The following is a 144,179-nucleotide window of genomic DNA, read 5'->3' on the forward strand; positions in this document are numbered from 1 at the left end:
ATGAATTTATAAGTTTGTTCATAAAACATTATTTGATATGTGACTTTATCCATTAACATACCAATTTACAAAAAAACTAAAATTTTAAAGATGGTGCCGTTCTTTAATAGCTATCACAGGGATTTGGCACAATTTTACGACCCTCGTCCCATGTATTACACCAGATATAGCATACATATACTTTCTCTCATCCCTACCGGTATCATACTGGTCTGTCCAGGTAAATACACCCATGCTTGCTGTGTGTGTATTACCTCGCTTCCGGTGTAGGATAGCCCCGCGCGCGCAATGATACAAAAGTAGGTCGCCGAACCGAAAGTAGATCTACATGATTTAAACATTTCAACAATACATTGAATTAAGATATGTAATCAGATAATATTTTTTTTATTTATGATATAAATTCTGTAAAAAACACGTTCTTTTATTGTTTTTTATTAATAAAACATGGAACTATATTTTCACGCGAAAGGACACACTAGCTTGGCCGACATCAAGTCATTTGGCTTCGCTTGCAATGACAGGGCTGCTGAAACAACGTAAGACTGTGGAAATGAATGGTTTCCTTCGTTTTTAGAACAGCAAACAACGTTTGCATATATGGGGTATGGTAAATCGATTGGCGCTGTCTTTTTTTATTATATGCAGTAGAAAAAAGTTTGGATTGAGAAAAATTGGCGTCTATCTGAGAAAGCTATCGACAGAATGAGAAAAAAATACTCAATCATATGTGGTTCATGAAGGATAGGGATATTTCACCCTCTGGGTCACAAAATGTGGTAAAACCCTCGGCGGAGCCTCGGGTTTTACCACATTTTGTGACCCCTCGGGTGGAATATCCCTATCCTACATGACCACATGTGATAGAGTCTTATAGTATATGGACCGTGGATAAGAAATCTATACCTGGTTCATGGGATAGATATGACATGTAACATTCCGGAGTCCATCTAACTCGAGACAACGAGATCTTCTGATTAATGATAAAAACGACACTACTCGGAACAATATACAAATGTGCAGCAGATTATATGTAGATTATATATAGATTATATATAGATTACATATCATGTAGATTATATATAGATTATATATAGATATATATAGATTATATATAGATTATATATCATGTAGATTATATATAGATTATATATCATGTAGATTATATATATATTATATATCATGTAGATTATATATCATGTAGATTATATATAGATTATATATAGATTATATATCATGTAGATTATATATAGATTATATATCATGTAGATTATATATAGATTATATATAGATTATATATATATTATATATCATGTAGATTATATATCATGTAGATTATATATAGATTATATATCATGTAGATTATATATAGATTATATATAGATTATATATATATTATATATCATGTAGATTATATATAGATTATATATAGATTATATATAGATTATATATCATGTAGATTATATATATATTATATATAGATTATATATAGATTATATATAGATTATATATCATGTAGATTATATATATATTATATATCATGTAGATTATATATAGATTATATATAGATTATATATCATGTAGATTATATATAGATTATATATAGATTATATATAGATTATATATCATGTAGATTATATATATATTATATATAGATTATATATAGATTATATATCATGTAGATTATATATAGATTATATATAGATTATATATAGATTATATATCATGTAGATTATATATATATTATATATCATGTAGATTATATATAGATTATATATAGATTATATATCATGTAGATTATATATATATTATATATCATGTAGATTATATATCATGTAGATTATATATAGATTATATATAGATTATATATCATGTAGATTATATATCATGTAGATTATATATAGATTATATATCATGTAGATTATATATAGATTATATATCATGTAGATTATATATAGATTATATATAGATTATATATATATTATATATCATGTAGATTATATATAGATTATATATCATGTAGATTATATATAGATTATATATCATGTAGATTATATATAGATTATATATAGATTATATATCATGTAGATTATATATCATGTAGATTATATATCATGTAGATTATATATAGATTATATATCATGTAGATTATATATCATGTAGATTATATATAGATTATATATCATGTAGATTATATATCATGTAGATTATATATAGATTATATATCATGTAGATTATATATAGATTATATATAGATTATATATAGATTATATATCATGTAGATTATATATAGATTATATATCATGTAGATTATATATAGATTATATATCATGTAGATTATATATAGATTATATACCATGTAGATTATATATCATGTAGATTATATATATATTATATATAGATTATATATCATGTAGATTATATGTAGATTATATATAGATTATATATCATGTAGATTATATATAGATTATATATAGATTATATATAGATTATATATCATGTAGATTATATATAGATTATATATAGATTATATATCATGTAGATTATATATATATTATATATCATGTAGATTATATATCATGTAGATTATATGTCATGTAGATTATATATAGATTATATATCATGTAGATTATATATCATGTAGATTATATATCATGTAGATTATATATAGATTATATATCATGTAGATTATATATAGATTATATATCATGTAGATTATATATAGATTATATATAGATTATATATCATGTAGATTATATATATATTATATATCATGTAGATTATATATCATGTAGATTATATATAGATTATATATAGATTATATATCATGTAGATTATATATCATGTAGATTATATATAGATTATATATCATGTAGATTATATATAGATTATATATCATGTAGATTATATATAGATTATATATAGATTATATATATATTATATATCATGTAGATTATATATAGATTATATATCATGTAGATTATATATAGATTATATATCATGTAGATTATATATAGATTATATATAGATTATATATCATGTAGATTATATATCATGTAGATTATATATCATGTAGATTATATATAGATTATATATCATGTAGATTATATATCATGTAGATTATATATAGATTATATATCATGTAGATTATATATCATGTAGATTATATATAGATTATATATCATGTAGATTATATATAGATTATATATAGATTATATATAGATTATATATCATGTAGATTATATATAGATTATATATCATGTAGATTATATATAGATTATATATCATGTAGATTATATATAGATTATATATAGATTATATACCATGTAGATTATATATCATGTAGATTATATATATATTATATATAGATTACATATCATGTAGATTATATGTAGATTATATATAGATTATATATCATGTAGATTATATATAGATTATATATAGATTATATATAGATTATATATCATGTAGATTATATATAGATTATATATAGATTATATATCATGTAGATTATATATATATTATATATCATGTAGATTATATATCATGTAGATTATATGTCATGTAGATTATATATAGATTATATATCATGTAGATTATATATCATGTAGATTATATATCATGTAGATTATATATAGATTATATATCATGTAGATTATATATAGATTATATATAGATTATATATAGATTATATATCATGTAGATTATATATAGATTATATATAGATTATATATCATGTAGATTATATATAGATTATATTTAGATTATATATCATGTAGATTATATATCATGTAGATTATATATAGATTATATATCATGTAGATTATATATCATGTAGATTATATATCATGTAGATTATATATAGATTATATATCATGTAGATTATATATAGATTATATATCATGTAGATTATATATAGATTATATATCATGTAGATTATATATCATGTAGATTATATATAGATTATATATCATGTAGATTATATATAGATTATATATAGATATATATAGATTATATATAGATTATATATCATGTAGATTATATATCATGTAGATTATATATAGATTGCATTAAATGTATATAGATTATATGTGAACTAAATGTAGATTAAAATGTAGATTCAATGAAATGATCATATGTAGATTAATATAAATTTTATATTGATAATGTGTAGATTATTTGTAAGACCGTGGGTCGGTGATTTTTTTCCGGGTACTCCGGCTTTCCTCCACCTACAAAACCTGGCACGTCCTTCAATGACCCTAGCTGTTAATATGACGTTAAACAAAAAGAAACAAACAAACAAACAAATGTAGATTGTATGTAGATTATATAGATAAATGTAAATCATATATATAGATTAATGTAGATTTTATGTAGATTTTTTTGTAGATAACATGCATATTGTATATAATTTATTTGTATTTTATATGAAGATTTTATGTAGATTTTATGTAGATTATATGTAGATTTTATGTAGATTATATGTAGATTTTATGTAGATTATATGTAGATTTTATGTAGATTATATGTAGATTTTATGTAGATTTTATGTAGATTATATGTAGATTATATGTATATTATATGTAGATTATATGTAGAGCATAAATCAATGCAGATTATATGCAGATTATTTGAAGATAACATGCAGATTGTATGTCAATTCTTTGTTGATTCATGTACATGTAGATTATATGTAGATTAACGTAGAGTATATCAGATATATGTAGATTAATGTAGATTTAATATAAGTTATATGTATATTAACGTAGATTTTATGTAGATTATATGTAGAATAATGTAGATCAAATTTGGATTATTTGTGGATTAAATGCATATTATATTTAGATTATTTTTTAATTGAATGTACATTATACGTAGATTATTTGTGGATTAAACGTAGATTATATGTCTATTATTTATAGATTATATGTAGATTAATGTAGTTTCTATATATGTATATGATTTTAATTTATATGTAGGGTTTATGTAGATCATATGTTGAGTTTGGGTCATTACAAACATCACTATGACGCATTGGTTAAGATAAAAGACAGATGACAAATAATACATACGAAGACAATAACCATCTATGGTAGTCATATCAATGAGGAGTGACCGTTATCAGAGCACGTGCCGTGACGTATATTCGTCCGGGTTAAAATATAGTGATATGAAGGATTTATCATTTTACCACTCTATGTATGGGTATATATTTTGCCGAACTCGTACGTGGATTAATGTTTTACCGAACTTGGTAACTACTGTACCATCTGTACACCTATTGTGTGAGATCTGGAGTTACCATTGTGATCAAAAATCCTAAAGCTTTATCAAACACATGGACACACCAGGAACTGACACCGTCTAACAATCCCGTTAGTTTGAAGTGGTGTGCAGCATCACTGGTAAGACTTTTAGTTTAAAACATATCTACATGTGTTTGACAAAACACTTACAAGAGGATTGGACAAAAGTCATATTATTGTCAACTCTACCAAAAATAATAACGAACCGAACAATGTATTAAGTGATATGTTTCAAGATTACAACAGAGCTGGCATTAAAATAAACTCTGTGTTGAACAATCGTTCAAGAAACCAATGAGTTCGCCCCTGTGTGACCTAAAGACAGAAGATTTTGGTAATCCGAAAATCCCATGTAGTTTCCATGACGACTATGACGTAATCGCCGCGTGCGAAACGTGTGACGACAGACTCGTTTGCATTCAATGTATGAACTCCACATGTTTTGGACATACTTTGTGTAATCTAGAAGAAGTCGCGGAACGTCGGAAGCAAACAATTTGCTGTCTTTTAAGAGACGCTGAGGTACTTGCCATCCCAAAACTGGAAGTCCATCTCAATCAGGTGAGGAGAAAACGTGAGCTGCTTTCAACACACTGTGATGACGTTTCCCAAAATATTCGGACACGAGCAAGTGAACTGAAGAAAAGTATTGATACAATCTGTGAAAAGCGTTTAGTTGAATGTGCGGAATTCCAAAAAAGGAAGGATGATATGTTGAAAATGTATGAAGACAGCATCACAAGAGAACATGCAGAGCTTCTCGATTCGATTTCTAAAGTAAAAACTATCGTCTCCTCGTGTAAACTAAGGGAACTGTTACAAAACGAAGGAGCGATTTCCGTTCTTTCGAACACCGAGACAAACACAGCAGTCCCGGTGGTGGCAGCACTCTGGTTTACCCCGGAGGAGGTCAATGTGGTAGAGATGACACGCCTGTTTGGTGCTATGCAACGCTCGGTGACGATAAGCGAGTTCGAACACATATCCCGCGAGGTGAGAACAATTTGTCTGGTTGGTGAGCAAGCATGGATTGGTTGCGATGGCAACAAAGAGTTATGTCTCACAAACAAAGAGGGAGATTCGGTGAAGAGCGTCAAGATTTGTACGTACTTCATGAATCAGATCATGGACATCTGTCCTGGAGCAGATGACAGCGTTTGGGTAGCGTGTCGTGACGGCATTATAACGCAGGTAATGTCACATGACGTCAAAATCGATCGATTTTTCATCGGCGTTCACGCGACGGCCTACAGTTTGTATGTGTTCAAGGACGGGGATATCGTCGTTGGTCTAGTGGAAGGCGTCTTCCGTATGAGGGGGAAGTTAGTCCGCTACAGTCCGAAAGGTGAGGTTCTAGATCGGGCGGTTCGTGACAACGACGGGAACCTGCTGTTTTCTATCCCTACTAAAGTCCGAGGTTGTGACGAATCACGGGAAATAGCTGTCGTCAGTTTGGACAGCAAGGGAGACAACTCGGTGGTGATTCTGGACGCCGATATGAAATTCAAACTAAACTTCAAAGGTAAAGCCCCGTTTCATCCGTCAGATGTCTGTTTTGATTCTGGACAAAACATCCTGATTTCTGATAGGGCTAGCATGTCCGTCATGTTGCTCGACTCGCACGGTCATCTGTGTCGCAACCTTCTAGTCGCCACAGTGGCGCCATCTGCAATTTCTATACAAGGGAATGGCGATCTTTGGACGGGATTCGAGAACGGGATGATTCGAGTATACAAGTATGCTCCCTAAGTCGACCTGTTTATACTATGTATCTATTTTTGCTGTATATACTATTCTATCTCGTTAGCATTATGTAGCCACCATTCATGTACCTTGTAAGGATATCAACACCATCTTCCCTGACAAGGGGAACTCCTAACGGGTACCACATGTGGTGACGGGGACATCGTGACGTGTTTCGCTTGTTTTGACAGGAGACATCATGACGATGTCACTTGTGGTGACGAAAGACATTATGAGTGTCTCTTGTAGCTGAGACATACCAGAGTCTATGAAAATGGTAATTACTACTCATGCTTAGTGTGCAGCCTTTTGGGAGTGGAACGACTGATTCGCCTGTTGTCAGAATAATATGATTGGGCGAGTTGTCCTCCTTGGTGTCTTCAGCTGTATGGTTCAGTGAGGTAGCACTATAAAAAGGCAACAGACAGGAACATATCGCAGCCTCCAATAGACACACGCATATTCGCCTCATGCATGCATCTTGCACAGAAGAGAATACAAATGGTAATAGCTGATGATAGGACGTTAAACCACACCATGTGGTAACGAGACACTATGACATGTAGCACGCGTGAAAACGGGAGAGATCATGACAGGTACCACATGTGGTGACGGGAGACATGACGGGGACCACGTGTGGTGACAGGGACATGACGGGGACCACGTGTGGTGACGGGGGACATGACGGGGACCACGTGTTGTGCCTGGGAAAATCATGATTGGGGCCACATGCGGTGTCAGGTAACATTATTATGACGTGTACCGGATGTGGTGACGGAAAACATGACGAGAACCACATGTGGTGTCGGGTAACATCATGACGGGTACGACGTGTGGTGAAGGGATACACCATGACGGGTACGACGTGTGGTGAAGGGAGACACCATGACGGGTACGACGTGTGGTGACGGGGACATCATGACGTGAACCACGTGTGGTGACGGGGACATCTAAGTGAAGCACGTGTAGTGACGGGGACATCTAAGTGAAGCACGTGTAGTGACGGGGACATCATGAAGTGAAGCACGTGTAGTGACAGGGACATCATGACGTGAACCACGTGTGGTGACGGGGACATCATGACGTGAACCACGTGTGGTGATCATAACATGATGTTGCGGAAGACAAGACGGGACGGTACCGCCTTTGATCAGGGGAGCCACGATGATAAGAGCATATATGTGTCCAATCAAAACACACGTTACATTGCTATTTATGACATCATCAGGCTGCCGATCACATTACAATTTTAAAACAAAAGTATTCGTCAGAATTTTGCTCAGCTTTATATTATGTATACATGTGGAGACCCTGTCATCTCACTAGATGATGGGGATCAGTGTAATGGATATGACACACCTTTCCCACACAGGTACTCGTCACAAATACCCAACCTTTGGTCCATGTTACTGTATATACTATAAGTACATGTATATGGAACGTTGGTTAGAAATATGTCAAGTTCCTTTGTTTTCACCTCGGTTTTCATTTTATACTCAAATTCCTCCTAAATCATAAGTCCACCGAGCATGACTGATTGATGAAATTATTTTCATAACTTTGTATCAACATTTCGTATAAAATGAATGTTTACTTATGTTTATCTCGTCTTGATTATTATGTTTTAATGGGAAAATTCATGAAGATGAAACGCATAAATCAGAGTCAATGAAATTTTAATGCTGCATTAAAGACGACTACAAAACTGGAAATGAAAAAAAAAACGCCTGTTCCAAGAAGCGTAGAGAACCATACACAAGTTCCAATGGAAGGGATTCGTAAAAATCCCCAATCCATGATCCATATTACATATGGACTATAGGTTAGGAATTGGTGCCAAGTTTATGTGTTTTAGAGTGGATCATATAAGTATCATTCCGAAAGAACACCGATCTGAGAATTCTGCATTCTTTAGTTCCGACGTCTCGTACAAATCCAGGCACAGGTGCCCGACTCGTTTTATAAAATAATAACATATAACAGTACATATACATTTTATAAAATAATAACATATAACAGTACATATTCTATATGTACTATATGTTATTATTTTATAAAACGAGTCGGGCACCTGTGATCCAGGAGAGTAATTTTAGCGAGTTCATTACATTATGTCAATACATTTTAAAGGTGATTATAATTAACAGTTTAACAATCCTAACCCAAGGTATCTGTATACACGTTATTAATGTCCTCTGAGGAAGGATGACGTAGTTCTCTCTGGTTTAAGACCACTCGTAGATATCTCGCCCCATTGTGTCCGTGATGTTGTTTACAATTACTGATAAACGGATGTTGAGTTATGTTGGCACGGGGACTTGGCACATATTCTAAATTTATATGGTACATCACAGGGACTTGATAAATTCCGTGCGATACATATACATGCATGTGGACCACAGGGGCATGTCTAGTCTTATATAAAAAATAACGAGAAGTACCTCGGCATGTCTAGTCTTATATTAAAAATAACGAGAAATACCTCGGCATGTCTAGTCTTATATAAAAAAATAACGAGAAATACCTCGGCATGTCTAGTCTTATATTAAAAAAAAAATAGCCAGAATACCTATATATTGAATCTTATAGGTATTTCTGGCGATTTCTTAATATAAGACTAGACATGCCCCTGTGTGTGGACCGTGGTTTAGTCATATGTGCCAGGTTTCTCTGAATGCCTTAGGTCACCCTTAAGAATATCTTGGGTTTGATGTAACCCGACATATACGAGTAGGTACATGTAGGTAGGGCTGACATTTTTTTTTCATTCTGTTCTGAAAACGGATTTTCAACCTTTTATACGAAAACAAACCAGAATATGGATATCATTATTGTTTTACTAAAAAACATTTAGTCGGTGCATTTATTCGTGGTCCGGCGGTTACGCCAAGCCATCTATATTTTTTTTATTTTGACCTTATATACATTTCCATGCGTATATATAGGTGGATCGTGGTTTGGGAATCGATTCTAAGTCTCTCTAATTGCCGTAAATAGATTTAATAAGGACTTACCTCCAGGTCGCTACAATGAAGAACGAAATCGACCTTCGTTCCTAACCAAATATCACAGACTATTTATTATCGGACCGTGTAAGACAGGGGGAAAAACATTTTGGTGTTTGTCAAGGCTGTGTGAAGTTAGCTCAACATACGACATTCAACATTCAAAAAATTCATATCTTGTGTTTTTACTAGCCAACGAGGGAACTTTTGAATTTTCAGCGGCTTGGCATACGACATACGACATTCAGATATTGAATTCTCAGCGGCTCGACATTTTGAATGTTGAATGTCATATGTCGTATGTTGAGCTAACTTCACACAGATGTTTGTCAATGCTATTATGAACCCTTTGCCGCTCGTCTCTGGATTCTGATAATGTCAAGGTCAACTTTGTCAATGTGAATCTTTTGCAAACTATAAAACTTAAACTTATCAGAATTTTAAGGTTTTCTGCCGTGGCCATATCCGTGACCTTGAAGTAGACTGTTGGATTAAAATCTCAAGATACGAGTTCATGACTTTCAGCCTTTGAATCCCGAGTCCAAATGGAAATACTGTGTCAAAATTTGGGTTAACAAAAAACATTACGTTAACAATTTCTATAGACATCCATGATCAATTCTCATATAGCGTCCTATTTCCCCATTTATCATGAATGATATTTTGGTGTCTTCAATGGTGATGGATTCAATTTTTGGAAATAATTGAGATTTTTCATCATGTTGACGTGTTTAGGACTTAGCATTCATTGCACTTGTAACGCATGCTGCGATGCTCTTGTTTTGGATGGAGTAGTACATCGGACATTTCGCTAGCCAAGGGTTACGATCCACGATTAGGCTGATCAGCCACTGGCTAGCGAAGACTAAAGCATTTTGTACGGCGTCCATCGTCCGTTATTGTTTCCTTCAATGTCTCTTTCTCAACAAGAGACCGAATGGGCCTGTATCTCTCATCTGTTTTTGAGTGATTATCTCAAAACCAGGAAGCATAAAGTCATGATAATGTGCAAGTAGTATGATAGAAGATAGGACTCCATTTTGTTCAAATAGATGACCATGACCTACTTTCAAGGTAACGTGGCTAATTACAAAACTTTAAAGGATTCATTCTGAATAACCAATAGGCAAACTGTCGCTATTGGATGTTCAAACAAGAATATAGTATACTTAACGGAAAAATATTAGGAAAGCGAGATATTTGTGATTTACAAAAACAAGTCAGTGATTCAAGTTAACTTGGTCTTTATTTAGATTTCAAATGTTGCAAGATAAATTGAAACTGTTAACTTATTATGTTTCTATCTACCGGAGCCCCTTCCTCCACAGTAAACTTGATCTTATTTTATTTATCTTTCGACATGTTTTGGATTTCTTCTGCCGCTCTCTCGTATCAACACTTCAAGCCTAGCATCACTGACGAACCCTCCTAGAGGGACGAAACAAATGTATGGTGCAGCTATTTAATTTTGACTTTACTGTCTGTGTAGAAAGGTTCCAGTATGTTGTTTGTCTTTTGTAAAATCCTTGTAGTTTAACCAATGAAGTAAAACAAGAATTACACGTAATTACATATCTCACCTGTCCTGCTTTGTCAGTATATTAAGTTTTAAGCAAACTCCAAAATTTACTAAAATTTCTAATTAAAAAAAAAAAATCATTATAGAATTAATTCCAATTTGGCTATAAGCTAATCTGTAAATCAACTGTAGAAGCAATAACTATTACAGATCAATTTCTCAACGTTTTTACCTAAAAATACAACAGAAAAAAAAATGTAATGTGTAATGTAAGGTATGTCGAGATGTCAAAACTACAATGCAACTATATTTACATGTTTGGTTGAAACACTGATACTTTCGGAGAAACTGAGCTAAAAACAAAATATTTAAGTCCAGATTCCAGTATTCCCAATTTCCAGTGTCTATGGACCATACATTCCGGACGATATTCTGTAAATGAAGGCTATGTTGAGATGTTCACTATGTGATCTAACTATAGAACAAGTTTGGTTAAAATTGAACTTATTAAGCAACCGATCTATACGCAAATCTTTAAAAGTGAAATGTTAACGACCAATTTAGAGAAAAGACTAAAAGTAACGCCATAGTCTCACTTCAGTAACTAAATGAAGCATAGGTATCGGTTAAGAAACAGCCAATAAGTAGGCCTAATTTAAGCACAGGCATCTCACTATCTGTCACAATTAAATATCATAGTGCCATAACAAAATGATTAACAGTACCACTAAGAACAAGATATTCCAGAGGGCGCCCACCAATGAATGATTTTATTGGTTCAATGATAGACGGAATGTTTCTCTACTTTCCCCTTCTTTCTCCTCTTAATATTTTGATAACCCAAGTCCAATGCCTGTCTTTTCATTTTTCCCGTAATTTTCAAAATAGCGGACAAAACTAGTGACTATAAGCTGAACCTACAGACGAGATCCTAGAGGGACTTGGCATCCATAAATTAATTGAATCCACCTTATTGGGTTTATGCGAGACTTTTTCTCTCTTCCCTGACCTTAAATTATTTAATCTTCGTTGTGTGGTGTCCATTATAATTGAGATACCAAAATAGATGTATAAAGGGAGATAACCCAATTTCAATATCAGGATTTTCAAATATTTTTTCGATCACAGATTTGGCATGGGCAACCGATTTCATCAACATGGATGTTAATTTAGAACCAATATTTGCTCATCCTTATTCACCACAATCATATGTCAGGATTTTTCAACCAAATTCTACTGTATTTAATCACAAATTTGACTTGAGTTTCTGTCTGGTCAACAAGGATAATGTTATATATACTGAAAACAATACACACAACGTATTTATTATATCAATCATTTCCTGGACGATAATGCATCATGTATCTATGCAATGTCGTCCACCTGTTCCTTTATTGTATCCATATAGAATTATTTTGGGACGATACGTTCATTTACACTTCAGCATTTGCATACACAGCATTTACGGGATATTTTCAAATGTCTTGGCCGTTGGTCACATAGCGTTCCATCAAAGAGCATGGCTTTGTACATGTCACGCTAGCCACCGCCTTCGGCCCACACCAGCCAAAGGGTTCATGGTTGTTATTTCAACTACTACCAAAACTACTAGTCTTACTGTATCCTATTGTATTTTCTAGTACTGTTTATATATTATGGTTCACAAAGACTTTGTTGCATAAACCTTCTTTCATAAAACTTTTTTAGGACTTTCTGTCATTACACTCAGGGGCCGCGGTGGCCGAGTGGTTAAGGTGTCCCGACACTATAACACTAGCCCTCCACCTCTGGGTTGCGAGTTCGAAACCTACGTGGGGCAGTTGCCAGGTACTGACCGTAGGCCGGTGGTTTTTCTCCGGGTACTCCGGCTTTCCTCCACCTCCAAAACCTGGCACGTCTTGAAATGAAACTGGCTGTTAATAGGACATTAAACAAAAACAAAACCAAAAGTCATTACACTCAACAGAGACATATATACTAATAGTATATAGGTCTCTGTACTCAAGGACTATTCGAGATTTTAGGAGAGTGTTAAACGACAATTATAAACCATAGTACAAAAACATAGTCTTATTTTAAAGTAACCATGTTGTAATAGTACAAACAAGAATCAGCGTACATAGCAATTACAACAAAGATAAGGGTTATATCTCATGTTGTTGCAACATTCAAAAAGATTTGATTTTGTGTCCTTAGTTTATTTCAACATCAATTATATAAATTCCAGGCACTAATAACTTAAAATTCCAAGATTTTCAAAGACAAAATGTATGACAACAAATTTCGCAACTTTTCCAGGCAAGGGCTGAAATTCAAGAACTTTCCATGTCTGTATGGGTTTGATTATGAGAAATAATGAACGGCAGACAAAAAAAAGTACATTGTTGTAAAATTTGTAATGATCAATATCATTTATATGCTGCCGGTAATTCACTTCAGCTGGTCGGAGTTAAGTACATTATCATGCAATATATATATTGTACCTTAAAGAAGTTTTTTACACATGTGGACAAAAAACAAATGATTTTTTTTACATTTATCACATTTTATTACATTGAAAACAACTTATAACTCTCAATAATAATTATAATGTTATTAAATTTTCAGAAATAATGAACACGAAAAATGTTGAAAAGTTAAGAAATTTATGCAGATTTAAAAAAATCATGTTTCAAAAGTCTCATGACCTGTCCTCCACATCAAATGTGCTTTGTTTGTACATTGTTATAAAAATGTTTTTTTCTGTATATCTAATCTTGCGAAAACAAATGAAATAATGTTTTGAAAAAAAAAAAAAAAATGTCTCTAGTTGAAACATTACTGCTTTTAAAGGCGACAAAATGAAGCATCTTGAAAAATGTATTCACACTTGCCAATTTCATAACTCAAATTAATCAAATGAAAAGCACAGCTTCAACTATGCTCTTTGAAGGAAGAATTTTTTCAAAAAGAGGTAATTAAATATACTTTTCTAAGACTTTAAATTTGGGACACAATCGTTCTCAGTGCAATACCAAAATGTTAGCAATGATAGATTTTATCCTAGATTCTGGCTCTGATTCCATCAACATTCCTTAACTTCAGGAAACTCCTCAACATGAAAATATTCTTGAGTTAAATTTTCCATCTAAAAGCATTATCAGATTTAAGGAAAAAATCTTACTTAAGGAATGCGGTAAATTCTGTATTGCTTTCCTATAGAAAATTTAATGCGAAGGAGTTTCTTTAAGTAATATTGAAGAAACTGAAGCCTGATCACAAAGGGCTTTTTTCATCGGAACAGGACGGGGCCTTTATGCCTCATTTTGGGAAGAACTTTAGTAGTAAAATAGGGAAATGATATTAAGGAATAAATTGCAAATTTTGGGTATTTTTCTTCAATATCAATTAATCTCCATCCAGCATAGAGATCATAACCCACCCTAATAGTACACAGAAAAAGTCCATGACACCCTAACTTAGCCTATGTCTGAGATTTTTGTGAAGCAGAGTTTGGAAGAAGAACATGCTGTTTAGAGACTGGTATAATGGCTGCCATTCTGTGTATACTGACCGAAGTTATTCCTTCATTTCTCTGCTTATTGAACAATGGACCGTGTTTCTTACTAACAATGGCTGGAAGAAGTACCTGGTTTTGCGCAGTGGTGACATGCTTTGATACAGGTTTATTACGGAGAGGCAAAAGACTAACGGGAACACAGAAGGGATTTAAAGTATAAAGTGAAGGTTTCTTGGGAATCTCAGTAGGGTCCTCAGGAACCTTTTCTGGTCTTTCTGGGATAACTTTTCTTGTTCCCACTGGTCTACCGGATCTCCTCCCATACATCTGTTCACTGGCTTTTAACAGTTCCACTCTATCCTCCTGTACCTTATAAATGCCCTTAGGTGGTCGTCCCACACCTCTCTGTTTTTTCTCACGGGATGGGCCTTTTGACTGGTTACTTGTTTGGTCCTCTGATTTGTTTTGATTTGTTGATAAAGTTTGATTCTTTTCACTAGTGGTTGCTGTTTTGTTTTGTCCATCAGTACTGAACGACATTTTCCTCTGCTCCAAGTCACCACCAGTGCCAAGTTTAACTACTTCTGAATCTGGATGAGGCTGCGTTTCGATATCGACATTACTACGTCTCCGACGTTTAGTCGGAGGACACTTTGTGATACCTTCCTCTTCTGGTCCAAGAGTCTTGCCATTATCCCCACCTTGTCTCTTTTGTGGTTTGCTTTCCATGATTCCTCTCCTTGTCGTATTCTTGTTCTTATCACTACTCACACATTCTCCTTCAGTCTCATCAACATTGACCGGTCGGTTTTTACTTACATTCATATCAGTCTCTGGTCTGATGCTTAACTTGCTAGATTTACGTCGTACTTTGAGTGGACCTTTAGAACCAGAAGGTACGGGGCTGTTTAGTTTATCCATGCTGTTTGATATAACAGTGGTTTCGTTTATTGTTAATCTTTTCCTAGAATCAACTGCAGTAGAGGATTGAGCAGACGTAGCTGTTGCTGTGGTCTTTCTACCTGCTGGTACTGCTGACTGTTGCTGACCAGGCTGTGTATTACTTTGCCTTGTCTCTGAACTTTGGGTTCCTGGTTCTTGCTTAAAAGTCATTTTTTCATCTTCAAAATCTGAAAAATCTGAAAGTGAAAAATTTTCAGTGAAAGTTAAATCATTATTACATGTATAATATATTAACCTAATATTTTTTTTAAGTCACTCAATATGTTTTAAAGTATCCTACCAGGTATGCTCTTGAACCTGTCCATGGATCTAATTGCTTTTCAGCCTCTAAATCTGTTTCACATGGAATAAACTTGGGTGTGAGTGGCGAGTGTGCAGCAGTTGGCTTATGAGCAGTAACATTTAGGCATTCTTGTACGACCTACCAAATTTTAATGGTTTTGTTTTGCACTGATTGAGGAATTTACAAAATAATTAATTCTTGCAACAAGTGGAAAGTCTTAGTTTCATATTATATTCTTTAAAATATCACGGCTGATCATATTTTCCGACAGAAATTTTCACACTTAGTCACTTGGAAGCACAATGTTTTACATTCATGCTACTTTAACAAGAGGCTGGCCATGTTTTTATATCAGGAAATGTGGGACATGTAGTGTTAACCATGTCTGTGCCGTCGCGTCCCAATGTAATGTAACCAGTTAATCTCAGGAACAGCTGCTGTGATAGTCACCACACAGTTTTGGGGTGTCAAGTGGCAGCGGGGGCATTTATGTCTTACAGACATTTTCTAGTTTTAACCAAGACATGATAATGCCCTGTCTAGTAGACCTTACATGACTGGCTATGATATATGTATTAAATAAGTTCAATAATTTGATATGCCACGACCCACTAAGAGCATATAAAACCATGAAATAAATCATGAGTTTAAGATTCTGTTTATCACACAACTTTTAGAACACTAGTAAAAACTTATTTCTATGTAAGAAAGACCAATTTTTACTCAGACTGTACTTTTTTCTGTGCATAGAAAATTGTGTGACATCATTTTCATATGTGACGTATGACATGGTAGAGCAGGCCAGTTATGAGATTAAGGTTGTAGAAAAGATGTGGAGAAGTAAAACTTTCTGGCTCTGGCGTTATCAAAGGAAATTTCTTTAATTAAAATGTTCCACATAGGTAAGCATTCTTGGATTTAAGAAAAAATATTTGGTTGTCTTTCCTTAAATGTTTTAATGCATGTTCCTATGGGAAATTCTTAGCTAAGGAATTTCCTAGGAAAATGGAAGAAACTGGGACTTGAGCTAGGTACTTGCAGTCTTCGTGAGTGGGTTAAATCTTAACTTGCAAAATTTGAAACTTTCTTGCAAATTTTAAAATTGGCAAGAAAAGCCTTTCAGTGTAATTGTTAACTAATACCATCCACAACTGAACAGAACTTGAAGATGGAAGATGGAACTTTTCCTGAAAACACTCTTGACTTTTCCATGCCAAAGTTTGTCATATACCTTTCATACTTTTAAAGAATACACTACATTTTGTATTTACAAATGTAAACAGACATCTATTTGTTCAAGATTTTCTTGTAGCTCTGAAGCAAAATAAAATTTCCATCTACAAAAACAGTCAGGATCGCTCAATGGTGAAGTTTAGGGATTTTTTACCCAATGTTTTTGCCGGTGAAGTTTAGGGATTTTTTACCCGAAGTTTTTGCCCCAAAACTCAATCAAAATCTCAGACCATGCTTTGTTGTTGTTGTTTATGTAGGTTGTATGGATTGAACGAATGAATAAATATGTTAGTTAGTATTGGCGAGTATGTTGTGATAAATTCTTTCACCACATCAAGCTTTTAATTTTGAATCGCCTTGCATACCTTCTAGTATCCATACTCTCACCTAACTGAAGTTCTAGGTTGTATATAGGTGTTACAGATTACATAACTGCAACGTCTAGGTTCGATAATCTAGCTCCAAATGTATACAAGTTATTCTTCTTATTGATATTTTGTGATACGGATAATATGCCTGGAACAACCAGACCAGTTTTTGGTATGTTTATCTAAATGTGTCATGTGAAAGCCAGTTCCCCCAATAAATACAATATATATGAAAATCTCATCCATTTCTCCAAAACTCTTAAAATTGTCTCAAAAGAACTATGACCCAGAATTTTGAAATATATAGTAATCCAAACACCTGCAGCAGAATTGATAGATATCATACATGTCAACCTCTGAAACCTCCAATGAGGGAGATCTCCCTCATTCCACATTCAAAATGAGGGAGAAAGTGCGTGAAAAAAATCGCGTCATTTTTGTTGCATTTAGGTGATGTTCCTCATGAGCTTGCGAAGTGTAAATTACCTCAGGCTACAATTTGATATTAAATTTGACTACAATGGTTAATTTTAAAAAATAAGAATAATAAAAAAAAAAAATAGAAAACAATGATTAATTCTTTAAAAAAATGTTTTTAGAAATTTCATAGAGAGGAACTTTATTTAGTGAATTAATAATGATGTAGTCACTTGAAATCTGCAACCATTAAACAAAAGTAACTGCTTATCTCCTGATTTTGTTTTTGTTTTTTTTTGTTCTGAAATATATCTAAATGTATTTATCAAATTATCTCCCTTCCTTTCTCAAATAATAATTACACAGTAATTTATTAATTTTTGTTTTACTGCTAGTTTTATTGTGACATAAAACAAACTTCTTAAAAAGTGTTTTTATTTTTTTCTGACCCAAATTGAAATCCGGATTTTTTTGGCAGTTTACGAATTTATATTAGTATTGTCCAATTAAAGATGGCGGCAGTACAAACGATGATACTGACAGCTACGATTAAGAAAGGCATTATTGGCTTTCATGTGAGTAAATCTTGTTGACAGATATTACCAGTGTTTGTTCTTGAAGTGATGTATCCTAGTTGTAATCACAAAATTAACTGACCGTGTCAAATGAAGCCACATGGGTTATAATGTATACAACAAGTCGGCAGGCACGCATGCATGGCGACCATGACCGGCATGCATGGTGACCGGTGACCGACTCCCCTCTCTCACCAAGCCCCAGGCTAGGGCAGCTACACAGGTGGTGGGGGTGTTTTGTCTACCAGTTCAGGGTCAAAGTGTCTGAGATTTCCGGGGTTTTATGAGGGATGACTGCTCAAATCCGGGAGAAATTTAACCCCGATTCGGGAAATGTACCAAATCGGGATTTATGGGAAATTTTAATGATTTTCCGGGCACTTCCCGCATAATCCGGGATGGTTGACACCTATGAGATACCAATATGTATACGGACAAGGGGTTGAGTCTGGTGTTGGAGTATGTATACGGACAAGGGGTTGAGTCTGGTGTTGGAGTATGTATACAGACAAGGGATTGAGTCTGGTGTTGGAGTATGTATACAGACAAGGGATTGAGTCTGGTGTTGGAGTATGTACCTACCATTAGAGAGAGCCTTGCGAGCCTTTTTAATGAACAGGTGGAGCTTTGTCGTGTCGACCTTGCCCGAGAGAAGCTGGTATTTCCATTTCATCACCTGTCGCTGTCTGGTTGTCTCCGACTTCTCAATCTTATTTATCACACCATGGAGTAAGTCCAGCATAACAGCACTCTCTGTATTAAAACAAACGTTAAATGATGTCAACAGTTTGTTTGGTTTATTTTGTTTAACGTCCTATTAACAGCCAGGGTCATTTAAGGACGTGCCAGGTATGGAGGTGGAGGAAAGCCGGAGTACCCGGAGAAAAACCACCAACCTATGGTCAGTACCTGGCAACTGCCCCACGTAGGTTTTGAACTAGCAACCCAGAGTTGGAGGGCTAGTGATAAAGTGTCGGGACATCTTAACCACTCGGCAACCGCAGCCCCTACAGAGATATGATGGAGCTGTAAGTAGCTCTAAACAAGACATAACAAGTGCAATCAATGATTGCGAAAGCTCACCGGCGGCAGCAATCACACTATGCATTCATTTTTTTATGCATGTATAGGCATGTCATTTTGAAATTGTATGTCACATAATATCGCTCCTAGACCTCTAATGGATGTATAAACCAAATAAGAAGGGTGTGGACTTACAAGCTTTCCAAAAGTAACCCCCAAAATCTTTAAAGTGGGTTTTTGTGTCGTGTCACAAAAAGTAAGTCCACTAAATGGTAAAATGCCAAAAAAAAAAATCACAATTTTTTTCTGTATGATTTTGCCACAGCATCACTCCTAGACCTCTAATGAATGTATAAACCAATTTAGAAGGGCATGAGGTGTATACTTTTGGACTTACAAACTTTCCAAAAACTGACCCCCAAAACTTTAAAGTGAGTTTTGGTGTTAAAAAAGTTAAGTCCACAAAATGGTAAAATGTGAAAAAATCACAATTTTTTTCTGCATGATTTTGCCATAACATCACTCCTAGACCTCTAATGAATGTATAAACCAAAAAATAAGAAGAGCATGAGGTGTATACTTTTGGACTTATAAGCTTTCCAAAAACTTTTGGGGTGGGACACCAACACTGACGCGGATGCGGACGCCGGTGATGACAGAATTAGCTCTCGGTTTAAAAAATACTCGTAACCGGTGAGCTAAAAACAAATTGAGTGGAGTCTCACATATATATAGACTAGTTGCCCAATCGGCTACAAATCTTCTAGTTATCTTTATCTTTACCTTTTAGTAATTTGATATTCTACTAATTCAGTCTTATTGGACCGTTATGTTTCAATGTTTGAAAAAAACAACTTTCCCAAAGTACCAGTGATCCTGAATTTTGGTTTCTAGTCCTGAAGACCTGAAGAAGGCTTACCTAGCGGCCCCAATAAGGGCAGTTCTTTTCCATCGAGGACCTGGGCCAGGTAACGATAGATAGTCTTGTAGTCTGGTACTCTCTCAGCAGGTTTAGGATGATCCTCAAAGTTACTTATAATAGACATAGTCTGAAAATATAATTACACATTCGGTTTTTTTTTTAAATTTTCTTCTTCAATCAGTTTTCGTCATAAATCGATCATTCTTCAACACAGCATTTATAAGAATATTTCTTATAAAGTTATGCTTCAATATCTTGACTCTGAAACTAACCAATGAATTTAGAATGAAAATGAGTTTCATTAGTCAGATCCTTTTTGACCAGTTATTATAAATGTAAATGGTTCTGAAGACTATTGGTGAACAAACTTTCAAATACTAACTCAGCTTGATGAAACATAACATGACTTTTTAAGGATTTAACACCTAACAATGATATATTTCAATTGTTTTCCAGCTCCATGTGGCTTTGACAGTATATATATATAAACATTTGTATTATTATTTCAGTAGTGATTATGTACCCTCGATAAGCTGTCTGTGTAATCTCTCTTTTCTGTCCTCACCAGATCACGCGCCATATTGGTCCAGTCCTGCAGTGGTGTGATAAATATATTTAACAAAATTAAATTTTAGGTTCCTTCAAATTTGTGACATAATGGTACTTCATACTTCGAACAATTATGAAATGACAATGAATGACTACAAATCATTGTCTGTTTATGAAATAAATCTGAAAGTACAAAGAACAATGATATCATAGCATACGTTTTGTTCCAGAGTATACTTGTCAAGGAGTTCAATCTGGAAAACTGGTGGGCTTTAAAGCCTTCATAATTTTATAATTGATTTTTTTTAATAACTTCTTAAATTCAACCATTTTATTGCTTAAACATCTTATTTCAGTAATGTGTACCGTAATTGACTCAATGCTAAACCATTAGATATAGGGGTGAAGGAATTCATTTCAAAATATTTTATTGGACTTTGGAGAAATGTACAATGGAGGCCCCTATCCAAATCTGGGGACTTGACAGATATGTAAAGGGAATGACTACCGTAAAGACCTAGAGATGCCAGTATCTGTTTCCTTCAACAGAATATACAGTTGAGTGTAAGCTTTAGCGAAATAAAACCCATAAATAAATAAATAATATTCAAAGAGTTATTAAAAAGGTTTTGGGAGTTTAGTTTGATATTATATTTCAACCTTTCCATTTTTGTTAATTATACACTGTAACTAAGTTAAGACAAATTTACTTTATAAATCCTTTAACTAAGTTAAATTGTTCAAGCCAAGTTTCATTTATCTTTTGGTACTTTATATTTTGTATTGATTGATCAGTTATATATTTCACATGTTTAATTTTGTTTTCATCACATGAAAGTAAATAATGAAACATTTGAAAACAATTATCGTTACTTGAACATTTTCAATTTGATACATTTAATTTATATTATAGTTAAATTTTATGTTAAATTAAGCAGCATCTTCATAATTTCATTTTTAATATATGTTGTACATTCTATGTGTATACATCCAATGCTTAAAGTCAGAAACCTGAACACATAAAGAAATTAATTAAACATTGATTTAATATGTAAAGAAAGAGATTCTTTGAATGTACTGGTAATAAAGTGATCATAACAATTCTACATTTCAAAATTTTAAGTTTATAAAAGGTATATATGTTACTTGTAATATACCTTCCATCTTCCTTTACTGAAATAGTTGAAATTTATGTACATGTACCTGTGTGCAGGTATCTAATACTTTGAAGATCTAACATATTGGATCTGATTCCAGGTACATGTATCAGTTACAGGTAACACAGAATGAGATAATGGCCTGAGGGAACAATGTCATTTTTGTTTTGAAATACATATACAAATATATTGTACTGGCAAACTTGGGGAGGAGGAGGGCAACAGTTTTAAGCTTATATAACACACATACATGTTCATGTATCTGGAGCTGTACTTGTCACACAACACTTAAATAATACAGCACTTGTATTTGTAATTTCACATTTTTCTCTAAAGTTACATGCTTACAAATATATTATATACACATGTGGATCATTTGGACCTTAAGCCAAAGTTTTTTTTACAGTTTATGCTAACATGTTTTTTGCAATATTGCTTAAAATCAAAATTTTGGGATACATTTTTATCAGCATTTAAGTTTCCCTATTGCATTAAGAAAATGATTAATTTTTCTTTACCTTAAAATGTATAACTGATGGGGATTTTACCTATTCTTGTAATTAAAGAAAATCAGCATATTATAAACTATATTTATTGAATATCTTTATTGTGAAGAAAAATGTATATAAAAATAATTATTTTTTGATGATTCGCGAAAAAAACCACCTATAACTTTTTGAAAAACATCCACATGTAGATATTATATATGGGTAGTGTTAGATGCTAATTACAGGTAGGTAAGGCAGAGGAGCCTGGCACAGCATGCTATAAATGGACCCCTGGGGGGTAATTTAGGACTTGACAAAATTATAGCCAGGTGTTATAACAGGCACACCTTAGACTGAACCTCATCTGATATATATATATATAGGTAAGGTGTTATGGAGGTCCATAAGGTGGTGGTGAGGTGGGATTTGGGCCTTGGGGCCCAGGTGGCCATGACAACAGGCATGTCCTGAGAGTACCAATTATACATACAGGTACATGTACATAACTTGTTGTGTAGATATTATGTGTCTCTTAAAGAACATAAATGAGAATATACGAAACTTCTGATTCTTGATTATGTACTATGAAATTATTTCATGGTTGAATTAACAGATATTAGTGAAGTAACAATACATTGAATTTAAAAATATTTTTGTCTGATAAAATAACAAATATTAAAATATATGTACATATACAGCGTACTTGAGAAAAAAATCTACAAACAGTCATCAAGGCCTAAGGTAGAATTAATATAAAATGTATATTAATTAAGGAACTGCAGCCAATGTTATTTTAAGTTAATATTAGATAAAATGTTATCAACATTTAAATACAATTTTTATACCTGGTAAAGTCAGAATGACAAAAATAAAGCAGTCAATTTACACAGGTCTGTATATGTAACAACTACAGGTATCTAGCACTGTCCATTACCTGTATATGGGGATTCGTGATCACACCTGACTGGACATAGTGCGCTACTAGTTTACCTGTACCTTAAATGTAGTGCACTACTAGTTTAAATGTAGTGCACTTGGAATGCACTAGGGTATAATGTATATAGTACCAGGGGAGATAATTCATGACACTCACCACTATTGGCATAGGATCATCACCTGAAAAATCAATAATAGGTTACTTTTCACTTCAAAAATTTATATCTTTTTACTTACTAATTTTATAATTAATGTCTCTCTTATTTACTTCCCATTAAAAACAAAATAATAACAGAAGTTTGAAACTGCTACAAATATGTTTTATAAAAATAATGGTAACACATTTGCTTTAAGTGCAGTAAAACTCACTATTGTCGAACACGCTTGAATCAAATACATTGGATGAGTCAAATGTTTCGTTCGGTCCCAATTTCCCCCCTTCTTTATCTTAGTAAATCAAACATGGATGATTCGAACACTGATGAATCGAATACTGTGCATGTGTCGAATATATATTTTGTGGTCCCTCCCTTCTAAACTATATCAACATTTCCATTTTTGTGTCAAACATCAAAGGCTTTCTCAGGTAAAAATTGCTGACATTAGCTTGATTGACTGAGTTTGACTGATCAGCCGTAATGGTGTTACCAGAGCCTATTGTTAGTTTCCGACTGTCGGTCGCACATCTACAGGTGAAGTAAAACGTTAGGGTATACATAACATAGAATAAAATGTACATATTTTAGACAACAAACCATTATAACCATTCTGTTTACTGTTTTGATACACAAGACCGCCGAAAAATAAAAGGAAAAAATTACGATAAATTACCTATCTTCCAGTCAAAAAATGCACAGTAAAATACTGGTCTATCATCGATTTATTTATCTATGCCTAAATTCTGAATACACCAATGAAAGTAGTCACAATAATATGCGGGGTGTTTTTATTCTGAACAAAACATTGTGGCAATGCATAATGATGCAGCCGATAAACACTGACCATGACCTTCACCTTTTACAAAATAGACCACGTACGGTCGATCAAATCTTCCTGAACTGTTTATTGTTTCCTATTGTTTGATTGTAGAAAAATATAAACGGATTTTAAGAGAAATAATGTGAGTACAATATATACATTTATAATGTTATAATGTATTTATCGTTTGCGTAGAATATTAATTATGCTGTAATGTGTACAACTCCATGTGTAAATCACTTGTCTGTATGGCAAAGATAATTTTACCCTTTAAATTTTCTTTTGATCTGTAACCGTGCACAATATTGTTTAATAGATAAACAAATAATTGTTATCATGTACAATTAATTTCCTTGTTATTATTTATTGCTTATTTTCGACCATGTTATCAAGCACTTGTTCGGCATACAGCCGATGATACTCAGGTGTTTTGTCTCTGTATACATGTGCAATCGGACACAGATAAATCAAACCATCGGATAAGTCGAATATTTTGCTTGGTCCCGTCGACTTCGACTTATCTGAGTTTTACTATACTTTTGTTTACTAATATTAAATGTAGTTAAATTATATTAAAGAGAAAATCTTTTAAATGGAAACAGACTTCAGATCTTTGCCTTCAATTCAATGGTATTAAACTGACAATACCAGTGAAATTAACAAGAGGCATGTGGGCCTTAATGCAAGTTAACACCCGAGTTTTGAAATATTTCAATCAATTTGACAATTTTTGACCCTGCCACTCAGCCCCTTAGGTCACTCGTCAGTCAGGTCAATATGCATACAATCAATGAAGTAATGTAGTGAGAATGAACATCTATATTTTAATTAGATTGATGTCTTCCAGTCTTTCCTTATATATACAAAGACTGGAAGGTATCATCATGATAGTGGAACATCTCAGAAATATTTTGAATAGTGGATTAGATCTTATTTTTTTTTCAATTTATTATGCAAGCTTTATAAGTTGCACTGTTGGCTTTCATACCATACAAAACCATCACCAATTTACTATTATAATTGATTTTGAAAACTGAAAAATAATTATGTAAGATAAAGAGTTATTTCCCTTAGTAAAAGTAATAGGTAAGGTTAATACTTACTTTTCCAATTAATAGATTTGTTAATCTTGTTCAAGTAATCTTTTATCTGAAATACAATCAACAAAAGTCATGTTAATGAGAATATTCTGTACCACAATGTAACAACTACAATGAAAGTCGACTGTAATGTATTATTGATTTATACTCGACCTTCGGGGGTCAAAGAACATCAGGTTTTTTTTTAAACTATCATTTTGGCCTATGATGATTTGAAAACTTAACAAACGCTTTATAGAAAACTGTCCACTTTATTTTTCCCACTGGTAAAAGAGGTAAAGTTTCCTTTTTTTTCAAATTGGTCAATAAACAATTACAACAGGTGAAGAGATTCTATCTGAGAACTATCAACAGCTTCCTACATACATCATGTAATTGTAAGTGTTAAAATATTTATAGAGTCTTAAGTATAGCCATCATCTTATTGTATTTAACACAGAAATATATGTCTATTGTCTTATTGTATTTAACACACAAATATGTCTATTGTCTTATTTTGTTTAAACACAGAAATACTGTATATGTCTATTGTCTTCAACGTCTATTGTTTTATTGTGTTTAACACAGAAATATATGTCTATTGTCTTATTTTGTTTAACACAGAAATACTGTATATGTCTATTGTCTTAAATGTCTATTGTTTTATTGTGTTTAACACAGGAATATATGTCTATTGTCTTATTGTGTTGGACAGGGAAATATATGTTTATTGTTTTAAACATGGAAATATATGTCTTTTGTCTTATTGTGTTTAACACAGAAATATGTCTATTGTCTTAAACATCTATTGTCTTATTGTATTAAACACATAAATATATGTCTATTATCTTTTTGTGTTAGACATGGAAATATATGTCTTATTGTACAGTGTTTAACACAGAAATATAACATTGTCTTGTTATGTTTAACACTGATATATAACTATAATGTATGTCTATTACCTAATTGTTTTGAACACAAAAATATATGTCCATTAACTTATTGTTTTTAACACCAAACTACATACTTTTTAGTAAATAGCAAAATTAATTATGGTCAACCAATGAATTCCAGCAGACCTCCCTACTTTAAACTTCCTTGAAGCTATAGGGTTACATTCACATTCGCTGGGTTCACCACTGGAATAATAATAAGTCATGGCACACGACTAGCTTTCTGATTGGTGTCAGGAACAACACCCTGACTACTGATGCATTTCTTTTGAAGAAAAGAATACAGAGAAGCGACAACCAAGTTCCAAGCCAGTCAATGAGCTATCGTAGTGATCCTTTGGAACTATTTGATATATAATACATAGTATCAAACTTATATACTCTTTTTAGTTTTATCCACAAGATGGGAACGACAGAGCCTTCAATTTTGCCATGAGATATTCCAGGGGTTCACCGAGTGGAACTGAACGTAACTCCTGGAGTAACGAAGATGAACTCTGAAGCCCATACTTCAAAGTTATGGTTTGAAATGGTAGAATTATCTATGCAGAATTGAACAGACAGGTTCAAATTTTCCAAAGCAAAATCATGAATGCACCCTGGAAATGTGAGAGCATGCCTGCCACATGATTGTTAAATAAAGGACATGTGTATCCTATATTATACATATATTAGATAAGTCTAACTCTAACATCATACATGTACCTGTGTTTTTGTCTTGGATGAAACCATTGCTTGAATCTGGTCTATAGCTGATGGCGGGTACCTGTTGTCAAAAATCTTACATGAGTGGCCATGTCATATGGACTTTACTAAATGAGTTCCAATAATTTGACATTAAATGAGTTCAATAATTTGACATGTCAGAAGTGAGTGGGAAATCAAATTATTATTTACTGATTTTGAAACCTTAAAAGACACCATAAGCTTTTTAACTGGAGCTAATACTAGATGGTAGCAATTATACATGGACACATTCAAAATATACCAATTATACATAGACTAATAAAAAATAAAGCACTAGGAATATAAAGCCTACTTCTTAAGAGCTTCAAGCAACTTTTGTTTTTCTCTATGATTCCATCCCAGGTTTGACCAATGAAACTGTTGCTTTTTCTTTCTTTCCCTCACAGGGCGGTCGGCAAGTTCAACCTTGGACTGTTTTCTGCACCTCTTCTTTCCACTATTTGAAAATGTGTCCATTTCCCCTGGCAACTCTTCCTCATTTTCAGACGTCATATTGTCATCATCTGTCATTTTATCATCATCTTCTTTGATGTCAACAGATGTAAGATTGATATCAACTACCACCTTGTGCCCTGTTTTACCTGTCATATCTGTCTGTCTGTCTTTCTGAAAGAAAATAAATCTAAAGTTAAAGTTATAAAACAAACACATGATGAGAAAATCATGAAGTAATGTACTGATTTATCTTTAAAATTTTCAATCAGATAAATTGAAGTCTGATAAACATGTAATATTTCTTAAATCTGGGCAGGTTTTTTTGTCCACATTAAACTATATAGGATCATTTTATGTATTTTCAATTTCTGAAAATCATTGGGGTCCTATTTATTTTCTATACATCAAATGGCTTCAATGTAAACTCTGATGGACTATTGGTACAGTCACATGTATGTATATATATATATTTATATTATATTTATTTATGGGTCAAAGAAGTAATATAAATGGTAATTTTTCGGATAACACTGTATCCTTGCAAAGGTATGACTGCAGGATAATACTTAAAATGTTTATATGGGGCAAAGAAGTAATTCCAACACTGTGGACAATGGAAATTGTCAAATTTTCGAGGCAATCCGCCCGTTTATCAAGACACAAATACAAATTTTCAAGGCAATCTCTATCAAGACACAATTTCAAAGAATACAAATACAATCACATGATATATAAACAGTATAAGAAAATATAATAGGATACAAGATAGAGTATGAGTAATATATTTGTTAGTTAAAAAAACAACTATGAACCTTTCCACTGACATGCGGCCGGAGGCTGATGCATGCGTGACATGTACAGAGCCGTGTTCTATGTGATGGAACTCTGTTGGTCAAATAGCTTTCCATGGTTCATGGTTGTTTTTTTGACAATTTGACAACTTCCAATGTCCACACTGTTGGAATTACCTTAAATCTTTGCCCCATGTATATATGTAACAGGAGAGGAGAAAATGTAGCGGCCAGACCGGGGTTCGAACCCGGGACCTCCGAACACTAGCCGGATGCTCTACCAATTGAGCTACCTGGTCACCGATGATCGACCCGGTCCAGTCCCGCTACATATATATATCCACAGAAAAATAAGTTTGAATTAGATGCTCTTATCTTAATGAATGGGTGTATATCTGGATATGTAACTCTCTCTCTTTCAAACCAATTAATTTAATTTTTAAGTATGTCATCTTGCTGTAGTAATATAATGTTTATGTATAAATGTATTGAGAATGTGCTTCATATAAGTTGCATAACTTCTGGCCAATCCCCTTTGTATATTAATTCAGTTACAATTAAAAATACGTTTAAATCAAACATCAGTGTTTGCACGCATTCGTCCATTATTTTCTGACTATCTGTCCATTTCAATAAACTGTTAGGATAAGATAGACAGAATAATTCAGACTTTGCATCTTTAACAAATTACATGTACAACAATTATACAGCACAATATATTTATCAATCACCATTGAACAAAATCATGCATAGATGATTGAATGACAATGTTATTGTTATTGTCATGTTGTATGGTTATCAAAATTTTATACAAAACAGGATTATTTTTTCAAATATTCAATACAAGTTCATTTAACATATATTTATATAGTAAAACTATGGACCAAATGCAAAACACTTCTACTATCATGTTACACATCACAGTAATGCTCATGGTCAGTGAGTGAAAAATTGTCAATGTATATTCTAGTATCATTTCTAGTATGGTACTACTACTAAGGTTAGTTCCAAACCTGCTAACTAAAGTAATGATAAACTAAAATTTAGTGAAGTGAAAGTGATGTCATCAGGGCTTGTAAGCATGCTATTATAACCTTGTCATAAACATTATACTGCTACAACTGTTTCTTGTGAGATGTCACCATTAAAAATAAAATAAACAAGCGGCATTACGGTTCCTACCAAATATGTAGACTGCACTTCAAAGAGATTGATACCATCTTCACGATAAAAAAATCCAGCTTTTAATTTGTAGCCGCATATTCGGTCTATAAATTTAGCACCTTTTGTTTACGTCATAGATTTTGTGGGCTTGCGGAAATTGCCGAACTACATTCGATGTTTTCCGTCATACAATTTAACGCTTTTCATTGGTCCAGTCCACCACCGCACATTCACGAATAAGTCTCGGAGATAGCTCATCCGTCACAGCAGATCAGCCATTGGAAACCAAATTTGCATACCATTGTATGGTTACACGGGAGAAATAGTGAATAGATGTGAAGGATTTGAACATCAACCTGTTATTCATGTCTTTGGAGGACTTAGGACACCCTCCTTCACTATTATTTGGACCTATGATAGCTCTGAACCCTTACCAACGCTGATTCTGCGACAGGTTTCTTGGCATTTTGTCCGACGGAATTTTACGAGAGCGCCATTGGGAGATGTAAAATTGTGGCCTTGGAACTGAATAAATGTACTCTCTCTTGATGACTTAAGACTACATATAATTATGAGTGGTCGTCCAAGGACAACTTCCATAACCGATGCTGGAAAAAGTGGTGCTCATGCCTCATTTGGAGGGGTGAAAACAGGGTTCAGTAAGTGGTCAATTCTACATCAGTAGCATATAAATGGGTCACGGAAACAAGATGGCGACCGCCTGTTGTCGAGAATGGTTGAACAAGATATCAGTATTTTGCCCATTTCTTTCATTTAATAGAACACCATTTGTCCCTGGATGCATGAAAATAACTTGTATGTATACTAAGGCGTGCGAGGTTGTTATTTCGATATGGCCAATCACGGTGTGATTGACATTGACAGTGTGTACATGGTAACCAGCACTTATCATATTTATCATAATTATTTAGAAGTCAAAACTTCAGATTGTTTTCCATGGTAAAACATAACAAACATGCTTGTAAACCCTCTTCTAGTTTGTTATGCCGAAATCTTGGCAACATATTTTTCTCATAGTCAATCTGAATCTTGATTGGAATTGTTTAGATTGTTGTATCCACCTAAACAGTAGTCGTACATGTCATTCATTTCAGCCCAGAATATAATATGTAGGCTAATAATGTAACTTGGCGTGAAAATGTACCAGTGATGATCATCACATCACAGGACAATAAGTTACCATGTGGAAATGCCCAAATCAAAGGCATTGTCTAGAGGTGGGCTGATATCCCCTTTGCAGTAGGTTATTGTCACCTGCATGTATTTGAATGTGTCCCTCTGGTAATTCTTCATCCAACCAACCCTCAAAATATGTGTACATCTCATGAAATAGATATTAATTGCTTTCTGTCCTCATGTTTTTCATTATTGTTAGATTTGGCTTATATTAACAATTCTTAAACAGCTAGCCCGAGTTTCCTCTGGCCCTGACACTATGTCTGGTGTAGGGCCAGAGTACACTATTATATGAAAACGTGGAATTCTCCGACACCGTTTGATGTCACAAACGTTTTGATGCAAACATTAAAATTAGGCTTAACATAACACCTACCTTACATATATGGATAAATGAGATATGTTCTATTCCATTCGTATAGATCCTTGCTTACACGCTTGTCAAAATTTCACACTGTTGACACGTCATTTTGTAAGTGAATGTGCAACTAACGACCAAAACACATCAGAACACGATGGACCGAAAATACCCAATTATATCATTTATTTTGTTGTTCTTCTTACATAGTTTAAATCAAGGAAACTAAGCTTATTATTTCCCTAAACCTGTTAAATAGATATCTCATTTATCCATATATATAGTAAGGTGGGTGTTATGTTATGCCGATTTTATTGTGTGTGCACCAAAATTTTAGTGACACCAAATGGTGTCTGAGAATTTCATGTTTTCATATAGTACTAGTAGTGCGCTCTGGCCCTACACCAGACATGGTGTCTCGGCCAGAGGAAACTCAGGTTATTAAACAGACAAAGTGCTTGTTAAGTCAATTTTTTGATACTGCTGCAATTTATTCAGTTTCAAGCTGAAATACTCTAGAACTCGATCACCAAAGGTCTTGTGAACTTTTTGTACATCTGTCATGTACTGTTCATAAGTTTAATCTGCATGTCCTGGTTGAATCAGATAAATGCAAAATGACCATCTTTGATTTTGACAATTTAAGTTTCTTATCACTCTCAGCAAGAAGTACTCATTGACTCTTTCCCAATTTTCATTTGGAGGATCTTTCACATTAATAGCTGGTAGTCTAACAAGAGAATTGCTTAATAGAGTAACAATATACAGCTAAAATGTTCTGGGGAATAGACATAGTCACTTGGATAGATTCAACTGTACTTTAAAAGTTCTAACCAAAATGTTGATATAGTTGTGGTTGCAAAGATCCCTCTGTCTGCCAGAAGTAATAACAGTTGAATTAACCAAAGCCAAATTCAGTCAATATCTTGGTTTGAGAAATGAAAGTAGTTGAAATTTATATAATGAAACTTGATTTATGACATGTGAATTTTTTTCTTGTTTCTTGGCATGGAGCCGCAGTAAAATGTTTTCTCATTTGAAATCATTAGACCAGTCCATCCAAATGAGGACATCAACATCGAGTAAAATCATTGATTCATTTATCTTACATCCAGTAACTTGAGTAAAGTTTCCCAGTACAGGGCAGAAAAAATAATTTTAGCATCACTGGTCCTTCAGACAAGTTTGGCTTCATAAGTACTTACCCAAAGGTGGAACATTACAATCCAATTAAGATGAATTAATACTATCTTAAATCACTCTACAGGGCTTTTTCTGGGGCTGTTGATGGGGCCCATTCCCAATGGAAATTATTTCATATTTATGCCAAATTCCCAAAATTTTCAGTTTACTCCTGAAAACATCTTTCCCGATTCACCAATTTTCTTCCCAAAATGAGACATAAGGACCCTTTCCCAAACCAATGAGAAAAAGCCCGGACTCTTTGGGAAAGGTAAACAGAGAAATTTTTGCATTTGCTGTTAAATTGCTAATCAGCCAAATGCAAGTAGACATCAATATCAGGGATCATTCTGGATCGCTATATCCCAATATTTACCCCTATTTTCCCGAAACATCGACTTCATTTCCCCTAAAGCCTAATAACATTAAAAATTGCATGCTCATTGTCTGCGGGATGCATGCTCAGGACATACACAACTTTAAGACTGTTTAATGATAATGGTGTACACAATCACGTCTGGCTGGACTGCATGATCGTTAACTTCCAGTGGTACATATTTACATCTGTGTTTCTGACGTAGTCATTTGGATGTTTGCTTGTTAAACGGCTATCAGATTGAAACGCTTTAGTGTTCTAGATCACGATATGACAAAACATATGGTAAACGGATAAAGAATCGTATTCCTTCATATTAAAGTCTGAATAAATACTGTTAAGTTTTTTGACACATTGGAAATAATGAGAATACCAATGACAATGTTGTTTACTTACCAACATACACTTCAATAAAACCTAAATGTTTTTTTGTTTGTTTTGTTCCAATATGTCCATTTTTGTTTCTGAAACTAGCTAGTGGAGCAGATAATTCCCTGAAATTTCAGCAGATGTTTTTGTTTTTTCCCCCGATCTTTTGTTTGATTTATGTCTAAGAAAAGAGCATAGAGAGATTTAGGTAAGCCTAGCTCTAAAGCTAAATATTTTCAAACACCTTCCACACTAACAAGCAATGTCTAATGAATAATGAGCCAGAATTAAGCAGAGTCCAAGAACATACATGCATATGTCAAAATTGTTTTGCAATATATTGTTAACTTGTTTAATGAAATTTAAGTGCTATCCCATTCCAATATCATACCAAGCAGGATAGCCCTCCTGTGCTTTATAAATCATAAAACATTACATAGAATTAGACTAAAAAAAATCATAGCACAAATATTGAAATTGCAAATGTCCATTAAAAACAAGGGTATTTTGAAGAAAAATGAAAAAAAAGCCTCCGATTTGCACCTGGGTTTAATTTTTTTCTTGGGGGATACGGGTACTATACCCCCCTCCTCAAATCTCTCGTGGTCAAGACACATTGTGCCTCAGGATCTCTGAGTAAAATTATCCCTCTCACATGGAATCTATGGGGTATTTATCCCATACCAATTTGAACCCAGGGTACTGCATGTGATCCCTGCATAATTTACTTGCCCACTGACCAAATCTGTTGGCCCCGGGACATTGGACTTAGGTTTTTTCTTGTCCTGCAACATCGTATGGACCAAAATTGATATTAAATATGTCACATTGCAATATGTTTAAATTATATTTCATGTAGTTCTGCATCGTAGCTATTTCAATGCATACTGCTTTTTCTTTTTTTTTCCATTGAAGATCACAAACACTTCTTTGTTCTCAGACTCAGAGGTTATTAACTGAATCCTTTGTCTTAATTGTCGGAATTAGGGTTGTATATATATGTAAATGTCTTGGATGCATGTAAACAGAAGAAGGCAATCAGCTATCACAATCAGATGAATAACAATTAGCCAATTACCTGGGGAGGCAGATAAAATGGTAAAACACTACACAATATGCATACAAGTAGCTTGCAATGCTACCGTATGGAGATGTAAGTAGACATTTTAATCAATGCTTGGTGTGCTTGTGCTTGGACCCAGACAGTCTTGACAGCGGATCACTGAGCCCTGTGATCACATAGCTAGAAAATTACATTTTCTTGACGTTTTTCGGGATCTCATCAACATCTGCAAGACCCGAAGATTGTTCCACTTTCACAGGGCTACTTTGTCTTGTGGTCGGCTCTACACATACATATGTCATTACTTACAATAAGAAATAAAGATATTATAGATATATATTTATCTTGGGGTTATTATATATATATATATAATTACGGCCAATGGCCCTAGTGTACTATACCTTAGGTAGGAAACACTGTTGTTAAATAAAATACTAATATATCCTCCCAAGCAAATTCAGGCTTACAAATAAATTTTGAAACCAAATTACGTACACTAGTCCGTAAACATAAAATCATTATTGATCATTGTAAGTTGTAACTGTTTTGGTATGACTTATACTAGTTATACACCTGTTGAGGTTTCTACTACATACAATAGCTCTACTTAGGATAATTCTATCAATTTTTAATTTCGTTACGGTACATGTAATAAAGAACCCAGGAGTATGTATCTATCTATATATATATGTTGGTGATGAGAAAGTCTGATTCCCAGTTTCATTTACAATACAAGGTACCTAACAGTGGTAGGGAAGCCTCTTTTATGTATTGGGATTGATCTTCCTACATTCTGTGGTTGGATTATAAAAAAGAAATGAAATTCATCGTAACACACAAAAAATATCTACCTCCCTAGGAATTATTAATCCGACTTAACCTCACACTGACAGACAGCTGGTGTTGTTGTGTATGGTTAAACAATGGCCAAGTTCCTTGTTAAATCATATATAAACGGAATGTTGTAGTGTATTCATGATCATTAGACGGAAGACAAGTACAAGTACCACAATGTAAAGTAATATTTAGTTATAATTCATGAAAATGAATTTAAGCTTTTGTAACTGCTAATAAGGAAGTATTAGATTTAAAAAAAATCTTCCTAATTTTTTTTTTATTTACCGATTAACTTGAAATTGAATTAGGATTGACTGTATATATGCTAACTTGAAATTGAATTAGGATTGACTGTATATATGCTGCTACTTTTCCATCCATGTCATGACAACTTTTTCGTCATACACTTCACTTAAAAGTTTTGAAGTAATATTTAGCTACATCTACTCAAAAAGTTTTATGTCCAACTTAAACCAAACTTGGTATATATATAAATAGATCAGATATATATGGACTCTTGGAATAAATGTCGAGATTTGTGTTATCTCTGTTTCTCATGATCTGTGCTCAATGCTATATTCCAACCAAACCTCATATTAATGAATTGTAGTATGAACATATCAATATAGCCTACACAATTTGATTTTTTCTACTCTATTTTTTGGTTCCAAACCTCTGATTTGAGAAATTGATGAAAAAAATCCTCAGTAATTCTCCAGTTAACTGTTTGCAAATTAGTACACATTACAATTAAATTGGAATTAATTCTATAATGCATCTCACTTTTCAAAAAATAATTTTTCAGGTAAAAATTAATTTATATATATGCAATACAGTATTGTTAAACTAAATTTGTAAGACATATCCTTGAGGGTTTATCTTTGCCAAGTAAGAGACTTAAATAAAAGAAACTAATTTAAGAAAATAATAAGTTTACCATTTTGAAAAAGAAAATAATACTTATACCATGTTGAAAAAGAAGATGTATATATACCATTTTGAAAAAGAAAAAAAAATACATATTAAATGTTTTAAGAATTTATTAATTAATATAATATATAAAATTTTGCAGGCAAAGATGGAAATAAGATAACCACTGTGGTGGCTACGGCGGGTACAGGACCAGACCGCCCTCAAGAAGTGTCCTATACTGATGCTAAAGTAATAGGTAATGGCTCGTTTGGAGTCGTGTACCAGGCCAAACTAGTCGAATCATCAGAACATGTCGCCATTAAAAAAGTCCTTCAGGACCGGCGCTTTAAGGTCAGTAATTCTCTGAAGTATTGAGATTTTATTTAGATTCTTTATTCCATGTCTACAATATTAATTCATAAACAACAATTTAACTTGAATCTGCCTTGTTTAAATCAGTTGAAATAGTATTCAATTCAATAGTTTCACTACTGATGATTAAAAATATTGTCCAAGGGATTGAAAAACAAGCTTAGACTGATAATAATTCTTCTCTCAAATAAGAAACACTAGTTACCAATCTTTATTACCATTTCAGTTATTGACTGGTGCCATGTGATTATATATGTGCTCTTGTGTGTGACTTATGTGACCAATTGAAAAAATGCAGTTTAAAAAAATCAATATAATTTCATGCCTTATAAATAGTTTTTAATGAATTAGGAATATATACTGCTGACATTTCTGAGATGATAATGTATTATGTATGTACATGTATATATTATTTAAATTTCAGAATCGAGAATTGCAGATAATGAGAAAGCTTGAACACCAGAATATTGTCCTGTTAAAATTTTTCTTTTATTCTTCGGGTGATAAGGTGAGTTAAGACATCTGTGATGAACCATACAATCTACAGTAAAGCAGGTGATCATGATTAACTTGGCTGCAGCTTTGATTTCTGTATATTATTAAGTGATATGGATTTGAGTGATCAATGATGTGATTGTTTTGTCACTTTCATATATAATTTTTTTTAGTAATTTATTTTTTCATGAGGATTTTTTGACAACATACGTGAAATTATTATTTCATACTGAACATTCTCAAAAATGTTTTTTTAAGAGAAGACACTTACCCTTCCTGAACACCTGGTCATATTCTCCATGGTCGCCATGGAAATCTAGACTTTTTGTTTGTAACTTTATTATGCGATATTTTCTTTTGTTTTTATTTGGGGGGAAACTACAATGTATTTTATGTTTAACATGGTTGACACCAAATAAGATGGTCATAAAAAGTAGTACCATAGTGTTGAGTTTGCATGCTTCTGACACGAATCCCAAGTGCTTTACTTAGACTATTGATTCCAAGATTAAAAATCCCTAAAGTGATTTTAAGTACTGTTGACAGAAAGGTCGCTGTACCACATGTGCACATAGCAAAGTTGTTGCCATTGTAAGTAAAGATCTGTCTAGCTCTCAGGACGGTTTTAAAGGTAATTTTATTCAAATAATTATCTGTAAGTGCCTCAATTAGTAAGATTCATAGGATGTATCTAGTTTGGAGATGTGGTCTAATTTGGATCCCAAGACCGTAGTAACATTGAAGGTTGTAGGCCATTAAATGCTGGTGTTTTGTACGTATTCGTGGTATATGTCTCGGGAGAGGTCGTTCCCAGCATGCTATTTTCTAGTTATTGATTTTTCTGTGTTCTGACCTACTCCTCTTTGTTCTTGCCCACACTAGAGAGATGGTACTTCATTGTAATTCTCTGTTCACAGTTCAGATATTTAAAAATGATTATTATCGTCATCTTTAATTCTTGGAAAAAGCAGAATCAAGACATTTACATAGGAAATTTACTGTCCAGAGCTTAATTTTAAAAATAGAACATTTGCTGCTGCAGTGATTCATAGCTGATAGTGATGGAGCTCTTTGGGTGTGATGGCCTGTTAATCTTATCAATATCTAATTATGCCAGGATCGAATTATCACTGACAGGGAATTGTCCGACCATTAGACTCATTGCTTATTATTATCCCATTTACCTGTCACTGCTTGTTTCTCTATATATACGTTGTTCCAGTCCCAGCTTAATCAACTTTCCTTAATTTACGGAAAATTATTTACTTGAAATTTCTCATATAAACCATTATTTCCTTTAAGGAAAAAATCTTCCTTTAATTAAGGAATAAAATAATTAAAGAATGTATATGAAGCTGGGGCCTCCTTGAAATAGATTTATTTTCTGAGTAATTTCAAATATATGTTTCAGCCTTGAGATTATTGTCTAAGGAATTAAAAGTATTAAAGTAGAAATTTTGCTTTTCTTCATATTGTAAGTGACCAAATACAGAAATGCTTTCCTTCCCATTGTAAATTCCATCCCTTGTTATGAAAATACATTTATATAATTATGTTAATGAATTGATGAAGACTGAAATGATACATAGATGAAAACTTTGTTGATGATTATTCCCTGATGTTTTGTTATCTACAATTTTGTTACCATTTTGTTGTTCTTTGACAACTCCTGCATGTGACAGGAAAACTTAAGTGATTTTTACAGAAAGAAATGCTGACTTGATCTGCTTTTCAAAGTGCAATAAATTAAAAATGAGCATACAGATGTAGATACTATACTACATACTGTCTGTATGTCTACCTACCTCACCACAGGAATGTATAGCAACTCTGAATTTGAACTCTTGGATCAAATTGTTTAGTGTTTTTGTGTCTGTTTTTGTGCTCTGATTTTTATATTGTTTTTACGATTAACTTTTTCAGAAAGATGAAGTATATTTGAATCTAGTGCTGGAGTATGTCCCCGAGACGGTGTATAGAGTAGCCAGACATTACAGTAAAAGCAAGCAAACCATACCCATTATATATATCAAAGTGAGTATACAGTTAAAGCAAGCAAACCATACCCATTATAGATATCAAAGTGAGTATGTCCCCAGAGACAAATTACTTTCCTTCTTCATGTATAGACAATCATATCTTCAACTTCTCCAGAGATGTCTCACTTAACAAAATAGAGCTTTTTCTGGAGCCTTTTTGGGATCAATAGTGCGCTCCATTGCTACATGTAAGAACTTATTTCAGTACTTAAGCCAAATTTTTAAAGTTCAGAGTTTACTCTTGATAATTTCAACCCAAATTAACCTATTATCTTCCATGAGTGGGACTGTTTGCTGTATAGAAATTTGAACCATGATTACATGAAGAGCCTAACTTGAGCGTAATGTTTGGATATGTGTGATTTCTGTTATAGCTATACATGTACCAGTTATTGGGACGTGTGATTTCTGTTATAGCTATACATGTACCAGTTATTGGGACGTGTGATTTCTGTTATAGCTATACATGTACCAGTTATTTAGACACATGTGATTTCTGTTATAGCTATACATGTACCAGTTATTGGGACGTGTGATTTCTGTTATAGCTATATACATGTACCAGTTATTTAGACATGTGTGATTTCTGTTATAGCTATACGTGTATCAGTTATTTAAACATGTGTGATTTCTGTTATAGCTATACATGTACCAGTTATTTAGAAGCCTTGCCTACATTTGTGTGATTTCTCTTATACTATACATGTACCAGTTATTGGGACGTGTGATTTCTGTTATAGCTATATATGTACCAGTTATTTAGACATGTGTGATTTCTGTTATAGCTATACATGTACCAGTTATTTAGAAGCCTTGCCTACATCCATAGCCAAGGAGTCTGTCATCGTGATATCAAGCCACAAAACCTACTACTTGACCCAGAGTCTGGTATTCTTAAACTGTGTGATTTTGGGAGGTAAGTTTAAGATGGTATGGTTAATCAACTTTAATAATTGTCTCCCTTCTGTCTGTGTGGAAACTTTATGACAACCTTAAAGTTTGATTTCAGGAAGTAAGTTTGTGAAGATTTTAAATTTGGTACTTGTAACTTCTGTAAATATCTTCCTTCGGTCTGTTAAGACATTTTCCTGTTACGTGTGAAAATCTTCGGTCAATTTGTAATTTTGCCCACGTCGCTGTGTGCTCAAAGTGTTTTGACAGTAACCATCATTGTATAATATAGCTCACCTGCCCGAAGGGCCCATAGACCTGCTATTGGACCTGTAGCATTCTGGGATGAAGGGCTACAAAGTTTGAATGAATTAGAAAAAATAGAATTGAGTTAGAAAGAATGAATGACCCTGACCTACACTCAAGGTCATAGTGTTCGAATGTTTTAAAATCTAAATACAATGATTTCTCGATGACTAAGAGACACAGAGACCTGATATTAAGCCAATATTATACTAGAATGAAGGAAGCCCTACACACCTAGTCTACTCTAATATTTAAATAAAGTGGTAATCAGTATAGTATCTCCATAAATGAGCAAGATAAACTTTAAAGTCTCTTATAGGGCTATTCCATCAAAATATCTACCTGATCCCAGGACTCCACAATAAATCACTTCTAACCATAATTAGATTGTCTCCTATTTCTCCTGTGTAATAATAATTTAAGAGATAAATTCTATGGGTGGTACCCCTTACCCAAACCTGGAGTCCTGGGTCATGGTAGATGTTATACTGGAAAAGACCTTAGCAGCAGATGAGTGATACAAGCCCATTGGGCCTCTTGTACAATGTTGAAATGGAATTTTGCTTCATAATTTATCCAATATATAATCTTGCATTTTGTTTTATTTCAGTGCTAAGGTTTTAGTTCGAGGAGAGCCCAATGTTTCTTACATATGTTCACGGTATTACCGCGCACCAGAGTTGATATTTGGTGCTACAGACTATACATGTCAGATCGGTGAGTGATACTTCACAGGTGTAAATTGACTTAGTTGACATACTTCACAAGTGTAAATTGACTAAGTTGACATACTTCACACAAGTGTAAATTGACCAAGTTGACATACTTCACAGGTGTAAATTGACATAGTTGACATACTTCACAGGTGTAAATTGACATAGTTGACATACTTCACAGGTGTAAATTGACCAAGTTGACATACTTCACAGGTGTACATTGACCAAGTTGACATACTTAACAGTAGTAAATTGACCAAGTTGACATACTTCACAGATGTACATTGACCAAGTTTACGTACTTAACAGGTGTTAATTGACTAAGTTGATGTACTTCACAGGTGTAAATTGACTATGTTGACATTTTCTCATGTTCAAATCCTCAATAACAGAAATACATACCTTAAAAAGTGTAAAATTTTCTCCAGTTGAAATCTTCCAGTACAGATTTTTGTACTACTTGATAAAGCTTTACATTTTCTTCATTTTAAATCCTTGGACATTACAAAAGCTAGTTCATGAAGCAATGTATTATACAGATATCTAACAGACATGCTGTAAAACTTATGGGCAAAATATGTATGTAAAAAAAATATATATGGGTATTTTTCTTTGAGTTACTGAAGCGAAATAAATGTGATTGAAATCAATTAACTACAATATTTAGATATCCATGAACATCTTGTTGGTAAATATTGTAATAACTAAAGGTTCTATATTTGACGCTCTTTCTTCTTTGTCTTGATTTGTAGATGTATGGTCAGCTGGCTGTGTATTGGCCGAACTGTTGCTAGGACAACCAATTTTCCCTGGTGACAGTGGTGTGGATCAGCTGGTAGAAATCATTAAAGTTCTTGGCACACCAACTCGGGAACAGATTCGTGAGATGAACCCTAATTACACGGAGTTTAAGTTCCCCCAAATCAGAGCGCATCCCTGGTCAAAGGTACTTACTGTGAGTTTTAAAAATCAATGTATTGTAGACCTGAGCATTTCACGGTCCTTTAGTTCACCTTCTACGGTATGGTCCATCGGGAGGCTGCCTTAAATGTGTACATCAGTTGTAAGTTAATCAATATTGTTTGAAATTCAACACAGGAAAAGTTGTTTGATAGACACTACAGGAAATTTTCATGTCAAATTTAGTAGATTTGAGGGGAAAAAAAAGAAATATTTGAACTATTGAAATCATGTTTTTTTGTGGATTTTAAAATCATTATACACGAACTGAAAAAGATAATGTTACCACCATTCTGGCATTGCCCGACCTAACTGTGTTTGTGAATAGTTTTTGTGACGGACATGCATGGTGAAGGACAGGTCCACTTTACTAGGCTCTTGTAGTGTTCCTAGTGTTTTCTTGACAATTGAGTTACCTCCCCTGTTACAAAAATTGACTTATAAAATGGAAAGTATGATCTGCTGATGTAATGAAGTTCACTTTATCTTGGTTTTACGCCAAATTTACCAATGCTTCTTTTGACTGAGCTATTTTGCGTATCATTTACTCATTTCAACATTTTGTAAAGTGAAGTCGGAGAACAGTAAAAAATAAGAATCTGGATGGCCCTGATGGCCAGCGCAGTATCATTTGGAAATGTGTACAACATTGCATAGGCTGAATGTACTTTCCATTAGTTTTTCTATGATAATGGTCTATAAATTTGGAAAGTTTTATTTTATTTTATTGTTACTTACAACAGTCCATCAATTCATAAAGGTGCAAAAACTACATATTAATGTTTATACAAATTGCAGGAAAAAAATATATGACCATTTGCTGAAATGATTTGAATGAAGCAAGTGAAACAAATTCCAAATCTAAAGCAACTTCAGGAATTCTGCATTGGTTATTGCACATTTTGGAAAACAGAATCATTATTTGAATTCTATTTTATGTCTTTTATCATTGTTGGTCTTGTAAATGTATTAATGGTTTAAATTGAAATGAAACCATAATTTAACAGCTTTATGGTTTTATATTCAAGTGGTTATTTTATTACCCAATCCTACCTCACCTACTGTATTCAAAATATTTTAATATCTGAATTGAGGGGTATTATGCAATGAAAGGTCTAACACACTTGGAATAGAAATTGAACCATATTATTTTCTGTCAATGGCAGAACATTTTAACAATCAAAATTTTGTTGGATGGGGTTGTTGTTATTTCTGAGAATTTCATTTGCTTAAAAGAACAATTTGACATGATATCTCCTTTTCACTGTTCATCTAAAATTCAGTCCATCATACCATTTTCCATTCCTTTTCCACACATAATCAAGATATTTCCTTATTTCTTTTTCTCCTATTAGAAAATGTTTGTTGAATATGACTTAAATTCTGACCTTTTCCTCGCATGACTGTACTTATGCAAGAAATGTTTTTTGTGTGAACAAGTATCACACAATGAATACGAAAGAGAAAAAAATATCAGTTCATACCATATCTGTTAAAATCTAAAATACAGTTGAGATTTTGCTTTTTGACATATTCTTATTAGTCACAGAATTATGACAAATTTTAAAAGCAAACAAGTAGCTTGGTACTGAAGTGTTTTTGTGGCCTTTATGATGTAGAAATTGTGCTGTAGAGATCTAATTTTAACTTCTAATTTAGACAGCAATAAGGCTAGTAATGCTCACCATATAACCAATGAATTAATCAAATTAAGACTGAACCAATGACACTATTAGTGTTAGAAGCAAGTTAGACACCAATAGTCATGTGTAGATAGATTAATCTTTTGTATTAATTTATAACTCGGTCATTGATGAAGATTCCATTGGAAGATGGAAGATTGGAAGAACCTTATTACTGATGTAATTCACTGAGTTTACAATACTGTTGACACCAGCAATGGTCTTTTATTGCCAGTATTTACTATCTATATAATATCACGTTTGAGTATAAGTGACTCTTTACTTTAGATATCTTCTAAAATGAAAACCACTCTCTTGTTAAAATAAACAGCTACCATATTCTGCTCAGCACTGTTTTCATACTGTTTCATATCATGACTGACTGTTACTTCTCAAATCGACTGAACATGTAACATGGGGCTGTTACTCTCAAATTGACTGTACATGTACATGGAAGTCCAAAAATGATAATGAGTATTGAATTCTGTTTTTGCTGAAATATTCCCCCATAACAGTCTATCGGTTTGATGTTTGGACCAGAGTTGTTAGTTAATGAAATATATGGATTTTGTTTTCTTGCAAGCCTTGACATGTTTCAAGGCATGTGCAGTTTCGCCAGGAGAAATGCTGGTGGAAAGGCTATTTATAGATAAACCAAATGATGTAACAAAATCTGTGTATGCTATAACACCTCAACAAACAGGGACGGGTGAAAATTTATGATGATGTATATATACATCTCTGTTACCTAACTTATTGGTGAAAGAATATCTTAAAGGGAGACAAAGACAGAGTTAGCTAATACTGCATGTGTACTCAAACACCTAGCCATGATGTTGAGATGGAGTTGACCCCCGCCTTTGTCTGTGTATATTTCAGGTGTTTCGGCCGCGCACTCCTGCCGAAGCTATACAGCTGGTCAGTCGCCTCCTGGAGTATACTCCTGGCTCCAGGATCAGCCCTCTTGAAGCATGTGCACACACATTCTTTGATGAGTTACGGAAACCTTCGACTCGACTACCCAGTGGCAAAGAACTGCCACCTTTATTCAACTTTACTCAGCAAGGTAACAATCTTCATTGAGGACTTGTCCTCTCAGTCATCCTATGATGTCATGTGAGAAAAGCCTGGGTGGCCAACTCTCATTTTCTCCGTTGGAGACTCATGATATTCAAAGCTTTCTCCCACAAAGTCTTCTCTCATGACGAGACAAAATCTTACATTATTCAAAAATGTCTCCCTCCATATCACGTCAAGCCATTAGATGTACCAGAAATGGCCTCCATGCAGTGCATAATAGTGTCAATCGGGTGTGGGCCTTATTCATCAGAACAATAGGGCTCTGGCTGGTTTATAAATGTACACAAAGGAGGTGTGAAGACAATAAGTCTGACATAAATAGGAGTGGGCTTGTCTGGTCTGGATGAAAACTGATTAATAAATGTGAAGTTAGACCAAAACAAAACAGAAATATAAAAAAAAAAAAAAAAAAAAAATTCTGTTAATATTAAATATGATTATATATAACGGCTTTGGGGCCACGGTGGCCGAGTGGTTAAGGTGTCCCGACACTTTAACACTAACCCTCCACCTCTGGGTTGCGAATTCGAAACCTACATGGGGCATGCGCAGTTGCCAGGTACTGACCGTAGGCCCGTGGTTTTTCTCTGGGTACTCCGGCTTTCCTCCACCTCCAAAACCTGGCACATCCTTAAATGACCCTGGCTGTTAATAGGACGTTAAACAAAAACAACCAACACAACCAAAAACTTTTGGTAATAATATGAATAAGCATTTCTGAATTTACTTGAATTTTCACTTATATTTTAAGATAATAATTTACTTATCATTAGAAATGAAAGACAAAATAACTTTTTTCTTTTAAGACATCAAATTCTTGTTTTCTTTATTACAGAAATTCAAATTCAGCCTGCATTGAATAATGTTCTCATACCTCCACACTATCGCGGAACTAATGCCACAACCGGGGGAGGGACACCCGAGACTGGTGTGGCAAATCCTGGAGGAGATGCCACTGATACTCAGGGGGCCGCAGCTGCCGGCAACGCGTAACTAACGCTCTCCACTTAGGCAATGGGGAGTTATTTTATTTAAGTGTTCGTCTCACAGGGAGTCAGGTTTGTGGTACGATACATTCAAACTTTTACCACAGATGGACATTATCACTAGAACCTACAGTAATGAACCAGAAACCAGGAAAAGAAAGTTCACATCGGAACCGCCGCTGTGATGTACAGCAGACTAAGGAAGGTCATGACATGATGACAGTTAACTTTAGCAGAAAAACAAACTTATTAGATAAAGGCAATGGTAACATTTAAGCATGACAGATATACCGAGAAATGCAGATTAGAAAACTGAGGACAACATGGCAAGGCAGATAAATCACTTCATACATGATGCAGTTTGCTAGACAGTAGCACCGTGAAAGCATTTAACATTAGTACGTAATGGAATCCACGTAACTTGTTAAAATGATAGATTATAGTGTAGAACCAGTGAGAAGGTGCATTGCTGTATGTAGTAGTAGTTTGTGAATGGAGAGAAAAGACTCCTGTGACCATTTCATTTCAAACTACATAAAACAAGTACAAAGGTTATAACATTGTTACAGCGTTGGATAGTATGGAGTATTCAAATCAATTGGTGTAGTTCACGCTTGGAAGAATATGAACATGTTAACAGTGTGATACACGGTATCAGTCGTGCGAGATACATATTACTGGGTGAGTCTGTCTCTCGGGGCTGAGGACACCAATGTAAAAGCTGCAGAGTCTGCTGTAAAATTAAGTGTCTGCTGTTGCTGCAGTTTAAAGAAAAATACATTTGAAGGGCACATTTGATTGTCCCTAATGATGAAGAGAATCTTTGTTATTTTTCGGTGGGCCCAGTATATACTTGGCATCCGATAGTCGCCAATGACGAAGAGATTTTTTGTTATTTTTTCGGTATGCTTTGTATATACTTGGCATCTGATGGTGTGATGGTTGCCAATGACAGATTTTTTTTCGGTATGCCTTGATGGAATTTATGGAATAGGTTTTTTTGCTGGAGGTCATTTACTATATATTTAAAAAAGGAACCATCTGTGATGAAGGTTTATTCTCCGTGTGAGATCCTAGTTCAGATGGAGGTTTATTCTCTGTGTGAAATGTTCAGATGATATAATTTAACTGTGCATGTTAGTGTGGTAGATGTGTATCTGAGTGAGCAAGTTACAAATTCTTAACAAGATGGGTGTTATAATACCGATGATGTATGTGCTCGAATGATCGGAGAACATATTTCGAAGGGAGTGATTTTAAATTATGAATGTTTTTTTTATGTCTGTCTGTCTGTCTTGGCAGATTTCGATCATCTATGGGATGACCATTGATTGGTTTTAGTCAGTAATGCTTTAATTAACATCTGTGTATGAATGTCTGATAGAAAATATTTATAGTAGCCTGAACAGATCCCTCATCACTGGCTGGAGATAAACTAAACAAGGGACCTTCTGCTCCTTGAAGTGCAGAATTAGTACATATTTATAGAGTTACAGCCAATTCATAGTAGAGTTTCTAATTTAAAACTGTTTCCTTTTCATGCTCAATTATGTAATTTAAAAATGACCCAATTACACATTTTATGTGCAAGATGTTAAATTGTACTCACACATCTGTTCTAAGACTATGTTATTTTAATAGATACATTTTATTCAAACTTGCAATTTGTAAGAGTAAAACTTTTATGGAATTTTATTAAATGTGACTTGTCATGTATACTTTTATCCAAAACAAACTGAGAAAAGTATGTTCTGAATTTAATTTAACAAAGCCAATTGAACACATGTCTATATATGTAGAGAGGTGTGAATTTCAAGAACTCTGCATATAGTTGATCTTGGTAAGACATCTCCAAAATTATTCAAAGAAGTTTAATCAAATTACATAAGTTCAGCTGAATGCTTGTCTCGTGTTGCAAACAAGCTGATATGGGCCATGATTCTGTGGAAATTTTAATTTTCATTAGCTGTGTAAGGTGTTACTACATGAATAATCTGTAAGCTGGTGGTTTATAATACCTATTCAATGTATGAATTCATCTTGTGCCAACTAAAGGGTTTGATGACATTCTGATTTTCTTTACTTGGACGAAAGATATTTTTTTATATTCTTAAATGTCTTATGTGTTCAGACAGTGTTGGATATATATACAAAACTATCATCTTTCCATTCTTTGCACCAATCGAAATGTTCTTGGGACATGTTTTACATTTTAGAAAAAAAAGATGAATTTTGAAGACGAAAAATGATTGATACATGCATGCTAATTGTCAGATTTTATGAATGAGAGGCTGACTGCTGATAAATATTTATCGATCAGTACCATGTGTTTTCAATATTGGTTCGTGTAGTAGAGTGCAAGATAGTGTTTTAGTAATGGACATAGAACAGGAAATTTCGAAAATTCCATGCAGATTTTCAAAACTCTACCAAATTAAAATTATTTGATTTTATTTAAACATAACACTGATAATGAAAATACTTTTATTTTGGTAAGTTTTAAATAGAGGCATTGTTATTTTCATTTTTTATAGAATTTTCAATTTCTATTTTATGATAATTGTAATGTGTGTGTATCTTTCAAGAGAAGACCATTCCAGAAGCTGGCTAAACGTGACCGTCATTCTGTACATTGTAACTCTTGACTGTATCGATCGGCTTTGTTACTAGGATTTGTGTCTGTATGGGCCAGAGATATCGGGTAAACAACACCACCTCTTGTGCAGGGTAATGGGGAGGGAGAAATTTTAATCTGAAGTAAATAATTTGCATGGAAAACATCAATCGAAACCAGTTATTTCATTTACCAATCATTCTATGTGACAAGCGTGGTAATTTTGTATGTGTGACTTGTGTCCATTGGGTGAAGGGGCGTGATGGTACCATGATCCTCGTCAAACCGCATCACTATGTGATGATTAGTCGTACTAACAAGAAGATCATGTGACTCGGTGATTGTATGTGTCCTTAGAAATGTAGAGTGATAGATGTGATGTCACTTTTCAATACATGTAGTTTGTTTTATAAACAATTTTGAAGATCTGTGAATGTGTTTACTTTTTGCAACAAACAAAATGTGGCATTGCATTATATCGCTGAATGAATTTTCGTCGTTGAATGCGAGATCATATCACTGCAGAAACTCGACCAAAGATAATTGTCGATGTGTGTAAAAATTAATATGAAAATGGATTATTTTGCGTGCATGTAATGCATCGATGCTGGTCAGATTATCAACACTTTGTCACTCTATTTGTTTGCCATACAATGTGCCCCTGAAGTTATGACCTCTGCTTTATAAGGTTAATCTAGTACAGAGAATGATTGAATGTATGAAGCTGTTGTTCCAACAGAGAAACAGTTATGAATCTAGCTAATGCATGTTAAGATTCACCAAGCTTATATTAGTGCCCGAAAAATCAAATAACTTTTTAGAATTTTTTTTTTTTTTTCAAAATATTCATCAGAAGATAAAATGTAAAGACATGCATCTTTATGGACATTATCTGAAGGCCATCTGTTTAATTCCAGGGCATGCTAATCTTATTTTCATTTTTGAATGAACATCTCTAGCTGAGTCAAATGGCTGGTACAAGAACAAAGGAATCTGCACCAAATGTCTATGATGAATTATATTTTTCTGCTAGTGACGTAGTTATGTTCAAAGTATAATTTTGTGAATTTTTAATAAGTGCTCACAAATATATCATACATTTTGACCAATATACATGACTGACAGACGAAACTCTTGCCCCAGCATTGTCTGAATTATGCAGTAGCACACAGTTTCTTTGTGGTCATGTTAATGGAACAATGCTCTATGTAGTATGCTCATGTCAACACCAACATTTGAATGTCTTGTGTATTTTCCCTCTGTTATCGGAGTCATTAGTAATTATGGAATCAACTACCAGTGTATATGAATGAGAATTTGTCAAACACATGAATGTGATGTAGTTTTCACTGGTCTTAGAAACTGAATGTCTGTGAACAGTACTATTTTTTACTTGATGAGCCAATCATTCAATTGTAAAGAATGGCTTTTTTCGTGCATTACGAAAATTGTGATTTTTTTTAACATGGTTATATTATTAAGATATACTGAGTGAATTAATCACTTTTTATGATTTTTCATTACATGGAAAGGTTAACTGGCTAGACATCAAACCAAACTAATTCAGCATGGGTGTAAACCACCATGTTATATCCAACCCTTGCACCCCTACACTCGGTATTGAGCCGATCCCAATCCAATGACAGGGACGGTCCCATGTTTAAAGTGCAGGAGTGAAGGGGTTACCATGGCCATGATGCATATATGTCGTCATAATTCTACAGTTGTAAATAAAAGAAGAAAAACATTAAGATAGATTTGTTATTTTTATACATCCACACTACATATGTTACTGTGTGATAACCTACAATCTGTTCTGAACAAGTAGCTCCTCAGGTTGGAGAATTCTACAGTAACTCGGATAACTATCTTATAACTTTTAAATTATCATTCATTATGAAAATATTATTTTGGAAGCCACATCAAGGGTTTGTTAGCAAAGGAGACATGTAATAATAACTTTTACACCTCAACATTGGTGGACAGATGACCGCTGTACCTTCCTCGTCGGAGATTGTACACCTCAACATTGGTGGACAGATGACCGCTGTACCTTCCTCGTCGGAGATTGTACACCTCAACATTGGTGGACAGATGACCGCTGTACCTTCCTCGTCGGAGATTGTACACCTCAACATTGGTGGACAGATGACCGCTGTACCTTCCTCGTCGGAGATTGTACACCTCAACATTGGTGGACAGATGACCGCTGTACCTTCCTCGTCAGAGATTTTACACCTCAACATTGGTGGATACATGACCGCTGTACCTTCCTCGTCGGAGATTGTACACCTCAACATTGGTGGACAGATGACCGCTGTACCTTCCTCGTCGGAGAATTGACCCCTGGTATCCTAGGTAAAAGGCTGGAGCATTACCACTGCACCCCTTCACTACATATCCATATATAGTCTATTTGAAGTTATTTCCATGGAAACATTTCTAGATATTTCTTTTTTAGCAGTTGACCTGATTTCACGTAACGGTTGGGTTTAAAGTTGTTCATTTATGAAATAATGAAGGACTTTGTGATGTTATGTTGCTTTCAGGACTGTCAATATATATGCTTGAAATTTCACATTTACCAAGAGGTCCGTGTGCCTTAATGGTCACCTGAATTTTGACATATTTTAGCAGATGTGATTCCTGTGATCTTGAATTTGAGGTCATTGTGCTCACCCTACGCTATGGGCCAAATATCGGGACTCAAGGCCTTTTGGTTATTGAGGAAATGTCTTTAAAATTTAAGCCTATTTGATCCCTGTGACCTTTATTGAAGGTCAAGGTGATTCATTTAAATAATCTTTGATAACCCTTCACCCCAGCGTGCTTTAGGCCCAATATCTGGTCTCTTGGCCTTTTGGTTAATGAGAAGTTATTAAAAAGATTTAGCAGATTTGACCCCTGTGACCTTGAATATTAATCCATCCCATCTCAATGCAATCTAACTACGTAGCTAATCTCAGGAACTGCTGATGTGATCCTCACCAAACTCTTTTGGGATGTCGAGTGGCAGCGGGGGCATTTGTCTGACATTTTCTAGTCTTGATTTTACCGGTACATATCTTTTTGAGAGAGTTATAAAATTTGCTCATGCAAGAAAAATGGACAACATGTTATAATAAAAAGAAACAATTTTATTACACAAGTCCAATATTAATAAAAGAAACGTTTCAAAGAAAAGACCATTTGAATATTTTTACCATTTTTCAATTACATACAATAGCAGATTGTATCTGTTATCAATGTATTGTGTATAACATGTCCTAATGATCTATAAGGCAACCAGAATAGGCTTACTACACCAGATTAAAATGATTACCATTCTGATCATGGTTACTCCCCCTTTGTTTCACTCTGTTAGAGGGTATAGTGATTGCCTAATAGTCAATACGGTAATAAATACACGGTATAGTGCGGAAGGGGATCTTTTACTACAAGGGCACGCTTATGGGTTTGGAATTATATACAATGTAGAAGTAATTACTGCTCTTCTAAATACACTGCAATACAAGATATAACAACTCCCCGCAGGAGGTCATTTATAACTTATGCTATACTATTAAAACAAAACAAAATTCCAGTAAGTTTAATTTTGACGACCCTAATTTTATTCAAACAAAGGAATGCCCTTTTAATTGTACGAGAGATATACAGTGTTGTGAAAAAAAATAGTTTAAAAGAGAATAATGTGTATGGTAATGATATTCAAAATCCAGATGGCAACACAATCCGTCCTGCCTGTCAATGAGATATTGTTCAATAATTTTCTGTTCTTTCTTCAATGTAACATCCAGAGGATTAGCAACTTTTTTTGTAACCGGTGCCATTAAGATAGTCTACCAATAATGTTTGTGAAATTTTACATATTTCAAATCAAGCGCTGAATTGAGTCGTAAATTCAGGAGACGCAACCAAAGGCTGGTATAAGACTCTTTGTCATTGGTTGATTAATGACGTCATTGACCAGTTTTCATTGGCTTATAATTAATTTTCCATTGTTTGTACACAGAATGCGGCTTTCTGATTGGTTGAGATTTTTTTTTCATACCACTATGAAAAAAATTCCGAGAATGGCTCAAAAAATGTGACGTCACAATACGACAATTGACGTTGCGTATTGATTTGAAAAAAGAATCCCATATAAAATTTGTAATATTGTACATAAAACATGTTTGAAATTAGAAAATTATTTTCAAAAATTATAAGCATTGATGTCAATTGTTTTTTAGTTTCATAGGGGTATGAAAATATTTTTGTTTGCAAACTTCTGTAAGAATCCACTACGCTGATTCATACAGTTTGCAAACAAATTTTTGTTCATACCCCGATGAAACTAAAACAAATGACATCAATGCTTAAATATTAGAAGCTCAAAGGTCATGCTGAGATGAACTCCAATGGAGTATTGTTAGATCTTGTATAGCAGTGTGTCGAAGAGTATCGTAGAGGAATGGAAATTACAAATCTTATTTTAATTGGATTGGGAACTATATGGCTATATGTATATATATAAATATACATAAATGTAAAACATTTAAATAGCAAGCACCAGGAAAATATTCAAGAATGCTTGGAAAAACATATGGACACTTATATCTTCAATAACAAAACAAATCACTGATAGAATGGGGATATTGTACATTACTGTTTTTTACAGGTCCTGTTCACTATAATAAAATACCTTTTCTGGATAATGTTGATTTCACAGAGTCCAATTCTTATAAATATAACACAATTTTGAATGCCTAATGATAGTAACACAATAACAAGGAAGATAATTTTAAATGACACGTGACCTGACTGGGTCTTAACTCACAATATACTGCACCTAATCACCTAGTCGGAAATACCTGCAGCTTATACCACTGTACCACAACCACATTCTTACAAATAATATGCAGGTGTATAATATATGTATATAACTTAGATAGGGGCCATTCAGATGGAGACTGAATTATGTGCATGAGAAAATTAATATTTTCTTAAAGGATGAAAGTATTGTAATCATTTAATACATGTGTACCGAAATAGTTATTTTTGCAGGAAAAAAATAATAAATCAACAATGCGACAATAGAGGAAAACATTTCTAAAATGCTGAATTCAGTGTCAATACTGCATACTTTCATCCTGGTTTAAAACTGATAATTTTAGGTTTGAGAATGTAAAAGTTATTTCTAACAAATGCATATTCAGCAGTTTACCTCCCTTCAATTGAAAACAAGAGGCCCATGGGGCCTGCATCGCTCACCTGGTTGGATTAGGCCAAATGTCAAAATAATGTTCATATTCAATTTGTTTTATTTGTTAATCTCTAACAATGCTATATATGGTTATAGTGTGGTAATCCGAACTGCTTTAAAGATTAATGAAGTCCTGACTCTCTAAGGTCTGAAAGACCTCAAGAATTGCTTTTAGAACATGCATTCATCACTTTATGACTAGTAGCGATTCAAAGGAATTACCTCTATTTCACCTATTGGGCCCCGCCCCTTTGGCCCCTCGGGGGTCAGAGTCACCATTTATGCAAAATCTGTTCCCCTTCCCCCAAGGATGTTTCTGACCAAATTGGGTTCAAATCCATTCAAATCTGTATGACTAGTAGTGATTTAAAGGAATTACCTCTATTTCCCCTTTTGGGCCCGCCCCTTTGGCCCCTTTGGGGTCAGAGTCACCATTTACGCAAAATCTGTTCATCTTCCCCCAAGGATGTTTCTGATTAAATTGGGTTCAAATCCATTCATAACTTTATGACTAGTAGCGATTTAAAATAATTACCCCTATTTCCCCTATTGGGACCCCGCCCCTTTGGGGTCAGAGTCACCATTTATGCAATATCTGTTCCCCTTCCCCCAAGGATGTTTCTGACCAAATTGGGTTCAAATCCATTCATAACTTAATAACTAGTAGCGATTTAAAGGAATTACCTCTATTTCCCCTATTGGGCCACGCCCCTTTGGCCCCTTGGGGGTCAGAGTCACCATTTATGCAAAATCTATTCTTCCCCCAAGGATGTTTCTGACCAAATTGGGTTCAAATCCATTCATAACTTTATGACTAGTAGCGATTCAAAGGAATTACCTCTATTTCACCTATTGGGCCCCGCCCTTTTGGCCCCTCGGGGGGTCAGAGTCACCATTTATGCAAAATCTGTTCCCCTTCCACCAAGGATGTTTCTGACCAAATTGGGTTCAAATCCATTCATAATTTTATGACAAGTAGCGATTTAAAGGAATTACCCCTATTTCCCCTATTGGGCCCCGCCCCTTAGGCCCCTTTGGGGTCAGAGCTACCATTTATGCAAAATCTGTTCCCTTCCCCCAAGGATGTTTCAGACCAACTTGGGTTCAAATCCATTCAAATCTTTATGACAAGTAGCGATTTAAAGGAATTACCTCTATTTCACCTATTGGGCCCGCCCCTTTGGCCCCTCGGGGGTCAGAGTCACCATTTATGCAAAATCTGTTCCCCTTCCCCCAAGGATGTTTCTGATTAAATTGGGTTCAAAATCCAATAAGAACTTTTTGACTAGTAGCGATTTGAAGGAATTACCTCTATTTCCCATATTGGGCCCGCCCCTTTGGCCCCTTTGGGGTCAGAGTCACCATTTATGCAAAATCTGTTCTTCTTCCCTCAAGGATGTTTCTGGCCAAATTGGGTTCAAATCCAATCATAACTTTATGACTAGTAGCGATTCAAAGGAATTACCTCTATTTCACCTATTGGGCCCCGCCCCTTTGGCCCCTCGGGGGGTCAGAGTCACCATTTATGCAAAATCTGTTCCCCTTCCCCCAAGGATGTTTCTGACCAAATTGGGTTCAAATCCCTTCATAACTTAACAACTAGTAGCGATTTAAAGGAATTACCTCTATTTCCCCTATTGGGCCCCGCCCCTTTGGCCCCTCGGGGGTCAGAGTCACCATTTATGCAAAATCTGTTCTCCTTCTGCCAAGGATGTTTCTGGCCAAATTTGGTCAAAATCCAACAAGAACTTTTTGACTAGTAGCGATTTGAAGCAAATGTTGACGGACGACGGACGGACGACGGACTCTGCGCCATGACATAAGCTCACCGGACCTTCGGTCCAGGTGAGCTAATAAAAATGATACAATTGATATGAAAGTTCAATATTTTTTCCACCCAAAAAATTATTAACATGTACATTTTCTAAAAAATTTCATAACATTTTAAAGATTAATTAAAATACTATGTATATGTATAATGAATATTGGTCTTTTTGGTAAAACTATACACAACTCGTCGCATGTGATCACAAAGAAAAAATACTTACAGAAGAAATGACATGACCAGCACCTTGATCAAACATCTTCTGAGCAAACAAAACTCATGCTTCTAGTTTAGATGATCATTATAATGAAACAAAACATAACAATATTTACCAGACATCTAAAATATAAAATATAGCACCCAAATTGTGAAGTAAAATGTTCAAAATTAGACCATTTCAATTCTTACTAATCAGAAAAGTTCACAATATAAACTGGAACAGGGGAGTGTATGATAAAATTTTCTTTATCAAGAATGTTCTTTATATACATGTATGCAAATTGAAATCCTCCTTGTTGAGAATAATGTCAGATCTATAAATACTATTTATAATAGGTTTCATCACAGCCATGAAGTTCTCTCTCTGAATTCCCTCCCAAGATACTTCAGTCTAGCATATAAACTCTTCGAATGTTTAAAAAAAATGAATTGAAGTAAAGTCGGTCTAAGGCAGCACAATAACAAATCAGTGTCTTTTTAACAAATGAAATAATGTTAAGTAGGTAGAAATGGTAGAAATCAGCCAAGGAGAACCCGCCGAAGTCTAGCTCGTGCTGTGTCCTCATCGTCCGTGTCAGATTCACTGTTGTTGGGATACATAGCAGGGCCATCACAACACATGGGAGAACACAGGTACTGTAGCAGTGGCAGACGGTATTTACCACAGAAGTCCACAAACTTCACATGCTCCACACACGATGAGAAGTACACACCTGTCATATAAAGAAACGGCTATAATGGATGATCAGTTGACACCTGAATATCAGTTGACACCTGAATATGGAACAAGAAAACACTCCTTTTTTTTTCTTTTTTTTTTTTTTAGAAATTCCAGAAAATCCAGACGCCAGGCCAGGGTCATAAATACGTTTCACATTTCATTTGCAATTTTTAAATTAAATCAAAATAATAAATATTATTACCAAAATTTAAATCTAGGAACAAGAAAAATCTTACAAAATCTTGCTTTTTAATATGTTCTGCATATGCCATGGCAGTATTTTAAGAACACTCAACAGTATCAGGATGATTCTGAATTAGAAACTTTTGCGCTTCCATCTAGGCCAACAAGCATGATTATTAAATATACCTGATAAGTTGATATGATCATATATATCTTGTTTTGCAATTGTTGTACTTGCATAACTTCAACTCTTCATGTTGAATTAAGCTTTTAATTGTTGTCTAGAACCAAATTATGGTGGCCAATTCAACATTGTACCTACCTTTACACTTGGGGTTGACACACCTGCGGGCAGACTGTAAGTAATTGATGAGATCCTGAGGAAGATCGCCTTCCTTATATTGCAGTTTTTCAATTTTCACAACCCGTCCTGACAATTCTAACAAAGATGGTGGTGAATCTACCATGTCCTGTACAAACTTCACCACAAGAGGATTGTTTCGTAGACTTAATTCTACCAAGTTTAAAGACACTATTTCCTGAGGAAGAGTTGAGAGGTTGTTGCTATGGAGACTCAGAGACTGAAGGCGACGCAGATTGATGAAAGTCGGTGGAAGACTTTGAAGTTGGTTATCACAAAGAGTTAAGGAGGTAAGGCTACACAGGTCTCCCACCTCAGCTGGTATGTCTGTTAGACGGTTCCCTCCAAGGTACAGCACCTCCAGTCTGAAACAAATACATGTAAATAAATATAATCCCTCAGGCACTATTTATCAGCTTGTATTACTCAAAATGCATTAATATTATCTTAATTTCTGTACTTGAATGCAAACATTTATCAGTATGGTACATATTTGACAGTACAACATAAGGTCTTGTCATGTATCGTATCAATTTTAAAGGTTTATAGTATTGCTGGCAAGATACCTGTCATGTTCAGAAACGTTAATAAAATGCATTAATAACATCACGTGTAATAATACATATATTTACTCAGACTTCCGCAAAACACAGGGTCAGTGTTTACTAACAAAACCATGCCTAATTTTCATATCAACACGAAATCATTAATTTCATAACATATTAAGACAACTGTAGAACATAAATAAAATACCTGCAATGCAGGAACTTTTTTCTCGTGTCCGTCACATAATTAAGTAGGCAGGTTTATATATATTTATAAGCTGTTTGTCAATGTCTTTTGCAAATGGCTGTTGTTCGTTGGTAAACTTGATGTCAAAATAATTTTGAATGCAGATGACACAAGGTAACAAAATGTTTGTACTGGTGCTGGATGTTTTAAACACTGTTATTGACAGAGGAAATATTGTTCATACTAATCTGCCTTTTATTTTAATTCCTGAGATTTATAGATGATGAATCCAATAGAGCAGTCAGTATATTGTTGGTAATTTCTGTATTCATAATTTAACTTGTGTTTCGATTCCTCACATTATATATCATCTCATAATCTAAACAAAATAAAATGTTGATAACATCATGAGATCATATGTTACAGTCATAATATTTTTTCTGATGCAATCGTACACAACATAGGCAACACGTTGTCACGGTAACATTGTGAATGCAGCTGGTGGCCATGGTGTGGAAACCGTAAACCGTACAATGTACATCACTGGCAGCATATATAAGCTGCTTTTCATTAAAATGCATAAAAATGGCTGAATTGTGTAAATAATATATCATATTAGCATAAACAAATGAAAACAATATAATTACAGCTATTCCTATAAATGATAGCATTTCAAAACCAAAAGTTACCCTAGGCCTGTACTCACCGAATATTGAATCGGAGCACAAAAGATTTGTTTGAGATGCAATTAATTATTTACATCCAATTTAATGATAAAAGAAGCTAAATCTTTATATATATATATATATATATATATATATAATCGTAATTACTCTTGTGTTTGGTGATGTATGCAGATAGATGTTCAAGTTCAAATTTCCTTATAAAAAGAATTTTCTTTAGTATATATGCATTCAACATGCATACATGTACAACTGAATTACTTGACTACTGGTATTGCCAGTACAACACAGACAAAGTCTTAAATCAAACATGAATATGTGAATTTCATTAACCTGATACAATTCTGACACCTTTCCTAATGTTTCCTACGATAAGTTTCAATACCCTAGCCATGGTATTGAATTATGCTTTTATAACATTTGTCCACGAAAAATATCTGAAATTCCTTTTTTCATCACAGCTTTGATGCTTGAAGCTAAAGTGTACATTTATGGCCGGGTTTTTTTCGGCATTACAAAACTAAAACATCAAACAAAGTATAAAATGTAAAGCTTTCAGTACTTGAGTAAATTCCAATTAATATTGTTTACTATATTTCAATTTGACTTGGACTCATTCACAAAGGGCATGTGATCCCTGTTGGTTTTATTTTCATCCTTTAACTGAATCAATATACATTACTGGTGTTTATGCAGTAGACACAGGACAAGTCCAAAGGCTCCTTTAGCTCTTGGTCATTTTGCAACTTTCTTTTATCTTATACCACTCAAAACAGCATGCTTATCATGAGCAACAAGACACAATAGTTACAGTAAACACTATAAGTTCAAGGTCAAACTTGATCATACCATTGTTATGGCCCCCAGTGTCAATGTCCTCCCTGTCAAAAGATCATGACCTTAATGTTGCTCTTTACATTATATCTGGTTATGGTGTACAGATTGACATTGACTTTATCACACATAGACTGAGATTTTCAACCTATATTCAGTGACTTTTTTTCATAGACTGAAAACCGCCATATCCATGTTAGAGACTAGACATGTCGACATATGATATATAGAGGATAATATCTAACAGTGTCTTCAGTAATACCAAATATATTTCACGTGTGGGGCTAATATTTTGATATTTTTTCACGAGTGCGCAGCACGAGTGAAAAATATCAAAATATTAGCCACACAAGTGAAATATATTTGGTATTACTGAATACACTGTTAGATATTCTGTTTATTACATTTTTTATCAACAAAAGACCGACCCCTGTATGCTAACTAGGCCTACAGCGATAATTTGTAAACAAAAAAGTACTTTCCCCCTGTCCAGGTGCTGACATATATGTCGGGCTTTCTGATTGGTCAATTATTTTGGTATTTTCTAATCATTAATTTGATTAGTCAAATCAGCAAAAGTGATATTTTTCACTAGTGAAAAATATCACTTTTATAGAGTGAATAATTTTTGCTAAGCATACTCCTAATGCTTTAAACAAGGGTAGGCAAGCTCGCCAATTATGTAACAGGAGAGGAAAAAATGTACATGTAGCAGCCAGACCGGGGTTCGAACCCGGGACCCTCAGAACTCTAGATGGACACTCAACCACTGAGCTACCTGGTCGCCGATGATCGACCCAGTCCAGTTCCGCTACACTTGTATAAATGTATATAAACATATACAGTACTTGCAAAAGCATCACATCTTTAGAGAGTTGTATATTGTCGCCTTGGCTAAATGTAACAGCTATATATATAAGCTAGATTATACACAAAATACGTATATATATACATGTACCTGTCATTAGAGAATGCCAGTCATTATAAAATTTTCCTTGTTACAGTGTTTACATCTTTTAATACGATCCATATTTGTGTTTAAGAGATCGCTAGTCATGACAAAATACCTGTCTTTAGAGATCACCATGGCAGTTATGAAAAAATACCTGTCTTTAGAGACTGCCTGTTATGACAAAATTATACCTGTCTTCAGAGATTGCTAGTCCTGACAAAATACCTGTCTTTAGAGATTGGCAGTCATGACAAAAACAGTGTTCGAAAGTAAAGGTAGTCCGATGGCCAGAGGCTATAGAAAACTTGATCATGTAAACAACATTCCTATATTTTCTGACAAATGATCATATGAAATCAGAGCTGACAATTGATGTGTTTTTTACCCTTAACAGTGTGTTATTACTGGATGATGCAAACGTGACAGTTACGCTACTTTCAACAATATATGTTTACAAAATGGGTCTATGGAAAAATGACTTGGGCGATAGGATTTCAATTTTCTGTAGACATATTGTCTAAGGAATTTTCATACTTTCATACACTCCAAAAATACCTGCCTTTAATTTGGAGATCACCAGTCATGACAAAATACCTGCCATTTGAGATTACCAGTAATGAAAAGATTCCTGTCTTTAGAGATCGCCAGTAATGACAAAATATATATACCTGTCTTTAGAGATTGCCAGTCATGACAAAATATATATATATTCTATATGCCTTAATTAGAGATTGCCAGTCAAGACCAAATACCTGTCTTTAGAGATCGCCAGTCATGACAAAATACTTGTCTTTATATATATGCCTTAATTAGAGATTGCCAGTCGAAACAAAATGACCTGACTCCCCTAAGCCAATTAGAGATTGCCAGTCATGACAGAATATATATAAAGCCAGTATAGAGTCACCTGTGTCATCACTAGCTTCTGTTGTAGCTAAAAAAGAATACTTTTCCTAACAGGCATGAGAAAATGCCTTTATGTTATAGTGCATACATATTCACCTTGAAAGATTCTTAATGCTGTTCGGTACATCCATAATACTGTTTCCTCCTAAATGAAGATCTCGCAGGCGAAATAGCTCTGTAATCTGAAGAGGAAATTCCTTGATTTCATTTCCACTCAAATTCAACACTTCTAGACTAGACATTCGACCAAAGTCTTTAGGAATTGTAACCGACTTGATGTGGTTGTTTTTTGCAATAAATGTCCTGAGATGTCGAAGTTGTACAATTTCATCACTCAAATAACTAAGATTATTGTTACTCAAATCCAAGGTAATCAAGCTAGAAAAGTGTTTAATTGTACGAGGTAAGATGTTGATTTCATTCTGGTTCAGTCTCAGAGCTCTGATATCTCTAGCTCTCTCCAATAAAAACTCGGGTAACGATGTCAGATTTCCGTATGACAGATCCTCGGCATTCTCATTATTGAACTCGCCATCAGATGACGAGTCTATGTATGAAGTCGCCATTATCTGTATCCTCCTTTACGGACACTTTCTTTAGATGTCATGAAACATAATTATGCTTTTCTTTCTCTGTAAACACCGTCATCACACAACATGTACACGGATAAGAACATTTTCCTAGATGACAGCATTTCACAAGGCCTACTGGTAGCCTATTCGACTTGTTTTGGCCATTATAAACCTTATTATGTAACTCTAATGAAAACATCCAAGGTAACCCGAAATAAATGTCAAGGTCGGTACCGACTTCAACGAAACCACAAGAAAAGTCCGAATGAAGTGAACAACGTGCTGAGCTCGTGCCGTTCTGTTTTGTGACATTATTATAAATATTACGAAAATGATTTATATCTTCCATCATCTGACGCCAAATGCAATTGGAAAAATAAATAGATCTAAATAGTTAACTAGTATTTTGTGAATCTATTTATTACAACTCCATGCTTCTATTTTATTTACATAAGCGACTTCTTTCCTGGGGTGTAAGCGACAACTTGTAAAAGGCGTGATGGCTGAACAAAATCCCACAACAAATGTCGAAGTAAATGATGCTGATAGTAAGACAGCTGGAGATGGAGGAGATGCACTCGACACTACTAAATCGAAACCAGTAAATGAAAGTGGAGTAGATAAGGAGCTAGATGATCTCTTAGACAGTAGGTTCCATGTAGCTGTAACCTCGTGTCACTTTCGGCCTTTGGCCCCTAAAGCTACATTAATATTGTATCGTGTCCTATTGTTGCGTTGTTACTGAGGCCATGTCCTACCAGATAATGTGGTTTAAAAGAGGTTACCACCTCAGAACAGGAGCACACATTGAAATGTGTCCATTGTCCTTCAGTAATTTCCACTCGACATTTATTGACATTCTATCAATAAAAATATAAATATATATTTAAGAAATAATTAACGATGATTCGTGTGTTGTTGCAGGATATACGCAGGACTGAGTTATTAATTAAAATTGCAAAATATCCGAGTCCGAGTTGTATATCCTGCAACAATACACGAGTCAAAGTTGATTATTTCTGTAACAGGAGATCTAGAGGAGAAAATGTAGCGGCCAGACCGGGGTTCGAACCCGGGACTCCGAACACTAGCCGGATGCTCTACCATTTGAGCTACCTGGTCACCGATGATCGACCCACTCACCCAGTCCAGTCCCGCTACACACCTCACTCCTTTTTTCCAAGTCTTCGCCCTTGAAGACACACGAGACCCTAATACCACCACCGTGGGTATTTTAGTTGGGCGCCAATTTTGTAACAGGAGAGGAGAAAATGTAGCAGCCAGACCGGGGTTCGAACCCGGGACCTCCGAACACTAGCTGGATGCTCTACCTTTTGAGCTACCTGGTCACCGATGATCGACCCAGTCCAGTCCTGCTACATTTCTATTCTACCATGTACTGTTTAGTTCTGAGATCTACCTCTTTCTAATAAAAAAAAACGGCAGAGAAACCCCGGGAAAACCTTGTAATTTATTTCTTGTGTATTGCATTATTTTTTTTATAAAATATACATTTCTTTACAGGCACTACAGTACTACAATCAAGAACATCACCATATGGCTTTGATTTTGAAAATTAAAAAAAAAAGGGATGAAAAAAAAAGTTGAATGATCCATATATATATAAATCACAAATACAGGATTTTGTTTTATATGGATTAATAGAATCTAGCATGGGTCTGTTCTGTGGACAGGGATATCTCAACCCGAGTGTAAGAGTTTGGCCAGTCAGCACGAGACTTGCAGAGTGACGGCCAACAATACTCTTACACGATGGTTGAGATATACTTGTTCGTGGAACAGACCCGTGATTGATTATTTTTCTCACATACTTGCAACCAAACCTACGTTTTTATGAAAGTTTTTCATCGTGCAATCTTCAATGCTCCTTGGTATGTAGGTCAAAATTGATGACGTCATCATTTACGACTTGGTTACTCAACGTAAAATGATGACGTTGTGTTATTGTGAGCAGCGTCATATAGCGCGTGTCGGCTGTCTTTACTCACCCTGTGTGAGATCGATTTATCTTTTCCCTAGCAACCGCCGGATAACCCTGTTAAGTATGGGAGAATAGTATTTCTCTTACCGCTGGACAGGGATAGCCATGATTTTACCAGTGTTAGATTTTCTCATCTCATCCTAGGGTTGAGACAAGCTACATGTACATGTCTCTTTGCACATTCTCAACAATTGCATGTCGTCCTGTCAACAATACCATGAAGTCACTATGACAATACAATGACATCACATTGACAATTCAATTATGTTACATCAGCATTTCCTTGCATTGATGTAACGTCCATATATACATAAATGAGTAAACAGGGTAAGAGAAAAATAATCATTCAATCCCATGGAAGCCTCGTGATTGGCAGCTTAAGAATCTTTCCCCTTGGGTTGAGATTTCCCTGTCTTGCCCCCAAGGGGTGAAAGATTCTATAAGTATAATCACTATTTGTGAGGGAACAGGGAAAAACAGTCCTGTCAAGTGCCCTGACAGGAATTGAACCTGGGTCTCCGGTATGATAATTTATATAATCCCTAGCTGTGATAACAAACAAACAACAGAATAGAAATGACAGAAATACTTATAGGACTCACACAACTAAATCAGCCAATCAGCTGGTGTTTCACCCGAACCAAGTCCCTGATGAAAATGTGTTTCTTAGGTTTGTAGCTGTTTTCCTGAGTAAATAACATATGAAATGGGATACTTTCTATATACGAGAATAAAGTGTAGGGTCTTGAGGTTTGGAAAATCAAAAATATACACTCCTACTGAAAATAGAATGGCGTAGGATTCGAGGTGTAAAAAGGCGGGAGTTCCCTAGGTGGGGGTTCCCCAGTGTACTGTTAATGTCAGGGTTACTGTCTTTTGAGTACCTGTGTGCTCTAATATGCCATTAAACCTATACAATAACAACATTCACCCAATAGAAAAATCTTCAAACTTTAATTTGATATAAATTTCACATCATTTGAACTTCAAATGAGCGAATAAAGGGATGGGGTCACTAGTAATGACATATAGTAAATTATTTAGTTGTGTGAGTCCTTTAATTATAATCCTAAGCTCTGGAGTCTGATGAAGAGGCATCATAATTCCTGTACTGGAAAACAACTGTTAGTAACTATATATATATAAGTAAGGTAACATATATGTAGCTCTGGACGACGGAAAAACTATTTCTAGCAGAATGAGATGGTCATCGTCAGAGCGTAACGATTCTCGTCCATTAACAGTTTTAGTGATGCAAAACAATGAACTCTGAAGTGCAACAAATAGCAGATATTGTGTTATTTGCAATAATTGCAGAATTGGTATAATGGAACATTTCTAATACAAATTAGCAATTTATTAGCTGACTGTCATGTCTGAAAATCAAGAATTCACACATTCCAATATTAATTTTTTACTACTCGGAGTTGTCTCAGTGATTTGTAGCCCAAGTTTTCTCTGGCTCTGTCACCATGTCTGGTGTAGGGCCAGAGCGCACTACTATATGAAAACGTGGAATTATCCGACACCGTTTGGTGTTGCTAAGAATTTGTTGCAAATACAATAAAATCGGGTATGACATAACACCTACCTTACATGTATGGATAAATGAGATATTTATTTACCCCGGAACATCCATTTAGGTGTTTTAATTCTGTCCGTATAGACCCTCACTTTACGCTAGTCAAAATTTCAACGGAAACAACTCTCATTAGGATAATTATAAAAGAACTTAAGAAATAGGTCCAAAAGCAATTATTTAATATATTTATTCAATCTACAACAGCATAGCTTGTCTCCCGAATGTTTGCCAATAAATACATATATATATATATATATATAAATTGGTATGGTTTTGAAAATTGCATGAATGCACAATCTGATCAAGTAAACAATATAAATATTATGTTATTTTGTTTTGTAGGTGCATTGAAAGACTTTGAAAAACCAGCTCCTGTAGAAAAACCGACTGTAGTGTTAGGAAAAAGTGCAGGAGCTGCCACAAGAGGGGTAAACAAGTTTCTAGATCATTAAAATTCCTGAAGTGATCTGATTTTCACATATTTTAACACAAAAGTTACAAGAATTTTTTTTTACATTTCACCAATATATGTTAATAGTAATAAATTTAGTTTGGTTTTCATGAATATATGTACGTAGAATGTAGGAAACAAATACTGGAAATCTTGCAGTCTATGAGGAGGCAATCATGAATGAATTGTGTGATATTTTATATTCCACTCCTTTAATTAGTTTGCATGAAGTTAAGTAAACACTACAGCTTCACTGATAACAAATTTCTGGGACCATGACAAATTATCTGTAAATTCCGAAGTCATCATGCTTTATAATATATGGTGAATCATCTGGTAAATCTGGTGGCCAAAATCAAGTTATTCCCCAATTCTTTGTTTTCAAAGTTGACTGTGCATCCTAACCGATCTGTGAATATGAAGTTATTTCTGTCACTGTAATTGTTGTGGTAACACTGTCACAGGAGACCAAACCCCCTGAGGATAAGACTGATCCTATGTCTGAAATGTTTGCTGAGGAATTCTCAGATGAGATGGCTAAACAGTTTGAGGATGCGATGAAGAACTTTATGGGCAGTGATCCAGGCCTGATGCAGCAGATAGAGAAACTGGCTGAGTCTGCTGACAGTGCAGGTGACAGTTTTATATTGGGCGAACTTGATTCTAGCTTGCCATTTGTATTTCATATAGATTGATAGTAAATTTGTAGTAGAAGTTTCCCTATCTGGCTCTAATACAAGAATATGGACATTTTGACAGAAAAACTCCAGTACACCCTTGAGAGAATTTCAAATCAATTAAACTCTGAAATCGCTAAAACTCAAAGGTCAACTGGCATGGATGTTCTCGACATTGTTACTTTTTGAACCAAGTTAATATTTGAACTAATGACAGTTACTGTCTTTGCAAAAAGACTTGAACAGCAACAATTATTAGTGGTTTTGGATAAATAAATTTTATAAATCCATACAATATATAACTTTGTCTGCACTAAACTGTAATGGAGAATTACTTTTTCTTCCTTTCATATTGGGGTGCACATTGGCCCTAGACTTAACATTTCATTGTCAAGACTTTAATGTTGACCTTATTATAGTGGTAAGAGGACTTAATTCTTATGTACAGTACTTGAAATAGTTATATGCTTATGACAATATGAACATTGGACATTGTTCCTTGATGAATGTCAGATTCAGCATGGTGGATGAATCATTTTCTTACCACTTTGATATTTATTTTACAGGAGACTCGGCAGAAGCACAAAAGGAGTTTGCAAGCACACTGTCACAAACACTATCTAGTCTGGCCCAGAACTCGGAGGGTTTAGGGGTAGGTGTTCGCTGCGTTTCATGTTATTCCTCAAAATCATTTGGCACAAATATTATCATTACAGATTTAGCGTGTCTACCTATACTCTGGAAGCAACAATCTATGTAGCTAAGTAGGTTTGGTTCACAAGTTCTCTGTCTCATTTGACGGTGGTATCTGTGTTCAGTAGACGGAGGGGGTTGATAGCCGAGGTCGCCAGTTCCTGTATCCACCTCTTGTGAGACCGGTACCATGACCATTGGGTACAGTCTCAAGGCCATGCAGCTCCTTGGAACAGACATGGGCGCCATATCTTAGGCGGCCTAAGTTATCAGCAGGCAGTCAGCATCATTAGCTTTTTGAACACCATGAGTTCATTTAGGCTAATATTTCAACTTCCTAGTATGAAGATCGGAGGTGTGCGGTTCAATCCCTTCCCCGACCTTTCTCTGGAGTTTGGATCATTTGGATGATTTACCCTAGTTGCTCTGGATAGTATACAATTGGCCTCCTATATATTGTTAAGTGAAGAAATTACCAGCTGCTTTTCCAGAAACCAAATCACACTGGCTGTTGACGAGATGATGGTCTTCCTATGATATACAAATACTTTCCATATTTTCATAAGACAGTTATCTCTGTTTGAAAGCATTATCACCTAGTATTTTTAGAATCTAATTAAAGAGAACATCCTGAAATGCAAGTCTTGGAAATAGTGGAATTATCTCCCTTTAGTATACTGTGTACATGTACAAAATGTATTACAAAATAATAGCAGTAATTAACGGAATGGTTTTGTGTTAAGGGGAAAAACCCCCAGCTAAAAACATTCAAGAAAAGGCAGGGTATTTTTCTGGCGATTTTGGGAATTTGCCATCTGGGTAAAATTGGGAAAAAATTAACATGAAATGACTTGCATATTATGATTATGTCTATTTGGGAAAAATACAGCCAATATTATCTACATTTTCAAGAGAGAGTTATAAACTGCTATTTATGAATGTAACTATATGTAGCTATATATTCATAGTAATGTTATACTTTTTTTTCTAAAGATTTGACATACATGTGTAATTCTAAGATATGAGATATATTTCAATATTAAAGTATGAAAATTAACGTTAGATTCTTCATTATGTATAAATAGCATATTAAAACTAGAATAGATTAGGGTAATTATAAATGCATACAAATTGTATTTAAATTTAGTTTAATATCAACTTCAGTAACCATTCCACTTTTGTGGACACCAAATTCAAAAGTAGCAGGAGAATATATTATTAAACAGTAATATTACACAGAGGATGGTTGTATAATGTAAATATTTATTGTATTTTTATGTTGTTTCTGACCAGTGTAAATTTGATAGTATGATGTACGTTATGTGTCCTGCAGGATGAGATGTCGGAGGATGAGCTGATGAAAGCCTTCACCAGTATGGGGCTGGAGGAGGGACAAGATGGATTTATGCCAATGATGCAGGGGATGATGAAAAACTTACTCTCCAAAGATGTACTGTACCCGTCACTTAAAGAAATGTCACAGAAAGTAGGTATAGCATTCTGTCCAGGTGTACTGTACACATCTCTCATAAAATGTGTACATATGTATATATCATTCTCGTCATTCTGCCTGAGAATGTGCAATGCACTGGGCCTGCTCTTTAAAGAAATTTGAGAGTATAAAATTTTGAGTAAAGCCAAATAAGTTTTACATGATGTCAAATTGAGGGTGATCACTCCAGAACAAGGTATGGATTGCTATTCTGTTTCTGAAAGTTCTTGTCTGAAAGTTTGAAGACATATTGTTTTTTTGTCTAAATTATTATGTTAGTAGTCTGTTATATTCATTAAATGATTTCTATTCAGATGGAAACCATTGAATATCTGATGCATGTTTTGGTTTTCACTGCAGTATCCTAAATGGTTAGAAGAAAACCAAGATAAAACAGAGAAAAGTCAACTTGAAAAGTACCAATCTCAGCTAACCATTATACAAGACATCTGTGAGGAATTTGAAAAGGAGAAAGATTCTGAAACAGAGGAAGTGAAAAAGCTAAGATTTGAAAAGATTGTAGATAAAATGCAGAAGGTAAGTGATTTTCATGTTTTTATGTTTCACAATATGACCAGTTAAGCCATGAACTCTACCAGAGATACTGTAATCTTGTAAGTGCATGTGCACCTATATAAAAGCACACAACCGCATTGATTTAGGAAAAGAGGACAGATGTGCTATTGAAAAATAAAAAGGTCATTACCTCACTGATCTGGCCAATTTGCCAATATAGTCTTCAGTCCTTTAACCAAAGACTCTAGATTGATTTCAAATCATAAAGGTATACACTAACACTAGCATTTTAATTCAATAATTGAGATATGGATATAGAGGCATATTGCATTCATTATTTTTCATATCATATATAAATGACCTGGATTTCACATGGACACTTTTCCCCGTACATGATTTTATAAGCACACCACTTTTGTGTTTTTGTGAGAACACAGGCTGGAGACAGTATTAAACTCTAGTGTGCTGTCTTGTAAGCATAGGTTGAAATCCTAAAGGAAAATAGGTAGAAGTGCACTTATGTTTTTTTTCCAGGAGAAAATATGCAAATAAGCACAGTATGTAAATAGGCAGGGTTAGGGTATGGCTCCTTCGTAGACACTTGGGCATGCCCAGTAGACATGGAAATGTACACTGGATGCCTGTATCAATCATTTTCATGCCACATTTGAATTAAAAGTATAATTTTGCAAGAAATAAATTGTTTTTATATTATGAATCAAAAATGAATTAATTGAAACACTATTGTTTTGATAGATGCAAGAATTGGGTCAGCCTCCAAAAGACATTGTAGGTGACATGGTAAGTAATGATTGAGTCGATTAAGAATTGGGTCAGCCTCCAAAAGATATTGTTGGTGACATGGTAAGTAATGATCGAGTCGATTGAGAATTGGGTCAGTCTCCAAAAGATATTGTTGGTGACATGATAAGTATTGACCGAGATGATTAAGAACTGAATACTGTAAACAGATATATTTTGGCTTGCCCAAATTTTAGGGAATAAATGAATTTAAACCTTTATAAAAGTGTAATGATGAGCTCCACTCCTACACTACTTACCACAGAAAACAATATATAGAAACAACAATTACTGCAAACAAAATATAACGAAACGCTTTCAGTACAAATAGTGATAAAATAAGATTACCTGTAATATATGTATGTTAAGACAGTATTACAACCTCAGACGGTGATTTAAGGAATACAGTTTAGGACCCTAGTTTGTTTCTACGGAAGCTGAGGTTGCAGGCTGTACTGTTTTCTATTGTATGTGTTCTTGGCTGAGAATAGCATGTGGTTGGCCTTCTGTATAGTGTTCCGTGAGGCAACTCCTTCATAATGACCTTAGGAATTTAAACCCAGTAGGAAGCAGCATTTTACCATGATTCATGATGCTGCTTTTTACAGAGGGTTTCTTTTGTTTATGATAAATTGTGAAGACGATTTCAATTTTAACGTCTTAATTCAACTCTTTTTTCTTTTCTTTTATAAGGCAAAATTTATAGCATTGTATGTTTCTCAAGCGAATAGAGTTTTGATATTTTGTGTACTATTGAATCATTTGTAATGTGTTTCTTACAGGCTCCAGGGCTTGATTTTGATATTTCGTGTACTATTGAATCATTTGTAATGTGTTTCTTACAGGCTCCAGGGCTTGATTTTGATATTTCGTGTACTATTGAATCATTTGTAATATGTTTCTTACAGGCTCCAGGGCTTGATTTTGATATTTTGTGTACTATTGAATCATTTGTAATGTGTTTCTTACAGGCTTCAGGGCTTGATTTTGATATTTTGTGTACTATTGAATCATTTGTAATGTGTTTCTTACAGGCTCCAGGGCTTGATTTTGATATTTTGTGTACTATTGAATCATTTGTAATGTGTTTCTTACAGGCTCCAGGGCTTGATTTTGATGAGAACGGAATGCCAAAATTACCAGGAGCAGCAGAGGGACAATGTGCAGTCATGTGAGCTGATAAACTGTGTGGTTGTCGTAGAGATAGCCTTGTATGTCTGTGATATTATCATGATTATCGATGATGTGATTATCAGCCACTACACCAGAAATCCAAGGTGGTCAGTTTTTGTTGAAATCATGGAATTGTAAGTATTTTGGCTGTACCAGGTGGATTCAGATGTGGCTGGTCAATTTGCAATGGAAATCAAGTCATCTGCGACTGTTTGGTTTTTGATCTAGGAGAAGTTATCCTGCAGTTGTGTAACTGTTTGGTTTTTGATCTAGGAGAAGTTGTCCTGCGGTTGTGTTCCCACTGCTCCATACACAGAATTACTACAGAAGTTCTGGCACATTTTCCTCTTGTGTTTGAATTACTTCCCTTTATCAAGTTTTTGAAAGCACAGTGACTGTTGTTAAAATTGGAGGGGGAAAGTGCTACTCGAAGTCCTTCTGATCAGTTTATCTTTAAATCTGTTCTAGAAAATTTTTCAAATAAATTCTTAAATTTTAAAAAGTAAGAAATAATACTATGACATTTTAAATTATAAACTAAAAATTATTTAGAATCTAAGTTGGCCATTTGATAAAGCAATTTGATGAAGCAAACTATTTTACTTATTTGTGATGATAAATGAAAAATCTTTATTTACAGATATTCAGGTGACATACCTATAGTGCTGTAGTGTATTTAGCTGGGTAGCAGCTACTCAGTTGTGACCTCATTTATCTTCTAGAAAGTTCAGCTGTTTTTTTGTACAAATTTTGTAACCTACAGATTATCACAGGATAAAATAGGATTGCCAGATAAAATTAAATCAGAAATAATGGAGGTTTTATATAGAAGTATTTACTGCAGCCTGTTGTATTTTTATAGAGAACATGAGGTGTACGAGATTCATTTCTCACATCTTCATTAGCCAAGACCCTCGGCTAGCAAAGATGCGTTTCTCAGTTCTCCCCCTTTTTCCATTTCTTCATTCCAATTAAATGTTTGCCATTGTTATGTATATAGCCATCATTCCTCAATCAAGTTCTGAATTTTATTTCATGAAATAAGATTCTGGAGTTTATTAATTAAACTTGGACAGAATGGGGACATGTTTGAGACCTTTCAGTGTGATTTACCTTTTCATGTAAAATTACAAATTTTATCCCAAAGTTATGTCCGTCCTCATGCATGTTTCACACTTACAACTGTATTTAGGATGTAAAACCCAAAACAATCAAATCACAAAATTAAGTAGCAAAAAACATGTTTCATCTTTTTATTTATCACCCCGCAAAATTGTTTTACAAGTGTATAACAAACGTATTATTGATTTTGTACGTAGATTGCAATTTTTTAATGGACTGGATAATTGTGTCTCCACTGGTCCAGTGTTAAGATCAGGGTTGTAGTATTTATTATCTATGAATGTCAATTAATGGCATTTTACAGCATCATAAACCGTGTTACATAATTATACACAATGTCAGTTTCACTATTACAGCATTCACACAGAGGTGAGAACTGTTTGAAGTGAGCCTAGCTGTCATTTCTTTAGTCATAAGATATTGTCAGAAATTTAGAATCTCGATATAGCAAACAAAATTTTGCTCCAAAATTTTCATAAAATCAAAATCAGACATTGAATTTTTGCATACTCAGTATATTAGAAAAATGTCTTAAATTGTGATCAATATGAAATTAAAAATCTAAGAAATGAAATTCAACTTAATACCCAAATATGTAAAATTAATAAATATGTAAATATATTGTTAGAACCATTTATAGCTGTTTTGTGGGGACATTTGTTTCAGAACTGTAATGAAACATTCTACTTTGAAATTCTGTACAAGATACATTACGTGAGATGATCATGAAAGCATTAAAAGTTTACATTTCTCTGTTTTTTAATAGGAAGGGAAACACTTTTATCTAATTACGAAAACCTAGAACTTGCTTTCCTTGCTTTTGTTTGGTTTTGGTATAAAAAATAAGATATCGGAACAGCTATTTGACGTACAATTTAAATTAAATTTTCTATGCTTTCATACCTTATAATCTGTTCCCATCTGTATTGTGCGTTTTTTTTTTTACTCCTTTGTGAAAGAAAAAAAAAATAAGCCATATCCCTGGAACTAGATTTTTTTAACATGGTGCCATAGTAATGAGCATTTTAAATAATTTTCTGATAGCACTTCCTTTTAAATATATTGATTACAATTTATTTAAGAAAATGATATATAAAAAAATATCTACATTGAAAACTGCCTGCGACGGTTAATTATTAAAGATGGTATTTGCCAGGAATTCAATCATTTTGAAAACTGGGCAATCATGTAATTATGCTCAATCATGTTTGTGATTTTGTGATATTAGTTATAAAATGTGAATTCTTAAGCATTTATAAACAACACTTGTGTTCAAATGTGTGCTGTAAAAATACACAGAATGTGTGTTTATTGGAGTTACTTCCCTTTGAGGGAAAAGTTGTGAATCGGAAGTAAAAGGTAGTGGTTTTGTCGTGAATGTTGAGTTGGAACTTGTAAATCTAATTACTGGGTTAATCATACTCATGGGGCCAATGACCCACATGATTCACAAAAATCCTTTAAATTTCTATAAATGGCCCATATATTATATTACAGATATAGTTCTTTTTCTTCAAAATGACCCATCCATTTGGTAACTCAAAATAATCCCTGATAAAATACTATTATAAGAAGTCAGGAATTACAAATCTTTATACAGAAAACTTGTTACACTGATCAGATTTATAAGTTTTTACTCTTGATGATTTGATAGAGATAGATGTTTTAGTTTGGTGAGAAATGTTAAAGAGAAAATATGTTCTTATCTTTATCAAATAGTAATGAGAAAGATAGTTGGAATCTTAATTATTGGACTTGAATGATTTCGCTTTGTTTGTTGAATGATTATATTACCAGGCAGGGGTTGAATGATTATATTACCAGGCAGGGGTTGAATGATTATATTACCAGGCAGGGGTTGAATGATTATATTACCAGGCAGGGGTTGAATGATTATATTACCAGGCAGGGGTTGAATGATTATATTACCAGGCTGGGGTTGAATGATTATATTACCAGGCAGGGGTTGAATGATTATATTACCAGGCAGGGGTTGAATGATTATATTACCAGGCAGGGGTTGAATGATTATATTACCAGGCAGGGGTTGAATGATTATATTACCAGGCAGGGGTTGAATGATTATATTACCAGGCAGGGGTTGAATGATTATATTACCAGGCTGGGGTTGAATGATTATATTACCAGGCAGGGGTTGAATGATTATATTACCAGGCAGGGGTTGAATGATTATATTACCAGGCAGGGGTTGAATGATTTCTCTATGTTGATGTATCGTGGAAGTTCCAGGGTTTTTATCTTTATGCAACTCAGTGAATGTAAAAAAGTGATTTGATGAACGTTGATATTTTGATATGTGTGTATGTTATTTCTATAATGTAACAGATTTTGGGTGAATGTTATAATGTAACAGATTTTTGGGTGAATGCTTTTCTATAATGTAACAGATTTTGGGTGAATGCTATTCTATAATGTAACAGATTTTGGGTGAATGCTATTCTATAATGTAACAGATTTTGGGTGAATGCTATTTCTGTAATGTGACAGATTTTCTGTTAATTTAAAGCATAAGATATATTGTATATCTTTCAGTTCTTTAATGTTAAGTATTGTTGATGTATTGGAAATTTCAAGGGATTTTGTTTTTACTTTTTTTTCAAAAATACTTGTTAAATGTTGTTCAACAATGATTGTTTGCCAGATTTTTTAATATTTCAAAAATTGAATGAGTTATTTTTTGGGAAAAAAATACACACTATCAAATACTAATTTTAATGTTTTGTAATTTATCATTTAAAAATGTTTCATGATGAATCATTAAATAGTAATTTTGATGTTTGATATTTAATCATTAAAGCAATAAATTAATGTTTTGTAAAATATTTATTTTGATGCTTCCTCATTAACCAGATGTAGAATGTTTACAACCAGCTGATATCACAACATAGAGACAGGTACTGTATACAGGCCGTCACAACAGGTACTGTATACAGGCCGTCACAACAGGTACTGTATACAGGCCGTCACAACAGGTACTGTATACAGGCCGTCACAACAGGTACTGTATACAGGCCGTCACAACAGGTACTGTATACAGGCCGTCATAACAGGTACTGTATACCGTCAGTCTAGTGATACTATATCACAGAAACCTGTAGAAATATTAATGTTAAAAACTGCTTAACAATTCAACTACACATTCAAATAATTCCGGAATATTTTACGAGCGAGTTAATGAATATTGATAACAGATGAACTGTAAATAGACGTTTTTTACCTGATCAAATTTTACTACATTATCAAATGTTAAAGATTAGCCAGGACAGGAAAAAAATCAACATCACTTGTCCCTCCTGACAACGAAATCTACTGGCCCTGGGTTTATGATCACCCTGGATTAGCACAGAGTTGGGTATTTGTTTACCCATTAAAAGCACTGGTAATTTGGTGAATACTTTACTGTGAAAAGGCATAAACTATTTACTGTGAAAAGGCATAAACTATTTCCTGTGAAAAGGCATAAACTATTTACTGTGAAAAGGCATAAACTATTTACTGTGAAAAGGCATAAACTATTTCCCCTAAGATATGTACAATAACAGTTTACAGGAAGAGTATATTAAAGTCTATATGGAAAAGGTTTTCAAACAAATGATAGATTTTTACAGTATTTATCCCCAATATAAAACTCCCTCCTCTAGTACAGAGTATTAAAGTTTGGGAAGGGTTTATTTTTGAATCACTTTTAGCTTATTGTTTTAAAATTAATGACCGAAAAAGAGAAGAAGAAGCTTATTTATGGATAATTAAACCAATATATGTGTACTAACATCAGGTAACTACCTACTGTCAAAGAGTTTAGGGGACAGTAAGTATGTATACATCTAACAGGTATAGTTTCCTGAGACATGTCTAGCTCCTCACGTTCTATCATTAAAGATCATTCTAGTCAATTGAATCAGTGTTTAAGTTAATTGAACAGTTTTGGAATGATACAAAAGTTATACTTACAAAAACCTCGAACTGTTGATTCAACATCAGTTTTCCAGTGTTATTTTAATTCTATTTAATTATTATGTTATTATGAAAGTAATTGTGTATGAAAGTAATTTTTGTATCATGTAAGAAAGGCCATGTGTGAAGAAGAGATTATTGGTGTTTGCCAAAAAAGATTTAATTCCTATAGCAAGAAATAAATACTGAAAAATCTTCATAAAAACTTGTTTTTGTGTTGTAATTGAAGTGAAGTCTAACAGGAAGGCATACATTCCCGGTCAGCTGACAAGTCTGAGTAAAATCCTTTAGTAGCTTATTGTTCATCCTCGATATTCAAGGTGATACAAAAACATACACCCTCTTCACTGGAATATCTTAGATGTTTATTGTTGAGATCAAAATGGATATTTATATTTAAATGTGAAAAATGGAAAAATACTTATTCCATCCTCATCACCAGTGATGCTACATTTTGTCGGTCCAGTGCCGATAAACAAGTATGGAACTGATTTCCTCTCTGTCTGTACCCCATCTGTTTGTTCCAGCTTAATTTTCGTCATGTTTTTAATTAAAGGGACCTCCCTTCTCCTAAATTGTAGTATGCCTTTATTATGAAATTTCCTTTTGACAGAGTTATGGCCCTTTGAAGTTACAGCGCAATAGCTTTCGGGTGATTGCAGGGGACATATATTTCTTCAGCAATACTCTCCTGAATTGCAAACAATGTGTACCAACAGAGGTTTATATATGACATCATTTTACACTCACAACACTAATAATCCAGTATTCATAATATTGATACATTGATACACATGTTTGTCTGTGTATTCACAGGTGCCTGACTCGTTTTATAAAATAATAACATATAGAGTACATATAAATCTCATTTATATGTACTCTATATGTTATTATTTTATAAAACAAGTCGGGCACCTGTGGTGTATTTTAGCAGACGACACAGAAAGTTGACTTAATGTCTACAAGTCCTGTTTAAATCACATGCTAGGACCAATTCTCTATAAGTGGCTACTGTTCTGTAAACGTGACAACCTCACATATATGTACATTCTTTATGCCATTATATATAGTCAGCATACCAACACTTTAGGCCCTATTCTACCATGTTTGCTATGTAACGCCAGTTTTGATTGGTTTAAAACCATGTATTATTTTCCAATAACCCACGCTCGTGCCAATAATACACGGTCGTGAGTCACGACTGTTACAATTTTAAATATCTAATATTCACCCGTTTCATAAAAGGTTACTATAGCCGAGTGGGCTAATGGGTTAGTCTTTCAATAATTTTTTATCACGACGCGAGTTCGAATCCTACGAATCCTACGGAGGACCCCCCCTTTTTTTTTTATCCTTTTTTTTCTTTTCAAAATCAATGCCATATGATAGATGCTCTTGATCGTAGTACTGTATTGCCTGTATATTTCATCAACAAATAATGCAATACTCAAGAAATAAATTACAAGGTTTTCCCGGGGTTTCTTTGCTGTTTTTCTATTAGAAAGAGGTCGATCTCAGAACTAAACAGTACATGGTAGAATAGAAATAATCAACTTTGACTCGTGTATTGTTGCAGGATATACAACTCGGATTAGGATATTTTGCAATTTTAATTAATAACGAAGGCCTGCGGCCTTCGTTATTAATTTAATTGCAAAATATCCTCGTCCTTGTTGTATATCCTGCAATAATACACGAATCATCGTTAATTATTTCTTAAGTACCACGGACAAGTTCTAGAAAGACGAAACAGCTGTATGATGTCTCTATAATATCACTGACGAGTCCTAGAAAGACGAAACAGCTGTATGATGTCTCTAACATCACTGACGAGTCCTAGAAAGACGAAACAGCTGTATGATGTCCCTAACATCACTGACAAGTCCTAGAAAGACGAAACAGCTGTATGATGTCTCTAACATCACTGACGAGTCCTAGAAAGACGAAACAGCTGTATGATGTCTTAACATCAATGACGAGTCCTAGAAAGACGATACAGCTGTATGATGTTTTAACATCACTGACGAGCCATAGAAGGACGTAACAGCAGTATGATGTCTCTAACATCACTTAGGAGTCCTAGAAGGACGAAACAGCTGTACATGTATGATGACCCTAACATCACTGACGAGTCCTAAGAGGATGAAACAAGACGAAATGGGTGAAAAGTGAAAGTGGAATATTTTATTCTACATACATGGAGGTGGCTAGCCCGAGTTTTCTCTGGCCCTGTCACCAGTGACAGGGCCAGAGAAAACTCGGGCTAGGAGGTGGCCAACTTGGATATAATTGGAGTTGCCTCCCCTGTACTATTTTTGCTAACTGATCCGACAAATTCTTGACACTATTGGGCGATTTGTCTGTTAAAAATAAGACACTAAAACGGAATTCAAAGATAACATTTTTTGTAACCTTACAATATAATAAATTGAGACAAACGAGAATTTACTACCATTGGCAAAATATTGATAATTAAACACAATGTGTTTAATACTGTTATATATCTGTACATCTTATTTTTAATGTTTAGTTATTTACCGAAAAAATATTGAAAATACATAGAAATTAATATTCATTGATATTGAAGTTGACCCTTTTTGCTGACACGGATAAGACCTATATCTTATACATTCTTTGGGTCTACTTAATGTCCCAATGACGTCACACAATGTCGGCTATTAAGGTCGAATATAAATATAACAAATTAATTGTAACGTTATAATTAGCCATTGTCTATGATAGTGTGCAATGGCCCGCTCGGTCAACTTAACGACACATGGAGTATACAAATATAATTATATATATTATAGAAATCTTAACGTCCATGACTAAATTCTCATATAGATACTAGCCCGAGTTTCCTCTGACCCTGATACCATGTCTGGTGTAGCGACCAGAGGAAACTCGGGCTGGGCGATACAGACGCAAGATCTATAATCAGTATCAGTTGATATTTCTTAAAGAAAATGAACATTTAAAAAGTTAAGTTGACAAGGCATTAAACAGCTGGGCCTTGTTATGTTGCCAATATGAGATACTGATTTAATCAATATCCCGGTATATATGGGAAACTACCAAGCCTTTACCTCCCTCAAAATATAGAACACGGCTTACTAAACTGCTATCTGTACTCAAATAATAGTAATATAGAAAAAGTAGAAAAATATTCCTAAAATATAGAACATTCGGGAAATTCCGTAAAACTGGGAAATACAGATATTTGCATACATTTTCCGAGGTAGAGATTCGGTGTTTTCAATTGATTAATACCAAAAGACAAACTAATATTTGGAATAAGTGCATAATTCCCCTCATATACCGAAGTTTATGCCAACTGTTATATTTGGAAAAGAGGAAGAATCAATATATGGATATTTTCCCGTGCACTACATTTCCACAATACCGTGTTTCTTTATTTAAAAATGTTCTGTACAGAGTTTTCCCCGTAAAACAATGGTATTGATATCGTGTGGTAAAATCGTCATAATTATGTAATTAATGCCCCCATCACACTAAGACAAAGACCACGAAGACCGCACTGCGTCCTTAAAATTTCGAGAAACGCAGCGGGGTCGTGGCAAAAATGGAGAATTTTGCAGTTGTCACGTTCATATTACGCCCTCATTACGTCCTTGCTGGGTTCTTACTACGTCCTACACGTTTCCACTAAGACCTTATCTCGCGCATGTTCGCGCGTGCACCACGCTCTGTGTGTTCTTAATACGCTCTTACTACGTCCAAAAAGATCTTTCTACGCGTGCATTACGTAATTACTACGTTCTCTCTGCGTTTGCCCGTTCCCTATAAATACAACTTGACTTCAACTCATGAAGTTCAAGAACGAATGATGGTCTTCTACTCTTAACTCCGTCATTAGTCGATCATAATGGCCAAATTGTAGTCTTCTTTCAACAGAAAGCCAAGGACGAACCCAAAAAAGCCTAGGTTGTCTTTTATTCCTTCTTCGCCTTCTTCGCAGCATCAAAAGTGCGGCCTGTGCATCAATAAAAACCTGTTGTCCTTGAATCAGAGCAAGATGCATAAGAAGTTCTTGATAACTTGTAACCATCTTCTTTTGTAGTTTGAACGAAAGTGATAATGAATTAAACTTGAAATGAGTATTTATACAGCCGATCCTCTGGACGTGGTTTTGACGTGGTGGTAACCTGTGACAGACGTGTCGTAAACTTAATGAGCACCGTAAGAACGTACTGGAAACCTAACGTGGTCATCAACAACGTGGTATTGGCGTACCTTGGTCATTGTACAAGCGTAGAGAGGTCGCAATAAGAACTACATTGACGTAGCAAGAACGCACTGACAACGCAATGAGAACGTAATACAATCTTTTCCATCAGCGCTACGCTTCCACTGCGTCAATGAAGTTCTCATTGGGTTTTGGTTACGTCATTACCACGTCAATACCGCTGGTACTGCGTCCCTGTTACGTTCTTACTACGTCCCGATTGGACCACGTCCTCGCTACGCTTTTTTTTAACATGCTCAAAGTTTGTTCACGTCCTCCAGGTCCATGAAGACCATAACACGTCCTTATCGGTCTCTATTGAGTCTTTACTACGTTGTACAAGTTCTTTCTGCGTTCGCATTGCGTTCTTCAATTTTTTCCAGGACGTGGTTGGACGTAGTGGGAACGTGACCTAGTGTGATGGGGGTATAAGATAAACATAGATAATAACAGTACCGTACCGTATCATGTCAACAGATCATCTTACGTCACATGACACATAAATACAATAAAAGATTTAGAAAAAAAATATATTGTTTAAAAAAAGTTAAATTGTTTGTTTATGTAGTATTTTTATTTAATCCATAGAATTGCATGCAAAAATACAAAAATATCAGTTCGTAATGTGCAAAAGGATCTGAAAACAATCTTAAAGATAAATTGTTGAAATAAATCATATTTCAGTATACACCGTATCTATTACTAAATCCATTATATACATGTCATACTTACCTCTGTCTCGGGTGTACAATAGATATAGACGATAACTCATATTAGTATGTTTTCATCATTTGATATTTAAGGACCGCGGTGGCCGAGTGGTTAACGTGTCCCGACACTTTAACACTAGCCCTCCACCTCTGGGTTGCGAGTTCGAAACCTACGTGGGGCAGTTGCCCGGTACTGACCGTAGGCCGGTGGTTTTTCTCCGGGTACTCCGGCTTTCCTCCACCTCCAAAACCTGGCACGTCCTTAAATGACCCTGGCTGTTAATAGGACATTAAACAAAAACAAACCAAATTAAGGACAAAATACTTTTAAAACGATAGAACACATCAAACCACATTTCATAGTAATGGTAAAACACATCTTTAACATAACAAAGTCGAAAATCTGTGAAGTGGTTATAATGACAGAAAAGAATGTATTTAATATATGAAGCTCTAGGATAGATCAAAGCAAGTACAATTGTTAGAGTTGTATATTAGTAAAACATGTCTACCTGATTCATTAGAAAATAGACATAATATATGTAAAAGGACAACAGAGAATATTGACAAAACAATGAAACTGTAATTCTAACTCAAACTCGATAACACGACGCCAAGATATAGGTTGTCATGGAGCCCATTGACAAACTAAAAGGAAAACCGACCAGGTATACCGGAAGGGTAACCGTCCTCTGCTTCCTCGACAGAAGCCGTCATATCAGTCTAGGTCAAATCCGGGTTAAGTTGTTTTTAATGTTATTTCAACTATCTATAATTTAGATTATTCATCAAAGTTAAAATTCTAATTAATTGTTTTCAAAAACCCAAATTCTACAAAGCTGAATACGTTCTTAATTTGTACACCTCCCCCACGCCCCAAGCCCCGCTTCATACTTACATGTATTAATGGTGTTTAATTGCATAAATTTAAAATATTGAATACTGTTCATATCTGTGTTTTCATTCATTCACATTTTAGTAGGTCAATGACCCATCGTTTGGATGAGACTGGTTTTGAAGAATCCGTATATGCTACAAAAAGAGTGTTTAACTTGTATTAATAAATATGATAAACTTTGAGATACAAACACAATAATATAAGGTAAGTGTATTTTTCGGTCATATCCAAACCTATATTTGTACATGGTACTTGGCCAGGTTGACCAGTAATACATTAATTGTACGTCACGATTGCCATTTCTTTGCACGAAATTTATTATTCGTGTATAATTCTTGTTTCACAGTGAAATATAAATATTATCTGATTTTTTTTAGGAAATAAAGGTGATACTAATCATTATTGAAAAATCCTAGACGAGAAATCTGTCCGATTTCGTTTGATTTTTCGACATACTATATAACATTTTAACTGAGTAAACACATCAATTCAATGTTACTATATTTATGAGGACGGATGGAGAATATTAACACAAACCATTTTGAGAAAATGTGTTAATCAAACAATAATAGTTTATCACCTGTTGTGGACATCCGTTAAAAACAACGACACGCCAAACTTGACAGGAGCTATTTTTGTAACGAAAGTTTGATCATGGGGACATCTGCCAGTATCGAACACGCCTACATAGACATATAGGTATGTATTATTAACTCTATTTATATATGTATATGAAACAAGAGGTTTTATTTATGATCACAGGATTTATCTTTTAGTTTAAAGGTTTCTCATGCAGGATAATTAAATGTTCACAGCACGGTTTAACTCATACAGAGATAGATTAAGCATTAGAAAATAGGGAAAATAAGAAGTTGCATCTAAAAAGTTTCCGAGTTATCGAAAGTTTTGCCGCTCTTGTCAAAACCCAAGTGGTTAGGGAGGTGATTCTAAATACCTTTCAGGTCGGATCGGGGATTCAAATCCCGGTCACCAAGGCAACAGGTAAATCGTTACTATACTGTGTTATCCGTCCTATCCGAATACTGAATCTGTATTACAACAGTCTTGTCAGAGACACAAAATGTGGACAAAATGGCATTACACAGTATTAAACATTTATAACTGTCGGACAATGAAAATGACAAGATTTTATTCTCATAAACATATAAAGTGTAGAGAATTACATGCATACAAAATTGTACAGGACATATGATATAATACATCGATACATTTGTTAAGCAAGATATTATATTAAATAGTGTTGAGTCGTATACTTATTTGCTTAATTGATTTCGAAAGTGATTTCAATTCATCATCTACAACAAAATTAAAAAGGGTAGTAAACTTGAATGCACTGCAGGGTCTTTGATAATAGTATCTAGATATATATTTTTATATATTTTTTCCTGTTTAATGCTATTTGTTGATCGCTACAATTAGATAAATAATGGAACTCGTCTCCTATTTCGTTCAGGTTGCAAAGACTACATATCAAATGGAAAAGCATTTTTGATAAGAAAATAATAAAGCTGCGGTTCAAGTTTCTTAAAACGAACCTCTGGCAGAGTTACACATTCTATAAATAATACCACGCGGACATTTGTTATGAACACCACTGTACAGTCGTGTCAAATGTCAACACACATCAGTCAGTATATCGACTGTACACCAGACACACCAGTATAATGTAGGTCAGTACAGACACTCAGCTTAACTTATCTAATGATGTTTTTTTGATGTAAAACGTGTTAACGCTATATAACAACATGTCAACATGTTACCATTCCTATCTTAACCCCCCCCCCCCCCCCCCCCCCCCCCCGCCCCCCTCAAAAAAAAAAATATATATATATACATATATATCGTATAATCATCACAAGCACGTCTTCACTTTATTGCTGTTAATATGTTTGTCTTTGGTTCTGATAATGATTCCAATTTTGTGTTCTAGATAAAATCATACAGGGGGAATGAAAAAGAAAGAAAACAACAACAATAAAACATAACTTTAAAGCAGGTACATCATACACAACTTTTAAACAGGTATATCTTGCTTTAGAATTTGTTATTTCGTGTGAGCACCATTACACACGTTGATATATATAAGCTGACCAAAACTGGCACCGTTCTCTGTATGTAGGCCTACAATGTATATATTACTCGATATTACCTATTTCTGTCTCCTTTAGTCCGAATTCTAGATATAACAGATACCAGGTATATAAATAACACAAGGAAGACAATGTTTATAAAAGAAATTCATTGATCCGTGAATATTCCCGTACTAAATGACCACGTGATCGTGTGGGCTGTTTTGGAAGCTAAATGGATAATTAGTATCTAGTATTGTATTGTAATTATCACTCATGCGGAATTATTTACGTCATAAATTAGATTCCAATTCATCAAGGGGACATAACTCTGTCCATGTGGTTACTTGACTGAGTTGGGATTGTTCTGACGTCACAGCTTACACATAATTACTCACGTGGAACCATAAATATCACGATTTGACCACTAGAATTATACTACTATGGTGACTATCTGTCCTCACTATAGATGAACATGGTACACATTGGTCTTATGAAACAATGAACTTTTTTTTCTCCGTTTTGAATATTTTTTAAAACAATATTTGTATACAGCTGTCCATCAAATGTCAAATTAAACTGATTAATTCGAACGTAAAATATGATATATGTAATAATTTTGATTTTATTTCAATAAGTACGCGATTATCACCATAGCAGATAGAATCACAATGCCTCTAAAACTGCTTAGGGTGCATGGTGTTAACGGGATTAATTTATATAACGTATCACGTGACCGATTTCGTATGTGTCTGAAAATATTAATCAATGTGAAAATCAGAAAATTAATCAACATTTTGACACGTATATATTATAACTGTATCATAAATCATCTTCGTACTTGTCCGTAACATAATAAGCGATGTATATTTAATTAAGCTATCTGTGTTTTGATTATGCATGATGTGGCTGCCATGTCAACTATGTATTTTTGTCGACAAATGGCTATAATATCTATGCACTATTGACCCAGACAAATTTATCGGCGTATGTATCTGATTTACAATGTTTTAAATAATTCTCTGTTGTACTTTATTTTATATCGGCCAAGGACGCGATATAATGCAGACATAACGATATAGACTTTGTGGAATGTCATTGCATGTTTTGACCTGGAGGAGAGCTACCGACACCTTGTCACTAGCCCTACACCTCTGAGTCGCGAGTTCGAAACCCACGTGGTGCAGTTGCCTGGTATTGACCGTAGGCTGATGGTTTTCTTCCGGGTACTCCGACTTTCCTCCACCTCCAAACCTTGCACGTCCCTGGTTGTTAATAGGACGTTCAACAAATTACACAAAACCAAATCAAAATGCATGTTTTGTTGATATATATTAATACAAATGTATTGTTATAGTTGTTTTATGACTGATTTTCATTACACCGACATTGCATTCCACTGAAACAACACTGTCTCCTTCGGATGATGTCTTTAAAATATAAATAAATGCTTTGGTCTTCGTTTACGATTTTATACCAACTTACAGCTGTTGTCTATGTTCTCGTTCCATTGACTGTTTTACGTCAGTTCAGTCACCATACTGCATTTGCCCAGCAGGTAGGGCGTAAGAATTGTACCTGCTGCCCCCATTGCATGATCGTAGGAGGCGACTAAATTTGGGATCTTATCTTTTCTCTTCTTTCTTAACAACTTTCTTCTTCCTAATGTCTCCCTTGACACTGCCTCACTTTTGGCCTTTAGTTGAGCGTTCGCCCCTGTGAGGAAGGCTTTGGGTTCTGTCCCCTGGCCGAGACATACCAGAGTCTGAAAAAATGGTAGTTGCTGCTCCTGCTTAGCGCTAAGCATACAAGGAGTGGGACGACTGGTTCGCCCTGTTGTCAGTATAATGTGACCGGATGGGGTGTCCTGCTGGGTGTCTTCGGCAGTATGCTTCAGTGAGGTAGCACTATAAATCGGCTAATCAGAAAAGGGCCATTTAAGGATGGCATCCCGTGCGAAATGCACGAAGCTGCGGTATGCTTGCGTGTGTCTCCTTGTAACAGCGCGGAACTGATGACGACTTTATAGTCTACCTAACTAAAGCATTCTGCCGACGACAACCGACATGACATCCCACCCGTCACACTATACTGACAACGGGCCAACCAGTCGTCCCACTCCCATAAGGCTGAGAACTAAGCAGGAGTAGCTACTACATTATTATAGACTCTGGTTTGTCTCCACCAGGGGAGATAACCTAAAACATTCCTCACAGGAACGAAACCTCCACTAATGTCAAGGGGACAGAACCTAAAGCCTTCATCACAGGAACGAACCCTCCACAGGGGATATAACCTAAAGCCTTCCTTACAGGGACGAACCCTCCACTAATGTCAAGGGGACAGAACCTAAAACCTTCCTCATAGGGACGAACCCTCCACAGGCGACATAACCTAAAACCTTCCTCATAGGGACGAACCCTCCACTAATGTCAAGGGGACAGAACCTAAAGTCTTCCTCATAGGGACGAACCCTCCACAGGGGACAGAACCTAAAGCCTTCCTCATAGGGACGAACCCTCCACAGGCGACATGTATAACCTAAAGCCTTCCTCACAGGGACGAACCCTCCACTAATGTCAAGGGGACAGAACCTAAAGCCTTCCTCATAGGGACGAACCCTCCACAGGGGACAGAACCTAAAGCCTTCCTCATAGGGACGAACCCTCCACAGGCGACATGTATAACCTAAAGCCTTCCTCACAGGGACGAACCCTCCACTAATGTCAAGGGGACAGAACCTAAAGCCTTCATCACAGGAACGAACCCTCCACTAATGTCAAGGGGACATAACCTAAAGCCTTCCTCACAGGGACGAACCCTCCACAGGGAACAGAACATAAAGCCTTCCTCACAGGGACGAACCCTCCACAGGGAACAGAACCTAAAGCCTTCCTCACAGGGACGAACCTTCCACAGGGAACAGAACCTAAAGCCTTCATCACAGGGACGAACCCTCCACAGGGGGCAGAACCTAAAGCCTTCCTCACAGGGACGAACCCTCCACTAATGTCAATAGGACAGAACCTAAAGCCTTCCTCACAGGGACAAACCCTCCACAGGAGACAGAACCTAAAGCCTTCCTCACAGGGACGAACCCTCCACAGGGGACAGAACCTAAAGCCTTTCTCACAGGGACGAACCCTCCACAGGAGACAGAACCTAAAGCCTTCCTCACAGGGACGAACCCTCCACTAATGTCCAGTGTCAGTTATGCTAAGGACACCATACAGCTGTTTCACCCTTCAGGGACTGTCAGTGACGCGAGGGACACCATACAGCTGTTTCACCCTTCAGGGACTGTCAGTGACGCGAGGGACACCATACAGCTGTTTCATCCTTCTAGGACTGTCAGTTATGCTAAGGACACCATACAGCTATTTCGTCGTTCTAGGACTCGTCAGTGACGTTACGGGCCTAATGTGTTGATGATAGGTCCCAAGAATAAAAAATAGAAGGACGGAACAACTTTATACTGTTCCTAGCATCAATGATTTGTATGACTACGTTTCCGATGAAACAGAAGGCGCCTTCCATTGGAAAACTAGGCTTTATTCTTCTTGCACTTTTCCTAGCAAAACCATTTTTTTTGTATCATGCCCTCGCATAATTGCCATCGACACACTACAATATTTTATACATATACTTAATTCGTGTTAAGAAGTGCTCTAGACTGTGTGCGTGTTTCTCGTACTATCTTTTAATATTTCTGACAAATTATATTTGCATGCATCGTTCAAAAAAGTAACGTGTCCTTAGCATCTCTGACGGGTCTCAAAGGGCAAGATAGGGATAAAACAACATCTCTGACGGGTCTCAAAGGGCAAGATAGGGATAAAACAGCTGTATGATGCAGTTCAATCCGTTTTTGGCCCTGCTATATACTAGTATATATATCCAGCTCTCAATTTAGTTTTGAAAGGCGCTAACATCTTGTGTGTCTTGTTCAATCCTAATAAGTGTTAAATCTAATTAGAAAATAAAGAAACTAACGAAACTAATAAGCCCCACTTTGTTTATTTACTTTGTCGCATTCTTTACAGATATAATGTAATAATTCCACTACCAGGCCCAGTCAGTAGTAAGTATCAGTGTGATCAACCTCTGTGTCATTACCACTAAATGGTGTTACAATCATGTGACAAAATACCTCAGGTCATTGGTTTATGTTCCAATTGTGTCTAGTTCACTAAAGGCTAAAGACTCCGCACTGTTTATGTTTTGTAACGTAATGTGGTATTCATTCAAAAATAACAATTCTGTTTTAAATCACTGATTTATTTTCACAGTATTATCAAGTCTTCTTTAATAAGTGGGAGTTGTTAACCTCTCATTTGTGTCAATAACCTAACCGTGTTGATATATCCCTATATACGATTCCCCTCAGAGGGCATTAACCCATCCAACGGTTTTGTTAAAATAAGCGTTCAAACTTGTCTTCTATTGTGACGATGTAATATCGGTGGTCGTGTGGTTTGTATACAAAGTGACCACTCCCAAATGACCTACGTCTTTTAGCGAAGGCTTCAGTCGGTCACTATTTTAAAACTGATTTTAGATGTGCTTAGTTCATCTAGTGTCTTCAAACGAAAAACAAAAACCCGGTGAGGTGTGAAATCCCTACCGTGATCTTCTTCTATTTGATTAATTCTCATAGTTTGTTTAAGGTCAATATTGTTAAGGGAAAACCTGCTGGACTAAGCGTTCATTGCTATTTGTAAACACACACAATTTTGTATACTACAGTACTTACATTGCTGGTTGTAAACATACACAATTTTGTATACTACTTATATTGCTGGTTATAAACATACACAATTTTATATACTACTTACATTGCTAATTGTAAACACACACAATTTTGTATACTACAGTACTTACATTGCTGGTTGTAAACATACACAATTTTGTATACTACTTATATTGCTGGTTATAAACATACACAATTTTATATACTACTTACATTGCTAATTGTAAACACACACAATTTTGTATTTACATTGCTGGTTGTAAACATACACAATTTTGTATCCTACTTATATTGCTGGTTATAAACATACACAAGTTTGTATACTACTTACATTGCTAATTGTAAACATACACAATTTTGTATACTACTTACATTGCTGATTGTAAACATACACAATTTTGTATACTACAGTACTTATATTGCTGGTTGTAAACATACACAATTTTGTATACTACTTACATTGCTGATTGTAAACATACACAATTTTGTATACTACAGTACTTACATTGCTGGTTGTAAACATACACAATTTTGTATACTACTTATATTGCTGATTGTAAACATACACAATTTGTATACTAAGTACTTACATTGCTGGTTGTAAACATACACAATTTTGTATACTACAGTACTTATATTGCTAATTGTAAACATACACAATTTTGTATACTACTTACATTGCTGATTGTAAACATACACAATTTTGTATACTACAGTACTTATATTGCTAATTGTAAACATACACAATTTTGTATACTACTTACATTGCTGATTGTAAACATACACAATTTTGTATACTACAGTACTTATATTGCTGGTTGTAAACATACACAATTTTGTATACTACTTACATTGCTGATTGTAAACATACACAATTTTGTATACTACAGTACTTACATTGCTGGTTGTAAACATACACAATTTTGTATACTACTTATATTGCTGATTGTAAACATACACAATTTTGTATACTAAAGTACTTACATTGCTGGTTGTAAACATACACAATTTTGTATACTACAGTACTTATATTGCTAATTGTAAACATACACAATTTTGTATACTACTTATATTGCTAATTGTAAACATACTCAATTTTGTATACTACGTATACTGCTGATTGTAAACAGGTATAAACAAAATTATCCAAAACATCCGCTTAGCAGCAATATAAACTAATTAAGCAACCATATAATGTATATTAAGACATCTAAGAGCCTTGTTTTATAACGAATGCCCCTCCCTACAATCCCGGATTATTTACTGCTATTTCATCAGTTAAAGTGCACCTTACAACTGGGTCATTTATTTGTATTTTGGGACTGTATTTGTTTACAAAACAAGTGATATACGATACAAACTCATTAGTGTTGAATTGTTTGTCAACAATCCAGTTCCACACGGGATAAAATGTCAACATAAGAAACTGAGACTTATTGTAATACCTATTTATGTTTTTACATTGAAAACAATGACTGTTATAGTTTTTACATTGTGAAGTGTTTCTCAATGAAAAAGGTACTATATAAGACTTTGTGTCATATATAGGACACTGATGGGCGTTGTCGGGGCGTAACAGTAACACGATAAACAGATTGTAAGATAAAATCTGCTTTAAACAGATGTACCATGTTTCCAACAAAATCCCAAAGAATCTGGTAAAATGTATCTACATGTATATATAGTTTTGTGTGTGATGTCATATCACTTACAGTTCGTGTATGTATAATCATTTTAGAAAATTAATGTAATTCATGTAATTCCCCGTCAATGTTCTGTGAAATCCCCCTTTATTTTCTAAAAAGAACTTTATTTAGTACTTTGCATACTTATTTCGTTTAATTGAAGTATTGGTAATGTCCCTGAAACAAAAAGTAGGATATCATAAGATAAAGCATTTAAAGTGAAAAAAGAAAGAAAAAAAGTGACATGTATATGTATTTAATGGTTAATTTACTGAAATCAACTACATTAGGAAAACAATGCTGTTTGTTCATTGCATTTTTTCTTGACACGTTATTACACATACTCAATGTAAAAAATAAAATAAAGAAAGTCAAATTATAAACAAAAACAAAATGTACAAAAACAAAACAACGAAGAAAACCACAAACATATATTGTTCTCCACCAAATGAACCGATATTTATTGACATTTACAAACGCCATTTGTTTCACATTGCCCGTGCATTAAATGTAATTCGATGTAATGCGATGATGTAATTCTAGCAGAAAGGTAACAAATGTCATTGTCATGTTGGCATGTGACCATACGACAATAGTGGACTGACCCCAATCCTGTTTTAGTCAAGTCATGGTAAACACAACACTCCTAATAAATATATATAATGATATACCGTGGTGTGTCAGTCCATTGTAAGATATATACCACTACTCTATTGTCTTTAAAGCAATATCGAAACATCTCATTGAATTATTGATCTTTTGTATACCCCAATCTAGATATTGACATTTCTTTCTACTTGTTTTAAGTTTCCTTCGTCGCCTCCTCGTTATCGAAACGTTTACCCTTAACATCATTGACGAGTCCTATACGGACGAAACATCTGTATGATTTGGTTTATTTGGTTTATTTTGTTTAACGCCCTATTAACAGCCAGGGTCATTTAAGGACTTGCCAGGTTGTGGAGGTAGAGGAAAGCCGGAGTACCCGGAGAAAAAACCACCGGCCTACGGTCAGTACCTGGCAACTGCCCCACGTGGGTTTCGAAAGGGCTAGTGATAAAGTGTCAGGGCACCTAGGTTTAACCACTCGGCCATCGCGACCCCTTACATCTGTATGATGTCCCTAACATCACTGATGAGTCCTAGAAGGACGAACTAGTTGTATGATGTACCTAGCATCACTGATAAGTCCTAGAATTACGAACAACCTGAATGATGTCTCTAACATCACTGGCGAGCCCTAGAAGGACCAAACATCTGTATGATGCCCTTAGCACCGTTGATGAGTTCTAGAAGGACGAAACATCTGTATGACGTCCTCAGCATCACTGATAAATCCTAGAATGACGAAACAGCTGTACAATGTCGTTAGCACCACAGACAAGTCAGCTATATGATACAATTTCATTCCAAAAAAGTACCAATATCTTGTATGTCTTCTGTACAAGTTAAAACAATTATCAGACACTTTCGTGATATATAGCAGATTATGAAAGAGAGAAACGTATCAGACTGATGCATGCTCTGTTTTGTTTATTTTTTTTTTTACTTTTTAATTATTTTGCTTACTACCAACACGGATAATCTGTCATGCAAAATGTTTTATCCAGCATGGTCTAATTAATTAATATCCCAATTACAATCAACTGTATCATTTTGGTGCTGCTGGTTGGGTTGCACAGTGGTAACACACGTGCCTTTCAGCTAGGCGGACGGAGTTTCGATTCCACGAGCGGACATGAAAAGGTTAGGGGTCACCTGTCCGACCACGTGGGTTTTCCCCGGGTACTCCGATTTACTCCCAAAGAAAGACCCCCTCGGGCGCTTCAATCCGGGCCAACAAGTGTCATATAAGTGTGATATAAAGTTGGAAAATAAATAAAGTTTACATCTTTTTTATTATCATTACATATGTATATCAAAAATACTTAAAAAACTAATATTTTTTTTACATAAAACACAAACATAAACAGGATCTGTAAATATAGCAAAAAGAACCCATCCTAAAACTTTGATACGAAAACAATGCTGTAGGTCAAATTGTGGAACTCATAATATCAAAGTCACGTGGTTAATATATTAAACTGAGTATATACCCGCGGCTTTCTATATATGGAAGGAGAACACATGGCATTGCTATAGAACTTGTTTGTTTACATCGGTCGTTTATTAGTTATAATGATCACGTGGATTGAAAATTAAAGTATTGGTCAAATCACTCGATCCTGTTCCTATTTTTGACCCATATTATTTTCAAACTTAATGCTATTTGCCTTTTAAATCCCCAAATTCTTTGATTACATTTGATATAGAGTTGACTGAGTATGTCTGTATATATAACGGTTTGGATTAGCTCTCTTCTTTTGAAATGTTTACATACAAAGTAGACCAGAGCTTCTTTAGATATTTTCGTATTCTATTATGTAGTAACTTTTATCTTTTAATTAATAACATCTTAAATAGACTATAGTTTGTGAGTTAAGAACATATAGACATTCGGTCCTTAAATATTTGTAAGGATGTTTTAAAAATACAGTATTAACCTGGATCTCGGTGCGATGTAAACATAAACAGTATATTTCACAAGTGTTATGTTACCGGTGTATCGGTAACTAAACACCACGCTATCTCACTTACTGCACCAGACAGACAGTTTTCACTTAATAAAGGAAGCACATCTAAAGATTTCCCGTTAAAGACTATTTACATCTTATGACGACATCATTCATTATGCTCGCCCACTCGTACAACAATTGATGTTGTCTGCCTAATTTGTGATGTCCGTGAATCATTTAATATGTTGTTTATCACATTCATAAATGTTTAACGACTTTCCTAATGTTACTGTTACTTTTTTCCAAAACGTCAAAATGTCTTTACGTCGCAGTAAAGGGTCAAGGAATCCACACTTTTCTTGACACAGATAACTGTTTGACTCGTTATTTAATGGGTTTAATTTTGTATTCTGTATTTATATTTGCATACATTTGAATCCAAGATGGAAGCTAGAGAAAAATATGTCATCTACCTCACTGAGCCATTTTGAAGAACACATTTTAAACTTCTTCTCCAGTTCTACTGTTGCCATTGAGCTGGAAATTGATGACGTGGTTTTCCTGAACAACACATATTTCAACTTCTTCTCAAATTCCACCAAAAGGATTCAACCCTAACTTACCAGAAATAACCCTGAGATGGTTCAGACCAAGTGTCGTTCTCATTCTGGTTGGTCCAAAACCCAGAATGTCACCATGGGGAACTGTACCATTATACTTGCTAATGAGTATGTATAATACAATAGAACAAGGGTCTTCAGAGTCAGATGACCGTTAATGGCCATCCGTCAAGGCCCACTGAATAAATACTATATTGAGAAAATACAATATACTTACGGTATTTTATTGACACGTTTAAATTGTTTAGCATTAATTGTCACACTTCAAACTACACCACATACATATGTACTTAGTTACATGACACTTGTTAGAATGTACAATGTACCTGCATAGTTGGATAGCATGTCATAGAAATCATACAGTTTGTGGGTTTTAAATATGTTTATAACAAATGACGACGATAAAAATATCCAGAATGTTTTAAAGTTAACTCATCAAAGTCAGCTCAGACCTATTCTTATTTATGAATCTAGCGCGTAACGGACACCCTAGTGACATATGCGTGCTTCCCTAAAGCTTTGATTCACCCGATATAGTCTTCACTATCTTTACAGATTCGCCAGTCGATGAAACCACAAAGGCGCATGACCATTGACCAAAGTCTCCAGCGTTATCGTAATATTATATCGTTTTATTGAAGTTGATACTAGACTTGATATCGCACTACTAAGCTCTAATTGACGGGCCGTTGTTCGGCGCCCGATCTGCAGTCGTTAAGATTTACATAGTGATGAGCTGGCGCGCGACAGTCGCGCGCGAACAATGAGATTGTACATGGGCTTGACGCTCGACCCGACGATTGTCTCGCGGACGAGTAAGCTATTCCTGTCAGACGCCTCCGTGTGTTTCTTATTTTACACAATGCCTTTCTACATCATAAACTTAATTAATTACCACCCTGAATAGGAATAACTGGTGTACAGAATCTCAAAAATTCTCCTTGACCTGATTTTGAAGCAAGAAGTTAGAGGCCAGGTAATTTTTTATGGATTCTTTAATCGTGTTCATTAAACAAACTTTTTACGAAAATACGCAAGAAAACTATATATTTGGTTATGTAATATATTGGTGATATATTTCCTGGATTCTTTATGCTTGCATTACTTTTCTTTTATATGGGACATTTTTGCGATATATTTTGTAATGAGATAACGTTAAATAGCCTTCCGTCTCTATTTTTAATGAATTCAACATCTGATTAACCTGATTTGGGTATGACAGATTATCATTAACACACACTTCACAGAATGACAACGCTTTCACTAGATCAGAGCTAACTCTACATTAACTAGATGCTTCAATAAACTTTGCATTTTCCATATTGGTTTCAACAAAACATGCTATATGTGTGTTTATTCCGACTCGATGCCATCTTAATAAGAATTTTAAGGTAGTATACATGGTGACGGGTTTAGTATTGTTAAACGCCCTGCCAACAGCAAAGTTCATTATCCACGACCTCCCTGTTTTTGAGATGCATGCGTGTGGTGATATGTGTGTGATTCGGGAGGCGGCGGTATCTTCGTGTTCGTCTTCTTGTGATAGTTGATCAAGAACTCTGGCTCATCAACATGCATAGGGGTGTTAGTCATTCACATAAACCTATGGGTGTCAGACAGTTTGGTTTGGTTTTATTTGTTTAACTTACTATCAACAGCTTAGCTTTTAGGACGGCCTCCGTGCGTGCGTATGTGTTTTTTGGGAGGCTGCGGTATTTCCGAAACTTTTGCCGATGTATAGTGCTACCTCACTGAAGCATACTGCCAAAGACACCCCAACAGGACACCCCACCCGGTTACATTATACTGACCACGGGCGATTCAGTCGCCCCACTCCAAATATGCTGAGCGCTAAGCAGGAGTAACAACTACCATTTTTTAAAGACTCTGGTATTTTCCGGCCTTGGGACAGAACCCAAATCCATCCTCACAGGGGTGAACGCTCAACTAAAGGCCAAAAGTGAGGCAAGGGAGACATTAAGATGATGAGTAGAATGAAGAGAAAATATATAACACAGCTTAAGTCGCCTCCTAAGATCGTGTAATGGCGGCAGCAGGTACAATTCTTACGCCCTACATCAGGGTGACTTAATCGGCGGGGACCTATCACTCAGCAATCTCACTCTTAAAAGCACATTTAAATATCTATTAAGAAATCGATAAGCCCACTCCGAATTCTAATGATAAAATTACATAAGCTGTTTTATTACTCTGAGACTCGCCAACGATAAGATGTTTCAATTTATTCCATGCATATATATTACTTAATTTTTTAAATTCATATTTTAAAAAATTACTGTTCACCTGTGTTAATTTGTACGATCTTATTCATATGTCATGTTGAGAAACTGGACATGAACTATTTAACACTTAGGACTACCGTACAATTGTCTGGATAACTCTTTATTACCTGTTTTACTTGTTACTAATCGTAGAGTCATTTAACCTTTCTGGTTCAGTGCCTGTGATATCATTAACAAGCATAACCATATATCTATATGCGTACGTCTCTATGAATCTATAAAATTGCAATAAACTTGGGACGGTTGACATGTTACTTGTAATATATGTGTTCTCGACCCGGACTTAACGTCATCCTGGTACATAGGGACACAAAAAAATGCAATAAATGTTCTTCCCCCTCTGTTAAGTATCCGTCTGTGTTTTGATCTGGTCTGAAACATTGCTAAGCAAATGTTTTTTTTTCATAATCACCTGATTAATAATTACTAACTAATATAAATAAGAATACCTGTATGATTCCTTTTGTTGAAATAGAAATTGCCTGTCCACAACACATACTTCTGACGCAAAACAATTTAATATCTAGGTATGAACAAAATCATAATCTAAGCAGAAGACGCTTACCTCTCCAGATCACTTGGTTCTATTCTTCAATTTTTTTTTCAAAGGTACCCATACAATTCTATATAGATTTTGAGTATCATTAATTAAATACATTCAAAATAGATAGGATGTTCTGAAAGAGTAAGTGTCTTCTTCTTTATCTACAAGAGCTTCCATGTGAAAAAATATCAAATCAACGTCATCAATGTCACGTTTTCTATTGAAAACCTTATTATGTGATAACGAAATCATCATTCTTGCTAACGAGAATCGGTAATATCGTGGTATAATTATCTTTCTGATCGCAGGTTTTCCCCCTTTTTTGTTACAAATTCCATGCAGTGTTTCGATCTTCAATTCTTAATCTAATATATTGATGAATTTTGTTGTGTTACTTGCTCATTTTCTCTTTATACTGAACGTTTGATACTGAAATCCGACCTGAAGCCGTTATGTGTTATCAGGTTCGTTCAAATAAGTTATCTTTCTTAACTCTCAGTGCAAATAATCCGCATTGCAAGTTCACAATTTTATCATGATTTTTCGTTTTTTAACAATTCTTTTGATTATTCAATGTAACACTCCTCTTGCTAGTATCTGCCCTGCAGGTAGGACATAAGGATTGTACCTGATGCCCTCATTGCATGATAGTAAAAGGCGACAAGGTTTGAGATCCTTCATTATCGTTCTGAACAACTTCCTATGTCTCCCTTGACACCTGCTCGCATGTGGTCATTAGTTGGGCATTCACCCCTATGAGGAAGAATTTTGAGTTTGTCTCCAGGCCGTAAGATACCAGTTATTAACATGGCCCGTATTTCTCCTTGTTTCACACAAGGAAACATATTTGGCCAATTCTAGAGTCGGTATAATGGGCTACGAGAAATTTCATCATTCCGGAGTCAGTATAATGAGCTTGAGGAGATTACACTATAAAGTATCGTCCTTAAATGACGTCTTTGGTGTGATAAGACGTGAAATAATAGCAACCCTCCGTTATCACTACTTTAGCTCTCATTTGATATTACGACTTTACCTGGTTTACATATAGATGGGGAAGATGATTGCTCTTCCGGAGCTCCTGGTCGTATTCTCTTTGAACAGGTTTCTTCATGCATTCTTTTTCATTTTAGTTTTATCGATGTTTTGGTTTGTTTTATAGTCTTGTTATAATGCTGATATATTTTTTTACCTTTTTGTTACCTTAGTTTATCTCGCAGCATACATGTATACTCTTCCGAATTAAAGGTTGTGGTCATTGAAATTATAAGTACAAAGAAACAAATAAAAATTGTTGCATTTTATCACTCAATACTTTCTGTGAAATATTTTTTGGTAAAGAATAACACTGCCTCAAAAATTGGACAATTTGACTTGTCTTTGCTGTCATTATTACTCTTACATGATTTATTTATATATTGTAATAAACAGCACGAATTCGAGAACATCTCCATGTCCATAACCGCGTTTTATATACATTGGACACAGTTTTTGTAAATGCTCATTACAATGATATTACTGCCATCAATTGTACTCAAAGTAAATGACTACTGTTACCAAATATAAATTCTATTCTCGGAAATAAAGATTTTTACATCAAATATGACTTATTTGAATTTGCCGATATGGTATATCATTGCATCATTAAATGACCTTCTCAAAATAAACATGATTGTTAAATTTCGTTGCTATCAAGGTATTTGTTGGGGTGTTCGGGTACAGTGATATGTTCTGGTTTAACCATCTATAAATACTACAGTACAATCCTTGCCAGATAACTATGATGATGCAAATATTTACGTTAACAAATGAATAGTCGTACTGAGATCAACATTTTTTTTTCTTACTAGATAATCCGTTAATGATAAAACACATTTAGACTGAGTGTCTAATGCTATCGTACTGTAGTCGTGTTACAATGGGTTACACCTAACCTAATAAACAGGCTTTTGTGACTATTTCATTCAAAATGTCGACTCTGATTACATATTTTGATATAAACCGCCTACTCAAGGCGTCTTCTTGTTGTTATACTGTCACAGATGTATAATGCAATTTTAGTCGGAAAGACACGTGACACAGATTAAACTAATTAATTATGACACTATGACCTACAATGTAACATTATGTTTTTTTATCATTCATACAATTTTAAGTTAATATTATTTGGCCAGGTCATGCTTAATTAATTAATGATAACTTTTAAGAACATCACTATTATAGCGTGCAAATCGGTAGGAGATTGTGTTTAACTATTCACAAAGCATGTACAGCTGACGCTGTCGTTTGTATTTAGTTTTTTTTCGGGAAAACTTTGTTTTGTAAAAACTGGAACGGAAATACAGATACACTTTGACTATTCCTATGTTAATTTGTACTTAGTTGCAATGACACTGCTATTTGATTGATATTTAAATCAGTAAAGGGGTGACTCCATACACATTTATGCATCATCATATCTCTCCGCGGCGCACCGCATGTGTCCACTGGTCCCTTCGTCCATACCACACTGTTATTGTAGTCATCTCCCACTGTGTGTACATAATGTGATACAGGCTTCCATAGGTATATAAACATACTACATGGTAGTAAACGTTATATAATTCATATAATTTGACACTCCACATACCTTCACATATAAACCAGCAATTATCTCGACAATTAGTTGTATATTAGGTACATGTATTAGCTATCAAACGGTAAATTATCGTTGTTTACCTGTAGTAAAAATAAACTTAATTCCTGTAATAAAACAGGTGGAATGCCCTTTAATCAGAAAATAGCTGCTTGGTAGTTAGTACACATGGAATATCGTTAAGTCGAAATCAAGTTTTTACCTGTTCTTGTGTCAGGAAGCAAACGGTAACTTGAATAATGTATTTCTATGTAATTTCTATGAAGTATACATGCAACATAGTAAATATATTATGGATAAACTGGATTATATTTTAACAACATCATCAACAAAAATATCTGGTTCTGTAAGTACCATTCGCTGTCTAACGGCAAATTAATGATATTATCATTTCATATTTATATTGATGTAGAGTGTTCCAGATTTATATTTGCCTTGTAAATATGAAAGGAATTAATATAAGCTGTAAGCTTGCTTTCCCATCCTATATAAAATATCTGTATATGTCTTTTGAGTATTGAATGAAAATATTTAAACTAAATTAATAAATGCTTCATTATATCAATATAATTCGTAAGTTTAATAATTATCTACATAATAAAACAATAGAAAACATTACATATTCTATACTACTGGAATCGGAAACAGGTTTATGTTAATATCATATATTGATATTTATTTGTATTCATTATTTTATATGGTGCTTCAATTATCTATCAAACAGATAATGTGTAGTTATTAGTATGGTTAAGTAGAAAATATATGTTATATGCTAGTTGTTATGTTAGAAAATAGAAATTAATTGCCTTGAAATTGAGCCCGTCCAAGTTAAGGTAGTTACAGTACCAATCAAATGGTAATTTAGCCATTGGTCTTGTCAAGATGTCAACATAACCGTGTCTTACTTTCTCTATATTATTTATACAAAATATGAACTATTTTTCAATCGACAGTTAATTATTTTCGTAAAGAGTATAATATTATAAAGTTAAACATTTATTGATATATCATAACTAAATATTGTTAAGTAGTAAACATTACATAATTCATACATAATGTCACACGTGAAACATCTCTAAAGCCAGTAATTACCGTGGTAGTCAATGTCACCTGAGGTAGCTGTACGCGTTAGCTATAATTGCTATGTTATATTGCCTGTATAGTGCGAGGATACCTTATTACACGATCCATTGTCCCCATCACGTGATTACAGACCGTGTCCCGCTAAAGGACCTTTCAGTAAAAAGATCCTAAGTCACTGACCCACCTCGTACTACGATGTTGTATCATGTCACAAAACAGCGCTGTAGCGTGGCATCTCCGCCTGGCAAATCGCCGACAAATTTATATCCAGTATCTTTGTAAAATTGTGCTTCTGAATGGTGATCATCGACAGAATCATACCCCGTATCCTTCCAGTGTTGTACGTAGATTTGTGCTTCTGACTGGTGATAATCACATTTCGTTTTTGACTATCCTTTTTATATATAAACATAACACCCAGTTACTTTAAAAACCTGCCCATCCTAGGGCACCAGAAGTAACATATACACACCATTACGTACCCATATCAGAGAAATGATATCAATGTGCCGTACATTTGTGAGTCAATTACTAAAATGCTTACGATAATTGGGATAATTATGTCAAATAGGGAATTATATAACGAATGCAGAAAATGACACTGTTTTTCTTTATTTTTTCACATTTACCGAGAAATTTGCTGTATTTGCAAAACCGAAACAATGATGACGTCAGTTAATGTACCCCGCCACTGCATGATAGCCAGGTTATGATATATATTCAGACCAGCCTTTATTAACAGTGGAAAGGGCCTGATACGTAAATGATATATTTTGATATATTTCCCCATGCACTAGAGTAGTGGTAGGGTAATTGCCATAAGTTATGAAGGATACATATATATGAAATTTGAGAATGTTCAGTCGAATAAAAAGGTCAATATAATTTTTCATTGACAGAACAGGATTTGGTGACATCCACAAGATATCTCCTTAATCCCAGGATCCGGTGTTCATACTCTGGTACTCCTACTGTTAAATCAGTACACATGCACTGACTGAATTTTGAATTACTTAGCCTATAAAGTGGGTAAAACAGGATATGAATGTTTAATCTGAATAACAATACTATTCTCAAATATTTTTTTCATACTTGTTATTCATCAATATTTTGCATTGAAATATTTGGTTTGTTTGGTTTGTTTTTGCTTAACGTCCTATTACTTAAACAGCCAGGGTCATGTAAGGACGTGCCAGGTTTTGGAGGTGGAGGAAAGCCGGAGTACCCGGAGAAAAACCACCGGCCTACGGTCAGTACCTGGCAACTGCCCCACGTAGGTTTCAAACTCGCAACCTAGTGATGGAGGGCTAGTGTTAAAGTGTCGGGACACCTTAACCACTCGGCCACCGCGGCCCGCATTGAAATAAACTGATCCACGTTATAGTAAAAATACTCGCGTCTTTAATTTTTTAAAAGAAAATGTGCTTTAGAGAAATGCTATTCATGATTTATTATTTATGAAAAGAGCTTAAAAGAATTATTAGTCCGTCAGACATCTATATGATATAATTTATAGGGCGTATAATTTATTTGTTTTTTTCAGAATTTGATTTGCAGATGCACTAGTATTGAAGTTGATTTTTTGTATTAATTTGATTTAAAATGAATTCCTTGATTGAAATATATCCACAAAATCAACGAAAATTATAACAGATCAACTAAAACAAACCCAGCAAAAATCAACAAAATTATCTATCAGTATAGACAAATGCAGTTTCTATATGAATCATTTTTAAAATGAATATCAAATGTCTACATTTATATTTTATCAGATAAAAGATTGATATGCGCTGATGTCAATTAATACTGGATTAAAATCAGCTAATACACCTAACCGTCTGTGTGCCAGTCAGCAACGATCACTTGGCACACACGACCTCTTGTTATCTGATCAACATATGGATGTAGAATCGAGTTCGCTTATCTATAAATGCATCGTGCCAAAAGAAACTAAATTCACGCTCCATTATGTCAAAGTTAATGTGGTTATTATTGATGTTACTATTTATAGTTCAAATAACACCAAATATAAAGAAGTGAAGAAAGTACTTATGGCCTCCATTCAGGATGTACGTCATTGATTTGATTTAACAACAATGTTTGATCACCGCTAATATGACAGGCTGTTATCACAGGTAATGTGTGTACATTTAAAATCAGTTTAAATAACTCTAACTGTTATTTGTTGGTATAGAAATATCTATTTATGAGATATTAACTTTAGGGAAAACTACGGCTTACTTCCTTCATAAGACCCGGCTTTTAACTGCGGTGACAGACAAATAATCTACGGATGTGTACCTGTGAATACTGTGTTATGTTTTGACCTTGGCCACTTGCCACGCCCAAAACTCGGCTATCGTCTATCTTTCACGTCATTGTTTTGAGGAAAAACCAGGTGTCTTAGTACCATAAATATAAAGCCCTGTCAGTCATACTAACACCTTTACTACCTCAAATGTTTAAAACCAGAATTAAACAAAAATATATACTTACTTCAGGTGGGAACTCCTTTAGATACACTTTCAGAATATTTGACAAATATGTCTTAGGTATTTCTGTAGCAAGAGGAAAACATTTCATTTCTTCTTTATTAAGCTCACTTACATCTAAATATGATTACGTATATGTTCTATGTACGATAAAACTATAGTACGAGCTTAAATTGAATATAAGTGTGCATAATTTAACATATTGCCTTTCAAACGTTTTTGAGTAATGATGATATTTGACATGTGATGCATTACAGGTTAAACCATAGTTTCATGTCATTTCGGGGACGTGGTACGTGTATTGATTTGTTGTTATAGAAACATCATATGTTTCTTATATCTATTGATCATCAAAGTGTATATTTCTGGTAGTGATATGTGTTAATCATATTGATCTTTATGTTATAGATCTTGGTTATATAAAAGGAGGAGGAGGAGGAAGAAGAAAAAGAAGACGAAGCAGCATATAAACAAAATTAATCAATCAGAACTATTTGAAGACGATCATCGTAAAAGAAAATCTTGATTTATTTAATGCAATTTAAGTCAAGTTAAGCATTATGTTAGTTTGATATTGTCACTGTTATACAATCTAATTAAAATCTAGATGGTCATTCTCACTACGTTATGTTCATGCAACGTAGTGAGAATGACCATCTAGATTTTAATTAGATTGCACTGTTATACGGTATCATTTATTTTTACTTTTGTTTTACAATCCTGAGTCGTCACAATAATCAGGGTTAGCTTTGGTTGTGTATTGTTTAACGTGCTATCAACAGCTATGGTAATTAAAGGACGGCCTCCCCTTTGTGAGAGATGATTCAGTGTGGTGAATGAGTGTTTGAGAAGCTGTAGTATGTTTGTGTGTGTCTCCTTGTGATAGCGGGATACCGATGTCGACATTGTAGTGCTACCTCACTGAAGTATGTTCCCAAAGACATCAATCAGAACACCTCAACGGTCACATTAAACTGATAACAAGCGAACCAGTCGTCCCAATCATAAAATGCTGGCTGTTACATTAGAGCAGAAACCAACATGTTTATAGACTTTATGGTATGGTAAAGAACCAAGCAGGAGCGAACGCTCAACTGCAGCCGAAATTCAGGCAGCGTCAAAGGAAGACATTTGGAATAATAAAGCTGTTAAGAAAGAAAAGAAAAGAGAGAAGAGAAGATAAGATCCCAAAATTAATCACCTTTGCGGTATAATTCTTATGCCCTACCTGCCGGGCAGCATAAGTCAGTACGATTAGAAGGTCGCACATTTTTATTTGCCTTCTGCAATCAACATGCAACGGGGTATGGACGGTATCACGGAAAGCACCATCAATCCTACAAGTGCCCATAATAAGGCTTTAACGACCTGCAGTGCAACAAAGACTGTTTATTATTTCCCAGGTCCTGGACAGGCTCACACTACCTCACACTACCTGTAAATCCCATTGGCGTTGTGATAATTGTCATAAAGTAGGTTTAAGGGAAAATGAGATAAGAGTGCTAAATTTCATTGGCTTGGGTTGCAGCAACTTGAATAGAATCAATACACCGATTTTCAATTCCATTATTATATCAATAAATTCAAACATCGTGATGATAGACGACAACACTTGTCACACTAAAAAAAGTAAATTTAAATATCGTGACAACAGACGGCAACACGTGTAAAACTCACAAAAAGGTAACTTTAAATATCATGAAAACAGACAGCTACAAGTATCAAACTCACAAAAGTTAATTTAAATATCGTGACAACAGACGGCAACACGTGTAAAATTCACAAAAGTAAATTTAAATATCGTGACAACAAACAGCAACACGTGTCAAACTCACGCAGAAAGCGTAGATAATTGAGCTACAAGCGTTATCTAAACCGACGAACACATTATAGAACGCTTTAAGGTTAAGCCTAGTCTTTATCCTGTACTAGTACCCCGTTGCTATATCAATACCACGTGCAAGGATTACGTAACAACCCAAAAAGCGTCATTTCTAAATACTTGAGATAATGTCTGACGTTCATGATAATCAATTCGTTATCATCAAACCAGAGATATCCTTAAGCGTAACCCTGCACTGATTATACCGTCTTATTACGACAACCATCTTTGGTCTTTGTTGTAATTTTTTTTTTTGTATTTTAACGACACAAATAGTAAATGTATATTGGTGCAGTCCAGTACTCTCGATTATCGGGTTAAAGTACGTCGGCAGTATTCACGTTTCTAAATCAGACATACGGTGTACTGATTTGGTATAAAAAGTCCATGTATTGCAGTACTTTATCCCTTTTACATGTGTGTAGAAGTTGTGATCTATTATGTTCACCCGTGGTAACGCCTAGTGATATATTTTGTCTCTAGGTTCTGACGGTTAGGTATATTTGTTTCATGATTCTGACGGCCAGCACCACGGATGCTGACGATGGGGTATATTTTGTCTGCAGGTGCTGACGTTGGAGAATAGTTCGTCCCTAGGTTCTTACGGTGTGCTATATTTTGTCACTCTGTGAAGTTTCTCTAGTAAATTTTGTCTCTGGATTCTGACGCTGTGGTATATTGGTAAATATGGTCACTCTATGAAAGGAGCTGTGAGATATTGGTCAATGTATTACTCTATGAAATGAGCCGTGGTATATTGGTCAATGTAGTCACTCTATGAAAGGAGCTTTGGTATATTGGTATTTAGTCACTCTGTGAAAGAACTGTGGTATATTGGTAAATATAGTCACTCTATGAAAGGAGTAGTAGTATATTGGTAGATTTATTCACTCTATGAAAGGAGTAGTGGTATATTGGTAAATATAGTCACTCTATGAAAGGAGCTTTGGTATATATGTATTTAGTCACTCTATGAAAGGAGCTTTGGTATATTGGTCGATGTAGTTACTCTATGAAAGGAGCTGTGGTATATTGGTCATTGTTGTGATAATCTGTGATAGGAGCTGTGGTATATTATTAAATTTAGTCACTCCATCAAAGGAGCTGTGGTATATTGGTAATTGTTTTGTACTACACGGGGATGAGATAGTGTAATGTATATCATGTTTCTCTTAGCGTTACTCATTTGTTTGTTTGTTTTTGTTTAACGTCCTATCAACAGCCAGGGTAATTTAAGGATGTGTCTGGTTTTGGAGGTGGAGGAAAGCCGCAGTGCCCGGAGAAAAACCACCGGCCTACGGTCAGTACCTGGCAACTACCCCACTTGGGTTTCGAACTCGCCACCCAGAGGTGAAGGGCGAGTGATAATGTGTCGGGACACCATAACCACTCGGCCACCGCGGTCCGCGTACATTGTTATAACATAGAATGATGTGTTATATACTGTGTGGTAACGTTTATATTAATCGATGACACATCCTGTTGCATGGAGGCATTGTAATGGATATTCAAATCTCCATATCGTATTTCTTTTAGAAGTGGATGTTTGATAGATTTGGCTCGTCGAGTCACGTTTTTAGTAAACGATTTCCCTGAATAATATATCTAGTGTTAGGTTGGTGATTTGGTGGTGAAGGTGGTGGCAGGGATGGGTTGGGGGATGTGGGGTTGGGATAGAGGTGGGATAGTTACGTAGGGTTGGTTGGGGTTGGTGGCGTGGGAGAAGGGAGCAGGCGGTTTGCTATTTCACCGCCTCAACTATATTCTGCCATTTCTTTCCTCTCCTTTCCTTGTTCTCCTTCCACGACACTTACAAACCAACATGTTTGGACCTTAGTTGGATAAAAATGGTATAAATATGATATACTGCGCTGCCGATATAGATGGGCCAGACTTAGCACTGCACCAACGACATTGACAGAGATAAATTTTGTAATTATTTAGCAAATTAACCTTGATGAGATTCAACTGTTTATGCCATTTAATGATGAATGTAGAATTGTTTGGAATACAAATTTAAATCTGCACCATGCAGCTGTTTCATCCTTCTAGGATTCGTATTCAGTAACGCTAGGGACACAGTACAACTGTTTCCTCATTTCGGACTCGTATTCAGTAATGCCAGAGACAAAATACAACTGTTTCGTGCTTCTTGGATTCTTCAGTGACCCTAGAGACAAAATACAACTGTTTCGTCCTTCTAGTACTCTATTGCACGATGCTAGGGACACGATACATCTGTTTCGTCCTTATAGGATTCCTTTTCCGCGAGTCTATGGACAAAGTACAACTGTTTCCCCCTTCTGAATATTCTCATAATACCAGTACATTGAGGATATCGATCAGTGTCGTCAGTAATACCAAATGCATTTCACGATTGGGGCTCATATTTTGATACTGCGCAGCACGAGTCAAACATATCAAAATATTAGCCACACGAGTGAAGTATAATTGGTACTACTGAATATACTGTTAGATATTCTGTTTATCACATTTTTATAGCAAAATATACCGGGTCAGCTTTTAAGCTTCACTATTGTCGTTTGTAAGGAGTGTTCTGATTGGTCAAATAAAAAAAGAAATAGTTTTCACTGAAAAATACCACTTTTATAGAATGAATAATTTTCGATATCAAACTGGTAAAAAAAAAAAAAATAAGAAATACGACATCATGAAATTTATTGCTGTTTCTTCCTTCTAGGACTCGTCGATAATGTTTGTTGCTAGGTGGTTCTTTATCCTAGCTGAGAGTGAAATGAATAAGAAAGAAAACAGGCCAAAACCTAAGCATACATATGTTCATACCGAAACTTAATGGAGTGACACCGAGGACACGTGGAGACACCGAAACTATAGGTATAAATACAAAATGTTTATATAAATAGGTCAAAGCAGGTGTTTTATAAGTGAGCTGTAAAAATGAAATAGATTTTGTCAATAGTAAACTTAGAAAGGTTTGGCGTTACTTCATCGATAATAGTTGTGTGAACTTTAAATATAAACTAGGAAGTCACACTTTGTACACACAAAAGATTCATTTGTAGAAACACCTAGTATCTATTGTCACGATCTGCATTATACCGGAATCCCATTCAGGATACAATTATCATTATGTAAACACACATCTTTATATATACATACACTATCAGCATTTGTGTTATCCAGGTTATGCGAGATATGTTAGTGATATAACTTATCTTAATATATATTAATAATATTTTATTCCTTAACCCTCTCGCTTGTACTATACATGATTTTATGATGCAAAAGTCACAAATAGTTGCTATAGGTATAAGTACCGTAGATGTTTATTTGGAGAACTTATCTTAACTAGTGAACACCACAAAAAAATGTTGTGGTGTTGATAGCATACAAGGTTGCAATTATTAACACTTGCTATGGCGGTGTCCGAGTTGGAAAGGTTTTTCTATGTTTACTTTTGTTCGCACTATTTTCCCAGCTGTGATGAGTTTCAGGCTTTGTATGTTGTCTCTATGATAGACCATTGGCTGTCGAGTAGTCCGATTTATCATTTACTCAAGTTTTTTTCTCTTCGTTCCAATGTGTGACATTCATATCAGCTGATATTGTCCCATAGAATACATATTCTTGTATTCTTGTAACGGTCACACACGTCACTGTGGTAAGTTTGGTTTTAATATTGGCGTTTGGTTATTTCTCCGAACGAATGTTTCAAATCAAAACGACAATATATTTGGCAGGTGTTTTGTCAAATTTTGAAAGTCGATAAAGAATTGCATCAAAATATAATAACAATTAATGATGCTGTTATGTCACATTTAAATATAGAAATATATATTGGTTATGTGCGACACAATTAAAATATATTGATGTTGAAAGAAGGTTGAATAATAAAACATTTGAAACTAGTCAACATTACATCTAACGTCAATCAATCAGGTAAGACAGGTGTAATTGTCTCGTTATGAAGCACAAAGCTTGTAGCTTTTCTTTCCTGATTGTTTATACTCAATAACAGTTTTTTGTATCAATTAACTTCAACATTCTTCCAAGTATTTTATTTTATATTCATATCAGTCATCCTGGCATTAACTCAGATCACAAAACATGTTGTTCCGAGCGGTATGGTATATATTGTAGTGTGGTACAAGTGTGACGAATCGACTTTTATATTGTTTTCCACCTCAGTGTGGATATATTATAGTGTAGACGAGAGCATATTTTGTTATATTACAATCTCGTACACAGAACACATTCTGATGAAGGTGACATTGTAGTCATCAAATCGTCACGCTCATGTCATACTCTGTTTGTGATATATACCAAAGTCTATTACTGGTCATTTGTCTGATGAAGGTGACAGTGTAATCACCCAAACGTCACGCTCAAATCATATACTGGTTGTGATATACCAAAGTCTATTACTGGTCATTTGTCTGATGAAGGTGACAGTGTAGTCGCCGAAACATCACGCTCAAATCATATACTGGTTGTGATATACCAAAGTCTATTACTGGTCATTTGTCTGATGAAGGTGACAGTGTAGTCACTCAAACGTCACGCTCAATCATACATTTGTTGTGATATACCAAATCAATTCACATTTAAACAGTTCACATAAAATGCATCATCAGTATTAATACGTCATATGAACATTTAATAACTTAGCCGATTATCAAATATAGTTCTGTTTAAGACAGGTACATTTACTTTTAAAATAAGACTATACAATCTAATCAATTCAATATACAAACCAGACTACTGATATATTATAAATAGAAAACTGCCCGTATGTAGATTATTTATGAATTTTATCTTCAACATAACATACGTCAGTATGATAGCAGATTAATTCACTAATGCTGATAAGAATAAATCGGCTACGTGCATTTAAGATACAGATTGATGACATGACGTTATTCGCAAGGGAAATCTCAGCAGGTAATCTGCTTCAAAAGGATATGTTCTAGATAAAGTGTGTATAGTTTCCAATCTAAACGCGTCATTGTAACATTATAAGTGCACATCAAAAAAGTTGATATGCTATATCTTATCATTAACTATCACTTGTCATAAGTGCTACGGGGAACTTATCAAAAATCCATTGAAACGTATATCGTCATTATATAAATACTTAAATATCTATCAAGTTAAAGCACATTCAAATAAAGCAACAGTTTAACCTCGTGACATATCGAACAATATACTTTAGTGTCCAGTATACGTAGTGATTTGCCTGATTCCCATACACTGTACTTTCCATCAGAAAATAAGCCGAATAACGAGTAAATCTGATAATACTTCGGACTCAAAAGTGTACCAACCATTATGCACGGAAGCCCAAAAATGTCAATGTAAAACAAAAGAAAGGGTATACGTAATTCAACGTATTTACTTATTTTTATTAAATATGATTTTTAGTGAGTCAGCGGTGAGACACCAGACCCTAAGTTGTTTTGTTCAGAATTGCCAAGCTAAATTCTAATAATAGATTATCTGCCCCTAGTTTGAAACTTAGGCTAGAATCAGACATATCCTAGGGACCAAAATCATAAAGCTCAATTTTATTCATAATTTTAATATTCTAGAGACGGGGGCCAGTCTAGTTCAAAGACAGAGGCGGCGCCTAGTCTTGGTTGGACATATCGACAGATCGATTAAAGTACAGTACATGTGTCCGCATGATGTGATTACAATAACAATATCGGTAAAGTGTAACCAATAAAATTCTCGGTCATCCCGACAAATTTTGTCCGTATCGGGTCTCATTTATTCTTTTGTAGCTACTCTCTCAGGCTAGTGAGTGCCCGGTGTAGGTACAAGCAAGATTATTCAGAACAAAACCAATTGTCTTGTACAGAGACACGCGCCATTAATGCAATCTTCGATATTCTATTTTTGGTGTTCTGCATCATCATCAAATAGGTTTTGCACATTGCATATTTTACCGAATGAGAAAAATTTAATTTAATATTTTATGGTTCTCAATTGCCACAACGTACACATAGAGAATGACATCAGGACATTTTATAACGACAAAAGTGCTGAATACGTAAAGACAGCAACAAGAGAAAAAGAATCCGTAATTCTGATACACAAAATTGACAACAAACTATAAACAGAAGGAATGTTTATATAGTAAGACCATGCGTTCCGGAACAGAACGCTCCTGTTTCATCGGCGATAACAACATATATCAAGGTCTTTTGTTTTGTGGACCACGTTACATTGTGTGAGAGTGCATTGTGCATGAGTAACTAGAATTGGCAACGACTTCCGAAGTTAAGTGAAAGTGAAGTCATGTCAGACTTATTCTAATTCTGCAAATGATAGAGATATATATAACAAGGGTATCCGCATGCTAGACCGCTGGCCTAGTCGTTCAACAGCAAACATTTATATATATACATCGGTTTCCCCAACGTTTTTAAATTTCAATTACTTAAACTTTAAGCTTGACCTATTTACCATGAATGCAAAACAAATAATTTCAACTTATTAAAATCATTCCTATTGGCCAAGATGATAACGGGTTAGTTGTCTTTCGATGTTGATAACTATATACAATACTTAATATAATGATATAAGTGATTTATGTAAGTCAATAAAAGTACAAATCGAATGACACACCACATTGAATGAGTGAGATAATATAGCATATACATGTGTATCTATTTATATAATGATATAATTTGCATTCATACAGTTTTAGTTTCAGTTTCAAATAGGTCTGTCATATATGAACAGTGACATGATTATTTATAAATATATATATGTATACACGATAATATGTGACGCTCTAAAGGTATTCACTGTTACAGGATTGAGAAGTAACAACCTAGTCAGGGTAATACTACTTACAGGAAACGAATCATGTCAAATGACAACACGTGTGGTCTTTGTTTGATCGTGAGTTGAGGTTAATTCCCCGATTTCGCTTTCGATTTATATGAGTAATGGTATTTTATCTAATTAAATCATTACAGAGTTTCGATTGAACAAATCACACATACACAAGTGAAACACATATACAAGGGAATAGTTCGTATATAACGTAAAGGAACATTGACATATGATTCTATTAATAGCTGTCTCGTTCCTCTAGGATATGTTAGAAATGTGGCCAAAAGATTGAAAATGTAAAATCCAAAACAATTAAAATGATCTTAACAACATAATACTAATATATAGAAGGAGGACTAACCAACTGATACATTCACTTAGTTATAGGATCACACACAAAAGACAAAACATACTAGCCCCCAATGCAAACTGGGAGTGAGACAAAGCAGAATAAAAAAAAATAACAAAGTGGGGATGTTGGATGATTTTGAAACAGCTTGGCGATCGTAATGATGGATAATGGTAAATCTCGGGGAGTTACATTTCCCAGCGTATAATTTACCACCTAGCGATATCACAGGATAAAGTGAAAGGAACACAAAAGGATAACGATTCTGTATATAGATTAACAAATAGGTATGATGAATGAGGAATTAATAGATAAAACTGTATCATACAGCAGTCTACTAATGAAATCGAGGCTCACCAAAGCTTGTATTGTGAGATATATGGCTGATATTGGGTTTTTATCGAAATGTCGGAGAAGCTTCTTTCAGGATTTCAACTGTATATAGTAAAAGTGATGTTATCACATGTTTATGTATTTAACTGTAATACTTTCATCTTACAATTATTAATATTTATGCTTCTCAACTCATAGCAGTAACAGCAACAACAACAACAAAACAACAACAGCAGCAGCAGCAGCAGCAGCAACAACAACAACAACAACAACAAAAACAACAACAACAGAATATTGAATGAAAGTGGTTATCTAACGGGTACCATTTGGATCTTTTACTTGTGGAGCCACCATGCCGCTTTTAACATGACATTACTGATTGTTAATTGCAGTAAAGCAACGATACAAAGTAGTTCAATAATGCAGCAGAAACAGCAATCAATTAAAAAAAAATAAAAAAACAACAACAAACAAACAAACAAACAAAACAAAAAGAAAGAAAAAAGAGTAAAATCAACACTTTACTAGTTCTAAGTGGGGTCAGAATAAAGTTATCGTAAATGTCTTATTTATGGTGTTAGAGTGAATTCCGAAAGTACATGTAATATACCAACAGAGATAAAACTGAAAAGTGTGTACATATACTTTTTATCTCAATAAACTACGGACTTTCTGTTCACAAACCGTTACGTCGTTATTACCTAGAGTTAGGTCCTCGGTACCAACACATGGGTTCGGCATCCTTTTAACTGTAAATGAACCGTTAAACAGACAGTTATTACGGTCATAGTCACTCGGGTTTAGAGATTATTAGGAGTACACAGGTAAAACTTTTACAGGTAAGTTCATGTTAGGTAATGTTTGTGAGTTTACTATCGATGTAAGCATCGATGCATAAAGGTAGGTATAATTTGTTGATGACATTGGTATACTCACCTGTGAGTGTACCTGGACAGGTAAATACACCTTCGTATATACACCTACAGGACTGTTATACAGGTGAGAAGACCATTTATATGCTGTTTAGCTATTGTGACAATGTCCGCGACCGTGGGTTGTATTGTAACCCCTGTCTGACTCACCTTTCAGGTAAACAGTCATGTTTGGTAGTATATACCTCAGTGACATACATATCAGTTCATTCATAGAATGTAAACGCTACTACACACATGCGAGGAGTATTACCTGTGATTTTAATCAAGGTAGGTACACTATGTAATTATTGCTATCCTCATTGATAATATTTGTATCACATTATGTTATATTGCAATGTTTTGTCAACTATTAGAACTACAACACTGTCTTAATACATACGTTATCATACATATATTCTGTTGATATCTAAATACACTGCATATTGAACAAAATTGACATGCGGTAACTATTTACAAATATATTATGATTAGCTAATCTGACTTATTCATTCATATTACACATCTTTTATAACTTCTTCAGTATACACAAGTTTAACCTAAAACGAAATAAAGTCTAATTTGTAAAATCTAAAATGACCTATAGACTATATATACACATTGATTTGTATCTATTTTGGCAGTAAATGTTGTAATATAAAACATTCTTGTGTCAGCTTTATGCATTGGATATTTAAGGTTGTATTGTTCATTATTACGTTGACATACCTGTCATGTTTCCCTTGACTTTTATATCGATTTTATTGACCAATAAACGCAGTAAAACATTCAATTGTTTAAAGCACAAACAAACTAACATTTTAAGTTATTATCTAATAGTAGATTGGTTATAAACTAACCATGCACATATTAAGCAACAAATCAGTTGATCTCTAACATCAATTAAACATTTTCTTAATATTTTGTAAACCTCACATATATTCCATCTTATGATAAAAAGCTTTAAATTAAGCTATTTTCCTGTTTAATAACAAACTTCACCTAATAGCATAACAGTCGTGTACGTCCAATGCTATAAACACGATATCCCATTCCGTAATATCATAGACAGACAACAATATATAATATAAATATGATAAGTACGTGTGTACTTATATTCACAATAAACATTACACTAGCATAATGACCAACCGTTCTATTACAACTTATTATACGAAAACTAACATGTACACTCGTAGGTTTATCTTAAATAAGTTTCTATCAAAAACCAGATATGCAGGAACGTGAAAACTAATGTAAATGTAAATACAGATTTGGGTTTCGTCCAAGTAGCAGTTGAGTGATTACATAACTATTCGTCTATGTGAGTGGAGCCATCCAGGATTTTGTTGTTGTTTAGGTGTATATATCCTTATACAGACATTGACAGGTACACAGCATATATATATGTCTATATAATTTTACTTTATATGATGGCATTGGCTTGCGTTTGTCCCAATACACAGGGATGTAATCAGGTTATATTTAAAGGTTGTTGGCAAACACAATAGAAGCTATTGTGTACATCAGTGCCAGTTAACAATAGGAACACGAATGTTAACTACCATATTTATCGGCGATTGTGACACATGTTGTACTGACTAAACCTTGTCAAATCTATTCCGGCCATCACCAGAACTAAAATAAGAATAAATGCTTTTTTCTATATGTCAAATGGTCATTGATTTCTGAACTAAATATAAATATAATCAGAGTTTTAAATCTATGTTGACATATCCCATTATACTATCGTCTTCTGTACCTCTGCTCCATATTTTGATATTAAAATCAAACTGATAACAATTTAAAACTGGGCCAACATTAACTCCGTTAATCCTGTTTAACCCTCAGTGATATGGAATCTGAAGGTATTCTAAGTTACAATCCGCGCCTGTCGCTTATCAGTACATATGTCATATATCGAGTGGCTAAGGGCTGCCTTTGACGCACGAGATTCTTTGCGCGCGCACACATCCCAGATACGAACAAGTATTGGAATGTCAAATTCACATTTCATTGAATTAAATAAGTAAACATGCTAGAAAGGGGATTAATGTAGTTATATGTGTTGTCAATAAACTGGATTAAAGCAAATGGTTATGTCTATAATATATTCGCAAACGTTTTATTGCTCTTAAATATAAGTATAATATTCAATAGAAATACTATAATAAGAGATAATGAAATGAATATAATATGCAATAAACAATTCAAAAGAAGATTTATTATGCAGAGTGTCAAAAGTCCGAAAAAGTATATACCATGCATATTGAGTATTCGTTCTCAGGAAAACACATAATGCTGTGTCTGTATTCAGGTGTATTATGTATAAAGTTTATGATATGTACGACGAGACACGCTGGTTATCAGAATAACCCTTTTTCTGACTAGATCGGGAGTTTCTAGTTGGTATTTCCCGTACATTACCCGGACATAAATATTTTTTAGGTTTGCATTGTATTGTATGACGTCATCTGGGCAACGTTGACAACAATATCTGGGTATAAGTACCCAGCCATACACTGCGCTGCTCATTGCTAATGACACTCAGCAGTGAGCAACATGATGTATACTTAGACTATTACTGAGTACTAGTATCTACAATACTTATACTATTACTGAGTACAAGTATCTACAATACTTAGACTACTAAAGACGTTAGATATTTTGAGGATTTATGATTATTTCTTGGTCAAATATCTCGTACATGCAACCCTAAGCTGTAAGTTAACGGTGTTTAGGTTTTTTTTTCATTTTTCTTTTTTTTTTGTAAATGACTTTGTGATTTGATACTTTGCCGCTATGAGTATGCATATTAATTCCAAATTAATTTATAAGAAAATTTAATATAACACTTTTATTTTTTTCAGATCTTATTTTCATGTTTTCCTTAGTAATATTGGCAATGGAAAAATAACGTTTGTGGTTTTTTTTTTACAGATTGAAAATGTACAACGACCGACAACCCACCCCGTCCCCTGATATCTTCGGCTTTTCAGCTAGTCCGGCCAGCTTCGTGTCTTCGGCAACTGACCAGTCCAGCCTGACTGACTTTGAACAGGAAATCTTCTCTTTATTTGATGGCAGCAGTGACCAGGCGGTGCCTGATGCAGACATAGAAGATATTGTGCCATCCTATGATTTAAACGCACATTCTATTTACCCCGCTGTTGCTTCTAAGAAATGTGAAGATTCAAGGACATTGACCAATCTTACTAACTTTATACCATCATGCATTTTGTTAGACGACAGTGAAACACAAGAGCAGAAGAGCCAACAAAAGTTCCCGCCAAGCTATGAAGAGCACGTGTCTCGATCTGGATTTTCCAGCAACATGCCGTCTGTTTCTGATTTTACTGTAAACTACAACAGGGTAGAGGACCCATTGTCTGATATCATGGACTGTATCTTAAAAACCGAACCAGACAATCCTATTCAACATGGTAAGTTGCATATACGCTAGAAATAACATAGCTTTTTGAAGACGGAAGAACAAACTAGAATAACAATGTAGAATATCTAAACTACTATTGAATGATGTATAATTATACACGTAATCTTGTGTGTGTGTTGAAAAGCATTGTCAATATTGTTATAATCATTCAATTATCTGCGTGGGTTTGTTCATCGAAATCATTAGGCATGCAAACACATGTGATTATATGCCTTAACTCGATGGCGGTGTTTAATCATGCATAAATAGAACACTTTTGGGGTGAAAACCGCTCAAGCATGAAAGGTCAAGTAGTGCAGTGTGTAGGCCAATATACCTGTACCCAGTGGTTAAGGAGTGTGCTGTCATAAATATACTTAAGCAATGTTAAATGGTGTATGGGTTGGTCGCCGCACTGTCAGCAATGGATAAGAATAGGATAAGTAAGAAAGTCTTTATTCCATTAAATACCCGTTTACACTTTGCTGTGAACATAGATAGCTGTTATCTATTTTAGTAAATATCAAAATAATTTTATCTAGTTGTTTAAGCTAAGTGATGGAATGTGACTTTAAAAAAGATGATAATTTTCCGAATGTCCTCGAACTATATATTGTTGAATATCATATAAAACTTTGGATTTTTTTCCAGTTCCGTCCCGATCGCCTCCGAAATCAACCCCTGAGGTGTCTCGTGAGGATCATCTAAAAAGGATCACTTCTCTCCTTGTCGGTACGTATTGTAGTTTATGTTTTAGCTTGTGTTGTATATTCTATCATCTTAAACTTCGTAATACTTTGATGAAAGTGAAAATATCGCAATACTTAAATATATTTTCTTTGGATTCCTCGGGCTGATATATCCTTATTTTATAATTTGATGATTTTAATCCGTAATAAATAATCAATGTGTATTTGTATTAAAGGAGGAGGTCAAATAAAACTGTGGCAGTTCCTTCTGGAGATTTTGACCGAGAGTGGAAACGATGACTGCATTAAATGGGAGAGTGGCGGGACAAGCGGAGAGTTCCGAATGATTGATCCGGAAGCAGTGGCTAGAAAATGGGGTCAACGCAAAAACAAAGCCACTATGAACTATGACAATATGAGTAGGGCGCTGCGGTACTATTACGACAAAATGATTCTGACAAAGGTGGCGGGAAAAAGACACACCTACAGATTCAACTTCAACGCAATCATCCAGTCAATGCAGAGTTCGTCCTCTTCTTCAAACACACAAGCTGAACAGTTACAGAACTCTTTGTATAATGGCTGTTCATCAGCTCCCGTCCATCGTTACCATCAGAGCCATCCACAAACGTTCCAGGGCAACACATACGCCAACGTTAACCCACACACCATAAACAATGTAAGTAGCGTACAGAATGTGCGAAACATCCAAGGTGTTCCGAATGTCCAAAACGTACAGTCGGTTCCGAACTTACAATCTATTCCAAACCTGCAGACATACTCGTCAGCCAGCGATATGATTCCTACTACTTGTTATGACCATGACATCAAGCCTTCTTTCAGCAGCTGTCGTTTTGCTGAAGTAAACGGAAGTTCATCGCCTAGTCAGAGAGACGTAAAACCTCTCACTTCCTGTCAATTTGCTCAAAACAACACTTCTTCCTCCAATACCTACTCACCAAAGACAATCAGTAGTGCAAGTCTGCCAACGCGCACATCTTCTTCCTCCGGTTACACCATTGGCTATTCAGCAGGCCGTGCCCAAACTCCAAACAACCACTGCCATCCAAGCCAGAACGGAGCTCCATTTTACCGATCTCAGCCAAGGACAATTCAGAGGTATTCTCCATATCAGTATACCACTCAAAATATGAACAAATCGTGGTGACATTGGTATCAAAATTATCCAATCAACGAACGATATAAAGTCGCTACTGACTGTAAAAAAGCATATACAGATTTCGTAACGTATTTGCTACTACATCAACTGTTAACCTATTTTGTCTTGCTATTATATCTTTTTCCAATTTTGTAAGAAAGATTAAGAAAGACAATAAGTGAGAGATTGAATGAAATTCAAGGAGAGAAAGAAAGAATGAAATAGAGAAGAAACGATGGAGGAAGGAAGGAAAAACTGAAAGAAAGACATATATATGAAAATGATGACAAAATACGCAATGACGTTTCAGAGAAACAGGTAACAGGGGGAAATGTATGATTTTCCTTCTTACCACGAGTACATTATTTACTCTATGTGGTATAGTTGATACAGCTGTACAGTTAGAGGCACTGCCGATCTTCGGTAGGGTATTGAATATCTGATAAAACCGAAACTTTTTTCCTAATTGCAATATAATATATCTGCTTTTCCTTGTATACAACTCTACCTCAATATGCTGGCATATTGAGTATCCGCGCAGGTCGCGAGTAATGGCTGAATATCCTTTTGATATATATATTTTATAGAAGTCTTTTTTCATTGAAGAAATCCATTTGTTCCATATTTGTATTTTGATTTTTTCTCCATTTTTGCTGGTTTTATATATCGGTATTTATGTCAATGTTGAGATGACTCTTAAATCATTAGATTTATTAATTCTCCAACATAAAATTTCCGACGAATGAAGACCATCATTGAAAATTGAAACATTATAATATTAAATTCGTTATTACATATCCTCATCTAATGAACAATTTAAATTGAGAAAATGCCATGGTTTATTTCCGCTTTAATAACCTGAAGATGTAGATTAAGAAAAATACTTAAATGAAAACTGACCACTGTCTGACAGGATACTAATACAATACTGTTACTAATATGTTAATTTTATTGTTAGTTTAAAATAATTGATTCTTATTTGAAACTAGAAATCAATATCATTCTTAATATCTATATGCATATCTTTTCGAATTCGAAAAAAATTGAAATCGTAAACAAACGTAATGTTAGAAGAACTACAGGGGAAACTGAATTTTTATTTAGTTTAGTGTAAAACATATTGTAAGATAACCCAATTAATGGCCAGTATTACACTACTGTATGAAATGGCAAAGGTTGAAACACGGAAATAAAGTGGAACAAATGAAAATAAGTGATATGCAAATTAAAATCAAATAAAATATCAGTATGTTCCTGATGTCCATGCTACATATTTGTAGCTCAGATGCCTCCCCACATGTTTTTAATTTATTCATGTTTACGTAACGGACTTATTTCTGTTACGCCGATCCAAAATGGTTGCCATATATGTGATGTTGAAGTTTATCTTTGTAATAAAATATCAGAAATACATTTTTTATGTCTTGTATATTACGACGTGTGTCTACAACAAAGAATATCGACATAACAACGACATTTTAATTCTAACTCAATATCGACATAACAACGACGTTTTAATTCTAACTCAATATCGATAAAACGAGGGACAGATATAAACAAATGACAGACAGACAGACAGACAGACTGTATGGGTCACATATTTGACAGTTGTACAGATAATTAACTACATCAGATCTTAAAACGTTAAAAGTGTGCCAAGGTTGATAGAAGGACGATGTGATTAGGTGATGCATACGAAGCCTCGCTGTCTGTCAAATACAACCTTAACCCAACGGGATAATTTTATCAGATAAAATATAGCATGGCTGTCACTTCAAAGATATTAGTCTCAATTAGATATGGAATATAGCCGATAACGTGTAACGTCACAATACAACCACTGTATTTGTAGAGTTTCACCAATAATTTTGATTGAAAGTCAGGAATAAAGAATCTGAAATATTTTTTATCAATTTAGGTCAAGTTAGCTAAGCGTGAAAGGTGTCCTTCAAATGGAGGCTACATTTTCTTTTTACTTTAAAAAAACATTTCTATATTACAAAAGACGTATATACATTTATAATGATGTCATATTTCCTACAGGAATGACATTTTGATAATAATTGATGTATTTTGAAGTAGTCCAATTACTGAAGATAGCAGACATATCCACAACCACATTATGATTCTGATTGAAGCACATTAAACATACATTACAGAGGCAGAGACGTGCAAAAGATAGATTTCTAAAAAAAAAATGCAATTAACGAACTTGCAAAATTCTTTTAAAATGAAATGTTTAAATACCTTAGTAATTGACCGGTACATTTGACTATCTTATGTTAGAGATCTAAGTGTAAAACATACTCTCTCTTTGTCGATATTTGTGTTAGTCATCCACATCAGGATTGGTATAATAGATAGCATGGCTTAGTCAGTGACCACACAAACTGCTACTAAATGCCTAGTGCTTCACCATGCATTGTGGTTTAAAGGCTAATCTTCCTGCCAGAAATAGTAAAGACATTTTCTCTCGTTAGAAAAAATTAGAAAAATATTATATCATATAAAGTGGTGTTATAATGTAAGATATATCTATATTTTGGATTATGTAATGTATATCAATTTTGATGAATTATAACGTTATTATAACGCAATCCCCTAGTGAATCATTAAGTAATGTGTCTTTTGTTTATTGTTTGTTAAGAAATAACAGATCATTAACTTATTAACTTTTTAAGTTATTTAATTTCTCCAAAAACAACATGGGATCTTTAATCAGCTTTAATTATGATGATAAATATATCATAAACAAAAGAAAGGAAATGAATCACAGAAATGTGTGTTGATGTACATCCTATAATGTTTTGGTGTGAGTGAGGCTCTGCGCCTCAGTGAGGACGGCTAGGTGTTACTTTATTGATAACCCCGTCAACATGATCATCAGTAACAGTGTTTGAAGCCGCTGTTGAATTATTCCGTGGAATGTTAGGGGCATGATAGAAGGTCCTAGCGTAAGCTCATAAATAGTGTTGACAATTTATTAGTGAACAGAATATTCATTAAAATGTTGGTATGCATAAAAAGCACTGATATGTTTTGTATAAAAATTTCATTTACGTGTGACGATTAGTAAATGTATCGATATTCAATGATGATGGCTACCACATACAATCTCATTAAATAAAACTATACCTTCATTGAGGAATTTCCGATATATCTGCCTTTTCTAAAAATAATACGGTTCGATACAAAAGAGCCTAAAGAAATTAATAAGAATGCGACGTGCAGTTATTTCGTCCTTCTAGGACTCGTCAGGCCTGAGTGCTGATGAGAGGAGGCGACAAAAACTGCAAATAAATCGAACGAAAGGGCAGTATATGAACGAAGAGATGCAACTGATAATATAATATCCTATGCTGCGTATTACATAGAATGTATTAGAATGATAGAATTAATCACAGATAACACACCAGTATGTCGAAATACACAAATAATGATTTACTTGGTTATAAATACATTACTGTAAAATCCATTTCTCTAGAAAACACCGGTTTACCTCGGTTTACTATGGGTTTCACATCCTATTGTTTCAGTCTGACATTATTTCCTGTTTTCAGACGTTGAGTCCTATTGTGTTACCACTATTACTCATCATATAGTTTATCTTCAGGACCCAGTTGTTCTAATTGATTAGGCTAATTAGAGTTTAACAGCAATTTCAAAATTATGATGAATTACTTTGTGATAAAACTAACTGGTCAAACTTTTATGAAAATATAACACTCATCAGTCTCCTCCTACCTTTTTAAGGAATATAGTACACTGATTTGGAGGTAAAGGAAATTATATTTTCAGTAATCAAGTGATTAAGCTAATCATCTTTTGAACAACTGGGCCTAGATCAGTATATTGGGTTTATGTTTCTCTCTAAGACTTCCATCTCCTTGAAGGCAGTATGTCTTTATTGATATTTTCGCTCTAGTCTTCCTATGACATGGAACTAACAACCCTGTTTTTCATATGTGTTTACTAAACGTTCATGCGACAATCTTTAGGGAATGGAAAATAAACCTTCTTTAAAAACTGATATAAAGAAGAAAATTGGAAATCAAGACAAATTAAAAACTTTAAAGCGGTTGTGATAAGTTGATACATGTCGTTTTTAAGGTATGGTGATGTCTGATACACCAACAAGTCTGGTGCGTGTGTATATATCACTATGTACCATACGCTGTCGTTATGGCAACTTTACAATGTTATACAATGTCAGTCTTTTATTTTGGTATAATGATATTGTTTATAAGTAATCCCGAAACAATAAACGAATGATAATGGTCAAAATGAAAAAGAAGAAAGAAAAAAAGTCATTACTTCAGTTCATTATAATGATCCTCATTAAAACTGCGCTTATGACTCGAACTATCATCATTGATTTTAATCGGCATAGAGCAGGAACTAGCAAAATACATATTATGCTTGGAAAAGTAATGCAAGAAGATGGGCAATGCATTGGTCGAATAACGTGTTCTTTTCAAAACCAAATAAATATATATTTTTCTATATAAATCAACATTCAAAATGTTCGTCCGAAACAACAACAACACCAACAAACAGCAACAGCAACAGCAGCAGCAGCAGCAGCAACATCAATTAAAATAAATGATAAATAAAACAAATAAATAGCCAGACAAACAGCAAAATGGAGATATATTATAAAACTTTTTAATTTCAATGACATTTATTTTGTTTAAGTTAACATCCGGGCTCTATTCAATGTCTGTAATTGGTAACCCTCATTCTGCTCGAATCACGCACTGTTCCCAGACGGCAAAGACTTCCGCCGTTCTGGTTTTTCCATTGCCTGACTCATTATCACACAACTTATAACCTTCAAGTGTACATAATATCTACCTCAGGCCACAGAGCCTCGATTTCGTCGCTTGGGTCATATCGTGCGATTTGACTCATCTTTAAGATATAATCGTGCAATGCTGCCATCACCCTATGGCTTTGCGATCACATGGTCAAGATACACATATGTGGTGACGTGTTTAGACAGATAGTATAAAACGATTGAGCTCTTCAACATATATCCTATTACAATTGCGGAAATATTCTTTTTCGGCACGACACCTGTATTTTCATTAATACTTTCATAACAGGTGTATATAATACACTTTACTCGTTGCTGTTTTATGTTTGTTTCCTACGAACAATAAGAATATGATATAGAAATAGTAATTATATATTATCTTTAGGATATGATAACATCTGTTCTTCACCAAGGCCACCCCGATTGATAAATTACCTTTAGAGTTTTCCCGTAAAAAATATTTAGATACAGTATTGTATGCAAAATTTTCATTCCGGATGTTTTCATTCACTACCTAAACTGTCACTTTACTCTGGGATCTAGCATGCTTTTGATTGTGTGAACTGATATGGGATATAGGTCTCAGGAGTGTTTGGTGCTGAACGATATGCCCTTGAACATCAGCATCCTTTCCTGGGTTGGTGAACCTTTAACGTGTCAAAAAGATTTGCATAAAACAAAATTAATGATACTTCAATAAAGAAACAAAACTGAGATTTCGAAGCTATTTATTCAAGGTTTTGAAATGCAATTTCACAAACTAAACTCATAAAAAATCAAACGTGATGTATCTGTTTCCCTGGATAACAGTTTAACATTCTACCTGAATAGAAACAATAGGGAATAAAAAAAGAACACACACATTATGCATTCGAGATTAAGTTTTCTACAAACATATGATATGGGTGAGAACACAGTGACACTTGTGTCAACATTGCATGGAGGTTATGTGAAATACGAAATAAAAAGTAAAACCATTGACGTCTTGTCAGATCAAACAAATTTGATATTTCCTTTCAACATTTTTTATTTCATTATCTCTGATTTGTATCTGAATTTTTTTTTATAATTTTCATTCCAGGAATGCTATTTTATCATGTTGATTATATATGGTTTGTTCTTATTGTACGGAAGCGCACATGCTGTCTTAATGATTATGAAAAAAATAAAAATAAAAATAACTTCAGAAAACAATATTTCCGGTACGTATATGGTACATTCTCACATCTGATCCGAGACCCCATATCCAAACAAAGCTTTGAAGTTGAATTTTTTCGCCAAAGTTCTGTTTAATGACGATATTTTGAATTTGACAATGCCACCTATTGGGTCCTTAGTAAGTCAAGCCGCATTGTAACTCTTTTTAATATCATATAATTATGAAAGCTAATGTTTATATTTACAACGGATGCAGCAGATGTTTAAATTATAGTCAATAGCATTGTTATGAAATATGTATTTCAGTCTACAAACTACGAAAGAAAAACGAAAAAGTTTTCATTTAATGATTTAACTGGAAGAAGCTGTTATGTGCAGTATCATATTTTTATGTAATCAAAGTATCAAACCGCCACATTAATTAAAATATATGCACCAGTGTATGTATTCAATGTATTACGTATCGCCTCCGGAATGTACATAGTTATATCATTCGAGTTATATCTTAGTTTGATCAGTACCAAGACTGTTATCAAACAACAGACAATTTCATAGAAGGAGGTGTTTATCGGTGCAAGTTTAATTTCTGAATAAATGTTTCATAACAAAAAAAAAAAGATATAAATAGTTTTCCAGTAATTATATCAGTAACGTTTTTAAATAGGTAACACGTTGTACACACACACATAAACGCAATTCCAGGTATCCAGAGCACATACGTATTGTCTTTATATCTATCTATACAGATAGTAGACATCGGGCGATTGTAGTGACATCGCTCATGTATCTTAATATGCTAGGGTTCATTACGGCCATACAGCAGACGATGGGTCTGATATGGAACCAACATATGCACAATAAATATAAATAGATAATAGTTTCGATTAAAAGTATAACATTACATGTAAGATCCATGTACCTAACAAAAATTGCGCACTCTCAATTTTAGTGCATTACCAGTTTAAATTCTTAGGATCTATGATACTCACGCGCAGCATACAAAGTCCGGCTAAAAATAAATAAATAACATACATTGTTTTGTTTCTGCTGTTATCGACAATTGATTTCCGCAATCTGATTATTTTCGTACCGATGATAATTGCCTACTTATTTTCAAAACACAAATATTGAATGTTTCGAAAAATATTAATGGTAAAAGAAAGTTTCATACGTTTCTTTCATTACAGATTATATAGTTTTATCAACGAAAATAGACGATGTTTTTGCGAGGAAATATAATGATTTTAACAATTTAAGGTTCAACAAACCTGGTAATTTAAAGCCCTTTTACACAATCTTAACATGTAAATATATGGATCATCATATAGAAACTATTGTTGGTATCAATGTCGATTTTGGTGTGCAGCATAGCCGATCGATCTTCGTGTTTCGAAGACAATTGATACACCTTTTACACCTTTATGTACACATGCTGCACTACTCATTTGTCTGATAGAGGTGACATGCCGTATTAGTCATCATAATGTCACGTATAAAACAGTCATTGGTTGTGTTACGAAAATTCCTTACATAAGATATCTTATCATATTCCCCTGATTCTCAATTAAACATAACAAATTGGTACTATTCATGTGCAATTTGGTGATTTATGTTATAGTGCCCAATGAAATACGAGGGTACACTTGTTTGTAATGATTATGTGCGGTTTATAAACTTGTAAGACACAAAATAAGGCCCGCATGACCTTCCCCTTTACATAAACTTTGATATGTTCTATACATTTGACACGCTGATTATATTGGAGTGGCATTATGACTACCTGTTGATGCCTTTGTCATTTTTGTAGGGGGGCGTGTTGAATTATTACTCAACGATAAATTAGCACCCCCTACCATTCGTTTGTTAAATTGAATATAGAGGGTGTTATTACCGCAATAATGATTTACACAACCTTCCACCACGAGGAGTTCTAAAATAAGATTCCCGCTGAAATTTGTACCGTTACAATACCTCATATAATTATGTTTTTGTATCTAAAGTGTATAATTGATTGTATGCGTATAGACTACGTACTGTTCACGAACCTAATATGGCACACGCTAATTTCGGAGCAAAATTGAATTAAAGCACTCTTCATTAATCAGAATGATGAATTAGCATGCAGATAATGATTGTCATAGAAACCAATGTAGATAAAACTACAATTAACGTGCCGACATTGCTCGCTGTAAAATCAATATATCTGATCGAATGAGTCTATATATCTTTGTGTTTATATACCACATTAGTTTTCACCAAACTATTTCTGCATTGGGACTGTGGCTTGTCTTGATGAATACAACACAAAATGTTTACCATTACATTACGTATTGTACTAGAATTACTAAAACAGTAGACACGCCACTCAAGACATGTTCTGGAGACAACCGACAGGTAAACCTGACCCTCACCTATTAGTTTCCCAATTGACCTATTTCCAGTTCCGCGCCACCTAGCGGATAACCTCGGTGTGTAAAACTGCCATGACCGTCTAAGGTGTCATCAGCACCTTACGTAGAAAATCGTATTTTGATCCGCTTACATAAAATGCTTGTTTTTACAATATATGTTCTGTACATTTTTGTGTATAACATAAGCGGGATGATAATCAGCTGAGTGTTTCCACGAAAATGTATTGCTTAAGTACAGTATTTACTTTCACAGTAAAAAAGCGAGACATTATACATACATGTATATATATTTATATTATGTCTATGTACATAGCATATCAAGTTATCACGTAACACTAGTAAATAGGGTTACAATCTTAGTAATATATTTGGTTTATGAAATTATAGTAGCATAACTGGTTTGCAAATGCTGTTCCAAGCCATTCGAGCGTTTCTAAATAAATCCGCGATGCATTTGTACAAAAATTTTATTAGATAATTCCAGACACTTTCACATATATACAAAAGTGATTTAGAGAACGAGAAATCGTACATAAAAATATCCATATGACGAAATTTTGTAGGTGTCTCGTAAACAGTCCTTTTTCACAAAATGTGTGCAAAATTAACCGACATTAATCTTATACGAGATGCCAAGTTAACCGACATTCATAGATGTCAAGGTAATCCAGATCTATTTCATAAGAGAGAGAGAGAGACGGGGAAGTGATATTAATCTCATAGATGTCAAGGTAATCGAGATTTATTTCATAAGAGAAAAAAATGGAAGCAATATCAAGTTTTTATAGATATCAAGGTAATCGAGATTTATTCCATAAGAGAGGGAAATGGAAGCAAAATTATTTTTTGTTAAAGATGATAAGGTAATCGAAATTGATTTCATAAAAGAGAGAAAGAGAAGCAATATTGACTTTAGAGGAGATGTCAAGGTATTAGAAATTGATTTCATAAGAAAGGGAAAGGGAAGCAATATTCATTTTATAGATGTCAAGGGATTCATTCTATAAGAGATAGGATATATTTCAAATTATCATTTGAAACACGTTATGATAGAAACATTTCAAACCATTCAAAAGCAGAATCAACAAACTCACTATATTAAATGATAGTTGTGTAATTTTGTGAGAATGGTATTTCGCGGTTGTCCTAATTTGTTTAGTTCGCACTTAACAAGACACTTTACTCTAGTTGCTCTGGATTACCTGCGACGAGCCTCCTTTATGTTACTCATTGCGGTTGCCACCAATTACTACAAGAATACCATAACCCTGGCAGTTCATGGAGCGATAAATCTACCAAACACACAAACTATATTAGAACAAGTTTATACACCGACACAAGCAGATAACCTATAGGACATGTTCAAAGTTTATTTCATTGGAACAGATGCCAACATTACAATGCTACCTCACTAAAACTTACTGCCGAAGACACCCAGCAGGACACCCAACTCGGCCAACGAGTGTTGGAATCCTGGTGGGAAGTTAGGAAAAAAAATACTTGGCCTTAACAACTTGTTTATATAATCAAACTGGTGTACATATATCCCTGCAATACATGTGTCACTAAGGTAGGATACAGATGGAAAAGTGAACATTTCAAATTAAAATTACAAATAAATCAATGTATTTATTAAACTTTAGCCGATTATATATTACCTAAGTTAGGGACCTAAAATTGCCATACATCAGGAGGTTATGCTACAATAAGTACCTCTATTATATAGATACAGTAGGGTAGGTTTATCAGATATGCCGAATGAGTTTAAACTCATCCAATCACCTGATTATTTAATGTTCAACCCTATTAATACCAGGGCCAGGTTATTTTACAGACAGGATCACCAACAATTATTTTGTAAATTTTCATGTGTTTATAAATGTCTACTCAATTTATGTTAATTTATCTGTTTCATTAATATATGTCAGTGCTGTTAGGTGATATATGTTCCATACATAAAGATACATGCACCTAAATTCCCGTAAAATAGACTGTTTATGATACGATTTTATTTTAAAACCATTTAAATAAAACTAAATTAAAAACCCATATATGGTTAGCTGTTGTACGTAACAGTTCAGAGTTGATGCTTAAACGATAGCTTCATGAAATAGGTGCAAGAAGAAACTCATCCGTTCTAGTGTCAGTGCAATGGCCTAGCAGGAAGTATCGTGTGCCAATGCTCCAGCGAGATGACAGTACAGTTGAAAACATTCTTAAGTTGATCCCGTTCAAGTAGGAATTGCTCTTAAATGATCTGTATATGTTAAGCGATATTTCATTTTATTCGATATTTTATTTTCACTCAGCTACACTTTGCGTGGAACAAAATGTCACATATACAATGCAGTGATCCACATATCTCAAACAGTAACTTTAAAAATCAAAGTGGTACCTGCATCACTTAAACCAGACATTATACAGTATATCAGTTAATGTAATTGACAGGGTAGAGATTATTCCAGTACGTGGTAACGACCAGGCTGTACTGATAACCTAAACTGTTTATAACAAAACAATATAAATCTTTAGCAGTTTTCACGGTTTTCAGTAAAAACTAAATATGTGTCTTTAAATTACATACTAAAACAGGACGCATACAACTTGATATAAGGTGCACCTGGTGACCTCGAGCTGTCCTTGACGTCCGTGGCGCGTGGCTAGCATTATGATTACTTATTCGTATATAAAAAAAACCCATCACCTAAACCACTGAGGCGTGTTTATTCGCCCAACGCCTTTTAAGTTTTCTTTTATTGAAAATGCAATAAGGTTCGACTGACATCTTCTTAATGATATCATAAATTTTCTGATTGAATGGTCTACAACTCTACTTTGTATAAATCTCCGCCAGTTTATGTCAGTCTGCCTGTGTCTGTCTGTTTTCATGTGCGAGTTTACAAATACAGCAAATATACATATATATATATATTTAGCGACTGTTAAAATTTAATGAATAATTCATCAACATATTTTGATGGTTTAAACAAGTACAATCTAGACGAATGATATTTTGAAAATTCAGAACTTGTTTCAGATTGTAAATACAGTCGTCATACTCAGTCAACCCTGGTTTTACCCACCTGACGCAGTATTTTAAGCAAAGAATACCATGTACTCGAAACACCCCATACCCTAACCGCGAGTCTAGCGCGAACAAACAATATCTAGCACCATCAAGCTAGAAAACCGCAGTCATTCTATTTGCACTACGAAATTTATCGTTTGCCCCGATAGGTTTGTATGATATAACATTATCAATATTGCTCAGAATTGCATATTGACAAAATATTATGAATAGCTGTATCGAAACATTTGTTTTGGTTGTTTTTCTCTCCCTCAAGGTAACACAATTTACGTGAAGTAGGTTTATCCATGCCAACGCAGTATCAATTGATACATGTTATAATCTATCAAAACAATGGTAATGAGCAATTTTGTCTTCCTAATGTTATGCTATTATGAAGTAAATATATCATAATCTATACTTTTAATATTTGGATTTCCAGCTGACTAAAGCTCGTATTTGGGGGTGATTTATGAAATGCAATTCGTATGTCTATGGATACAAGTCATTGCTGCACATATTACTATAGAATCAAAACAGTTAAGAACGTACATCACAAAAAACAGCGGAAATGTGAATGTTTGCAACTTCAAAGACATGTATTAGCATTATATCAACATAACTTAAGCCATTGCAATACAATTCAAAACAGGTGAAGAGCTGTAACAACTATCAGCACAGCGAGTGGTAGTATACATCTCAGTGGCTTGGAAAACATGGGGATACCTGTTAAATAGGCAATCTTTTGTTACTGTATTTCAATTAAGTGATCGATTCCCTGCTATTTATCTGAACATCTATGGCTTAGCCTTATGTGACGAGAACACAAAGACTACCTTAGAGGTCAAGTATTAACCAGGATGATAAACGCTCTTGCTATGTCGCCAATTTCAAGCGACGAGTTCGATTCGCATTCCAGAGATTTGGTGGCGAGTTCGATCAGAGGGGTTCTATTGTCGCTCTTTAATTATCCAACATATACGGTTTCGACCATCACATGTAGTAAATTACGCTGTAAATGTTGTGGTTACCCCCTCCCTCTCTCGTCATACCGACTAGAATATCACTGCAAAACCTGAAACCTAAAGTATTGTTAGCTTTAACCGATATTTTATACCTTTTACATATCTACCTACCATTGTCTTTTTTTAATGTTGCTGATGCAAATATTGTATTAATTTTTGAATTTATCTAATTGCAGTCCTCACAAATGCGTTGAAAAACTTTGATGTTTATAAATTTATATAAAGCACCTTCAAGGGAGGGATGGCCGGGAACGCGAATATTATTGACCCCATGGTATCAAATGCACTGGATGTAAACAAGATGTTTTATTTGGTACATAAACCATATCACCTTGAGTTTAAAAAAAATGTAAAATATTTACACATGTGAAGAATATTTCATTTCACTTTCTTATCTTACATTTATTAAAAAGTTAAGCTTTTTGTTGATCAGAACATTATAATTTATTCAAGTACCCGAATACCTGTGTATATGCACTGTACTATGGGGTGAGTTTGGGATGTTTTATTATGTCTGAAATCTTCACATGGAACTATCAAAACAAATGTGTCATAGCCAAATCCTATGGATGTTTACTGTAAAAGTTGTAACTTCATATTTTATGGGGACGAGTCAAGTGTGAGAGTCCCGCGTATTCACATGGTGTACATGTTTTTAAGTATTTTATGACCCTCGTTATTTCATTACTGTGTAAATAAGGATTTCTCACTCGGAACATTTTTATTTTTCTATACTGTGTAAATATGGATTTCTCACTCGGAACATTTTTATTTTTCTATACTGTGTAAATATGGATTTTTCACTCGGAACATTTTTCTTTTTTTATACTTTGTAAACATGGATCTCTCACTCGGGACCTTTTCAATTACTTTTTTGTTACGCCATTATTTCTATAAAAAAAATATTTCGCAAAGTAATCCGAATGCTATCGATGATGGCAACTGCAATATTGTAGATATTTCCTCATTGGTTACATGTTTGTAGAATATCAAATATGATATCGAAATAATTATGTTAAGAGCATTTGCAAGGTTGAAAGTAGACACCATTTATCTGAGGTTACTAAATGAAAATATATCAAACGTGCAAGCAAGTGTACAGAAAGAGTATATATGCTTTGAATGTGCGTGTGCTAAACTAGCATTCACAGATATAAGTTACTAGTTTGACTAGATATGAATATCGTACAATCATATTTCACAGATATCAATAGTTACTAGTTTGACTAGGTATGAATATCGCACAATCATATTTCACAGATATCAATAGTTACTAGTTTGACTAGGTATGCATATCGTATAATAATATTTCACAGATATCAATAGTTACTAGTTTGACTAGGTATACATATCGTTCCATAATATTTCACAGATCTAGATAGTTACTAGTTTGACTAGGTATGCATATCGTACCATGGTAATGACTAGGTATCTATATCGTACAATCATTTCTCACAGATTGTAATAGTTACTAGTTTGACTAGGTATCAATATCGTACAATCATATTTCACATATTTAAATAGTTACTAGTTTGACTAGGTATTTATATCGTATAATCATTTCTCACAGATTTTAATAGTTACTAGTTTGACTAGGTATTTATCTCGTACAGATGTTAAAACAAAATCACACAGACACAGTATAACGCTAAATTAACTCGAGTTATACAATATGCCTGTAATCCTGTGAGAAGTATAGGACAATAACTTTCAAAGAAGGCAGCTTAAGGCTTAAATATTTATTAATAAACGGTTTTAATGTACACCAAATTACAACTCAAACATATGGCCTTATTAACAGGTATATGTCACAGGGATGTATTGCCATCTTTATACAAGAGATTTACCTCAATGTTCTGTAAACTTAATTATAGGATGAAGAAAGGATGCCAATATCTCTATCGAAGTTTATTCCCTGTTTTTATGAGTGCTGAGATACAATCACGGTTACTATTATCTGGTTTTTATACAATAAAACATATTTTGATATATTATATATATCATGACAGTGATGTAAGCTACTCATCAGAAAAAAACAAGTAGTTAATACCGAAAATCATTATAGCCTCCACTAAATGGAAAAGATTTTCTTGAAAACCGGTCCGCTGCGTATTTACTTTATAGTTCGTTTAGTTACGATACATTTCGTTTAGTAATTGTACAATCCGTTTAACTGTGAAAATCACTCACTATTATAACTTAAATGTTTGTTTAAATAATCTTAGGTAAACAAAACTTAACAACATTTATACGGTACTTGTTATATCAAGTTTAATTTAGTTAACAAAGTCGTGGACTTCCTGGTGCTAAATATGGATTCAAATGCAACATTATAATGGTACTCTAAGTTTTCCGGAAAATATTACCCTTACATTCCCTTACCATGATAAATGATATAGACAGTGGGAGGTACTGTTTAAAAAATAAGTTAAAATTAGTACGTTTTTTCAGTTTCTTACTAACAGAATTTTTCTTATCAGATCAAGAATTCAAACATACGCCGACCAGAGGCCATTCCTCTTTAATGACAAGCTGGTGCAGGGAATGACTCTACAGCGTGTCATATTATAGACCGCATTTTTTATGAATAATCCCATGTGCACCTGATATCCAACATGCACTTGTATATTTTGTTTTCATCCCACATTCAGTAAGATAAAGCATGACTCTACACATATCACTCTAAATGCGTGGTAAGTATCTCATACCATATGGTAGATAATTGCTTTGAGTGTCACTCAGTTCAACTGATATTTACTTACTACGCTAAAAGTTAATACTGAAGTCATATCATGGTAGTATGAAAGTCTTGTTTATTTGACCTTATGCTATTCTTATATTGACTTACTACGATTTACAACTCTAATTTAGCGTAGGAGTGGCTTATGAAGTTCATTCATGAAAAATAGTAAAATATAGTAAACAACTCCATATATGGAAGTTTTGAAAACCACATGTGATATGCATCGACAATTTCATTGGTTCTCTACGCCCACATGACTGTATTGTTGGTGGATATATAGGTCAGTGTCGGGTTGACTGAGTACGTTTAGAGTAATGTCTTACCTGTAAAATATACACACAAACTGTTGTATATTGATTACTTTAAAGTCTTGTTAGATTCCTCAAATAGCGACCTTAGTATAATGTCATAAAAAGTCACTTAAAAGATTATGTAAAAATAAATTAAACAAAATTTATCAAAGACAATCTAATTTAATGTACATATTTGCAAGAAAAACAAGGTGAATGAAATAAACGAATAAAATATTGAAGACAGTTATGTTAGTGTAAAGCTACCAATACATATCGTTCTATTAATGGGAAGGTGTGAACATTAAATTGTATGCACAGTGAGATGTTCAGGTTAAATAATATACACAGGTTTGTTTAAGACTACAAATAAAATCCCACCAGCCTTAAGACTTCAGGCGCCTATTATGACACTAATTCAGAACACTGGGCTAAAGTGATCCCGAGTTCAAAGTCTTTGAAATGTTTATGAATGCTTTAATAATGTTCTCTTAAAGGCGTTCATATTTAGTATCATAAATGTGTACATTGGTACGTAACCTGTGATGTATCGATATGATCATGAAAATGATATCATAAAAAAGGACGCATGATAATAATTCTAGTTTGGTTAAACGAGAATGGAATACAGTATATGTGTTGACATGTAATATATGTATCAGAAAGATCAACTGAAAGGGTACTATGACTGTCCATTATTTATCTTTGCTTCTATAATATATTGATACAATTTCAAAACACTAGATGAATTCGCATTTACATGACATTCCTTTATAAAAACTAACCAAATAAATGTATCATATGCCACGCCATTATGATAATGACCGTTGGATTCGTTATAATCTAATTGTCAAAGATGCAATCCAAAAGATAGAAGAATAACGATTATTTCCCAAACAGTGTTGATGCTTGAAAAAACCCAATTACCTACCAGAGCCCTGTGGTATTTGACTGACCAGCTCGTAGTGAAATTGACTTCAATAGGACACATTCATTTTTACATGACAATTTCTCTATGTAAACTTACCAAATACATGTGTTATATGCCATTAAAATCATAACCACATGAAAAGCTGCATCGGTCGTTATAGATGTTTTTGTTTTTGTTTTTTTTTTTACTATTAGTATTGATAATGACTTGTTTCAGTTTAAATCTAACTAGAGTCCACATTAAACAACCAAAATACTGAATTATGTCCCTTTCCTAAGTGGGCAATCAAGATATTTTGCGGACATTTGACATGCATTAGATATGTATCCTTCTTATTAATTAAAATATGGACTGCTGTACAGGATGAATGGTCAAATTCTAAAACTGATATAGATAGCAAAGGGTGATAAAATCACAAATATTAACACTTTATTTTCAAAATGAATAAAATATTCACAAGCCATAGGAAAGTTAAAAACAAAAACAAAAAAACTCTGAAAAGTTCAAATGGAGGTAAAAATATTAAAGCGCTATCTAAACTTTGATATACCGGATATGAATAAAACGTTGTTGCTGATATGCTTTGAAAAAAAAAGTTTGCTTTTAATTCCATGCAGAAAAAAATAAACCGTTTTCCACTGATCAACGGCAAGTTAGTATTTTATCAAAAACTAAACTGAATATTGTGGAAATGGATGCATATTTAGCTTCTCTACAAGGTAAACTAACAACAATGACTGAAGCGTACAGTTCCTAGAGAACATTTGACTATGTCAATACTAAATTTGAGTCAGTACACGCTGTTCTTGACAACCATAGTTAATTAGGAAACTGTGGAGTCTAAATATATCAATTAATTAAAAACATAAAAGGTGTTAATCAAAAATGTGGAGTTGTTTCTTTTAATGTTATTCACTTAACAATACTGGTGTCTTAGGTTAGGTAGATTCACTGGAACCATATTATCTTAGAAACATTCGGCTGTCGTAGTTACCAACATCGCAACACACCATAAATAGGCACAGATCCCCAGTCTCGTATCCAAGCAAAACTCAACTAAAATGTCTGCCACTTCCTTGGAAACGGTGACCGGAAGATATATATTTATCACAGGGAACATCTCCTAAGCAATTCAAAAATTATGATTATTTTTTTTTTTTCAAACCAAAGCTTTTTAACTAACATGGTCAGCTCTAAATAAGATTATGAGTGTGAAAACTGAGGAAATATGTCAATAGTGATTTTTAATCGATTTATTTCATTTGAACGTCTTTTTCTCACAAAACTGTAGTTTGCCCATGAATGTCCGAGACTATGACTTAATGACAATATCATATACGTCTGTTTTATAGAAGGCCTTATGAAGGAAAAACAAAGATAACACTGCCAGAAGACAGCCAAACAAGTTTTAATTTAACTTTTGTATCCAGACATCAGGATATATGCGGTCCATTTGACATTGTGCGAATTCCATATTTAAGACGAAGAGAGTGCACGTGCCTGGATAGCATGTCTGTTGCCACCGTCTCCTTGGGTGACGGGGTACGTTCTACCCAAGTAAATAAATATTTGCTTAGCTATATATATCTACAAGATAGCGACGGCGTGCTCCGTCGATACAATGGAGTTTTGTGTTACAAGTGCTAACTACATATAAACTACCCATCCCAGAACAACTTCGGTCAAGACCACGACTTCAGTGGGATACGATTACAAATGCTAATATGGTTTTATCGTTTAATCTTTAGACTCTCTGCTAGAAAGATTGAAATGCATGTCTTCTTGTATTTAATAAAATATAATGTTAATGTCTTTTTTATATGATTCAACAGCCCGGTTTTCCCCATCTACGCCGTCCATATCACACTATACACATGTACCTACATTGTGGTTTTGGTGTAAAAAGGCTGTTGATCTTGCTTCAATAACATGATCGAGTACAAACGTAAAGGTTTAATCAACAAAGCATTACTTCTCTTCGGTTACAGGGTCAATATTTCTGTACAAGGTGTCAGTTTATGCACCGTTGTTTTATTTATCAGATTCAGAAACACAATGGTACCACTTACAGCAATGATCCCTAACAATAGCTGTTTTATTTGATTCGCTACCTCTGTGAAAAATCTAACTGGATTTCGGTCGTTTCTATTTGGAGCCATATGAGGACATCAGGAACGTCAGCACATCTTTTGACTAATCTCCTAAAGAAACATGTACTTGTAATATTTATTTTATGTTTGAGTTTTAAATAAACATACATGTATAAATCAGGTGCATCTACCTAGTACTTATACATTCACGTTTCTGTATCAAACATTACAACAAATGCTTATGTTATGAATTAATTTGATCCACGAGTCATCACCAGTAAGCAATGTGCAACTTGTATGTGAACATACACGGAGATGTAACCATTCCTCTTAAAGAAATGACAATCAAGTGTCATGAAACAAGATGAAGCAAGCTTTCAACGACACGAAGACTGTGATTCTGTGAACACCGTAAGCGTGTTGTCATGACAACCAATTAACTACAAAATACACATGTACTTCATACTAGACTAGTCCAATCTCACCAGAAGATTAAAATCATAAATACATTGTGATTGATAGCTTTATTATCCAACATTTGATTCCAGAGATTCGTAAGTTTCGGACCAATGTGAGATAGTATAGTATTAGAATTTACCTGAGCATTTGAAAAACAACTTATGTTTATAATACGCTTGGACATCAGTTGCAAAATGTGTCTTTGTTTATGGCGGTTACTAGATTTGTGAAATCCGGTGTTATTTCATAAGATGACAGTTATTACTGTGGATGGATGTTTACTCTCTTTTGTGACATTTCCAGACAGTTGGTGATGATAACATCCTGTCATAGTTTGTAATTTGTTTTTTCCTAAATTTGTTTATAGATAATGGTAACTCTGCATGAGAAGTTAGAAGCGATATATACCTTGCCTCGAACGTTTGTTTCGTATTGTTTAACGTGCTGTCAACAGCCACTTAAGGACGACCTCCTCTGTCTGCGAGATGCGTGCGTGTGGTAGATGTGTGTATGTCTTGGGAGCCGGTTTGTTCGTGCCGGTCTCCATGTGATAGCACGAAACTGATGTCCACTTATAGTGCAGCCTCACAGAAGACATCCATCAGCACACTTCACACGGTAACATTACACTGACAACGCACAAACTAGTCATCCAAGCATTTCTTATAGACTCTGGTGTGTCTCTGCAAGGGGACATACCTCAAGTCCTTCCTAAAAGGGGCAAACACTCATCTAAAGGCAAAAAGTAAGGAAGAGGAAATGATGGTAGTCCGCATTAAGTCGCTTCATAAGAATCACTTAGTGGGGCAGCAGGTACCGATCTTACGTCCAATACTCCGAGCATTAAAGTGGCAGAAAGGAAGCATTGTTTTACATTATCATATTTACGTTTCAATATTTTCTTTGTCATTTATTTAACTAATGAACGGTCCCCCGTTTGTATTTATTGTCATCAGGAATGCAATCTGAGTTGAGATAGAAGGCACGACACCCATTCAATATTTACATTACAGTGGATATAATCTAAAATGTATCAGTCTATTCAATCGGGTATGTTTATTTCCTAGGAGTGCTTATTGAAAATCGTCAAAATTATTTAAAGTAAATTCTTCTGAGGTGACGATCATTAAGCCAACTATTTTACTGTGATGTACAATGTCGAATATGTACGCATGTAGATATAATCATGTTCCATACTGAGAAAATGACAGAATTAAAATACATAAACTTGAACACAACTTTACATTTATAAATGTATTACATATTGTCTTTCATCGTCCTTTGCATTACTATTTTATATATCTTATTATTACTGCATGTATCATAATTATGTGTTGTTGATCGGAGGTTTAAGATTGGAATTGTACTTTGTTAAATTGATGTAATATGTGTACAATTCCCATCCATGTATGCATATACATTGGCATCAATGTATTCGTAGCATCTAATAGACGACTTGTCACTATGATCATGTCAGGTTATCGGTCTGACCATCACTGCGGCATTGAAACGTTTTTAAGAAGGCCGATTTGGGCTGTGTGTATTTCTGGCTAGGCGACCAGGTACCGTAGATAGTGAATTCGAGGCCCGGTCACTGCACCAGTCATATAACTTTGTCTTCCTTCGTTATTTGTGTTTATATGTTATTTATTTTATATACATATATAACAATGAACCAATGGGTAAGTCGACTTTTTTGACATTCTAGCACATCTGTTGTGTAATTTCATATACTAGAATATGATATAGTAATTCTTCCTTATGTCGAACTTGAACACCACAGGTAAGAAGATAATTCAAATACTCTGCTTACCCCGAAAGAAAAAAATAGCTTCCAAAGTAAAACAAATCTATATCTTATACTTAGTTACTCCAATACTCTGCATAACATTTTCTCACTCTCTCTCTCTTTTTCATCACCCACACTGACTTCGTTATAACGAGATAACCCTACTGTTGACAATATTAAATAGATAGAAATTTAAGGCCAGCGCGGTTTTGACCTAGATTTGAATGACGAGTGTCATCGATGAAACAAAATACGTTTTAACACTGTCGTATTGTTTGCTGTGATCTCTCAAATCTATATTTTGCTTTTATTTTACCCTCGTTTTTAACGCTCTGCATTTTGGGAGGTGGATGACTGGTTCGCCCCTCAGTATATTGTGACCGGGTGGTTTGCCCTGCCATATGTCTTCAATAACATTATATAATCTACATCAGTTTCGCACTATCACAAGGAGACAAGCACAAGCATATCTCGACATCCAAAAACACGAACACTCACCACAAGCAAGCATAAATCTTGCACAGAGAGGAGGTCATCATTAAATGACCTTAGTTGTCATAGGACGTTTAGCAATACCAGATCAAATCATTCATCGTTTTTAGGGGCCGAGGTGGCCAATTGGTAAATGAGTCCCGACACCTTATCACTAGCCCTCCACCTCTGGGTTGCGAGTTCGAAACCTACGCGGGGCAGTTGCCAGGTACTGACCGTAGGCCGGTGGTTTTTCTCCGGGTACTCTGGCTTTCCTCCACCTCCAAAACCTGGTACGTCCTTAAATGACCATGGCTGTTAAAAGGACGTTAAACAAACCAAACCAAGCCAATTAATCGTTTCAGTTAATAGTTTTGCCTATCTCTAACAAGAGGTTTTGCTTGTTTCCAAACTTCCTTTAATATTTGCATTGTTCAATTCAACTCCAAGCTGTGGACGTCAACTCGCGTTTTAATTTGCAATTATACTTTTGAAAATGACATACTTCCATGTGAGTTTGATGATGTATGAGATGATATAATATCTTCAAAAAGAATGATAAAATAATGTATTTGAGTGTTACATATGTTTTACACCAAACGTTAAGTTACATAACATAAAATGCAGGTATGCAAAATCATGATTTTCATAACATGAAACCTATTTAAGCAGAGAAAGATCAGTTGAGCATGTAATTAAAGTCCGATCAGGCCGTTGGTGTAGGAGAGGTGTGAGAGTGGTTTGGCCCATCCCTACCGACAGGCAGTACACCCTCCATCAACGGAATCCAGATAAATGGGAAATTACAGCCACTTTCGACTTATAGGATACTTAAATTCATGCTTATTCAAATTTAAATACTTTTTTTTTATCTGAGAATAGGGAATTGGGCAGGTGATACATATCTCGTCTGTTGATCAAAAGAGTATTTGTATTGTGAATGTTTTACCAATTATCTCTAGAATGCATTACGTGATAATAACTTATCATCTTCAAATAGAATAAACTTACTGTAAATATGAAGACCGTTAATTCAAGTTTATTAAATGGCTAACCTTAAATTATACTCAGGAATGCCACACACCTAGCCGTGAGTGTTATGTGGTATTCGCACGCGAAAGCTCTAACACTGATGCTTGTACATACAAAAGAACATAAAAATACAGAATAATTGAAATTATCTTATATTTGACGTATTCGACGAAAATACAATTTTGTGTTTTGCGAATCAAAATATAGCCTCTTCGAATGTAGATGACAGATCTTCATGTTTTTCCAGTTTATATATTAACGAAATGATCAATGATAATGATGTATTATCCAACATTAAGCTATTCATTGCTGCGGTTTTGAAGTTATACTTTAATTGTTAACAAACACCTGGGTCATTGTTGGGAGTTATTGGAGGAGGAGGAATCGAAATCAAAGCATAATTTTTATTGTGTTAGCAAAACGATGCCCTTAATTGAACATTACCGTTGTAATGAATTCAGGTGAAATTAATCATAACTAAACATCTGTGATTGCTGTTAAATACTTAACTATACAGATACCGTGGAGAGATGTAATTTTTGTGGAATTTTAAACAGTTTATTTATATAAGATCTTATTATAAGTAATTAAGAATTTTTGTCCTCGCTCAGTATTTTCACTGAACATTGAAATACATAAAGTTTGAATTAAAAAAAGACAGACTGAAAAAAATGTTCAAGATAATTTTTAAATGGATGGAATGACAAAAATATTTTACGATGCATGTTGACACAAGCATATAAATCTAAATGAATAAAATTGTTTTTCTTTCGAAAAACATCTAAAGACTCTTGTTTTATTTAAGTAAGCTGGTCAGAATGAAATTTGATCCTTGAAATGAAATGTGTCTTCAGTTCAGTTAGGCGTACGGAATTACTGTCAGCGAGATAATATTGACTGTAAGTGATAATAGGTTGTTTATTCAGCTTTCATTGAATTCCAACAAACGATTTAAATCACTCAGATGAGATATAAATGGACATGGTTTTATCTTTTGCTGGTTAACCAATTTCTGAATAAAAGGAAAAGTTCACAAGGCAGTTTAAATCCAGTAGATACCAAATTTAAATCTATGGTAATTTAAAGATCAAACGAAAATATGTGTAGCCGTTAGATTCATAATTGATCAACATCGGTATCGCTAATGTAGTCCAATTAGGGTGAAAGATGACAGACGATTTAAATGGCATTTTATTCATTTTTTGACAATAATTCTAAAGATAGCGCATTAAACACAAAACCTGGTCGTTTATTAAGATTACATGTTTAAGAAGATTACTTATACGAATTTAAGAATAATGATTCATTATATTATTAAATTCCTTGTTCACATATTTATCATGCAAAAGCAAACAATTGTCACCATAATTGATACATAGAACAGACTGTGTGGTGCCAATATATATGAAACATATTACATAAACAGAACATGTATTAACTTTGTGTCAAGGAACGAAAAACAAAACAAAACAAAATCGCGCTTCGAAAAAGTGTCCGCTTGATCCAATACAAATGTGCACTTGTTGGAATACATCACAATTGGTCTCCACTGCGAGAGTGTTATGTCAAAACATTACCAACCTCAACGTTTTATACACATTCAAATGATTTAGATGATCATAACGTAATAGTCATTATCAGATTGGTAGCCGTAATTTATACAATTGGAGACTTGAACCAAGTTTGCATGGTACACAAAAGGTCATGTTTGAGAGGACTGCATTCGTGTCTTAGTCTGGGATGAAGAATGTTTAGCTTTCTGTCACAAGGTAGTTAATTAAGGGGTACTGTTTGGGACTAGAACTGATCTGAAAATGAGAAAGACATGGGTACAACATTACAGTCCTGATGTCATTTCTCTCATCATCTAGCAGGACACATTATCTGAGGTAGGGCGCACATAATTTTCATCCCTTTTGGGATGCTGAAATAATGAAACTTGGCATTCTAGCTTCTATAAAAACATGTTTTTTCTTTCGATACGTTCTTGACATTGCCTCACGTTTAGTGTTTGTTCCTATGAGGGAGTCTTTGGATTGAGGCTATGAGGAAGGCTGTGGATGGAGGCTATGAGGAAGGCTTTGGATGGAGGCTATGAGGGAGGCTTTGGATGGAGGCTATGAGGAAGTCTTTGGATGGAGGCTATGAGGGAGGCTTTGGATGGAGGCTATGAGGAAGGTTTTGAATGGAGGATATGTGGGAGGGTGTGTCCTTTGGATCAGGCCTTTCCATGCCATATTAATCAAAATAAATCCTGACTCTGTATGTCTTTCGTTCCTCACTGAAAGCGATCTATATTTGTAAAGTGGACAACAAGGAATGACAAATGCGCCATGTCTACTGGGCGAATCAATGTAGGCATTGTCCCAAAGTGACATAAATCTGCATAAGGACGATATCCCACCTGGTTTTCTGAATACGTATAAGGAGGTTTTCCCGCCTGGTTTTCTGAATACGTATAAGAATGTTTTCCTGACTAGTTTTCCAATATGTCGATAAGTTCACTGAAGCTTGTGCGATACGAGGTCACTGGGCCAAAGAAGACAACCATACTGTGTAACTGAAGTCGGCTAATGTCGCGTCACCACAAATCAGACGGTATTGTTATCAATTAGAGTCGCAAAAATGAATTTATTGTTTAGTTTTATAATGAGAATACATTGTATATCTAACCTGGTAACACAAATGGCGAAGGAAGACAACTTTATGCGTCCTGCCGTAACAGGACCTCGAAATACTCGCAGCTTTTTACCACTGCGCCCGATATCCTGACATGATCTTTGTGACAAATCGTGTATTAGTTGATATGGTTACCTGGATCGCAATGTATTTAACATATTTTGTATGAAAGGTAACACATTACAACTATGACAGAAAATTCAAATCCTTAACCTTCGGGTCAACAACAAATAGTGCATATGATACGCTGTGTTAATAATAAGATATATAACATAATAACAAAAAACAAATTGCATTAGTGATACACCATTTAGACAAAAGGCATAAATAGAATGATGTTACCCTCCCGCCTTTAATACAATAAAACAACTCAAAGGCAGCTACTATCACTGTTTTCATGCATGTGTGAAAATATTTAGAAAATATATGATTGTCATGCAAATTAAACATTTGGAAATATAGAAAATACATACTGAAATAAAACACCTTAATGATTAGAAATTTGTTTTCTTCAAATCATTTATTTCAATGGTTCAAACTTATAAGAGAGGTAAAAATGTAATAGGAAAACACATCAATTTAATAGCATCTTTAACGTTAGTAGCCAAAGTGTAACGAAGAATACGGGATAACTAATTAATTGTCCGTTAATAAATAGGAGTATCTTTTAGCGTTCATCTGTATGGTACTGTGTTAAGTTTGTATTTATAAAGGCATTAAGCATTTAACTACCGAAGG

General features: G+C 34.5%; 6 protein-coding genes across 10 annotated transcripts; 4 read left to right on the top strand and 2 right to left on the bottom strand.

Annotated features, from left to right (window-relative positions):
• The first annotated feature begins 5,603 nt into the window (after window positions 1–5,603).
• Window positions 5,604–7,058, top strand: LOC117340456. The gene has a single exon (XM_033902216.1). It carries the CDS (start codon window positions 5,604–5,606, stop codon window positions 7,056–7,058), a length of 1,455 nt encoding a protein of 484 aa, XP_033758107.1.
• A 6,481-nt stretch (window positions 7,059–13,539) lies between these two features.
• On the bottom strand, window positions 13,540–30,242 carry LOC117341047. Its single transcript, XM_033902865.1, has 9 exons — window positions 30,155–30,242; window positions 28,039–28,352; window positions 27,705–27,765; window positions 26,071–26,116; window positions 24,147–24,169; window positions 21,383–21,451; window positions 20,857–20,986; window positions 19,497–19,667; window positions 13,540–16,214 (listed from the first exon to the last, which is right to left on the bottom strand). The coding sequence occupies exons 2-9, from the start codon at window positions 28,332–28,334 to the stop codon at window positions 15,040–15,042; spliced, it is 1,971 nt and encodes a 656-aa protein (XP_033758756.1). The 5' UTR covers window positions 28,335–28,352; window positions 30,155–30,242; the 3' UTR covers window positions 13,540–15,039.
• A 142-nt stretch (window positions 30,243–30,384) lies between these two features.
• Window positions 30,385–50,322, top strand: LOC117341186 (glycogen synthase kinase-3 beta-like). Of its 2 annotated transcripts, none has more exons than XM_033903038.1 (9): window positions 30,385–30,795; window positions 36,591–36,781; window positions 37,227–37,310; window positions 39,221–39,331; window positions 40,122–40,252; window positions 41,144–41,250; window positions 42,002–42,204; window positions 44,771–44,957; window positions 45,807–50,322. In XM_033903038.1, the coding sequence occupies exons 1-9, from the start codon at window positions 30,708–30,710 to the stop codon at window positions 45,962–45,964; spliced, it is 1,260 nt and encodes a 419-aa protein (XP_033758929.1). In that variant the 5' UTR covers window positions 30,385–30,707; the 3' UTR covers window positions 45,965–50,322. The 2 variants fall into 2 exon arrangements, with proteins under 2 accessions (XP_033758929.1, XP_033758931.1); XM_033903040.1 differs by having other exon boundaries at window positions 42,002–42,195.
• Window positions 50,323–55,574: 5,252 nt separating this feature from the next.
• Window positions 55,575–61,975, bottom strand: LOC117341187 (leucine-rich repeat-containing protein 58-like). The gene is made up of 3 exons (XM_033903041.1): window positions 61,329–61,975; window positions 57,087–57,490; window positions 55,575–56,573 (listed from the first exon to the last, which is right to left on the bottom strand). Exons 1-3 carry the CDS (start codon window positions 61,796–61,798, stop codon window positions 56,380–56,382), a joined length of 1,068 nt encoding a protein of 355 aa, XP_033758932.1. The 5' UTR covers window positions 61,799–61,975; the 3' UTR covers window positions 55,575–56,379.
• Window positions 61,976–62,288: 313 nt separating this feature from the next.
• LOC117340878 (peroxisomal biogenesis factor 19-like) lies at window positions 62,289–76,493 on the top strand. Of its 3 annotated transcripts, none has more exons than XR_004535491.1 (9): window positions 62,289–62,451; window positions 65,731–65,816; window positions 66,304–66,472; window positions 67,083–67,168; window positions 68,543–68,695; window positions 69,062–69,238; window positions 69,974–70,018; window positions 71,116–75,228; window positions 75,307–76,493. XR_004535491.1 is itself a non-coding variant. In XM_033902655.1 (8 exons), exons 1-8 carry the CDS (start codon window positions 62,304–62,306, stop codon window positions 71,191–71,193), a joined length of 942 nt encoding a protein of 313 aa, XP_033758546.1. In that variant the 5' UTR covers window positions 62,289–62,303; the 3' UTR covers window positions 71,194–76,493. The 3 variants fall into 3 exon arrangements, 1 of the variants encoding a protein (XP_033758546.1); XR_004535492.1 differs by having other exon boundaries at window positions 75,333–76,493; XM_033902655.1 differs by having other exon boundaries at window positions 71,116–76,493.
• Window positions 76,494–113,365: 36,872 nt separating this feature from the next.
• On the top strand, window positions 113,366–119,891 carry LOC117341030 (ETS-related transcription factor Elf-1-like). Of its 2 annotated transcripts, none has more exons than XM_033902843.1 (4): window positions 113,366–113,490; window positions 116,140–116,642; window positions 117,284–117,364; window positions 117,558–119,891. In XM_033902843.1, the coding sequence occupies exons 2-4, from the start codon at window positions 116,147–116,149 to the stop codon at window positions 118,487–118,489; spliced, it is 1,509 nt and encodes a 502-aa protein (XP_033758734.1). In that variant the 5' UTR covers window positions 113,366–113,490; window positions 116,140–116,146; the 3' UTR covers window positions 118,490–119,891. The 2 variants fall into 2 exon arrangements, with proteins under 2 accessions (XP_033758734.1, XP_033758735.1); XM_033902844.1 differs by lacking the exon at window positions 113,366–113,490 and adding an exon at window positions 115,791–115,921.
• The last annotated feature ends 24,288 nt before the right edge of the window (window positions 119,892–144,179 follow it).

This window comes from Pecten maximus, chromosome 13, assembly GCF_902652985.1.
Source record: "Pecten maximus chromosome 13, xPecMax1.1, whole genome shotgun sequence".
Classification (NCBI taxonomy): domain Eukaryota; kingdom Metazoa; phylum Mollusca; class Bivalvia; order Pectinida; family Pectinidae; genus Pecten; species Pecten maximus.

What these genes read in the sequence shown, in the direction of transcription:
- LOC117340456 (XM_033902216.1), top strand. Translation starts at nt 5,604, where the DNA reads ATGAGTTCGCCCCTGTGTGACCTAAAGACAGAAGATTTTGGTAATCCG.
- LOC117341047 (XM_033902865.1), bottom strand. Translation starts at nt 28,334, where the DNA reads ATGACAGGTAAAACAGGGCACAAGGTGGTAGTTGATATCAATCTTACA. An exon ending in ACACAGACAGCTTATCGAGG is followed by an intron (nt 20,987 to 21,382) that starts GTACATAATCAC and finishes TTATATTTTCAG; the next exon opens with ACTATGTCTATTATAAGTAA. An exon ending in TCGCAAGGCTCTCTCTAATG is followed by an intron (nt 16,215 to 19,496) that starts GTAGGTACATAC and finishes TTTCACTTTCAG; the next exon opens with ATTTTTCAGATTTTGAAGAT.
- LOC117341030 (XM_033902843.1), top strand. Translation starts at nt 116,147, where the DNA reads ATGTACAACGACCGACAACCCACCCCGTCCCCTGATATCTTCGGCTTT. An exon ending in AGACAATCCTATTCAACATG is followed by an intron (nt 116,643 to 117,283) that starts GTAAGTTGCATA and finishes ATTTTTTTCCAG; the next exon opens with TTCCGTCCCGATCGCCTCCG. An exon ending in GATCACTTCTCTCCTTGTCG is followed by an intron (nt 117,365 to 117,557) that starts GTACGTATTGTA and finishes TTTGTATTAAAG; the next exon opens with GAGGAGGTCAAATAAAACTG.
- LOC117341187 (XM_033903041.1), bottom strand. Translation starts at nt 61,798, where the DNA reads ATGGCGACTTCATACATAGACTCGTCATCTGATGGCGAGTTCAATAAT. An exon ending in AGCATTAAGAATCTTTCAAG is followed by an intron (nt 57,491 to 61,328) that starts GTGAATATGTAT and finishes TATTTGTTTCAG; the next exon opens with ACTGGAGGTGCTGTACCTTG. An exon ending in TGTCAACCCCAAGTGTAAAG is followed by an intron (nt 56,574 to 57,086) that starts GTAGGTACAATG and finishes TTTATATGACAG; the next exon opens with GTGTGTACTTCTCATCGTGT.
- LOC117341186 (XM_033903038.1), top strand. Translation starts at nt 30,708, where the DNA reads ATGAGTGGTCGTCCAAGGACAACTTCCATAACCGATGCTGGAAAAAGT. An exon ending in TTCAGGACCGGCGCTTTAAG is followed by an intron (nt 36,782 to 37,226) that starts GTCAGTAATTCT and finishes TTTAAATTTCAG; the next exon opens with AATCGAGAATTGCAGATAAT. An exon ending in AAACTGTGTGATTTTGGGAG is followed by an intron (nt 40,253 to 41,143) that starts GTAAGTTTAAGA and finishes GTTTTATTTCAG; the next exon opens with TGCTAAGGTTTTAGTTCGAG.
- LOC117340878 (XM_033902655.1), top strand. Translation starts at nt 62,304, where the DNA reads ATGGCTGAACAAAATCCCACAACAAATGTCGAAGTAAATGATGCTGAT. An exon ending in TGAGTCTGCTGACAGTGCAG is followed by an intron (nt 66,473 to 67,082) that starts GTGACAGTTTTA and finishes TTTATTTTACAG; the next exon opens with GAGACTCGGCAGAAGCACAA. An exon ending in AGAACTCGGAGGGTTTAGGG is followed by an intron (nt 67,169 to 68,542) that starts GTAGGTGTTCGC and finishes TGTGTCCTGCAG; the next exon opens with GATGAGATGTCGGAGGATGA.